Source organism: Melospiza georgiana, chromosome Z, assembly GCF_028018845.1.
Source record: "Melospiza georgiana isolate bMelGeo1 chromosome Z, bMelGeo1.pri, whole genome shotgun sequence".
Lineage (NCBI taxonomy): Eukaryota > Metazoa > Chordata > Aves > Passeriformes > Passerellidae > Melospiza > Melospiza georgiana.
The window spans coordinates 40,736,873-40,881,051 of record NC_080465.1 but is presented as its reverse complement, the minus strand read 5'-3'; the positions used below and the strand labels follow the sequence as shown (position 1 = coordinate 40,881,051).

The 144,179-nt window shown below is 38.5% G+C and overlaps 3 protein-coding genes across 3 annotated transcripts; all 3 read right to left on the bottom strand.

Annotated features, from left to right (window-relative positions):
• Window positions 1-23,129: 23,129 nt before the first annotated feature.
• TMEM174 (transmembrane protein 174) lies at window positions 23,130-25,954 on the bottom strand. Its single transcript, XM_058044010.1, has 2 exons — window positions 24,713-25,954; window positions 23,130-23,232 (listed from the first exon to the last, which is right to left on the bottom strand). Exons 1-2 carry the CDS (start codon window positions 25,342-25,344, stop codon window positions 23,130-23,132), a joined length of 735 nt encoding a protein of 244 aa, XP_057899993.1. The 5' UTR covers window positions 25,345-25,954.
• A 3,751-nt stretch (window positions 25,955-29,705) lies between these two features.
• TMEM171 (transmembrane protein 171) lies at window positions 29,706-42,886 on the bottom strand. Its single transcript, XM_058044489.1, has 4 exons — window positions 42,800-42,886; window positions 39,862-40,555; window positions 38,653-38,794; window positions 29,706-32,122 (listed from the first exon to the last, which is right to left on the bottom strand). Exons 2-4 carry the CDS (start codon window positions 40,244-40,246, stop codon window positions 31,894-31,896), a joined length of 756 nt encoding a protein of 251 aa, XP_057900472.1. The 5' UTR covers window positions 40,247-40,555; window positions 42,800-42,886; the 3' UTR covers window positions 29,706-31,893.
• Window positions 42,887-55,607: 12,721 nt separating this feature from the next.
• Window positions 55,608-142,326, bottom strand: FCHO2 (FCH and mu domain containing endocytic adaptor 2). Its single transcript, XM_058043605.1, has 26 exons — window positions 142,228-142,326; window positions 133,193-133,284; window positions 127,555-127,629; window positions 126,204-126,345; window positions 125,966-126,118; window positions 120,150-120,254; window positions 118,136-118,234; window positions 117,021-117,117; window positions 100,409-100,453; window positions 98,171-98,243; window positions 95,194-95,218; window positions 87,707-87,761; window positions 85,048-85,226; window positions 84,452-84,463; window positions 84,024-84,048; window positions 83,184-83,226; window positions 82,164-82,258; window positions 77,682-77,785; window positions 74,733-74,862; window positions 69,329-69,440; window positions 68,593-68,748; window positions 67,540-67,672; window positions 64,545-64,744; window positions 62,452-62,516; window positions 59,912-60,076; window positions 55,608-59,664 (listed from the first exon to the last, which is right to left on the bottom strand). Exons 1-26 carry the CDS (start codon window positions 142,252-142,254, stop codon window positions 59,642-59,644), a joined length of 2,430 nt encoding a protein of 809 aa, XP_057899588.1. The 5' UTR covers window positions 142,255-142,326; the 3' UTR covers window positions 55,608-59,641.
• Between the last annotated feature and the right edge of the window lie 1,853 nt (window positions 142,327-144,179).

Here is a 144,179-nt window from a genome sequence, read left to right as displayed (position 1 = left end):
CCACATCCGACTAGAATGATTTCTGAAAGGAATCTTGGAAAACACTGCAGATACAGCTGGGATCCAGATTAATACATTTATCTAATAGAGCTATTCCCGGTCGCCTTCTGTCTCCCGCCCGGTCCTGTCTACTTCTGGCTCGCATCAGGATCGGCTCAGCCAGCACTCTGCTGGCCTAATCGCGCCAGATGAACTTCTGAACAGATTATATTTGTGTGTTAATGGCCTATACACTAGATTAAGGCGTTCAACAATAAAAGAACAGGCAAATGATCTCTCGTCTGTGAAGCGGAAATGAGAATGGAGCTGTATTCCTCCAGAAGAAAAATGAGGCGCAGCAATAGTGTTTTGTAAACTACGTCTTAAGCAGCAGCACCACTGCTGTGGCAGAGCCGTTTGGAAACGTAAATCAAGACACATTTTTTAGAACAGTCATAGATTAGGTGGTGTGGTATACTACTGCAAGCTGACAGCTGACTCGGAACACGGATTATCCTACAAAACAGGTCTAAAGGGTGACGGGGTAAAAAAGGCAAGGATGGAAAATGGTAACATATCTAATTCCAGCAGAGCAGACTCCACTGCTAGAGGTCAGCTCAGTTAAAAAAAAAAAAAAAATTAAAAAAAAAAAAAAAAAAAGAGAGAGAGAGAGAGAAAGAGAAAAGGAAAAAAGAAAAAAAAAAGAGAGAGAGAGAGATAAAAGAAAGTAAATATTGCTGCTTCCTTGCAAAATCCCCAAACACGCAGAATATGAGTGACTTCAGAATACTTCAGAATACACCGAGAAATAACGTGAATAAGAGGGATTTTAACTCCCGATCTTATTTTAGAGTGTTAAGACAAACTTACAAACGATAGCAGATTTTCTTTCAATTTATCCCAGATTTTATGCATTCTTAGGAGCTAATCCAGATCTGTCTTCATAGATAGACAGTCTATACTTGACAAAAAAAAAAAAAAAAAAAAAAAAAAAAAAAAAAGATATTAAAGTGTTAAGGATATATAAAATTAGTCTATTTCCAGAGCTCCAAAACAAGTAGGCATGTAAATTGCCCACATCCGTGCTCGCATTTCCCCCAAGCAGAGGCAGGCGCAGCACCACGCTGGGCAGGCTGCCTCTGCCTCTGCCTCTGCCTCTGCGGCGCCTTCGCCTACGCCGTCCACACCGGCAACACCGCAGCCTCACACAAGATTCAGGATAGCAAACTCTGGAGAGAAATATGGTTTATCAATACGGGCACTACTAGTGAGGGCATCCTCGGGGTTTTTTTAAATTGTTGCTCTCTTTCTTCAGCTGCACAAAAATTATGAGTGGAAGTTCGAATGCAAAAGCATTAAAATAAGTACATTACAGCGCAAAATGCAAGCCTGGTATCATGGGGAGACATGCAGCACATCTCCGTAGTTTTTTATATCGGCTGCAGATATCTGTGGATGGGAAAATGAAACAATTATTAAACCAAACAATATTTAATTTTAAAGTATCTCTAAATTGTTTTAAGTGTACGAGACACCTCTTCGAGAGTCCTGGATCACATAACAGGTCGCTATTTATATGCGGTAGTGTGTGGGTGTGTGGCGTGTGGTTTCTTTTTTTCTTTCCCCGGGGGTAAAGTCTTGACAGCTGTTTCTCACAAGAATCTTTTGGGTGATTTCTAGGAGAAAAATTAACAGCTTACCGGTGTTACTTCCTAGCCCAAAAACCCGCTGCAATCTCACAGGCGTGATTCGATCCCTAACCCGTCTTCCATCTCCAAAGTTACATGGCGAAATCCCAACTCTTTTCTTCCTCAGTTTCACTTCCTTTGATTAGACAAGTTTTGACAAGCTGAAGAGCCCTGATAGAGACCCTGTTCTGACTAGCGGGAGCCCGAGAAGTCTACCCGAATCTCCTATTACGTTTCCGTAATACTGTGCTCTCTGGATCGATACATTTTATTGGTAGTCGGTGCAATATTCGTGGTTGTGATTGTAATGGTAACAGTCATCAGTGTCTTGCTAAATGCCGTAGCTCGTTCTGAAAAATAATTAGAAATCGTAACCATAGGTATTGAAAACACTGGCACTAAATAATGCACTGAGCTACCCTTCTCCAGATATTGCTGGGCAACGTTTCTACCTAGTACACGATCAAACCCCAAATAAGAAACGCTGAACGTCGGTGTAGATGGTACTCTGACTTTTAGGGGAGGAACAACAGTCCTCTCAATCTACTGCAAATCAGCATCAGAGCACAAACGAGAGGACGCCACGGGTTTGTTCCTTCAGCTTTTCTGCTCCTAAGAAGCTCTAGAATAAATCAGTAAGAAATTAAAAGCAAGGAGGATGATAAGACTGGAATGCCATTTTTTGTCTTGTGCGGGCATACTTCCGATCTTGTGCTTATTGCAAGGATAGAGAGGGAGGAAAGTGGCCTTAAAAAACGAAATTTGAATGGGTACTTTTACATTTCCTTTTAAAACGAGGTCACTTATTCTTTGACTACCACTGCATGACAGTGTGTTACGGTCAGGCTCCTGCACACATCTGATTACAAATATGCGGATCAGAACCGTAGGCTATATCAGTACTTGTGGTTTTTATTCTAAATGTTACAGTGTGAGGTTTACTTTTTAACTTTTTTTAAACTTTTTGTCTGTTTGTCTAATGCAATTTATGTCTGGTGGTATTCTTTCAAATTAAGCAAGACGCACCGATAACTCTAAGAATTAGCTTATGTCAAGTTTTAGGTAGAAAAGGGAATTTGACAATGTCACAGTCGAATATTTCAACAGCAATTCACCACCAAAAAAGTTCAGTTTCCACAGTTATATACCTTGTACTACGCTTCATAAACTTGATTTATGATGAAACAGAATTGCTGGATTTTACTGCTCTAGCCCTCCCAGCTGGTAAGAATTTGGCTGCAATATGGGGGATTTACAGTGAGCGAAAGCAGCATTATATCGAAAGCTTCCCCTGTATGCGTGATCCCAGTCAACAGGTAACGGAAAACTCAAAGCCAGATTTTCGCCGTCAGACGCCACGGAGGAGGTTTGCCTGCCCCACTGCTCTGCGCTCTGCCCGGCGCCGCGCGTTGAGCAGAAGCGCCCCGGCGGTGCCTGTCGGGCAGCGGAGGAAGCTCACCCCGAGGACGCGGCTCTCGGGCGGGCTCGGAGGCTGCCGGCGGGGAGCCGATGGGAGTCGCAGCAGCGCCGGAGCGAGGTGGGGAGCCGAGGTGGCCGTGCCACGCTCCCCGCTCTCGGGTGCTCGCACGCGGCCGGCGGAGGTGGAGGGGAAAGTGCGGGCGATGAATTTTCAGGAACAAATATTTTCCTGAGCATCCGCCGTTGTCCCAGTGCGATAGCATGGACGCAGGTCAGAGAAGGGGATGGAATTTGTGACAGCTTGACATCCCAATATTTGTGCCTGAAACGAGTTGTCGATGTAGCCATGAAACTTGGCGTGGTTTAATACATCAGACTGGACAATAAGAACAATTCAGTGTAAATCACCGTGTCGCGGTTCAGTCCCTCATAAAATCAGCCCAGCGCAAGACACCGTGAAGGACGAGTGTGCTGTAACCAAAGCATTAAAGCGTTATTATTAACAAAACGGCTGAGAAATCGGAACGCCGCCCCTCCGCAGCCCCCCACCCTCCCGAGGGGCGCACGGAACCCTCTTTGCTGTCACTCCCCCGCGGAGCCGCTCGCATCCTCAGCGCGCCGCTACCGGCGCTCCGCCAGCCCCTCGGGACAGCGGTGCCGCTGGCTCCGGGACAGAGACGCTCAGCCCCGAGCTCTCCGCCTCCGCCCGGACTCTGCGGCGGCGGATGCCGGAGGGGACCTCGCCTCTGCGGGGCTTCAGCTATGTCCGCTCTGGGGTCAGCGGACTTGTGAGTGTATCCTCAGGGGTCCCCATGGGCACACTCCTGCTTTTTGTCCTCCTCCGACCCTCTCCTTTCTCCCCGCGGGCCGATCTGCGGCTCTCTACTAAAATGTGCGGCGTCTTACCGAGGAGCCTGGCAAAGGGCTACCTATCAACAGGAAAAAAAGGTGTTTCAAGCCTGTGTGGAAGACATGGGGTGGCCCAGAAAGAGCGAGTTTTGCTCTCTGTGCCGCGGAGGAGCTGTGGCCGAGCGGCGGGAGCAGGTACCTCCGGTAGAGCCCCTTCGCCCGCCAGCTCCGAGCGCGGCGAAGCGACACCCGGGGGCATTTTTGTGGGTGATCTGCACAAACCCGTGGAAAGGTCGGAGAGGAAGGGAGGGAGAAAGGGAGGGAGGGAGGGAGGACAGTAGGGAGGGAACGAGGGAGGAAGGGACGGAAGTGGAGAACATTTGTGAGGGTGCAAAACCCGTGCTGGTGAGGGAGAACTTGGCTTTGGAAGCGCGGAACGGTATCTTGCTAAGGTGACAATTAGAAAAATATCCCTGCAAACCGGAGTTTCTATAGGTTTAGGGTTTTTTGGGGGCTTGTTTTTGTTTTTGTTTTTAATTTCCCTTACCCACCGTTCCCCTTTTCACCCCCCTCACCGTCCCCATACAGTACTAGTTCATATAGGATTTCGACAGCTGAACTCGCCAGAGTTTCCATCCCTCATCCAGAAAACCCACTAATCCGAGCTGCTTTTGCAGTGGCTGTTTACAGGCAATTATAGGATAGACATATGTTACCAAAAAGCAGGAATGAACGTAGTCTTTAGCGTCCTTTCATGCTTTTAATTAAATGTTTCTCTCTGTTCGTGCACACTTAAACACTTTTCTTTTTTACTTGCCTCCAAAGCCCTTCGCTTAAAAAATGCTGCCAAACCATTAATTTTAAAAATCTTGTTTTTCTTTTGCTGCAGTCCTCTCAGGGCTCAGTGAAAGGTGGTGGTTTCATTTCAGATCATTCATATGCTGATAAAAAAGAGCCAAATAATGATTAATGACCATATTTCACTGCAGGGGTTCATAGGGAGGGGGTGAATATTCTGTGTGGCCAGCCACTGGCTGTGCCTCCCCTCCATGTCCTGGCTCTCTGGGTGAATGCTTGTAGACCATGGGAGTGTCACAAGGGGCAGAAGGTGCTTTAGAAACAGAATGTGAATTCTTCTTCTTCTTCTTCTTCTTCTTCTTCTTCTTCTTCTTCTTCTTCTTCTTCTTCTTCTTCTTCTTCTTCTTCTTCTTCTTCTTCTTCTTCTTCTTCCTCTTCTTCTTCTTCTTCTTCTTCTTCTTCTTCTTCTTCCTCTTCTTCTTCTTCTTCTTCTTCTTCTTCTTCTTCTTCTTCTTCTTCTTCTTCTTCTTCTTCCTCTTCTTCTTCTCCTTCTTCTTCTTCTTCTTCTTCTTCTTCTTCCTCTTCTTCTTCTTCTTCTTCTTCTTCTTCTTCTTCTTCTTCTTCTTCTTCTTCTTCTTCTTCTTCTTCTTCTTCTTCTTCTTCTTCTTCTTCTTCTTCTTCTATGTAAACAGGCATTTGGACATTGAAGTTAGCAACTTCAGTGGTTTTGCAGGATTTATGGCTTCTCATGGACTCAGTATTTAGTTGTTCCTCCCACTGTAGAGTTTTGATTATAACTGAGTAAAGTCAAGAAGCCAGTGAGAGACAATCACAGGCAGGATTGTCTCTTTCACTGAGAAATAATAAAGAAAAACATTGCAAAGCCAGTGTTATAGTTTCAGCAGAAGTTTAACTCTTGCTCACCTGTGCTTTTACCATACAGATAATATTAGTAAAAGCTTCTCTTATTAAAATGGTTATTTTTCATCTGAGGTCTCTATATGTGGTATTTAATGACTTTCTGCTGTGCACATTCTTTGTTTGGAATTCATAAAATAACTAAAACTGGATTTAAAAATAATCCCTTGCTGAGAATAAGTGTTGTGTTCTCAGAATTAAATCTGCTATTAAATAATAACATCTCCTCCAGATGCACTGTTAGAAACATACTATAAGGCAACTACTCTTTTGCAGCAACATGGGAAAGAGGAGAACTCTACTGCAAGTGATCAGGACTTTGAGAAATCTTAATGCTGCAAATGTATTCTAGTAGTTGGTTGGGGTGTTTTTGTTTTTGTTGTGCTGTTGTTTTTGTCTGTTTGTTTTGGTTTTTAATCCAAATCTCTGTAATGGTGTCCTTCCATCCCATTTCGCCGCACTTCAGTTTTCATTCTATTCTCAGCTCAACTTAGCCCTCCCTTCTCTAGATGAAAATGTTTCTTTTCTCTTAAGCTCTCCAAAGCACACCTTTCATCTTTCTACACACCTTTAGGACCCTCTCTGTAATTTCTGAGACCCACTTGCTATTAGGAGACATCCTTTCAGGGCTATGCCTTCAGCCTTGACCACAGTCTGTCTGTCTCCAGACTGACGTACTGAGGATTCAAGGGGCACGCTGTATGAAGGTCCAGACAAGGAGGAGTCAATCCAAATGACACTGAAGTTTAAATTGTAGCATTTCCTTGTGTCTAAAATATTTATTGAGGCCAACATTTCATTAATTGGAGTAAGATAGGGTAACTCTATTAATGCAAGTGGCATACCACAGTTTATAGCAATTACAAATCAGTGTCATAGTCAAATGTCAACAGAGACAGACATTTCAGCAAAGAAGTAAGTTATAGGATTGGAGAGGAAAGGAAAACAGCTAGAATTAGGGGGGTTTTAGAAATCTAAAATAAGAGGCAGATCTGATTGCATTTGAGATTTTGCCATTTCTTATTTTATCCTTGTGGTTTCCCAATTCCTCGCTAAACAATAATAGACATTCCTTCATAATTTGATATTTAGCTCTTAAAACAAAGCAACATGTTAAAAATATAAGTTAATTAAGGCCCCACCTTAAATCAAATGCTCATTTCTAACAAGCCCAAGTCCAGTGTGGGACAATTTCTCTGCTGCTTTGAAATGCTGGTGTGGTGTGTTAGCCCACATAACATGGGGCAATTCCTGGGCTCTTTGTAGACAGGCTCTTTGCAGATCTGGGCCTTTCCCTTTGTTAGGCACTTGCCATGTGATCCTTGTGGAGGACTGGAAAGGGCAGCCTTGTAACAACATTATTTCAGGAGGATAATAAGTAGCCATCATAAATTCCTTTTTTAATAGTTTATTGCCGGTTGTAGTCTATTGACAGTGCCTGCTTTATAGCATGGAGGAAAACAGTTCCTTGTTGGCACTAGTCACTAAAACTGTTTGATAGCTCTGGCCCTTTTTAGTGCCTTTAGAGAAAACCTAGTGGCTCATGAAATGAATCATAAATAGCTGAGCTGAAGTTGAACAAAAGACAGAAAGAGGGAGGAAAAAACAGTCTTGCACTTACTGGAATATGTTTATTTTGGACAATAATCTATTAACTAGTTTAACAAAGATACCTTAAGGCTCAATCCTGCTGTCTTAGCTGGAACAAGAAAATAAGTTCTATGATGGTGGTATCTTGGATCTTTATAAGGAGACTGTTTTGCAAAGATTGCTTTTCTTCTAGCTCAGAAATAGTACATACAAAAACTCTTATGTCCCAGACGTCACCTTTTTGAAAGAAGAAGCAACACATACTAATGCTTAGAATTGTCTTATCATCACTATCCCGTTGTGTAACATTGGACAATTTATGCAATCTCTTGGGGTAGTATACAATGCTATTTTGAAAGGGCTGAGAAAGAACTCAATGCCCACTGGATCTCACAAAATTCTAGACTAGGCTGCTGTCTAACATCTGTAGAAATTTACATGCCTACTATAAATCATTTTACTCTAAGCCCTAAGACCATCACTCTTACATAGTTTGTTGAAAATCAGGAAACCAGAGTGTCCAGGCCAATACCAGGCTTCCCTGGATGTGTAGGAGGGCTTGCCATCTTGAAGGGTGCCTCTGTATAATTTTGCTTAAGTTTACTACCCAGTTTTTCTCTTTCTTCTTTCCCTTCCCAAAGGCTGATGAATGCAATCCTGAGACTTCAGTTTCACACTGAAGTATTAATATAAATTCTTGTCACTTTTGTCCCTAACCATCATTTTCCTATGTGACCTATGAGAGCAGGGGAATTCTAAGCTCATCTAGGAAACACCAGGAAGATCTGACTTTGGATCTAGTTATTTTGGATGAAGTATGTTGCCAGATGCCAGCTTGAAACACAGGACTGAATGATGTAAGTCATTATATATGCAACAGCGTGACAGAAGTGAGATACCTGACTTCAATGTCCTTCTCAATCTCAGAGGCTGAAAATTTTAAAATGGGAGTACAGCTCTGGATCCTTTATTTTCAGGCACTCAGTTATGCTTCTGGTACTTGCTTCCCATTCTGCTAATATTTCTAACTTAATGCTTTTGGTTTTAATATCTCAGAAGAGGACTCAAAGCCCCAGAGCTCCTATGCCTTCCAAGTGATGCTATTCATGAGGGTTGAGCAGGGCTTACTCACTGTGTTAACCTACATTCTTCACTCCACATAGCTAGAAGAAGGAATGTTGGTGCTTTTATGGATAAGGCGGATGCAGGTTAGAGCCAACAGTCACTGTGCTAAGGAAATGAAGTCATCCTTCTTACTTCCAGAGAAAATGCTGCAATCTGTTTCTTAAGATTTTTTTTTTCAACTATATAGCTGATGATAAGATTTTCTTCACCTGAGGTAACCTCATACTTTGTGTATGTACAATATGATCCATAGGAGGTATTAGGCCATATTGCCTATGCAGGTAAAGACAGTTTCCTACAGATATATGCATCAGGTGCTTAAACAGCAAAAGGCTGCATAGGATTTTGGGTGTTCCCCTGTCCCTAGCACTCTCTGTGAGACTCTTCAGTGTTCTCATCTTGTAACTGCTTAGACCCTCTTCTTATTCCTTTTAATAGGTGTACATGCACTGTAGAGGAAACCTGGACAATTTAGGCTGAATTTTGGATTTCAGTCCAGACAGACTGGTGTTTCCCTTGTTTCTGTCAGCTTTCATTCTTTATTGTGTTGCGGTCTCAAGATTTTGTTAGGTGAGAATCTGTGATTTTTATTTACCCCAAGTAGGCTGCCCATTGCTATATATCCCTGCACATTGATTGCTTCAATATCAGATTTCTCTTGAATCCTCTTCCTGGACACTTGTCCCAAACATCATAGATTTCAATCTACTTCTCCACCAAAAAACTTTGTGCCTATGATTTATGGTTGACAGTGGTTGTCAGTTTTGTCCTAAGGCCAACAGGTAGCATTGACTTTGTGTGATGAGTTGAAATCTTGTCCCAGATTTCATGTCACCTCTTGAGTGTTGGCATTGGCTGAGGAAGAAGACCCAACATCTTTACATTTGGTGCAAGGAGAGAGAGGTACCTTTCTTTAAAAACTTTTAGTGAAGAATCATGATGGTAGAAATTGCCCTTGTGGTATTCCCTAGGTAGACTTCTCTAAGTCTAAGAGAAGTGTATGGAGCCTGATCTGTTACAGAATGTGTTGGAAACTTGAGGACTGGCTAAGGAAATCCAAGCAGAAGTCAATTATGAATATCAGATCACTCCTTCATGTCTGGTACTTTTTAATTCCCTATATGCTTTTGAGACACCAGGGCATTAATAAATTCAATAAATATTGCAATAATCCTGTTTGCCATTTGTCAGCAATCTGAAACTGCAGATGAAAGATACGATGGATGCCAAAATGAGCATGCAATGCCTATTTGGCCTGGTTTTGCTGTGCCAAGAACAAGGCTCATACGAATAAATGAATCACTGCAGCCCCACACAGCACCAGTGAAACCAGCAGGGCAGCTGTTTGCATGCAACGGACCAGAGGGTGAGGGCCACGAGTCCTGATTTGCACACACAAGTAACTTTGCACTGGCAAATGGTTTCCTTTATTTTTATTACCCCTGCAGCAGAGGGAATTGTCTTCCTTATTTCATATATGTTGTAAATGCAAAGTTGCTTGTTATCTTTCAGCACTGGCAGGATCATGGCCCCCAGCAATAAATTAAACAAATAATTTATTGTATGTCACAGTTTCTTTTTAAGAATTCCAGTCACCTGTGAGCATCTGGTGTAACAGCCCATGTTTTATTAGTGTGTTCTGCCTTTCTTTCACTTGGGTTTCAAAGTCCACTTGCTAGACAGAGTCAGCGAATCCCTTTTTTTCCACATAGGATCCCTACAATTTTTAGAACGCCACAGAAATGCCTGTGCATGGAGAATGAGTACAGGGGTTTTTTTGTTTGTTGTTTTTGTTGGTGGTGGGTTTGTTTGCTTTGTTTTGTCCTGTTCTGGTTTTCCTGTGAGATAGTTTTTATATTCTGCCACAACATCTTGTCTTTATAGATGGTTCATTCACTTTTCCATTTGATATAAAGTCTTAATAGTTCTCTGTCCAGCTTTTCCTCCTCTCACTGGGACACAACAGGGTAAGGAAATGCTGTGCAATACTGACACCTGCCAATATCTGCCCGAAGAGCACTAATCAACTTACTAGTGTTTCCTCATGACCTAACCCTTCTATAGGGACAAAATTCCTCTTGACTTTATCAATAGTTTAAGAAGACAGACAGAAATGTTAGATTCTTCTACTCTTTTCTCCTTTTTTTCCCCTTCAGCTGGAGAAAATAACTTCAAGGAAGTCTTCCAAACCAAAGAGAAATTTAGAATCATAGAAGCTAAATACATATGCACCCAATCATTTTAGTGATATATTACTTTGCCTAATCATTAACTTAAAATGCCATATAAGAATTTGTAATCCACAGTAAATCATTTAGTAAGAATGATTTAAATGTACTTCTGGCTAATGTAAAACAGTCTAGTTTCCACACTCGGTTGGCTGCCAAACATTGTTTAAGAAAGAGGGGGTGTGTGAACCAAACTGACATAAGTTATAGCAGATATAATGCTCCAATACAGTGGTGGTTTGCACATTATTGGGTTTAAGAGATAGGAAGAAGATGACATATTAAGTACTATAAAGATTGCCAGGCCTATTTTGTGCCTTAATTAGGATGCTTTGCAACTCTGTGTTTAATTCTTCTCAAAGCCTGCTTGAAACTGCCCTTATGACAATCTTATCTGCAATGGCATTGGAAAAGTGAAATGCTGGTTGATTTACTAACACAGCAGAAAAATAGAGAGACTACTATTATACTAGATACACAAAGTTGCTCTCTTCTCTGTGATGGTGGAGGAGTTAATGTTTAAAAACCAGTTGAACCAAGCATGCTCTGTGCTGGAGTTCAGAAGGAAACAGGGAGCAGTGAGAGGTGACATGTGAAGTGGATGTGTGGTTGAGGAGAGAGACAGGGAATGGCCTTGGGCTTAAAGAACAGTAGTATGTGACACACAGTAATTACAGTAAACAGTGAGGGGGAGGAAGACACCTTCTGCATTCACAAGTTTTTTAGTTTAGATTTTTATTTGAAAGCAAATGAGAAACCAGGGATATATAAATACTGATTTTAATGTGAAGTGCTTGCTATTCACTGTCTTGTAACAGATATATAACTTCTTCTGTTGCAATAATAATCTGGAAAATGAGACACTTTTGGATTGACCAGCATTTTATATCTTTGTATCTTTTCGTAGACTAAGATTATATTTGCACCATATTGGTGCAAAAAGCCAGGGGAGACGTATTTAATAGTCACTGCAACATGATGCAGCACCGCCAAAAAATTCTGTGGCACTCTGCATAGTCCAGCTGTAGCACCATGGGTGAACTGCTTGAATATTTACTTAGCTTTTCAAACAGTTTGTTCATCCCTCCATGTTGCTATGTCTGCATGATTTCAGTACCTGAGGCAACTAGCTCTAGCCTTGCTGTAACTTCTCCCTCCTATAATGCAGTCACAGAGACCAGCAGCCTGGACAGGTTACTTATGATCTCAGATTGTTCTCATGCATTGGAAAATGTCTACCTCATGGTGCCTGTCAGCAAACATCCCTTTTGTGAGGTCTGAGGGCACGTTCCCAGCCGAGGAATGATAAGGAAACCAGCTCATTCTGCACAGCCATATGCAGCTCCTGCAGACATTCCCCTGTGCCACCCCCTACAATGCTCTTTTTGAGAGTACATCACAGGCAAGTAGGTGTAAACACTGTGCTGGGAACAGCCTTTGCAAACTCAAGTGTTAATACAAGAGAATCAGTGGGTTAACAGAAAAGCAGATTTTAACAGTATGGAGAACACTGCATGTGAGGGTATGAAAAGCAAGACTGTTCCTTAGGAAGTTAAAAATATCCATTTCATTTATATATTATATAGCTCAAATGGTCAAAATTGACTAATAACTTTTAAATTATTATTTTTTGGAGCATCCAGCTGTAAGACCTTAAAACTATGTCTTTTTGGAATGTTACTGAGCATTTTCTGACAGTTTTTCTGATAGCAGCAGAGATATTGAAAAAGCAGATGCATTTAAAATTAGTGTTAGAAGGCAGACACCAAAGAGGAGAGGAGACTTGTTAGCATCCCTTTGAGGGTAGGTGATGTTGCAGAGGGTGGGAAGGTTTTGTGCAGCAGGAAACAAGACAGCCAGGTGATTTAAATGAAAGTAAGATAAACAGTTTTGAGAGAACTATTTGATCTGTTTGGACCTACTTTCTCCTGCCATTATCATTGACCAGCATCTGTACACCAAGCGGTAACTTACCTTCTGCATGGTGCAGCATCTATTTATGCGGAGCTTTATCCACCTGCCTGTTGGTCAGAAACCCCCAGCCAGCCTTACTTGTTGCAAGGTTGTTTGTGGCCATGGGTGGAGTAGCAGAGCAGAGCCCTGGGGAAGAAGACACCAACATGAGTCCAGCTGCAAACATCAGGAGTACTACATGGATGCTGGTACAAAGTATTAGTGCAGATCCAAAGAAGAGAGGACAGTCAGAGGAAGACAAACAACGGCAGAGGACAGACAAGCCTGCCTTTGTGGCATTTATGTGTCAGGTCAGACACACTGGTGGATGTGGACACTACTCACATGGAGTGGGGAGACTGAGCAGTGACCATTGCTGGGCAATCAGTCATCTTTGGGAGGAGTAAGTCACCTTCCCCTCTGCTCTGGGCACTGCATAAGCACCTGACCAAGTCACTTGCGAAGTTCCTGGCTCACATACATCTTGGAGCGTGAACTTGGGGAGTTTTGGTGCCACTGCCTCTCTTCCCTCTCTTCTACCCTCCACATGTGATGATGCAGTAGAGCTCTCATCTTGGCTTAGCTAAATCTAATAGGACCTTGAAGGTCAGGAGGTGGGCATTGTCTCTGTGACTGTAGACAGATGGTGTCTGCTGGGAATGCCAGATTTACCTGCAGGAGAAGAGCAGAAATTGTTCTGCTCTGGCACTTCAGCTCCCCCTAGGAGAATTCAGGGATATAGGAGCTCTCTGGTTGGAGTCAGGGTCTGCAGCTGTCTTCCACACCATTCCCTCAGCACTATTTTTCAACAGTTCCTGGCTCAAAAGAAAGCCATCTACACAAGACATCTTCAAGGTCCTTCTCCCTGAAATTCTTGCTGGTTCTTTTCTACCATTTCCTTTAATCCTCTGTCTGAACCTGCTATAAGACCTAGCAGCAGAGGATTGTCCTTCCATCCCAGTGCATTCTGAACCTGTCATGCCCTAAATGTTTGGCCTGTCCCTATAGTTTGCACACCCCCTGGCTGCAGGCAGGAAACCCTGCAAAAAGGCATTCTGGGCCATAGCTTTTCTTTGGCTGCCTCCAAATATCTTACCTGCTCAGCTGATAACCTTGCTAGCTGTGAAAAAATTAACGTGTGAAAGGAGTCATATCTGCATGTACGTACACAACACTATTTCGTCTAAACAGCGACACCTCCTGATACCCGGGCTGCAGCTGTGCTAGTGGGTTACTGCTCCAATAAAGTTGTTGTTGTTGTTACACACAGTAAATGACCTCCCGAGGGCCACCCTTAACAAGAACCATGTCTGCTCCTGCGTTTCATTCAGTGCCAAGCATGCTGTCAGCACTTAACAGCTATTAATAATAACAGAAGGAATTACAAAGCTTCATGGGATAGAATAAAGCCCGCTTAAAGGCAGTTCTTTGAGGGCTGTCCTACATTGCTTGTATTCATACATCCAAACTGGATCTATTTAAGATGACAAAGTTAAAATTACCAATGTAATGTAATTCTAAGTTTGAAGTCTTGCCAACCATTAACTGCTAGGACTATTTCTATAAACAAAGAGCACTTTCTAAAGGAACATTCACTTCAGCTTTTAACTGTGATTTCCTGGGGGATACAGTTGTGTTGGTGAAAATTCAAATATGCAGTTTATTCATATGTTAATTAAAAAGTGTTTATAAAAGCAGTGAAGATTTCTGTTTTGGGCATTTTCTGACAGCCATTTGATTAAAACTGGCTTGAAGCATTCATCCTATTCTTCAGATCCAATAGCTGGCTAGCAAACGACAACAAATACCTGATATGAAGGTAATTATTTTTCAGATGTATTGCATCAGCCTGGTGCGATGTCACTGTGGGCAAATGACATTATTTTAATTGTTTGCACCTATGGAATAATGGCTGAATTTATCCCCATTTTGCCAATAATGAGCATTTTAAAAGTTTCTACAGAGGGCTGAAAAAACATATTCATGTATGGACCATGAAGAGCAGTGTGTAATTTGTAACTTTTGAGACAGATGGATTTCTCTCAGTTTTCTGTGGCAGGTCAGGCAAAGTTTATTCTCACAATGGTGAGAGGAAAGAGAGCTGTGTAACATAATATTCTGTCATTGAAGGGTGTCAAATTAGGATTAGGTGGTTCTTTAGTAAGTGAAAGATGGGAAATTCAACTGCAAGGTACAAGTTATGAAATGTTTTTACATATATTATTATAAATTGTATTGTGACACCAATTAAATGAACAATGAAAATAATTTTTCCTCTGATAATGAACAATGAACAATAACATCACCTTCTGAAAAGCACCAATGGATACTTTTTCCTAGTATTTAGTCTCTTGCTTTTCAGTCTTCAGTGACTTAATACAGACTTGTGTCAATAGGTTAAATCAAGAGGTGAGCATTTGAGGCATGTCCGCATGTGATTATCAATTACATGCAATCATACAACCCAAGACGTTCCAAACAGGCTCGTGACACGACTCTGCAATCACACACTTTCTTCTGACCTCATTGTTTGTGTATTTAACTTGACTAAAATACGTGTCCATTGCAGCAGAGAAAAATACAAGCAGAGATCCTGTGCTGTGTTCAGGAGCCTGCTATCACTTCTATGCCTTTGACAGTGAGTTCTTCAGGCCAGCCGACTTACATTTCCACATACACTATTGAAACAAGAGCAAAAATAGTAGCCAGAGAAAAAGGGTTATAATCAGTTCTGTTTGCTGGATGTATAAAAGCACACAGTGATTCTGGCAACCATAACGTTTTTGTTAGTTGTTTTATGGGGTCTAAGGAAAATCTCTGATTTATGTTGCTCTGTGACAGTTTAATGGTGTTGCTCGTTATGAAAAATTGGGGGACCTAATGCTCCCAACACAACTAAGCAACTAAGTGCTAGATAAAATGAGCCTGAATTCATTAAGTTACACCTGCACCAACAATACTTATGCTGATGTTCATTCTGAGCTGATGATATTACAAGTGAATTATTATCCAGTTAGATCACAAACACGTCTTTGATTATGATGGCATGTTTATTCACACTAAAATTTCACTACTTGTTTGGAAGCAGGGACATACTTTTGCAGCTCATTTGGGTTTTTTTCCTAAACAGATGGAGGAGAGGCTGTTTTTTGGTGAAAATAACAGGAAGGTAACATAAAATACTTGAACATGTAATGTAAATAAAACCATCTCAGTAATGCTACCCAAGGTGGTGGGTCACCACCTTGGACTCAATGGCTAAATAAACACAAAAGATTAACACATTTGTTGCTTGATTTTGATTAACTGTCAAGAGCAACATACAGAGCATGGACTGAGAAGGCAAAGGCATTAAAACAGGTATAATTTCTAAAAGGAGTTTATTCCTTTCTCTTCTTTTCTCTGCCATGTTGAGTCTTTCTTTCTCTTTTTGACTTTCTCCTACCTTCCATTAAAAGCAGGACCAAATACTAACTAACTCTAAAATGGAGCTTGAACAATTTATGAAAGGGCTTGTGCAGTTGCCTACCACAGCAGGAGTCGTACAAATCTTTTCCACTTTGATGCTCCCAGTGCTGCACTCTCTCATCAACTGGCACATTAGTCCAGTTCCCACTGACACAGGCCTTTAAAAAGTTGATTTTAAAGAAGTCATTCTACTCTTTGCATGTGTATGCTGGGTTCATGTATGTCTGTGTATGCTCTTTTGGCAGCACAGTGCTGATCAGTCCCTATCCAGTCAGTGAGGAGGGCAAGAGGACAAAGCACCTGTCAGTCTGCAAAAGACCAAAACAACATAGAAAGTTCTACAATAGTGCAGTGTTGGCACATTGCAAAACACTCAAGTACCTCTGGTTTGAGAGCAAAATCTGGGGAAGTGGAATAGAGTAAGAATAATGCCTTGTTTGGACTGACACAGGAAATAAAATAGTTATCTTCTCTTAATGTTTTATAAAAATAAGTAAGATCACATATTGATGGATTATGTATGTATATTTCCAATAATTTATCTCTTTCCTTACATTTTCATGAAAGATTTTGCAGGGAACTGCTGTTTTGTTGCAAAAAAAGATTCCTACAGCACCTCTGGAGTTCAGAAAACATTAATTTTTGCTGAAGTCTCAGTTTATTTTCTTCCCTCCCTTAATAGGGTTTAAGCAGAATAAGGCCAAATGGTTATCTAATGCAAGTGTTTTTTGAAAAGATAATGAAACAGTTTTCATTATGCGTGTGCTGTGGCAACTGTGGTCCTGCTCTACATAAATCCAGAAGGTGGCATGTTAAATGGTGAAAAACAAATGGGGACAAACAAAAATAGCAAAGAGGTGCAAATCACAGCCTTCTCTAACTGCCAGCTTTTGCCAGGCCTCTGTGTGAGGCAAAGCTCTGTCAGCTGACCACAGGGATGTGTGGCAGGTGCCTAGGGACAAAAGGCAATGTGAGAAGTCACTGCTGCTTTGAATATCAGTGCTGACTGTTTCTGGCTGAGTTTGCCTTGCAGAGCAGCAGAGAAACAAGAAGGGTACCCCAAGCAGTGCTCACTAACATGGAAGCTACAGTCACTTTCATGGTTAGAAATTTAAAATGCACACCTCTTTGTTTCGGGTTTGATTGTTCGGCAGTTTGTTTTGAAAGTCATAACCTTGGACTGCATTATTGCTCTGTATTTCTTTAGGTATATCTTCAGCTGACAGAGCATGAAGCTTTACCTTAGAGCTAAGCTCTTGAGCAGACTCACTGAACTGTAAGTAAAGAGGACGCTGCAGCTATGCAAAACATGAAATTATTGGGTCATCTACCCAGGGCTGTTAAATAGCATGCCCTGTTTCCTAAGAGCCAAGCATGACATCTTACATATAGAGTGATGATTTATCTACAAAAATAAACAAATTTTTAGAAATCTGACTTGATATAATCCAAACAGGAGAGCATTAATCTCATCCTAGGATTTTATAAGAAATGTACCACAGCTACTCTGCTCGACCATGTCCCATGGTGTTTGCTAAATAGCGTGTGTAGATATAATCAATTGCTCATTAGAGATGCCACACACGACACAGATACAATCATGCCACTACTGATTTACCCTTGACCCTTTGCTGTTATCACATAAGGAATGAGGTACAAGACCACAAGAGCTAGGGAGTAATTTTTCCTGTTCCCCATGGGAAAACTTCTTCATCACTTTGAAATTATTGTTCAGGCAGTCACAAACCTGCTACATCTCAAAATTAGACTTTTGGAGGTGTCAAGAGTACACTGTGAGATCTCTCTGTCAGTACTGGGAAAGGGTCTCCCATGAGCTCCCTGCTGTCAGGAAGCTGAGAAAAGCCTCTCTGCTCTACAACATGCAACTCCTGCAAATGCTGCAAGTCATCCCAGTCTGCAGGGCAACAAGTGACTCTAATCAGGTGCTATTTAAGAGATTCCCTACACTCCTCACCTGCTCTGTGAAGCTTTTCATCACATCACATCATATCACATCACAGGTGTGAGATTAATAATTTCTATTAGATGAATCTAAGGAAATACACCACAGGAGAACAATGTGTATTTCAACTGCTAATCAGCATCAAGTCCAAAGGAGTAAGTCTGACATAAACTTCTCCAACATGCAGTGCAAGTGGTTACCGGGTTCTCTGCATCTGCTGTTTCCCTCTTCAGCCCCTCTCCTGCTGAGCAGCGCTGCTCAGCTAACGCAGGCACAGCCCATGGGATCCCACCTGGCTCTGTTGTATGCTTCTCTGACAGACACACTGATTCACATTGGGGATGGGGCCGCAACAGCGACGTTCAGCACGTCCTGTTGATGTCTATTCACCCTGACAGCTAAAGTGGAGCCAGTAATGATATTTGGAGCAGGCACAGATTATCGTAGGTGCTGTATACAAACAGCATGCCCTAGTTCTTTGCAAATGACCCTTGGACTTCCCCCTGCTCCTTCATGCAGACAGAAGCCTGTTCCATTAGGTCACAGCGGAGGAGTAGGAGACGGGGGTGCAAGTGAGTGCACTGTGCAGCGCCTACCCCCAAGCCGCAGTCCTCCCAGATGTGTCTCACACAGGGAGGGGTGTGAGAGCTGCTGAGAGGGCGGGCATGGCACCCTGCTCTTCAGCGATTTCACTGGGTCTGTCACCACGAGTATTTTGTTCCTGAATAAACCAACTCTCCGTTGTGAGAGAGCACAGGATACCTTTCAACGGCATCTTGAGTATTCGAAGCTGAGGACAAAAGCTTCGGCTCCCCGGGCTGAAATGCCGGGTGTCTCACAACTCGGGGCCGCCGACAAACTGCCGGCTCTGCGCCTCTGACACCCCTCGGGTCAGTGCGGGAAGAGATCTCCTTAAAGCCGCACAGTTTTAGCTCGGGCGGGTGAGCGCATGAGGGCCCCGGGGCGCCTGCGGAGCCTCCCGCCGGCACAGGACCTCCGCGGCCGCTCCCGGGCGGCCCCGGCGCCCTCTGGCGCTGCCGGCGCGGCGGGACAGCCAGGCTGGGCCAGCCCTGCTCCGGCCTGCGGGGAGAGAGCGCCTCGGCCGCGCTCCGGCCGGGACACGGCCCCGGAGCCGCGGGCCCGCGCTCCCCGCCGCATGGAGGCCGCAGCGCCCTCACCGCGGGGAGGGGCCCCGCGCTGAGGGCCCGCCGTGTGCGTCACTGGGGCTCTCTGGAGAGGAACGAGCCCTACTTACAGGTTTATTTTTTTTTCCCCGAGACCCAGATTTCCTAAATCCCGATTCAGTTTAAAAATAGCTCTCAGAAGGATTTCAGCGCCCCCGCCCGTGCGTGCTCTGCGCCGGGGAGCATCCCTGGCGCGGCAGCACCGGCGCCGGGCACGGCAGCAGCCGGGGAAACTCGGGGAAAGTGCTGCTAAAGCACCGCGCCCCAAACCCTCCTGCTGCACCCCCGCACTGACCGCAATACGGCAGCGCCGGTGGGGAACAGCAGGCTTCGGATTTAATCCGAGAAGAAATTCGCACGCTGCACCCTGTGGCATTCAATGTCTGGAAATAGCTCCTCGATCTTAGAGAAGCTCTTTGTAGAGTTTTTACTGAAATTAATTGATCATGCTCAGTTTCATATCAATAGACATGCCTCTACTGATTTCGTACATTAACTAGTTTATGATCAAAATCTTATAAATAGAGTTATATTAGGAAAAGTCCCAAGAGCCCACGCAGGGTTACATGGCTGAAAGTACAGACAAGATTCTATCACTTTGACTAGAGTGCAAGACACTTAAAACTATTAAATCCCCAATATTCTGCAGGTCTGCAATGTGGGAGCATGCAATTTTGCTTAAAGAGCACCATCTTAAATTAAAAATGGATTGAGCAAAATCTCAAATACAGTCTTCCAGGTGCTTTCTGAAGTTACATCAGTATAATGTGGAAGGGCTGTGACAGTTGACCTTGGTTGAAGGCCAAAAGGATTTGTTCTTTCACTCATCATAGCGCAGAAAAAATTCTTAATGCTAAGAAGTGAGTTCATGTGATGATTATATATCACAGTAAAAACAAACAAACAAACCCTCCAAAATCCAAACAAACAAAGAAAACACGCACACAACCAGCAACCCCTCCAAACCCTGTAGTTAAAAAGACTGTAGTTAAAACAGAAAAAAAAGGATGAAAGTAGAAGGTGGAAGGAAGAAAACGAAGTAAAAACCTTCATAGTACATGTCTCTGTTCTTAAAATCCATCATCAGCACTCAGTACAACAAGAGACTGTTACCACCCTGGAGTTTCTCAAAAGACTCCCACAGAATTCAGCCAGAATTAATCTGATGGGTCAAGGTAATTTCAATATAGCTATTTAAACTTAATATCCTCTTTAAAGAGAAACCCAGGATTCTTCCAATTCTCTACGATGAATATAGTGCAGCTAGAAGTAAACTTTAAAATCAATGTGAAGTCCACAGTGCACCCTTCTGAGTTTCTGAGTTTTCTTCCATTTATTCTGTCTATCTAATATCTAAAATAAAGATATTATTGCCTAATGAAATTTATGCTGGGGCCGGGGGGACGCAGGGAGTTGGCAGGAGGAAGAGAAGCAGGAAAAAAATCTGTGGTGTCTGACTGAAGGAATTTTCTTAGGGTGGGGGAGGGTGACTGGGCAGAAATTTTGACCCTAGTCCTGCAATTGTATCCATCAAGCCTGACCTCTGTGCTACTGCAGTGCCTGCTGGGTTCAGCACAACTATGTGCTAAATTCAGGGCTCTGTACTTGTGGAACTACCTGGGGATTTGGGACCATCCAGTTTCCTGCTGTGGAGGGAGGATGAATTCACCTCTGTGTAAATTCCAGAAAAGGAGCAAGACACTTCCATAAAATAAACTTGCATTTATTTTTAGATCCTCTGTTCTCTCACTCAATCCCATAGAGATCATGCTGAACACAGCATGCCTCCCCTTCTCCAAATACACGTGCCTCCCCTTCTCCAACTACCTGCCAACACCAGGCCATCACTGCTGAAAAACAGTGTGTTCCAGATTTCTCTAATGAGAAAAACCTCTCACAAAGTTTGCAGTGAGTGTTCAGTAGCTGCTGCTGCAGTTGCTAATCCAGCTTTGAGTCTGTTTAAATGATGCATCCCAAATATGGCCTCTGTCAGTGTCTTGTCCATCACTGTGGAGGACAGCGGTTGTTTTGTGCTGCCCCCCCACCCCCCACCCCATGCTTTATTTCTTGGCAGCCTCTGAGTGCACAGGACAAGGAGGCAAGCACCTGCAGGTCCATGCAGCTGGACAATGTTCTGAATGCACATCTCCATCCAGAGCTGTCTCCTGGTTGCTAGAGGAGCTGCACAGAAACTCCAAGATTTCCTGCCAGCTACATCAGGTTAGTGTGCAACTGTCTGTGCTCAAATGCCAAGCTTCTCCAGCTCCCAGGAATGAGATCAATCACAGGTGGATGAAATCTGGCAAGAGCCGAGACGCTGCATCGACAAGTAAGAGAAAGTTGGTGCATTCCATAGTGGATGCCTGCTTTTAGCTGTGCTTTTCAGCCGGGAGACTGACCCACAGGCACACCAGCAGTGCACTGCCTGGTCACCTGGGACAGTGACCATTGCCCTCCGGGGCGTTTTGTGTGGCGCCCACTCCAGCAGGTGAGAGCTGAGATCAGCTTTTGATTTGAGGGAGATGAGAAAATCTAATGGGATCATCATAGGGAATACTGGCTTGTTGCACTTCTTGGCACATTTAAAAGCAGAACCTTAAATATATGTGGAAAAACAAAACAAAAATGTAGGGACTAGTAGCATCGTCATTGCTCTGGGGTTTTATAAGCTCCTGAGCTAAGCCTCTTCGGATCTTCATTCTGGATTGCAAACTTTCAGTGCTAATACACTTCATCTTTTGTTATATACAGCTGTAAATATATTTCACAGAATCACAGAATATTGTTAATTGGAAGGGACCTACAAGGATCGTCAAGTCCAAATCTTAAATGAATGGCCCATTTGGGGATCAAACCCACAGTCTGGGTATTCAGCAACGCCATTCTCTAGCCAAATGAGCTTATCTCAAATTGTGGTGGATTCAATGCATGGAACCAAGCTGAACTTGAGCAAGAAAGTTTACTACAGCCTACAGCTGCCTAGATACTCCAGGGGCAACCTGCAGCCTGGGTTGTGTGCCTAAGAATACATTCAAATAAGAAGGGACCTCAGAGGTGTTTCACCACAGCCCTCCCGCAGAGTGGGGTGTAGCAGCTGTGATTGTCGAAGTCCTTAACAGCGGCAGGATGACACATCTCTGTCGAGGCTTCAGAAAGATGCCATTTTCTTTAGTGATATTAACTTCATAGTTATTAGGACTCCTGGTGGGAGACTGTGCTTTGCTTCCCATCAGATGGGGAAGGGAGCTGAATTTGATGCATGCAGGATGTCTTAGAGATTTTATGTAAAAGTTGTCATAAGTCACTATTTGGTGACTGTTTTCTCTGTTTTCTCTGTTCTGAGATGCTGTGGTTCAAGCAAGATGGTCCAAAAAATGCCTACAGGACTGGATTGTGCGATAGGACTGGTTGTCCAGCTAAAGCAAGCTGACAAAGTCTAATCTGTAGATTGGACTTGTTAATGAGTAAGCTCTTCTAAAGAATCAGACAAAGTTAAGACATAAAATGCGCTTTCATGGATCAGACACTTGAGTACTTTTGAGGTTTCCCAAGCAATCAAGAATGAAAATACCTCAACAAAAAATCAAGTATTTTCTAAAGATGCTGAATGTCCAGGGGCAATCATGGTCTTCCACAAACATCTTGTGCATTCACAGTTCTCCCTGGTTTCAGCAAGTCTGAAAATCAAGCTTCTTGTTGGGGAATCCTAATAAGGATTTGGATCCTTGTGTTTAATACCTTTGCTATTAATAGTTTAGCCATTGAATAATTAATAGCTCTGCTATTAAGCTGCATTGCAAAGGGCTAACAAATTTTGACAGAGAAAAAGGAAAGGGTCAGTTAAATATCTTCAGTGGTACTGCGTATGAAAATCAAGAACTTGCTCACACTGTCTTATCACACAAGTGTTTAAAGAAGAGATTTTCTGTGATTCTTGCTAGCATCTCCTAGGATTGTCCATGTGATTTTATGAAGAAAAAGGGTATATTTCCTCATAACGTGGAGGTGACAAGTTATTACGGGCATAGTCTTCCAGCAGTCCTTCTGGTTCATCAGAACTGTCTTCTGGCCTGAAAAGAGGAAGAGGAGCAGATACAAAAAGAATTTACCAGAGCATTCACATAATTTCAGTGTTTCATCCTCCCAGCCTTATCTGGGAAAAGTACTCCCAGCTAATGAAGAAAATACCATGAGATGAAGTTTTACTGATATTCAGCTGTTTGCTGTGGTTTTTTCTTGAAATTTAGAAGTGTCAGGAGGTGACCTTTGTCTCCACCCTGCCCATGCCTGTCATTCATATTTGCTGAGAACAATAAGTTAATCAGCAGTTTTTGAAAAAGACTTTGATAAATGAACTAAGAGTGACTTGTGTTGCACAAAGGATATAATTATGAGTAATTCCTATAATTAGAATATTTTTCCTTGGAGCAAAGAACTATATAAAATAATTTTGTGTACAATTTGAGCAGCTCCATACTGCTGTGGAACATGACCAATATTGTTTCTGCCTCAAAACTAGGAAAAGAGGAAGAGCTGGAAGGTTGTTTCAGTGGGACAGCAGCATGTTGTGACCAGGTGTATTTAGGAGGGAGAGTATCTGGTACCAGACTGATTCTTGCATTGTTGCAGAAATGCTGTTTTTGTGCTGACTCATGTGTTGTGATTGTGTTTGAGTGGAAGCCTCTGGCTCTGCATGATGCCTTTTCCTGGTCTTAAAATTGGAGAGCCAGACACAGTTAAGGGACAAAGGGTTTTACCTCGGTATTTATCTTTATGGTGCACAGCTTCACCAAGGTGGGATGTGCTGCAATGCACCCCCACAACAGATGGTGTATACAATTTATAGACCTTAAAAATCAGCATATCTAGCAGGGGTGCCCCAATGGGAGGCCTGGATGAATAGTGTGATATTCCCCCATCTGTGGAATTCCCCCTGCATGGGCAAATCTCTAGTTTAAAGGATGTGTTCCAGAGAGGACCTTGGTTTCCCAAGACAGTGTAAGGTTTTCTGGCCTCCTGCCACCCCCATAAGGCCTTTAGGATGTTTGGTCTCCTGGCCTAACAGAATACTAGGGCTATGCTAAGTTATCAGACTTAAGGAATTACAGGCATGCATGCTAAGAATACGGAGGATATATAAAAGTTATATATAAAAACATATATATATATATATATATATATATATAAGGTATACTTTAAAAAAGGCAAAAAATCATCTTGGTATCATACACATAATAACCAAAAGGTGGCAAGATAAACATAAGAAAACCTCCACAAACAGGAACATATACATCTTAAAAAGTAACAAGAGGTTTAGTTCACCAAAAACCAAAAGGCATTCATAAGTGAATTAAATTGTATAAAAACACTTTGCAGGAAAAGTATGTTTCCTCACTCAAGAAAAATTCCTAACAAAGACAAAAAAAAAAAAAAAAGCCTGAGAAGGATAAAACCCTGGACTAGCTGCAGTTTCTTATGAAAACCCCACATTGTACCTATAATATTCAGAAGCCTGTGTCCAAACACACTAAGGCATTTCAGAAGATGTACCTCTGATTCCTGGAATTCTCTGCAGCATAAGCAGTGTAGCTCTCATCTCCAGTAAAAGCCAGGTTGTCCAGGGCGTAGGCAGGGCAGAAGTGAGGAGAGCCCGAGGTGAGAAGTGGCGAGGTGCTGGGGGGAGCAGCAGCGCAGCAGCGGGGCCCTGGGCGCAGGTGGCCGGGACTGACGGCAGCGCCTTCCTGGGACGGGTATGGCGGAGGGATGTACTGTACCACTGTGGCACCGTGGAAAGTTATAGGCTGGTTAATGCCAGTGAAGACAAAGGACTGTCCGCTTGCAGCCTGGTCAAGTTCCGACGTATTTTCCTCTCTTTCTTTACAGGGCTTGCACGTAAGCATGTTAAATTTACAAACAGCAATCAGAATAAAAGTCACCCCGACAGACAGCAGAATAGGCCCTAGTAACTGAGTCCACTCCAGGTGAGTAATGCCATCATATTTTATCCATCCCATCACAGTGAAAGTGATCCCCACCAGTCCCAAAAACACACCTGAAAAGAGCAGAGTGGTGCCAGCTTTATCCCCATCTGACACCAGGGCATCAGATCTGTTTGGTTGACAAGGAGTGACAGAAAAAACATTCAAGGAGAAATCTTCTACATTGTTGTTGTTTTGCTCCATTACTGACTATAATGTATCCTCTCCTTCAAGAGAAAGGGGGCTTGTAAAGGACTTGGCAGAGCATTTAAAGTCGAAGGGTTCAGGTTAGTTATACAAGAACTTTGTGTGTGTATGGTTAACAGAGTCCATCATGTGAAAGAATAAACTTTGCTTGAAAGAACAAAGGTCTGGGAAGTGAAGCCTGAAGCCATCACTAAAGATTTCTTGAATTACCACCATCACTTCCGAAATGGATTCACCCCTGCATGACTGCCTGTCTCCTTGTGTTTCTTCTTCTTTAATTTAGCACCCATGATACCGTGCTCATTCTGGAATGCAGAAAAAGCAAGCTGAAGCTATTGCAGCTTTTACTTGGCCCCAGCTAGCTGATGCATCCAACATATGGACAGCATATGTTTAGTCAACAGCAGTGAAGAGATCCTTGCTCTCCACTTCCTGCTTAATTTTCTGCAGGAAAATTCCACATGGGCATTGCTAGGAATGCTTTTCCATGCTCTCGGGCGTGACATTTATAGTCATGCCTGAACCTCTGTTGCAGCTCATTTTGCATTTCATGGTTTACAAAAATATCAAAGTATGCTTTCTGATATTTTTCTGGGGCAACCAGTAGGTGAGCAGGAGGGTAAGCGGTGAGTGCTGAGAAGCCTGGGAGAACTGTTGGCTGTGGGAGAAACATTATTTCAAGACAGCCAAAGCTTTCCACCAGGTTGAAGCAGTAAAATTACCCTATAATTTCCCCTTAATTCTGGACATATTTTGTTGTGGGTTTTAAGGTTTATAGAGAATAATGTCCAAACACCCTGAATAACACATCACTGCAGGAAAGAGAAAGAACCTCCTGTAACGCTAAACTTGACAGAGTGAGGAATCTTATCCTGTACTCACAGGTATCTAGGATACTTCTGCATATCATAATGAATTGTTCTGCTGAACTCATGTCTCATATATTAAACAGACAGATTATTGAATTTTGAAATTTTCTGTTTCCTAACAGTTTCAGACTAAAACAATTCCTATTGAAAGGTTCTGGTAGAATGTCTTTGTATAATTCCTTAAGGAGGAAAAATCTCCGACTACTCTGCCTGTTTTGACTAGCATGGCAGGGACACACACAGGACACTGATTACTGCTTGGGCAGTAGAACACATAATGTCATTTCCTGCTACCAGCAGCTGTGGGGAAGCAAGCTTATCCTGAAATTTGTAAAACTAAAAATAGCTCTAGAACTAGAAAATTTACTTTTTAGACTGTTTCTTCAAAGTCAGTAAAAGTGCCTTTAGTCTACTGTGCATTCACATGAGACTGCGTGACAAAAGCTCTTTCCTGGAAAGGGCTGTTCACAAAATTTGGCACTTTTAGAACTGATGCTGAATGCAATTGCAGATGTCGTTCTCATTTTTTAGTGCACAGACCTTGAGGAATATTAGTGCTGGATTCCTTAGAAAAAAAAGCTGTGAAGCTTCCAAATGCAGCATTATTACATCGCCCCTGTTACCCAGGGTGTCAACAAATTTTCTGACAAATACACTCAAGATCAGCCTTTACCACAACACTAAGTCTGGTCAGGATTCTCTGCACCTCTTGAGCAAAGAGATCAGTCTTGCAATGCAGTGGTTTTGTATGATGACAACTAAACTAGAAAGTGCTGAAATACTACATAAACTGTCCTTGCACTGGCAATTATAGCCGAAGTCTAAATCACCTTTAACCTTACATTTGTTAAACTTAATGGAATGAATTGTTACTGCTCTTTACAAGTCAGGTTTTTCCATACTATGAATCATCCTTGCCACTGCTGAATCTTTCAGGCTTTCCAACATCCTTTTAAAAGCAGCACTATATTATAATAGCTCTCCAGCTAATAGTTTATACAGATGTAGTGTCACCTTGCTCCTTTCATTCATTCAAGAACTCTGCAACTGCTATTTGCAATGGGATTGTACTGGAGCACTTCCTCAATCCCACAGAGTGATCCTTAGATCCTGTCTGGAATCAGAATTTTCCAATTTGGGTGTTGTGTCATCCCACAGCCGTCTCTTTTCCTCTGGTCTAGGACATGACTTCATGCTTTGAGCAAGTGCACAGTAGAGCTGGAGGACACAGGGTTCTTTTTTTCCTTCCAAACCTATATGCCACTTGAACTTTTAAAATAGGATGGAAAACATTCTCTATTTGCTGTGCTGGGATCTACAAAATTACTCCTTTCCCTGTAAACTGTTCCCCCTCTGTAAGACAGCTTCCTCTATGCATCCCCATATTCCTCCAATTATTTTCACAGAGAGTGGTAACGCTGCAATCAGGCAGCTGTCAAGGTCTTAACAGATTACTGGATCACACTGAGTTTTTTAGGACCAGTGCTTTTCTTTGCAAATAAGTGTGTGTTTCTGGGGACTCACTTAAAAGTGTCAATTTACCAAATGCATCCCTTTTACCTGGTATGACTCCTAAGCAAAAGAGTTTTGTGAAACCAAGGAAAATTGGTTCGAGTGAGGTTTTTTAGAATGAGTGCTGCTTTCAGATCTCAATACAGTTCTGTTCTCATCTGCTTCAGACCTTACCCAAGAACACAAGCATTGCTTTGCTTTCTGTTCTTCCACCTAATTTTTTATTACCAGGGGAAGTAGTAATAGAAAATATTGCCTGCAGTGCTTGCTGCTGGAAGCAGGTGCTCTGCACCCCCTCAGTTCTCTAACCTGTTTGATAAGTCACCCTAGTGAACACTGACAGGCTACCTCTTAACCCTTTTTTCTTCTCTTTATGTTACCTATTTTACACAGTTGTTCACATTATCAGCCTCTTGTAGGAAGGTTTTATTTTCTTACACGCCAGTTATATAAGCAGGGACTTAGTCAAAGAACATGCAAAAGAAGCTGCACAACACAGGGTATTGCACATCGATTAGCTTTAAAATAAGTAAGTACAAATTATCAGTCCATAATTTAGGGAGATTAAGGAGTCAGTGGTTTGAGTTAGTGGGATTTTTCCTAGAGAAAGGTAACTGCAGATGGTGTCTTAAGTGGAAAACAATTACACATGAAGAACCACTGTGAGTGGGCCTTTCACCCCTGTACTACTGCACTGCCAGCCTCAAAGCACAAATAAATTGTGAGGAGCCGGTTCAGGCAGCTGTCCACAACTGCATTTACCAGCAAAGTGGCTTTATATGCTCCCAAAAATGTTGTCTTGTGAGCAGGCACACCAAAATGAAGGTTTTTCCATGCCTAATTGTTGAGGTGCATGCATGTGTGATAGAGGGAAGAGCACTGAAATCTGGCATGTTCAGGGTAGAATGTGGAGGTATTGGCACTACAAGTCATGACTCTGAAGAGATAGGATGGAAAAGGGATAAATGAATACAGCAACACAAACCACAAAGGGCAAAGATGGGGTGGGTGCAATCACTCCCTTGCAATATCAAGTGCTGCTATCACAAAAACATAGCAATATTGCAAAGACCTGTGCAATCTCAGTTTTTCAGATGAGTTAACTGTTGATTTTTTTAGCTGCTGTTGATGTAGGAAGAAAGACTTTTCCTAGAGAAAAGGTATTCATTTATATTTTTGTGAATCTCTCATATGCAAAGGATTGCAGTGCTGCCGTTAGAAGCAGAGCAGTGTCAGTGCAGGCAGCAAGGAAGAAAGACCTTCACTTAGAGAGGGCAAGCAACCCTTACCTCCCACTTTGCCTGTTTAAGTAAGTGTGAATCAGTAACCAACTTGATTTACTCACTAGCATTTCTATGTCAAACATTTAAGCTAACCTTAGAGTAGAAAGGAGGTTATAGCACCATTAGTGGGACAGTAAAGTATCTCACTTCCTCAATAAAAATGCTATTCTGTATTATTTTAAGCTACTTTTATAGTTTTACAAGGTGTTGCTTCCTTTCTAATACAGACATTTCACTCCTACTCCTCACATCAAAAATTCCTCCCTCTACTGCCGTTCACCCAGTGGTAGCCTTCAGTGGTGAGGGCAGACTTGCTAGCCTTTTACTCACATTTTCTGACCTTGCTGCAACAGTTTTCAACAGCACAGTCGCCAAATACTGTGGCACTGGCCATGTTAACCACTTCAGTGCTAAGCACTTCATGGAGGGGCACCCTGCACATCCATTGAGTTTTCATGTAATGATTTTTCTAAGTAAAAAATAGAAGACGCTAATACAGTGGTAAACAGATCTATTTCCTAAGCATCTTCTCAAAATCACAGAGAGATAAATTCTGTTTTCAATCCTTGTTTTGAGAGGTAACACCTTCTCAGGATGCTGAGAGACTGCTTTTTTAGAAATGAAGTTATCCACACTGAAGACTCTGCAGTAGATGAAGAAAATACAATAACCTTGAAGGAAAACAAGATTGTGTTTCTGTTACAGAGAACTCTGATGAATCAACATATTCTGCTTGATTTGTCTGGTCTCTTTGGTACATCTTGGGAACAACCGACTGAACAAATTGAAGGCAGCAGAAAAGGTTGATACTTTTTCACTTTACTACCAAATGCAACTGATTATTTTTTTTAAGATGGTGAAATATTTCCAGATTTGTGAAAACATGTTTTGATACTTAGCCTTCTCAGAAAATGAGTGTTCTGGATAAAGAACAGGATAAAGCTAACATGGGCTTTGTTGCATGGGATTTTTCCAGTAAAATATCCCAGCTTCTGTTCTTATTATATGATAGAAGGATAATTTGAGAGAGAAACAGGCTCCTTAGACACATGCAAAGCTATGTAGGCATGAATCATACACGGCAGTGGGCCCCACTGTTTAAACAACAGGAGCAAAAGCTTAAAAAATAATCACAAAGATGGCAAACTATAGCTTGTATTGCAGATTGCATATAAGGACAAACATCCTTGAAAAACTCACTAGGTAAAAAATGTTTGAGAGAAGAGAGAACAAAATGCCGACTGGCGTTTGTGGATTCCCTTTCTTCATACAGACATTTCTAATGGCTGAGTCATGCCAGTTTAATCAGCTCCTACATACTAAATCCCCCTCTGTGCCGTGTTTGCTCATTACTCTGCATGCATAAGCCCCTCAGCTCTACTGCTGGCTAAATATACTTCCCTCACTGGCTGGTTTGTTTTTGTGTGGCTGCACAAAGAGCTGTCCTGGCATAACTGAGGGAGTGACACAGAACTGGAAATAAATGGCAAATGCAGGAGCTCCTGAACATCTCTCTAAAGCGGTCAGCAGGTGAGAGGCATGCTCATAGCAAGATGACAAAAAGGTGATCACCTTTCCCTAGGCACAGGAGGGAATTTAAGTTCTTAATTCATAGTCTAGCATCCCGTTACACTCAAGTTCTCTGAAATTCAGCATAGTATATGACAAGTGGAGATGTAACTGGGGTCCCAAGGCACACAGCTGTTCAGAGACTCAGCTGAACACTTCAGAGATCACTCTTACAAAAAGTTTTAATGCTGGCAAATACACCAGGCTGAACCAAGCCCAAAGCCCTGCCACTTTTCTGAGCACAGAATCCAATTTCTTTTTCTCAAACAGCATTCATAGCAAGTTGTAAGATGTCAAAGATAGCAGCAACTCAGTTCTTCCTACTTATCTTTACCTACTACAAGCTAATCCTTCAGTTTGGGAACAGGTGCAAACAAACACAAAATAACATTAGAACCTCCACCCTGAAGGCAGGCCACTACTACTACCCTAGGGGGGCAGCAGGATGGAAGAGCTAAGAGGGTTGTACTTCTGAAGGGTCTGTCAAGTGTTATGTCAGTTAAAAACATTTGTTGCATGGGTTTCCATGAAACTGCCTCTCCCGCATCTGCTGGTAAGTAATGTCTGCACCTCAAAGATAGCATTGCTTTGTGGCACTCACTCTCACACAATAAGCACTCCTTGTATAATCAATGAATAATGATATAAAACAGAATAATCCCCCTGAAACCAGGGGTTACCACAGTTAAACTGTTAGCCTATTATCTATCCTCAGGGCTGCCTTTGGGCTCTTAACTGCAGCTAAAACTGATTTTCCGAGGGATTATACTTACATAAGGACCAGAGATAGCCTAAATATGGAGTGTTTGTTACCAGGCAGACCAAAAGGTAACCATTGAAGCTCTTCATAGCATCATGGCGTCTTCATAGCAACCTTAACATCCCTACATGTGAATGCTCCTCGAGTACTTGTAAAGGCCATAACTCTGCAAACAAGTCATGAAAAAATAGAAATAAAAACACTTCCAAATTATTTCTTTCTTTGAAGCTCCAAACAGATTTAATTAAAATAATAAAAAAAGTTGGTTTCTACTTAGTGGCTTCATTATAAAAAGAACAGCTATAAATAGAAACTGAAGCTGTAACAGAACAAGATGAGAATTTAATGTTCTTGCAGTGAACTCCCTTCAGAGTACTTTAGCAGAGGCCCAGGCTTCTCTAGTATTTCTTGAAATCCAAGTTCATTGTTTATTCTTCCTGATGAAAAATTAGACACAGACAACATTATTGCTTTTATTACAAAATGTAAATAAATTCAAAAATTGTAAATCTCTGTGTACATTTTATTAAAAATTAAGTGAACTGTCAGTCCTTTAGAAGCTGGTGTCAGATGTGGCTAAGGAAACAGATGAAAAAGATAAGGAAGAAGATGGTGAATATTCATTATTCGTTATTGATGCTTTCTCTTCATATTTTGGTGGTGGTTCAGAAGAAAGGCATGGCATTGGTAAAATATCTGAAGGTGAGCTGCTTCCAGAAATTGTATATACGGATTCAGAGTCTCTAACAGCAACTGTTCTTTCATCATCACCAAGCTGTGCTCTATAAAACACAAAACTATGTGTTAGCATAATTCATTTATCTACAGTGAGTGAAATTTGACTTGATTTATATAAACATGCACACACTTCCTAAAAACCCCTGAAGCAAAGAACTTGCATAAGGATTAAGATTTCATTCTATGGGCTACATTATGACTCTTCATATGAAAAGTCTATAATTTCAGAGGGGAAGGGCAAAACAAGCTCCCTTCTAACCTTTCAGATCACCAGTCACAGCCTGGCTTATGGGTATTAGCTGCTTTTGGCCGTGCTGTTTCACAATCTTACTAAATCTTCTGTTCCCTAGCTCTTAATGTATCTTCCCTTTTGCAGTGTATCACATACACAGTCCCCTTCCTTTATGGAAGACAGTTGCTAGTCTCAGAACTGCATCCAAAAAAAAATCACCATCCCTAGCCTTTTGAGACCTCACATGAAAGGCAATCAAACTTTTATTAGGAATTCCAGCAATCCACGGCAGACTGAACATGACCATATTGCAAAGTTCCCAGTGACATGCAAGGCGAACAGCCAAGTACTCTGTCCTCCTCTAACAATCATAACTGTATCAAAATTGGTTGAACCCACATTGTTCTTGGTACTTTGCTCATCTCACCCTGGAGCTGGCCCTCAGCATATTGCTTCAGCTGCTTGCCAAGGAAAGGGAAGACCTGCTTGCTCCTCATGATACACTTCCAGAGCTCATACATCTGTATCCATATAAACACTGAGTGAGGAGCACAAATACAGAGCACAGTCACCTCATCTTCAACGCTGTTACTGGTCTGTGAGGGTTTTCATAGGAGAGGGAAATAGTACAAGACAAGTGCTGAGGTGCTACGCAACAGATTGCAGGAAAAATGCAAGCAGTTCTGGGATGAGACCATGACTCAGCTTACTAACAGCTCTCATCCAGCACCGGCTGCAGCACTGTGTTTGCTGACAGAACACTGAGCAATGGATTGAAGAGGCAAATCACCTTTGTCCAGTAGTCACCAACATGTGAAATGTGTATCCCCTGCCATATCTGGGATCTTCAACCATGGCATTGTTATGAACAATGAGGCCATTGCTCCTCTTCCATGAAAGTGCTCAGGAAGCAAATTGCATGAGTCAAGATGCCCTAGCTGCCAACAAGTGCTGAGCCATCAGAGAGCAGGATTGAGGCAGTATCACACTCAGAGGTGGTATCAGCTCAGCAGGTCTCTGTGAGGATGCTAGTAAGCATGGAAGGGCACCAGCTAGAGCATCTCCATCAGAAAACCCCACAGGGCAAGGTCAGACATTCTGGGCTCGGTACCCAAGCCTGAGGTGTTTTATCCATTCCACTAGATACTATCCCAAAAAACTGCTTCTTTGTGTACATATGTTCACAAGACAAAGAAATCCACACTAGCATTAAACCACATCCACATGATGTTCCAACAAGATGGTGACTCCACCGCTTCTCCTGAGCAGCCTGTTCCAATGCTTTACAAGCCTTTCTGCAAAAAAACCCCTTTCCTAATAGCTAAGATAAACCTTTCCTGGCACATCGTAAGGGCATTTCCTCTTGTCCAGCCACTTGTTATCTAGCAAAAGAGGCCAATCCCCATCTTGCCACAACCCACTTTCCAGCAACAGAAGAGAATAATAAGGTCAAGCCTCCTTTTCTCCAGACTGAAAAACTCCAGCTCCCTCAGCAACTCCTCACATGACTTGTGCTTCAGATCCTTCACCAGCTGTGCTGATCTTCTTCTGTCATATTCCAGAACTCTTTCTCACTAAGAAAGACCCAAAACTGAACCACAGAATCACAAAATAGCCTATAGGTTAGAAGGGATGTTGTAGATCATCTATTTCCAACCTCCCATGCCTTGGGCAGGGACATCTTTCACTGGACCAGGTTGCTCAGAACTCCATCTAATCTGGCATTAAATACTTCTAGAGATGGGACATCCACAACTTCCCTGGGCAACTTGTTCCAGTGTCTAACCACTGTTACAGTAATGAAATTCTTCCTAGTATCTGCTGTAAAATTTCTTTCAGTTTGAAATCAATCCCCCTTGTCCCATCACTATATGCTCTTGTAAAAAAAATACACCCCTCTCCTTCTTGTAGGGTCCCTTCAGGTAGTGGAAGGTTGCAATTAGTTCACCCTGAAGCCTTCCCTTTTATAGGCTGAACAAACCTGATTCTCCTAGCCTTTCCTCACAGGAGAAGTGCTGCAGACCTCTGTCATCTTGGTGACCTCTTCTGGACTCCCTCCAGCAGGTCCCTGTCCTTGCTGTGCTGTGCCCCCAGAGCTGATGCAGCCCTGCAGGTGGGGTCTCAGCAGAGCAGAGCAGAGGGGCAGAATCCCCTCCCTGCCCTGCTGCCCACCCTGCTCTGGATGCAGCCCAGGACACGTGTGGCTCTCTGGGCTGGCAGTGCCCGTGGCTGGGGCATGTCCAGCCTCTCAGCCACCAGCACCCCCAATTCCTTCTGGGCAGGGCTGCTGGGATCTGTTCATGCCCAGCCTGTGCTGGTACCAGGCCTGCTCTGACCCACAGGCAGCACCTTGCACTTGGTCTTGTTAAAATACATACGTCACCATGGATCTAGCTCTCCGTCTTGTCCAGGTCCCCCTGGATAGCATCCCATACTTCAAATCTGACAACTACACCACTCAGCTTGGTGTCATTTGCAAATCCATTCGTATATGTCATTAATAAGATATCTAATAACACTAGTCCCATTATGGACCCCTGAGGGACACAACTTCTCACTGAAGTCCACTGGGTCTCTGACCACCTGCCTCTGGATGTGACTGTCAAACCAATTCCACTGAACAGTCCACCCACTGAGTCCATCTCTCTCCAGTCAAGAGAGAAGGATGTTGTGGGGGACTGTGCCAAAGGCTTTACACTAAAATAAAGATAAATGACACCTGTAACCTTCTCTTGTCCACTGATGCCATCACCCCATTGTAGAGGGCCACTGGCTTGATCAGGCAGGATCTGCCCTTGGTGCAGTTGTGTTGTCTGTCCTGAATCACCTCCCTGTCCTGCATGTGCACAGCTCTAGGGGCATCTGTTCTGTGATATTCCCAGGCAGGGGTGGGGCTGGCGGGTCAGTGTTTCTCAGTACTCCTCCTTTCTACCCTTCTTAAAGGTGGGTACAATATTTTTTCCCTTTTTCCAGTCACCTGGGACTTGTCCTGACTGCAGCGACTTTTCAAATATCAGGGAGAGTGGCTTGGCAACTACATATGACTGACATCTACTGACAATTCCCTCAGGACTCTGGGATGTAGATCATCGGGTCCCACAGACTTATGTACATTCCAATTCCTCAGATAGCCATGATCCTGATCTTCTCTTACAGTAGGAGAGACTTTGTCCCCTCAGTCCCTATCCTGCTGTCCATCCTCCCCCCTGAATGGGAGGAGAGGTTGCCATTCAAGACAGAGGTAAAAAAGTTGTTGAGTACATTGGCCTTCTCATCCACTTTCATCACTTTTCCAGCATTGTTTAATTGGGAGATATCCTTTCTTTGACCTTCTTTTTCTGGTTACTGTACCTGTAGAAGCCTTTCCCATTATTCTTTGTGTCCCTTGCCAGGTTCAGTTCCAGTTTTGTTGTCTTGGCCTTTCTCATGGCCTCCCTACACAGCTGTGCTTCATCTCTAAACTCTTCCTAGGTCACCTGTCCTGGTTTGTTTCCCTTAACTTTGACCAGCAAATTCCTACTGAGCCATGCCGGTCTCTTGCCCCCCTTGGCTGATTTCTTGCTCCTGAGGATTGCCAGCTCTCATGCTGTGTGCAAGAGTTCCTGAAAGATCTGCCAGCTCTTTTCTACTCCCTTGTTCCTAAGGGCAGTCTGTCAGGGGATCCCACTGACTAGGTTCCCAAAGGCCTGGAAGTCTGCTTTCCTAAAGTTCAGGAGCTGAACTTTTACTCCTTAGCCAAGCCCTATCCTTCAGGGCTGCACACTCCACCAGCGCGTGATCCCTGCAGCCCAGGCTGCCTCCAGTCCTGGTGTCCAGTTAGCTCACTTGCACTGGTGACCAACAGATCCCGTACCACATTCCCTCTGGCTGTCACCTGCCCCAGGAAGGTGTCCTCCACGCATTCCAGGAGTCTCCTGGATTGCCACAGCCCTCCAAGCTACTTTCCCAACAGCTGCTGGGGTGGCTGAGTTCCCCTGCAGGCCACCACCCTCGGGCACAAGGCCTCCCGTGCTGGAGCAGGAAGGTGTGGTCCATGGGCTCCCCTTGGTCAGGTGGCTGTAGCAGAGCCCAGCCAAAGGCTCCCTTTGCTGCCTCAGTCTCTGACTCCTACCCACAGCTTTCTACCTGCTCATGAGTATTCTTCAGGGACAGCTCTTCACATTCAATCCACCTCTTGCTGTAAAGAGCAATCCCTCTACTTCTTTTCCTCTCTCTTCTGAACAGCCTTGCAGCTATTAAAAGTCACACTCCAGAAACAGGATTCATCCCCCAAAGTTTCAGGAATGACAACAAAGTCATAGTCTTCCAGCAGCATGGTGGTTTACAGTTGCTTCAGTTTGCTGCCCATACTGTGTGCATTGGTGTAAAGGCACTTTAGCTGAGATGCTGGCCATGTTGACTTCCTAGAGGAACATCCCTTAGTTCCTTTGAGACAGCTCTCAGTGTTTTCCTCCTGGCTTTTGTTACCTTAGAAGCCCTTGCCTCAACTGCGGAAGACTGCAAGCATGCTTCAGTGTGGCCAGCACACTCCAGATTCAGAAGCAAAGGACCACTGCAAGCATCTTGTTCTTCTAATCTTTGCCTCCCATCCCACAGTTTGCCAGGAACAAGCAAACTGTCCCCCTGCCCTTGAACAGAGGATTTAGATGCCCTGGTCCCACTGGCCACACTACTGTTGATACGGATGCAATTGGCTGCCTTGACCACTTGGGCACACTGATGGCTCATGCTGTTGACCACCATTCCCAAGTCCTTCTCTGCCAACTCTCCCCACACTCATCACCAAGAGCAGTGGTGGTGCTTCCAACTATTACCAAACCAGTTATATTTCTGTAAAATTTGGTTGGAAAATTCTTTTAATATGTTAATTGTACTATCCCTATGTTCATGGTTAATGCTTAGTTTTGACCCATACAAACAGTGCTTAGTACAAATACAGACACTATTGTGGGTCTTGTGTTATTTCCCTACATCTCTGACTAGTAAGTCTTATTCCAGTTAATGGTGACTAGTATGTAGTAGCTGATATCTTAGTTTTGAGAAAAAGGATTGTATGTCAGAGCAAAGAACAGTAAGAGAAGTACATTATGACCTGATGACTGATTTGAGACACTCTCAAAGAGAAAAGATTCATCAGAAGATCTGGAAGCATATCCAAATATATATATTCAGGAAATGTATTAGTTTCAGGAATATAACTAGGTCTGTTAGGTTACTGAGCAAACATGATGTGTGGAGAACTACCCATGCCTCCAGCACTGCTAATAAACTAATGCTGGCTTTGTAACCTAACAAATTGGTCGGAGAGTTTATTTCCCAGTTTCCAGTGACACAATGTTGCACACACAGTCTTGTGAATTAAAGTCATTAAATGATAGTCCCACATAATTTACAGCTGAAACCCAGGCTGATGTAAGACCATTCTAAAGATATTAATTCAAGTCATTTCTGAATCATTAATGGCGTGAAAATAAGTTAGGGACTCTAGATATGTGACACCTGGCTCTGACTTCTAGTATGTGGCCCTTGCAGTGACATCTTTTACCCTCAAGTTACCAGCGTAGTGGTGGCAACCCAGCGGGGAAAAATAACCCTGCAAGTTCCTGTGGCACAGACAACTCTTTGATAAGTTGGCAGCTCCTGTTCCTCGAGTCTGGTGGTGTCAATATCAGGCAATTCTGTTATAATCCACATATGTAAGGAATGCCTGCAAGGGTCAGGTACAACATCTTTAAATGAAACTAGCTTTGCAGCCTCCCTCATCTGCATGCTGGAGCCTTCTGTGATATCAAGGAATCCCTTAATCTCAACACATGGCCACAGCAGGAAGAAGGTAAGCAGCATCCCAAGGCCTCACTTCCTCAAGGCAGCGATAAGGGACATGGGAGAACTGAACACATTGGCAGACAAAGCAATGTCCCCAGGGTCTGTGGGTATGTGTCATAAAATACTTGCAGCTCTGTTTCCACAGAGGCTCCTAAAATCTGGCAATATGCATATCACATCACTACCACACTGCTGTCAATGGCATCCCCTCTTGGACAATCTGTGGAAGAAATCTACTGTGGGGCATTGATTTAAGAACTTCAGAAGTTCTTTCCAGTCATAATAATAATAATTTAATCCTCATAAAGGACACCCTGCAGTTTGTAGCTCCCCTAGTATACAACAGTATTTAAATGCCAATTCAAGTAAATTATCTGAAGTAAGTTGAGTTATGCACTAGAAAACTTTGTCATGCCTAGTAGTTAATTCACAGTGGTTATATAAGAACAGATTCTTGGATACCTAAAGAATTCTTGGATACCTCAGATTCCTAAAGTCAGAGATGAATAGTCTTACCCATCAGGGAAGAGAGAGTGGTATGGTGGTGGATCTACACTTGTAGGCAAAACACTCGGCATAAGACAGTGAGTCACAGTTGGTGACACAGGGTCAGCAAAATAAGGAGGTGGTGGGGATGGGAATACCATCACAGCATCACCTAGGGGAAAGAACACCATTTACTACCTCTGAAGAACTGAGCACCTCTGGTTATATTAACAGCATCCTATAACTTTCACTTGCCTAGCTTTTAAGACAAATTATCCCACATACAGAATTGATACATTTTAGTCTGTTGGAGTAGGTTGGAGGTACATTCTAAATAATCCCAAAATAAGATACATTCTAAATGTAAAAATAAAGATGCAGCATATTTGTAACTGAAGGATTTAATTTAGACAACATAGCTGACAAGGGGAAGTGTTTATCTAGCTAAAAAACACAAATATGGTTGGCTGTCTACAAGAAGCCAAAGTGCAAAGCACACAGTTATCATTGAAACATTTTAAGGATTGGAAAGTATTTTGTTTCCCTCCCAAAAATAAAATAAGTAATTCTAAATTTCTCCATAAGTACGGCAATGCTGTAACAGAAGACATTAATGGCTCTGAGAACTGATTTTGTGTGCTGTGACCGTTTCCTTACTAAGTTACTTGTAGCTCAAGGCATGCTAACCACAACTATTGATACACAGTTCGCTACATCAATATATTTTACAGCAAAAAAATTTCCACTCTTCAATTAAGAGTTTAAACTCATGATTATATCTCTTACTGACTGAGGATGTGGCCACAACTTAAAAAATACAGGACATTGGTTACGAATCAGAATCTTCTGTTTAAGGGGCCAGAGTTGAAGGCTAAAATAGATCTTAAATATAGTCACAGAAGTCTGATCTGCAGTGTCAATTACACAGTTTGAGAAGAGAATTTGGGTTCTCATTTGTGTCAGGTTATGTTGCTTTACACAGTCAGACCTTACTTTTTATGCCAAAGAGAAATTTTCTGCCTTTTTGAGAAAGGTAACTGAACTGACCATACAGAAAGCATATGAGACAAAGTAACATTATTCTATTTTGTCTATCCTGACATGGCAGAACTGACATGCTGAGAGCTCATACTAAGTAAGCAATAATAATAAATAAGTAATATCTAGCCATAAATTATTAGTGGAAAAAAACCCCCACCTAATTCTCAGTGTAAAGTTCCAACTCAGTTTTTTACTCACCTAATGTAACCTGAAAAGATTCAGGACCGTGAGGATGTTGTTCACTTTCACAGGATTCTTGGTTGAGATATAAGTTTTGCTTCTTTTTAACATGAGCTATCACAAAGAAAGACAACCCAATCAGCACAATCAAAGGTCCCAAGATTTGAAGTGGCAGGAATCCACAGCCCTGGAGGTCTGTGTCAGAAGTGCCAGTGTGGTTGAGCTGTATCATATGCCAGCCAGGGCTGCAACCAGGAACCCAAATGCCCATGATGCTAATTAACATTCCACTAGTTAAAAACAGGAATCCAAATATGAGAAACTGGGCAAACTGACAGTTCCCATGACAAAAAACAAGGCTGCACATCTGCTCATTCTGCAATTGTCTTTGACTTATATACATCCTGGCCCTTGATCGTGCCAGTACAACACAAACCAGTCCAGTTATAGGCAGCCCTGGCCCAGCAGCCTTTAGGACCTCATTACAGTGTCTGAAGCTTCCAGATGGACATGACTGGAGAACAAAGACTTAAAGAAGGAATCCAGCACAGAGCAACACAGCTCCAAAAACAAAAAGGAAAAAAATAAGTTTCCCGTGTTGTCCATTACTTCCTTCACCTCCTGGCGCAGGAACAGCCACTGGATACATTACAACGGAATCTCTTCAAGCAGATGAGTTGTTAGAAATAAATGGCAGCAAACTACAGCAGATCTGTGAACATGAAAATAAACAAACTGAAAGAAGAAAACAACCCAGCAAGATTAACTACATTATATTTCTTACTTTCAAATTTGCTACTCAGCCTTTATTGCGTATGCTCCTGTAATTTCTGTTTTGCAGTACCTCCACTATGGATTACAGGGCCTACTCAAGTTTGCTGTTAAATGCCAATGGAAAAACAGAACTTGCTTTACAATTCAACTTAAACATCTTGTAACTGCTATTGCACAGCTAAATTGTTTCTTTAGAGAAATAGTCTTATGATTAATAGGACCTTACTTTGAAAGGTTGAATATTTGAACAAGGACAAGTTAGCTTTCCCTGTAAAAAGAGAAAGCTACAGAAAATTTTTGTGCTGAACTGCAGAAAGTGACAGCTTGTGAGAGATACTATGTTAATTCAAATGAACAATTACTACTGGACTTTTTAACCAAGTAAATCTTCTATTACATACTTTCTCAGAGCATATAAATATTTCTTCTCTTTCCACAGGCAGTAAAGGCCTTTCTGCTTCTCTCTTTAAATGAGCTTCCTGTCCTACACTACTGCAAAAGCAAATACTGAGATGATTTTTGGCTCCGTTCTGAAATAACAAAACAAAAAACATTCTAAAGACCAGTTCAAGTCTCACGGATTTCACAGTTAAGAGTTGGTAAGCATAGTGCTCCTACATTTCCCTTCAACTCCCCCTACTTCTGAGAACTTTGTCTTTGCTCAAAAGATCTTTAAAATAAATTAATGAAGGTGACTCCCAGAAGACTTCTGAGCCCACAAGACTCTAGATTCAGCAGCAAAATAGAAGAAAACAGTTTTGAGGCCAATAAAAGCCCATATAGTCACATGGATACCCAATCAGCTGGATGTGGATTTACTGGGGCAAGGGAAGCCTGACTGAAAGTTAAGACAGCGTTCCAGTCAGTGGGCTCTAGTACAAAAACCCACCAAACTCCGCTGTTACTTTCAAGGAAATTTCTGCTACTTTGACACACTATGGAGCCAGAGGGACACTAGCCACCAGATGGTGACTAGCCACCGTGGGAATCTTGGCTAGCATCCATCAAAGGCCAACCTGAAATGCAGGAGAAGTTCAGACTATGGAAAATAACAAGTCTCATGGACCACAAGAAAGCTCTTCCCTACCAAGTGTAGGAAGCTCTTCCCTACCAAGTGTAGGAAGTACTTAGGCACTAAGCTTAGGCTGCAGTGTTCTGACACTGCCCTCTTCCCTTCATCAGCAGTTGCTGATGACTGCTGATAAGGGGAGGACAATGACAGACAGGCAGAAAGCAGACAGATACTGTTAAAAACAGAGCTGATATTTTTCAAACAGGTAACACATCACAGACCAGTTTCTGGATATTCACAGGAAGGTCTATCCCAGGGGCTGATATAGCTCAAAGCAGCAAAAGACAAAAGACAAAAAGATTTACAGATCTTTGACCATAGGAAGTCTATGGAGACCATCAGGGAGATGCAGGGCTCCAAAAGCTACCTAAAGCCATCCTGTCCCAGTTTCCTGAGGCTAGCCTAGGGCATTAAGCCAGACAATTTAACGGACAAGCAATTAAGCTCTACTCCATTTAGGAAAAGCAGCATTCCATGGCACACCCCTCCTCATGCACCAGCCCATCAGGCAGAGTCTATTATAACTCACTTAATCTTAGTCACAGTAAGATCTTCAGGAAGATGAGCTATGCCCCAAAAGCTGCCATGCATTCTGTCAGAGAGAGGCGCGATGCAGGGCAACCTCTCCATCACCTCTCCGTGATGGAGGAGCACCTGAACCTCCTCACCTGTGCCGTCCCAGCTGCACGCCAGCATCAGCCACCGGAGTACTGCACGCCAGAATAACTGCAGAGCCCTTCAGAGATATTCCATCCTCCCTCAGGGATGGCTGAAGCCGCAGAGGGGAAGCAGTGTGGGGAGCGGTGGGCTCTCCAGAGAGAAGACAGGACACTCACACCCCGGATAATTCTCACACACACACCGGTAACACTGAAAACACGGAATGGCGACGGCCGCGCGAAGACGCGCCGCGATCCCGCCCGCCCGCGGCGGCGGCCGGAGGACGAGCCGCCCGCCCGGGGTGCTCCCGATCCCGCGGGACCGGCCCAGGGCCGCCCGTTCTCTCTCTCCCTGCCTGCCTCCCTCCCGCCCCGCCATGGCAGCACAGCCGCAGGGACCCGCGGTAGAGAAAGCGCGTTCGGCGAAGGGCTCCCGGCGCCCGGCCCTTACCTCGCAGCGGAGCGAAGGACAGAGCAGCGCGGCAGGCGCCGGTATTTACGCACCTGCGGCCGGCGGCGCAGGACAGGGCCGGGCCAGGCCCAGCCGAGCCGCCCCGGGGAGGGCGGGCGCGGCAGCACCGCCCCCACCGTGCCCGGCGCCCCGCCCGGCCGAGGCCCGCGGCTCCCGGCGGCCCGGCCAGGCCCGGCCCGGGGCGGCTGCGTGCTGCCCGGCTCGGAGAGCGCCCGCAGTGTCGGTGTCCGTGTCGGTGTCGGTGCAGCTCGCAGGGCACGGCTGTGGCACGCAGCTCTGGAGTCGGGTTTACGTGGCCAAAGTCAAGTGCGCCCCTGAAATAGCCGCGGCTTCGAGGTGAGGCAGGCAAGCAGCTCCCTTCACGGTGCTGGTGCCGCGTTTCCCATTTCACAGAATCACAGAATATTCTGAGTTGAAAGGGACCCGTAAGAATCCTCGGGTGCACCTCTCCAGTGAATGGGCCATACATGGATAGAACCCGCAGCCTTGGCTAGAACCAGGCTCTGCTTCAGGAGCCTGTAGTAGTGCCTTAACAACATCTGCCTTACTCCACACACTTGGGCACTTGTTAGGCAAGCTAGAGACAGGCTGAGCCTAGATATGACAGATCTGCTTCAGTGGTGAGCCACTTTAGCTGGTGGAAATGAAAGAAAAGGCTTTCTTGCTAGGTACAGGCAGTGGAAGGAGGAAGAAGCTGGCTTTGGTAGCTGAGATGAGAGTTGTGACATGCAAGAAGCAGCTGTGTGAGTAGACAAGGAGCCAGGGAAGGAAGATCAAGATGGGCCATTTGTGAGTGCTGTAGCAGTGGCAGGACCAAGACAAAGTGACTGAAGTTTGCCCAGGTAGTTAGCATCAGCCTGGTAACCAGTGAGGTGTGGGTGAATCCGTTTGGGTTTATGTGAGTCTAAACAGGATGAGCCGGAACAGGGATGGAGTGATGCTGGGAAAAAAAATGGCAGGAGGAAAAGAGTGATTATAGTCCTGCTTGACAGAGAGATATTTTGGTTAGACAGTATGATTGGGTGAAAATTCTTTGTAGCTTTTCACAGGAAATCTGCATTTGGGTAGAGAGCAAGGAAAACTTGGAATTGAATTGATAACCAAAGAGTGTATGAAATTTTATGTTGGGTGTAGGAAGGAGCTTGTCAGGGGGTAGAAGGTTTTGAGGTTTCCAGAACTGTAAGCTCCAGAGTGTTAGTGACCCTTTGCCATCTCAACTGCTTTACGTCCTGACTCCATTGACTGCAGTTGCTTCAGTTGTATATCACTCACAGTACTGCTATGAAGGGTCTCATGGTAAGGAGTTTGGGAAGTAACAAAATAATAATAACAATAAATTCCTGTGTTCTATGATGAGGGAAATATTCCAGTAAAGAGTTTTTAAGAAGTCTGAAGACAACAAAAGAAAATGAGCTGTGCTTGTTTAAAAACACAAGCTGAAGATTAATTCTTGCCAAGCGTGACAGAGCATCAAAGGTAGAATCAGACTGTTTTATGAAGTCAGACAGCAGTGACATAAAGAGATTTAGTTATGTTTATATGTCAGTGTTCCAACACCTGATTCTGGTTCCAATGTTTTTTCAACATAGAGCTTAAATAATTAATAAAAACACTTATGTGGAGCACATTTCTGGATGAAGTATTTTGTCAGGCTAAGCTTTCTTCAGTTCTCTGATACTAGTAAATTATTGGACCACTGATGTGATATATATGTTCTTTTTTCCTGTTACATAAATAGTTTTTTATTTTATGTAAATACTTCTTATACCAAACTTAAAATGTCAAGAATTTCACTTAAAAAAAAAGTCAGTCGTAACAGTTAACAAACTTGTTTGCTAGCATCTACCTAAAAATTATTTCTGTCTACAAAGACTGTCATCAGCTTTTCCCCTCCATCCACCACTTGGATTTCTCACAGTCTTGAGCTTAAGGACTTGACCTCCATAATGACAGAAGCGTTTGAAATAATATAATTCTTCGGTTCTTTAGATTCTGACTCAGCCTGGTATAAGTTTTCAGTGCATTAAGTTGCTGTTGATTCCTGCCATGGGACTGCAATCATAAAAGTGTAATCTTGAGCCATATGCTGTGATTTAAGATTAGAATTTTTTCTTTAACCATAATTTTTAAACTTTTAAAATAGTAACTCTTGAGCTACAAATAATGCATATTTTAAGTCCACACTGTGATAGTATTTGGCAAAAACAGAGCCATATTGGTTTTTACCATACAGAAAGGTACTGAGTTTTTTATGTTGAGACTGAACATAGCTGTATGACAGTAGTTTTTGGATGTTAGTGCTAGTAGAGAAAGTATTTTTGCCTGGTATGGAAAGCAGTGCTAGAGCTATGAAAAAATGCAGTGCATTCACAGCTAGAGTAGGACAGAGAACCCAGAGCTACCAGAAAGTCACTGCTTTTGACATTATTTCTGGGGTTACAGTCAGTAACACTCATGAAGATATTGACAAGAAGGTTACCATTTGGGATGGTGAGCAGAGAAATATAACTGCTCATGATTTATTTATTGGGAATTAGTTGAGGCTATTTTGATGGAAGCCACTACTTATAGCAATATTGTGGTCAAATATAAATGAAATTACTAACTTTGCATTCCTCTTTTTTTTTTTTTTTTTTTTTTTAATTTAGCAAACATGTTTATAAATGTCAGACAGCTGGTTTGAATTGTTTGCCTAAAGATGATGGTCTCTAGAAACAAGGGCACAAATGCAGCAAGTAAGACTAAATGCTGGTCACTTCTAAAATTCTACTGCATGGAAGAAATGTTAAAATGTTGTGTGTAATGTAAGATGGGTCAATAAAACCACAACTGTTGCAATTAGACGTGTGAAATACTGGATGTGCTGAGACAGTGCTACAGCTCAAAACATTAAGTGTGATCTACAGAACGTTTTCAGATGTTTGAACACTTAAGGAGAGGGAATCCAGACTGTCCTAAACTGTCTTGGTGAAAATGTAACCATCATAAAAATATCTAGTGTTCATAATTCACAGCACACTTTGAAGCTTTGCAGTAGATCCTTGAATCAGCGAGGCTGATGCTACTCGCTTTGTTTCAATGACAGCTGACCTTTTGTTAGTATACTCTGAAGCAGGAGCTGCTGAAGAGTGCATGGAGGAAATACATGGTAAATTTCACTTTATAATTGCTATTTGCTTGCTGTGATGGTATGGTACAAATGAGATGATGATGCAGAAGCCAAGAGTCATCCAGATAATTTTGGTTTATTTAACCAAAACACAGTCAGGTAGACTCAAAAGATCTACACTTAGAAATACAAGTATATAGAACATTTATTTTATTAAAATTGTCCATTTTTAGGCTTAGAAATGACAAAAGCATTGCTGCCAACATTCAGTAAGCTTTGGAACCAAACTTAATTAATCCTGAAATAGTTATTCTGTGTTCTTCAGCAGATAGCTACAAAAGAACCACAGGAAAGAGTATGTTGCTGGCTATACTATAAGGGAGGATAAATGGGGGACTGACACCCTCCTCACAAGACAGCAGCAGCCTGGATCTGTGGCATTTGAACGCTCAGGCAGTGCATCTTTGTGACCTGTGATGATCGCTTCTCAGGAGCAACAGAGAAATACACAATAGGAAGACCAAGCTGACTGCTCTCTTCAGAGCCTGGGCATGCCAGGGGTGTCCATGACTTGGCTGATGGTCACCATTTTCTCTTAATAAATCATCTTTCCAAACCTCTCTGCTCCATCCATCTAAAAGGTGTGTCAATGCAACAGTATTTCTGTTAGTCAATCATAGAATCACAGAATCAGAATGGTTTGGATTGGAAGGGACCTTTAAAGGTCATCTATTCTAGCCTCCCTACAATGAGCAGGGGCATCTCCAGCTAGATCAGGTTGCTCAGAGCCTTGTCACTTCTGACTGTGAATGGTTCCAGGTGTGGGGTAGCTACCACCACTCTGGGTGACCTGTTTCAGTGCTGCACCACCATCATCATAAAATATCTCTTCCTTATACCTACTCTTCATCTACCCTTAGTTCAATTTAAAACCGTTACCCTTCATCCTGTTGCAACAGGCCCTGCTGAAAGGTCTATACCCATTTTTCTTATAAGCCCCTTATAAGAGAGAAGTGATTCATAATTAATGAAATTCAGAGAGATTATGCATTAACCCTCATAAAAATCAAACAGCTTTGTTTTGGCCAGGAGAGGTAGATCCATATCTCAAATCTGTATCTTACGTTGTTGGGTTGCTTATTCTGCTTGGATTTGATTTTTAAAAGAATGGCATGGTAGCTGTTTCAGTTGGTGGCACTGGAAAGCCATCTTGCACTGTGCTGTGATTACACTGGAATGAGGAAGGGAGCCCAAGACAACGTGTTGCACCCATCAGAACAGGGGTCTGGGGCAAGACAACCTTCCCTGGCTGAAGGCTATGCTGCTTCTTACAGTCAGGACCTGAATCCTGTAGAAGGGCACCTTAGTCATGCAGAGGAAGAAAGGAAAGAGGAATGCAGATATCTTCTATTCTTATCAGTGTAGGTAGAGACCTAGTCTGGACTTGAGGAAATATTTCTATGTGTTAGAAAGGCATTTTTGAAATCCTAAAACACATGTAATTTTCTCTTCAAGATTTTACCATAGGTGCCCTTATTTAAAAGGATTACAAGACTGGTAGGTTGGATATACATTTAACCAGGAAAAAAATGTACACTGATTGTATGACATTGACTGAGTTCCCTTAGCTTTTAAATGTAAATGAGGAAGTGGCACCAGGTCAGGAGAAAGTACAAGAAAGACATGGAGGTGCTGGAGCATGTCCAAAGAAAGACACCAAAACTGATGAAAGGTCTGGACCGTGACTCCTGTGAGAAGCAGAGTGCTGGGGTTGTTTAGACAGGAGAGAAGGAGGCTCAGAGGAGACTTTATCACCCTCTACAGCTGCCTGAAAGGAGTGAGGAGCTGGGGGTCAGTCTCTTCTCCAAAGTGAAGAGCAATAGGACAAGAGGAAAAAGACTTGAATTGTTACAAGAGAAATTTAGTTTAGATATCAAGAAATATTTTTTCACCAAAAGGGTTGCAAGCATTGGAACGATCTGCTTAGAGAAATGGTCAAGAAACCATCCCTGTAGGAAATTTAAAGATATGCAGACATGGCACTTGGAACATGGTTTAATGGTGGACTTGCCAGGGCTGGGTTAGTGGTTGGACTCAATGACCTTAAGTCTTTTCCAATCTAAACAGTCCTTTGATTCTGTGACCCCAGGGAGTTATTGTTCATTCCTAGGTTACAAGGTCACTGCTTACTTTGTGTGACCTGGGACATTTGTATTTTGGTTTGCTAGAGATCTCCATCCAGATGTTTTTGTGCTCCCGCTCAAATCTGTTTTACAGAGCTGTAGATGCTGGTTTTATTCTTGACCAAATTACAGCATAGTTTAAATAAAAGCAAGACCTTGAATTCTCAGACTAAGATCAAGTCCCAAGTGTGAGGGAGGTGAGGATTTGTTTGGAAGTATACAATGAGATCTGTCATTTTGATATTTGCACTGCCAAAAATTATTGAGTTGAGTCGTCAAAATGTGCTGGTTTTCATCTACCTTAGTGAAAGAATCAATGTTTATACAAGAGACATGGTTACCCACTACCGTCAGTGTGCTAAGAGCATCCATCAGAGCTAAAGATGCTGTACTTGGCCCTCTTGGATTGACACATTGAATAGAAAATAGTATCTCTATTAAAGTATAGGGCAGAACTTCACGAGGTTGTGTGCCAGACATTATTGGCTGGATAAATATTTTGTTTGCTTCCTGGCTGGAAGCCATACACCCACCAAAGCTGCTCTGTAATTCTCCTCCTCAGCTTGCTAGGGAAGAGAGGATATAACAAGTCTCATGGATTGAGATAAGGACAGGGAGAGATCATTCCTTTATTAATGTCATGGGCAAAACACACTTGACTTGGGGGAGTTAACTGAATTTATTACCACTAAAATTCAGAGCAGAGAAATGAGAAGTAAATCTTAAAACCATTTTCCCCTTGGGCTCTACCTCCTCCTCACAGCAGTGCAGAGAGATGGGGGATGAGGGTTACAGTCATACTTTGTTCTTGCCATTCAGGCAGAGGAGTCCTTCTCCCACGCCAGCATGGGGTCCCTTCCACAGGAGACAGTTCTCCATGAACTTATTCAATGTGAATCCATCCCACAGGCAACAGCTCTCCAGGACTGGTGCAATATGGTCCCTCTTCCACAGGGTGCAGTTCTTCAAGGACAGACTGCTCCAGTGTGAGTTCTCCGCAGGGTGACAAGTTCTTCCAGGACTATGGATCTCAAGATCCTCCATTCTTCTGTGGCTGCAACTTTATCTGTGCAATAACTTTTTTTTGCTTCTTAAATATGTTACCCTAGAGGTTCTGCCACAGTCACTGATGGCCTTGGCCTTGTCCAGTAGCAGGTCCATCTCAGAGCTGGCTGGCGTTGGCTCTATAGGACATGGGGAAAGCTTCTGATGACGTTTTTTTCTGACAACAGTGCTTTTGCCGTACATGGAATACTATTTTGCTACCTAGGTTCTTATCAGTTGAGATGAAGTAACTCCTTACAGTTTGATAGTATAAAATAGACTCAAATCACTGGTGTTCTATTCCACTGGTTTTGCAAGTCCCACAGCTTTTATCTTCCAATAGCCTCCATATTGATTTTAAAGGAAGGTAAATTAATAATATTTAGATCAGTGTGTCTCCCTCTGCATTTAACATGTTAGTGAATTTTGTTTAAAAACTGAAAAAGGAAACAAGGATTTTTATCTCATTCATGACCAGTACTTTCACACATCATTATAAATACAGTGTAAGTTGTTTTGGGTTTTTTGTTTTGTTTTGGTTTGGTTTGGTTTTTTGAGTTTTTTATGGGGGCCTTGTCTAAGCTGATTTTTTGCTGATATTTTGCTTGATTTATCTGTTTATTTTGCTGTTATAGATGATGATAATTAATTTCCATGCAATCTCAGTTTGTTTTCCCATATTGAGTAATTCATCATCACAGGAGTAAGGCAGGTTATTGTTTCTTTGAAGTGTTGCAGGTGCAAGTCTGTGCATGGATGTATCCAGGCACTAGAGCTGAAAGCCTTTATTTAACTAACAGTACTATGGGATGCTACTGCAACACACCTAAGCTACTTGCTGTCCAATGTTAAAAGATATTAAAAGTCTGTGTGGTGACCAGCACTACAGGTTGTTGAATTCTCTCAAACTCAGATTTCTCTTACTTATTCAGGAGACTTGAAGCCAGAAGTAATTTCTGAAAGCCTTGAGACAAAGGGAGAGGATTCATCTATGTGCCATGAAAAATTTCTGAATCTTATCTTTTTTTCTGACAAATGGTCCCTTTCCCTTTTTATACTATACTCCAAACAGGGAATCACTGATACATCTTGCATTTTCTGAGGAAAGATTTCAGAAACATAAGAAAAAGGCGCCTAGGTGCCCTCCACCAACGTTTGTATCTTCTCTGCAAGTACACAACTATATTATAGTGTATAGAATTCATCTTCATGGTAGAGCTTTTATTGGAGGGATAAGAACATTTGACTTGGTCCATAATATGTGCCTGAATCATATCAAACATCTTAATTGTCTTTAAGGGACTCATATGATCTATCATGGATATAGGAAAACATGGGTGGAGATTGCAAGAAGTTTGGTAAAACTTTGGGTCTTTGTCCCTGCTTTGAGCTTGGGAAGTGACTAGGTGATGTTCAGAGTTTCTTCTAGCATCAGATCTTCTGTGATCCCATGATCTGCAGACTTTTCACAAGATCTAGTGCTGGGTGACTTTTTAAGAATAGTTCAGGAATATCCTTAGTAATCTCAAAGGGATGGTTTTTTGTCCCTACTTATTTGATTCTATAGCATCCTCCTGCCATTTTGGATGACATGAAGTGGTTAAAAACTGCACTTGAAACCTAGCATATTTTTTTGTCCTCCAACCTCATCTGCAAAGTTTCAGCTTTTTTAACATCAGTAATTGGAAAAATATTAGATATTATGAAGTCTGCAGGAATCCACCAGAATGGTGTTTAAATTTGATTCCCTCTTCAGTTACATCTTACGACTAATTTTTAAATTATGTTCTTGCATTGCTCTAGTTATAAATGAAATGTTGTGTACTTCTAAATCAGGCATCTTACATAAATCCTTTTTTCCTTTGACCCTATTATTCTTATGAACCAGATTTTCAACCTAATCCTAAATTAGTAGACCTTTATTTGGTACATCCATGATTGTCACTAATTATCTTAAATGCTTTTTTCTTACCAAGTTCTATATTATAGTTATTTGGATTGACACCCTTTCTTTTTTTTTTTTTCCCTTTTTTTTCTGTAATCTTTCTTTTTTTTTCTGTTATCTTTCTTTTAATCTTCTAATCCTTTCCAGTATTTGAGAATCACTGAAATAAAAATTAATGATCCATAGTATGGCTTATTCAACTTCCTAAATTCTTGGATGTTGTTTATCAGATATGCTGGTTTAAAAATATTTATTTTAGTAGATGATGTATTAATATCTCTCTTTAGATACTCTTGGATTGCCAAGTATTTTCACCATGTGACTACATGATCTAGATAGCCTGAAAGACATATGGCAAAATATTTACAGAATACTTTTCTTTCTCACTCTCTTTATTTTTACCAATTCTAGCATATCCAGCTAGTATGGATCCCATAACACAGTGGAAGGGAAACATTTTTGTTGTTTTTTAGAGCAAACACCTGTTTTTCACCCTCAGTGAAACTATCTCCATGGACTTTCCTACCCCTGTATTTAATTTTCTTTTCTTATCAATCTTGTATAGTTTATAATTTCAGGATTTAAAGCCACTATTAAAAGAAGTATTCCCTTATGTCATTGGAGCCAGCTGCTTTTAGTTCCCATCTCTGACTGTGATTTAGTAGGCCCAGGCTGGTGATGTGTTGTTGTCTATACTGGGAGATCTCATTCCCTATTCCATCTCTACTCCTAGGTCAGGAATCCCTATTTGCCAGATCCTCCTGCAAGATGGTTCAGTTGGCTTAACTTAGAACAGAATTTTCTTGCTTTCTGACTTTGACTTATGTTTGGTTAGTAAGCAGATATGTACAGAGGTGGTACAGAGCTGATACAAGGGGTGTTGAGTGAAGATGGACAGCTTGGCCCATGCCTCTTGACAATGTTGAACTATTGAGGAAACTGCTCATCATGAAGCTGTAGTGGAAACTAATTGGGTTGTGTTCATTTATGGTAGGCATCTCACTCGAAGGATTATTGAATTACGAGCATATCCAAAAATATAAAAGTTGACCATTTGTAGTAGCACCTGGCCATACTACTTGAATCTGATTACTAACAACAAATGCAATCAAGTAATTCTGACTTGGTTGTCACTAATGTTTGGTTGTGCAGTTCAAGTAGGCAACTTAAAATGAGGTGTTATTTATGATTCTTGGTCAACTGCATCAGAGAGAGTTTCATTTATGTTTGTTTCTTTCCACAACTGCTATGCTCCCACCCCCACTTTTGAGCTCATTCTGGCACTACAAATGAATTGCCCATAACCTGCTAACAGCCAGCAAGTTTGGCAGTTTCTACAGAGTCCAGGACCTTCCTAGAAGAAAACAGCTTGCTGTACAAGAGCACTGAATTCCTTAACCCAGGCAGGTGTTCCAAAGGAGTTCTCCAAGATTAGACACGGATGACAGAAGACCACTTGAAAGCTAACAGTAGCTGTGTAAATCAAGTTGTAAGCAGACTGTAAGTCGCTCCAATATGATCCTTACCAGCAGCTGTATGTTTTTCTAAATTAAAAAATACTGACTATAGAAAGGAGGTCTGATGCAGTGTGCCTTATTTCTTGAGGCTTACATCAGTTTCTTCACCATAGAAATAATCCCACATATTTTTAACATGTTCTGCACCTTGGTAAGATTGCTACTACTATCATCGTTGGTTATAGAGATGACAGTGGAGTATATGCCAACACTATTCTCTGTAGAACCAGTTACACATATGGAGAACAATGAAAGATACACGTGATGTGATCTAATACTCATTTGAATAATTACTTGCAAACATCTGGTTAGATATGATTGTGTATCTGTTGTAAACATACAATTCACATGTCTTTACATATAGATAGTGGCAGCAATAACCATTAAAACACCTGCCTTGCTAGGAGAGAGGCAAAGAAGGGCTTCCTAAACTTTCATGGAGATACAGAACAAGTGTGGAACACTTTTAAATGTTGAAGAGAATAGGAGATCCTTTAACTAAAGGCAAGTGTCCAAAGAGACTTAACAAGAATTTTAAAACAATTGTATAACCAGTCTTTGTCTGAACAGATGAGTTAGATATTGTTCCTTACAAACACCAGCCAATGTCTTAACAATATTCTTATTGTTTTACAATATTTTACAATTCCAGAAAAAAACAACTGAAAAGATAACTGAATGGAGTAGCAGGAGATAGCTAATCACCACTTAACTTTTACAGGGGTGATGCAAAAACCGGTCTTCTGTTCAGACTCTGTTGTGTATGGCACTATATGCTGTGAATACTTTACAGTATGTAAGAGGACATAGCAGGACACTGGTGCTGCTTGTCATACAAACAAAGCATTTTTGCTCCACACACGAAAATAATGGCAACAGTAGACTGTTGTCAGTAATTGAAATAGTGTACATGTCTTCTGGATACTACTGCTCCTCCTGTGTGTTGATACAAACACCTTTACTGATGACCTAGACAGAAGGTATAGCTGAGTCCATGTTCCTGGGCCCAGAAGGACTCCAACCTGGTACAACTCAGAACATTGTTTGCTTATAAACTGATGCTGAGGTAACAGTTATCACTTCAAGAACAGCGTAACACTTTTTTGAAAGTTTCTTTTACAATTTGTGACAACAGCTGTTTTTTCCTAATCATAAGTACCATGAAAAGCCATAGACTGCACTGTTGCTGCCTACATGAAGGATGAACTCCTTCCTGAGAAACATTATTCAACGGTTTCACACTTCTTTATCAAAACCATGTTACTGTAGGACTCTTTTGAGCTGGAGAATCACTTGGAGGAATGACTACAAAATGGTATTTGCCAAAAACCTCTTGAATTCTAAAGAATGTTTTTGTGGCATCCCTTGGGGAGCAGCTGGCAAAAGCAGTCACCTTAAACAGTGTGGAAAGGTCACAGCTGAGGAAAATGGGAGGACAGGTTCCATATTTCTCTCACTGGGAAACTTTTTGTTTCCTGTAAGCAAAGGCTGGTACTTAGGTGAGTGCAGTAGTGACAAGCTCTAGCTCATAGCTAGGTGAACAGAGAGCACATCCTCCATGTTTTGCCATCATATTAAAGACAACACTTCTGTTTTGAGAAGTTTGATAGTATTCTCAAGTATCTTGCAAAAATGCCAATAAAGTAACTCTAATGGCCCATCATCATGAATTTAATTTTCAACTCCTCTATTGGAAAGTTGTGGCAAATACATATTCTTCCCTTAATCTGCAGGGAACACTTGTGCCCACATTAATTTTCCCCTGTAATTTCCCTGTTCTCTCTCCTGTGAGTGTAGTGTTTGCTACTCTATTCTAGCTAAAGAAAATATGCCAGACTAATAGCGGTTGTCTTAGGACCGAGTTTCTTGTGCTAGATGTACAAGATGCAGTTTTTACATTGAGAAATCTGCATTTTAGTCCCCAAATAAAACTAAATTTATTCTGTAATCTCACTAGAAGCAGGGATCCAATCTACTGTTTTCAATCAGGCGACTCAGAACATGGAACTGTGATTTCAGCAGGGCAAAAGGTGTGGCTGCACTTGGCCCACCCATGGGAACAGACTGGTGAGAATACAGAGGGATGTCAGCTGCAGAGATGGGAGATCACAGACTGCAACAGTGCTCCTGCATTCACATACCCGAGCGCTTGGAGTGTGCTGTCAACCTAGGAACTGCTCAAAAGTGAGAAGGGACTCATGCACAAAGGCCAAGGAGTTCTCACCTGAGAGGGAGAAACTTGCATTGAAGAATGAAGTCAGGTGCTTAGGGGCTTAACCTTCTGTCTGTTCTCTGTCTTTGTTTCTCTGTCTAAATGCATGGTCCTGTAAGGTGTCAGAGAAAAAGAGTTCAACAGAGATGGAAGGTGAAAAACAGTTTTTGAGCTTTTGAGTTGGGCTTTGGTTTTCTTCCACCCCTGTATTAGTGCATCTTACCTGGATGCAATTCATTGGTACTAAGATTGGAGCAGCCTTAACATTTCTGTTATGACTGTTTCATTTCAGTGATGACTGTTCATATAACCTACCAATGACAAGAGTGGGAAACAGAAGGGAAGCCTTATAAAACTGTGGATATTATAAGAAGCTTATCAAATAGCAAAACAGGAGAGGACATCTGGAGGGGAGAATCAACAATTACTATAAAAATGGGCTGCTTCCTTAACCAGGATGGAGTAATTTATTATATAAATATAATATTATTTGAGTCATTGCTGAACACATTACCACTGCTAACTTTTTGGAGTAGAAAACATGACTTAAGAGCTGAGAACTTGAAGAAAACAGGTTGGGACATGATAAAAGGAAAAGTTGAATAATCAGAGTAGTGAAATTGGCATGATTTACAGCTTATGATTATTAACTTTTTTGAAAAACCTCCTGAGTAATAGTAACTAAGTTACAGAAAAAGATTCTTAGAAATAAATTCAGCTAGAACAATGACAAACAAAGATATTTTAGGTTACAGTAATTACAGTAGCCATCGCAGATTGAAAAACAAAAAGAATTTATTCCAAAGGAAGTGAAAAAAAGCAGTTACAGAAAATGCAGAATTAGAGCTCTAAATGTTCAGTAAGTAAACCAGAAGAGGCTTCTTCTTTTAAGAGTGTATGCCTTATATTGGTTATTGAACGAAGTAATGGAGAATCCAAAAATCAACGTATCAGTAAACATGGAGGTCAAAGTAAGCTGAGCAGAATACTTACTGGTGTAATAATATGTAGAATTAAAGATAAAAATTATGTTTCAATTGAGAGACTTTTTAATCAGTCCAATCAATGCTAACTCAACAGTAGATGTGTTATCTGATGCTTTAGTACTTTGAACTGTTTTTAGCTTATGCTATGCTTGGAGGAATTCCTGACTTTTTTTCTTGCACGCTCTTAAGTATAATTTCCCCTTCACAACAACTGAAATGGAAACCAATTATGTATGAATTGCAAAACTTAAGATAGGCATCTTAACATCTGTGTATCTTAAGCTTTGCAAACATGTAAGACTTGAAATGTAATACTTTTTGCCATGATGCAAGATCTTGTTTTCATGTTAGACAGCAAAACTTGCCACAGTTGTAACTCTCATGCTGTTCCAGTTCATAATTAAATACTTTACCTCCTTCAAATACCCTACAGAAATGTTATCTGGCAGTGCTAGAGATAGGTTTCCCTGAAAAACTATGTGATTGTGTAGTTAGATAATCACAAACCTGCTTGGACAGTAGAGATCCAGTTTGCAGCAGTTATGAGTAGTATGTGGGTGCAAGTCAAGTGTTAAAAGAAGTACCAGAGCAGCCTCAGTCAGATCTGTTACACTTTAAGTTCAATGAATACTAGAAGAACTGAGCAGCACCTTTTTACATTTCTAACCAACAAATGAGGTGCTGGGGGATCAGAAAGCAAATGACACATTAGCTCTCCAAGGCTTAGCCTGTTGTTTGGCCAGTGTTGAAGACCAGACTACTGTGTTACATGGACCAGTCTGACCACTAAGTACTTGTGTTCTTCATTCCTGCCTGCCAGAAGATAAGAATCAAGCCCTTGGACTATTGCTTTCCTGCATGACAAGAATGGTACCTCTATTGCAGTGATATCCAACCAGCTGAGAAAGTGAATTTAATAAGTTATTACTTACTAAGCCTCTGCAGGCCTTGGGATTAGTAGGAACCAAACAGATGCAAAAACATTTGTTCAGTTTCAGCTTCTGTTCTGTGCTCAAAGCTTAGAAGGACTAAACCATACAGACTGCTGGAGAAGTTCTAAATTGTCTACTCTTTTTGACTGGTGAACATTAGAAATCAGAAGGAATTACTTCAATCTTGTCACTAATTCTTCTCCTGCACACACAACAAGATATAGGCTCATAAACAAAGACAATGTACAGCATTTGACAGCACTATTTACAGACAGCAACTCATGTCCACGAGTCAAGATTTTTCTCATAAACATATCCAGTTTTGCCTAATCTAATTTATAAGTGAAGTGAATCAATTTAGTAAAGGCGTAGGGCACTACAGACATCTCAGACATTACGGTTTAGTAAAGATGAAATGTTCTAGAAAAGTCATCTTTCCATTCACCTTCTCTGTGATGATTTTAAATATATACAAAAGAGTTCATAATGATCTCTACCCTTTATCACTTAAAAATGAGTATTTTCAAATGTTCAATGTAGGCATGGTTTTTCTCTATTACCTTATTGCTTAGAAGAACTTCACTGCAAAAGTACAGGCAATATAAATCAGTATTTAAATTATATATTACATGTTTATTATGGGTGCAAATTTTTAAAATTTACATTTAATGAAAATTCAGAGTATTTACAATTTTTGAAAGATAAACTTGTATGTTCTAATTTACAGTCTAATGTAGTAACAATTCATAAAAATTCAGGTCCTTTAGAGTTGTCTTCACAAATTAATTTTCTTAGGAGGCAGCTACAAGGGACATTGCTGTATACACAAGCAAGAACCAGCTTGCTACATAAGTTTTTTTTTATTTTAAATCAGATAGCTACACATACTTTTTACATTGTTTTTGAGTTTCTTTACAAAATGTCTATATAAACTTGTATGGCTTCAAAATTGTAACCTGCACCCAAAGCAAATGTATGAAAAACACCAGAATGAAGGCTAGCTTAAAAGTGCTGAAACATTAACTACTTCATTTTTCTTAGAAATTAATGTAATACTTGATTAAAAATAGCAATAATAGATTTGGGTTTTCATTAATAAAATATTGTTGTGTTAATCAGTTTGATTGCAAAACAGGTTACAATTACAATTCCAATAAAAAGACCACCATTTTATGAGTTGTAAATTTATCATCAATAAGATTAGCAAAATATAGGAGCCAAATATACTCTTCCAATCAAATCTACAGTACACAATGTTCTTAGCACTAACAATGAAACTCTCACCGGCAAAAGTGTCTAGAGTACACGACATTTTATGCAGCTTCTACAAAGGCCTAATTTCTTGTAAAGCAGACCAATTCATTACTGGCTTTGCATGAATTAACTCAAGCATATTTTACTGTTTTAATAGAGAATTTGAAATACATACTGGTATGCTAAATGTTCATTTGAAATTGCCAAATGCAGGTTATTGAATTATTTTGCCCCAATGCTTATCATTTCAACATTACAAAAAAGCTTGGTAATACAAATACATAGAAAATTTTCTAAATTAGTGACTTGCTTAAAAGAATTGTTACTGATGTGTCAATTCCCTGTGCTTAGGCTGTAGCAAGCAGATTAGATTACAATACAAATATTAAAACTGGTAGCTACAAAAAAAACGAACACATGACAGGATTTGTCATCCTGCAGCCATAAAATATTCTTTACAATGTCTCCTGAAGTACTATGTGTACATTCACATCGCACATCCCCAAAACCACTCGAAGTCTGAAGACTTATAGGCAAAGCAAAGAGTAATGCTGTTTGCTTTCAGAAGTTTGTTTTTCCTATCCTCACTGATTTTTCAGATTCTTCTCTTTGGTGATATTAAAATTAGTTAATTAAAAAGTTTCCGAGTACTGCATGATGCAGCTCCCTTTACCAAAACCACATTTACTTGCAATTATTCATTGAGGAAATAATTCAGTGTTTTAAATTTCTTTTAAAACAAACTACGGTTTTTGCAAAACCTGCCTTCTAAATAAATTGCAGTAAAAAGAATTTTTATAAAGTTCTGTGCATTATACAAACGCCATGCTTTCTTGATGAAAAGCCACACTTTGAAAAAGGAAGTGAGGCACATGAGTATCAAATTAGATAGGCACAGGCATTTTTAAAAGGCACAAAAGTTATGCAATTAATATAAAAATAAATTAAATCTACTGCATTAACTGAAACAATAACAAGGCCCAAAAATTTTTACTAACTGCAGAAGTAAATCTCTGCTGTGTTTTGCAATTTGTAACACATTGCACTTAGTTAAAAAAAATCCTATATGAAACAACTTACATTTTAATAATATATGATACATGGGCATCAAGTTATTTTTATACATCTCTAACTCAGCTGTTCTTGTGTTATGAATGGAAAGAAGAACTACACAAGACATAGCCTCTATCTTTATAAACTGTCAATTAAAAGCTGGCAATTAAAGAATCTGAAAAATGAGTATTACTTATGAAAAGCTCAAATATTTCTTACTAGATCCCCTATATTTTAGGTTTAATGTTTACAGTACAACATAAAATTTCATACTTCCATTACAACTGTGGATTACTATTTTGACTTCATCTATACAAAGTTACTAATTTTTCAACAAATTTTCCCAAGTATTGCAGTTGATCATTTACAGACAGTGTTGAAATTAACTTCAGTGCTATTGTAAAGTAATAAAGGTTTTAAAAATGACTTTAAAAGTGCATTTACTTTCTGTAGTTTAGCCTCAAAGTAAGTCAATATTTTTAAAAATTAATGCATGTTAAAATAGTGTTTGAAAAATAGAGAGGGCAGAGTTCCTATCATCACAAGTGTTTCTTGCACTCCTGATCCAATGACTTTCACAGGTACATCAACAGTCTGCCATATACCGTCCTGAAAAACAAAGGTAAATTTTTTGCAGTCAATAGATAAACCAGATTTTGTCAATATTTTCCTTGGAGCAGTCTGAATACTGTGGAAAAACAAACTGACTTGTCAAAAGTGTTTCAGACTTGTCAGAAGTGTTTCAATAAAGAGTAACTATTTAACTCATCACTCATTTAACAGTTTCATATTTTAGAATTTAACACTAGACAATATACAACATTAATTTGAATATATAAGCATGTCAGTGTCTTACCAGTGGCAAATCTCTTCTTAAGAAGGGAAAGCCGATAGCCAGTGCCTACGAGTTCCACATCTGCTCCTGAAAGGGTGCTTCCTTCACTGATGAATTGCACTGCAAGTGTTGCTGGTTTACTGGGTCCTCCTGAAAGCTCAAATTTTGCCCTGAGGGATCCAGAACCTATAAAAACAAAACTGAGAAGCTGATTGTTTTGCAAAAACAAAAGGATCTCTCCAAATTTTTAGTAGTAAGAAGTGAAACTAATATGGTGACCTCTGACATCTATTCCCAGGGGCAGTCCTATATACACTTTCAAAAGTGGTAAGAGTACAAGTCTGTTTTATCCAATAGTCTGCAAGATTATCCAAAAGGTGGGTATCAGCCTGGTAATCACTTACTAATCTGATTGGTCCGTATAATAATTTATACTTGCTGGTCTCTAAGTACTTACTACCATCTATCTTGTGGTATATAGTATCTGATTGATAGAGAGGAGAAACTATCTGTCTTTCACTAGCAGAACATTTAAGAGTTGTCATGATCAATCTGGATGAAAGTACATGAACAAAAACATTGGAAGAAATAAGGTTCTACAGTAATGCACCCAGAGGACAGAAATTACTATGTTTCCAATAAAGACAAGGTCTGATTAAATACTTCTCACAAATTTCAGTTGATTTTTTTCGGAGACAGTGGTGAAGTGGTATCACTTTGATAGTATTATAAAGCAATAGATTTAAATAGATTTCTGTAGGCAATGAAAGGCATTTTTAAAATCCCCTCATTGCTACTACTTTTTAGTTTTAAAACAGGTCTTTTCTTGCTCTTGCAAAGTGTGCTGGGAAAATGAGATTTAAATTAAAATTAATGGAATAATTTTACTTTAAAACAGCTTGCTATTCCTATCAATAAGAATTGCTAAATTACAAGTAATGGAAATGGTACTGAGCTAAAAGCAGGAACTAAAAGATATTGTTTCACACTGTAGCTTGTTCTTCATAAATTTAGCTTAAGATCAATTTAATTTCTTCAGTAGGTCTGCCTTATTCAGTAAACTGGAGATTCTTTCCACTCTAACTATGGAAACTCATATATTCAAGTGCTTTGAAAGCTTGTTCTGTGTTTTATCTCTCTCCAGCTAACAGATCACATAATGTGTTGGACCATAAAAAGCCTCCTTAAATTTTATCATGCTGTCCACCAGGAGAAGACTTGAAGACACTTGTGCTGACATTGACAGTGTTTGTGCAACTTCTCCCTTTGCTTCTGTAAGTGCAAGATCGGCACATTATTGCTTTCTCCTGAATTGGGAGTACTATACATGTTTATACTCAAAGAAAGGGGGAGGAAAAGATGGTGGGAAAAGAAGGAATACAGCAGAGGCAGTGAGATATGTGCAACTATGCTGTCAACATACAAGATGCAAACTGGATCACTAGCAGATCACTAGCAGTCAATTCTGTGCTGTACTGCAGGTGTTAAATTCCTCTTCATCTGGTTGCATTTGTGTTTCAGTATGATTTTTCCTTTTAAAAAAAGTCACAAAGTTCAGAAAAGAGAGGGGGAAAAAAAAAGGAAGAGGGCTAATCCAATGTAGTGAAGACAAATGGCAAAGAACTGTGAGATTAGTGAAAGACAAACTACACTAGACTAATCACCTGTGTTCAATAAAATTCTCTCTGATTTTCTTTCAATGATAACCACAACTTTGGAGCCTTTGCAGGAATAGAAGTTGTCTTCTCTTTCTATGGTTGTGGTTTCTATATGAAACCAGTCACATTTACAGGCAAATCTGTGATTTCACAATCCTCTTCACTAAATTCTTAACAGGATTAAAGGCCTTTCCTTTACATCACCAGTTCATTTCTTCATAGGGTCTTTGAGGACAAGATGTTTTAGCTGCTCTACTACTTCACAAAAATACTGCACCTGCAGAGACTGCAGGGGTTGTGACATCAACTACAGCTCAGAGAATGGCACTGGGCAGAGGACAACTATTGGTACCTTATGCAATATTGTATAAATTACCACTCTGAGCAGATGTGCATAGATTAAGTTTTTCCTGGAGTCATTATGGTCAAAACCAAGACTCAAAATGTTGGTCAAGAATAATATATCTGAACTCAGGACTTTTGGATTTTTTGTTTTTACCCCCAGTTCTTCCACTTACCTCCTTCTAATGTATTTAAATTATCTATGTGTGGAAAGACACAGATATTAAACCTATTTTCATTTGAGTAGCTGCTCACTTCCAAACTGCATGAACGCAAAAATTTCCCATCCTATCTAAACTGTATTTTAGAACTACTAACTGTTTTCAGGGTACTTCATTATTGTCCCTTATATAGCTAATAATTAAATTTATATTTTGACATCTCACTCATAATGGAATCTCTCATGAGGCAATTAATTGAAAAGAATGTGAACTAGTAAACAGGTTATGGCATAAGAAAATGTGTAAAAAAGAATGAGGAGGGTGTAGAGGCTAAAATAATCACCTGTTTACTGATAAAAATTGTCTGTACAAGAAAGCAAAACAAAAGAGTTCAACTTGCCTCCATTCTCAGACTTCTCTGAAATGCTAGATATTTTCCAACATGCTTTCATCTGGTCTGCATTCCTGTAAGAGAATGGTAGTTACAAACTACTGGGTTTAGAACTTTATTTCCTTAGATTTACACTGGTATATTACAAACATCTCTAAATGGAAGCCCATAAAAATATTTGCATATTTTAAGGTAAGTCTGTGGAAAACTACAGGAGGAAAAGAGGAAAAGAGAAGGGTGTGTCTGCATCACTCCAGAGCAGTGAGTTCAGAAGAACATGCTCCATTACACATTTTACACAGTAATTTTTAACACATTTAACACTGTCCTGTGTCCTCACCTATGGGTCCAAAATTCAAACCCCTCTGCAGTCTTAAAGAGTAAGTTATTCTGGAAGCTATGCCTTGATGCTTCATGATGAAGATAGAATGGGGAGCAATGTTGACTGTTCTCTCCTAAGTGAGAGTCCTGAGAGCATGAATTTTATTCCATTTCCATTCTAGTAAAACTCACTGGCATTAGTAACATTCTGCTCAAGCTAACTTCAGACACTGTAAAGGGCAGAAAGGGTACCAAAAGCTGACAGGGCATTTTAACTCCTGGAGGAGTTTCTAGCAGTTGCATTAAAGGAAAGTCAACAACTTACAGCTGTGAGCAGCATGAAGTGCTGATAGGTTTGAAATTCCACTTGCCACTGATGTAGCAGGACTGAAATGCTCACATAAGTAGCACATATGGTACAGGAAGTCAAGCTATAGAGACCTTTTTTCCTAAAAAAAAACCCAAAACCCCACCACCCAATCCACTAGATGGAACAAATACTATACCTGCCTGGGACATAACTGAATTTTTTACCTTTGGTCAGCTTGCCAGACTCAAAATTCTGGGTCTTGAAAGTTGCCTACATGAATTCACTAATGCAACTGTCCCTAGGCCTTCCCAGCTAAAACTGCGTGTTCTGGATGGGTGCTCCTGCTTTCACTCCAGCTTCATTACAGTGGGTTTGTGGAAGAAGCTTAGGCAGGGAGACCAGCTTCACCACAGTGTAGTAGTGTTGTTCAGATAGGATACTAAACATGTTCTTGTTCAAAACAAGCTTACAATTTGGTTAAAAGAACTGTTTCCTTAAAATACCAAGTCAAGAAGGATTCAATCCTGTAAAGAATTTTTTCCATTTAAAACTATACTCTATTACTACATTGTCCAATAAACACCTGTAACTGTATTGCCTCCAGAAACATCAGAATCCACCCAAATAAATGCATCATGTTTATTTTTCTTTTAAGCCTTGCTCTAATAGATCAGGTAAACTGATCTATAAGAAATAAGGTTAACAAAGCCTAACTTGCTTCAACTTGGTGTTTTTTGCCCTCTTCACATTAAAAAGACCATTTTGGGAATAAACAGTCCAGGATTTATGTTACAGCTCGACAAGTATGTACATGCTCTACAGGCACAGTGATTGAATTCTGCTCACATTTGCTCCAGGGCTGTACTACTCTGTCTAGTCTCACTACCATCCACTTGTTTCCACAAACTTGTAACATAATTTCCTACTACTTATGTTACACTTTGAAGTGCTACTGTAAATGCAGGCTCAGAAGGTGGTGGCAGGTAGTCTAATAATCTGCATGACACTTAAATTGCAAGATAGTGCTATCCGGCTCATGGAGAGCTCCTCAGTTACTCAGATTTGTTTTAAAACTATTTCCATTAGAAGTTAATTTTTATGTTAGAACTATCAGGAAAAAAACCTGCCTTTCTGCTACTTTTTCTATATAATCCCCTTATAAGAATACATTGTTACACACGGAGAGAAAATATTTTTTAACCTCTTCAAATACTGTATTGAAATTGTCTATTCTATCAGACAAAAGAGAGCAAACATTGGAAAACTCAAAAAGGCTTGTATTACTACACAGTTGGGATGGGTACTCACTCAGTTTATGTGAACTGGAGGCACGTGATCTCTGATTTAGACTACAAAATATCTAGACATTTGATACTACACATTTTGCTATTTCTTCCTGTGAAATTTTTCAGGCTATGACACTAAAGAATGCACTGACATGCATCTGAAAACATACTGAAAAGAATATTACCATTTTGCAGGTGGAAGTGACTGCATGTTTATTACTCCTCCATCTACTGGTACCACAACCTGGACATTAGACAGCATACTAGGCACATTCATAGACTCTGGATTGTATTTATAATCCACTCTCACATCAGTAGTGCTAGCGTCACATTTCCAGTAAGTTGCAAGATTCAATGGAGTGGACTGTATGCCATTTGAAGATACCTGTAAAAGAATAAACCATTGAAAACAATTAAGATATCCACCTTTTGGGCAGAATTAGGGGATGATGGTAATTAAGGTAAGTCTCAGTGCTGACAAAATATCAAGATAACAATTGACCTTTTAATCACAGAATTTGGAAGACTGTTGCCTAAAGGAATTCCTGTTATTTTAATTTTAAATTAAAATAATTGAAGAAAAGGTTTGAACTCCCTCTGGCCTATGAGGCTCCTTCCTGCTTTTTTATAACTTTTTGTAAGGTTTGTTTTTGTTGTGTTCTGCCTTAGGCAAGATGCTTACAGCAAAATGACTTCATTCTTAGCAGTTGTGTGCTGTGCCAATTCTGCTGCCCAACCAGGCAGCACCAGAGAACAATACCTGTCATTGTGGGACAGGCCGCCAACAGAATAGTTCTAACCTCTTCAAAGCATTATTTTCCTGCTGCAGGAGGGCTGAATGCTGCTTCTGTAGCTGAGCCCATTCTATTGTGCTGATGCATCTCAACCACCTTCTCCATCTGTTGGAGCAACCTCCTATGTCCTGATGCCTCTGGCCTTTTTTTGTCTGCCCAAAACCATTTTTATTTGTCTGGGTTTCCACATGCCAATGCCTCATTTTTACAAGAATACACAGTACTCATTTCAGCAAACCAAATGTTTTTTCCTCTCACCTTTCTCAAGAAATGTGTGTGCCTAACATGCTTTTTGCAGGTTCAGTATGCCAGGATTTTAAACCACACTAGGCAGATGTGGAAACTACAGGTATGAACAGCTGGACTATTTTCAGCGTTTTTCAGAGTAGTTTTCAGGGTAATTTTCAGGGTATTTTTGTTGCGCAGACAGTTGTCTCAGATGTACAAACATTTCAAGGCAGGCCTAGAAAATCTCTGTTTTCTGTTTGAGGTGAGTATGTCTTGAATATATTTTATTAACAGCCAGAACATCATCTCACTGATGTTCCAAATGGCTGAAGTTGACAGAGACCTCCTGGAGGCTGTCTGGTCCAGCCCTCCAGCTCACGCAGGGCCTCCTCCAGCAGGCTGCCTGAGCTCCAGACAAGTTCTGAACACTTCTAAGAATGGAGACTCCACTACCCCTCTAGGCAACCTGTGCCCAGTGCTCAGCCACTGTCACAAGAAAAATAGCGGTTCTGGCCATTCAGAGGGAATTTCCTGTGATTCAACATGTATCCACTGTCTCTGATTCTGACACTGGGCACCAGTGAAAACAGCCTAACTCTGTCCTCTCTGTGCCCTCTCTCAATATTTATACATATTGATGAGATTTCCCTGAATTTTCCCTTTTCTCAGGAGTCCCAACACTCTTAGGTTTTCTTCATGGGGCAGATACTCCAGTCCCACCATCACCTTCGTGGCCCTGTGCTGAACTCTATCTAGTCTCATTAGCTATGAACCCAAAAATGAACAGAGCACCCCAGGTGTGGTGTTACCAGTGCTGAGTGGAAGGATCCCCTCCCTTCCCTTACTAGCAACACCTAGCCTAATGCAGCTCAGGAGACCATCCAGGAGAACATCTGCTCATCTGCTGCCTTTGCACATGAGCAGCAAATTGTTTTGGCTCATGTTCAACATGGTCAGCCACAGAACCCTCCGGTCCTTTTCTGCCATGATAATTTCCACTTGGTTTCCCCAAGTGTGCCTCTTGTTGAACTTCATGAGGTTCCTCTCAGCCCATTTCTGCAGCCTGTTGAACCCCCTTGGGAGGGCAAAATAATCCTCTGGTTTATCCCGAGGGCCATCCCCATTTGGTATCATCAGCAAACTTGCCAAGATTCATAGACGCTGTCCCATTATTCATTAATTAAGTTATTAAACTGTAAAATCAATATACCCCCTGGGTGTCAGTTCACCTCAGCATCTGCTCATCCAGCCTGTTCTTCATCAGCTTCTCTATATGGATTCTGTGGTAGGTGGTGTGGAAGGGCATCCTGAAGGCTGAGCAGACAATATCTATCTACTGCTCTGCCCTCATCCACAGGGGAAGTCATGTAACCACAGCTGTTTGTCAGCTTGGTCAAGCCTGACTCACACTCAGTAAATCCATTCTGACTACTGTTCTATTTCTCATTGTGGGAAATCAGAATGTCATACATTCTCAGATAGAATCACAGAATGGTTTGGGTTGGGAGAGACCTTAAAGATCATATAGTTCCAACCCACCCTCATCATGGGCACAGACAACTTTCACCAGATAAGGCTGCTCTAGGTGTACCCAGTCTGGCCTTGAATACTGTCAGGGATAGATGGGGAAAACAAAATGTCTCTGGGAAACTTGTGCCAGTGACTCACCACCCACTGAGGAAAGACTTTTTTCTTAATATCTAATCTAAACTGACTCTCTTACAACTGCAAACCATGTATTAAATTTTTTCAGTGACAGCATCCAAAGTGTAGGCAATTGCAAAATCAAAGACAGTCTGAGTACAAATGACAAGAAGTTCCCATCAAACTTCTTAAAGGAGAATTTGACTTTGCTGACAAATATCAAAAAAAGTAGTGTTTGAAGCTTGCCTGTAGGATTGACCTGAAGCATTAGTACGCTGAAACAAGCCCTGTATCTTAGGCAATGACAAGAAACATAATGTGCTAAGCCTGGGCAGAGTCTATGCATTTTAAGTAGAGATGAGGGATGACAGTTCACCTCCATGCTGGCAGATAAAGAATAATTATTTTAATTTCTGAGTATAAATATAGTATATAAATATATTAATATACATATATTTATATACTATATATACTATATATATATTAAAATCTTCAAAAGGATAAAAGTGTTTACCTGATACTTTAGAACATCCACGTTGTAATAGGATGCAGATGGATTCTGCTCTGATAATTTCTTGAGGTAGACAGTTATAGCTTGCATGTTCATCCAAAAGTCTTTAGTACTGGAGTCACTTTGTGACTGATCACTACAAAGAAAGATCAATAATTAGGGGTGAAATATTACACCAGTCATTCAAGAATACCAGACATTTTAACCTTTTTTGGCAAAATATGCTTTTTTCAGTATAATTCACTTTGTCAGATGCATCTCTGCTAACATTTCAATTATAAACTGTCATGTCAAACAGTGATTAAACTTAATTTTGTATTAATTATTCATTACATTAAGTATGAACTAACAAAAGGAAATTAAATAGAAAAGAATACATGCATATGGTTTGATTTATTATTTTAGTAATTTAAAAAGTACAGCATTAAAAAACATTTAGCTTAGTGTTGAAGTAATTTCTCCAAAAAATGAAATAGAAGCTACTCAATTTAAGTGGTTTTCTGCTAAAAAAATTCCAGCTTTTCTATTTTTTTAGGAATCAATATCTCCAAGTGCAATTTCAACAATTATCCTACTTGATCAGCAACCTTTATTTCCTACAAATTCTTCCAAGCATGCTGCTACACATCTGAGAGACAGTTATGTAAAGAATCTGATTAATGTAATGATTCAGCTTTAAAATACACTAGTAGATGGCAAATGAGATTACATGAATTTCCTACTACTTGTTTTCCATTTAAGCCTACTATTTCATAATTAAGTTTTACCATTATTACTACTGTGTAAAGAAATTATTCATTAAATGCATATGAAAACACAGACACATTTACAAATTATTTCTTATGGCTTCTGTTATACTCAACACAAATTTTAATTCCAGTAGTCATTGATATTTTTAATAGTGGCAGTGGAGAGAGAGAACTAAGCTGAACAAGATTAATTCAGAAAATTAAATTACATGTAATTCAATCAACCAGACTGCAAAGAATTCTGATTTACATACACAACAATTCCACAAATTATGTAGCTTACAATTATGTTAAAAAAATAGGAAACCTGTATACAAGTTGTGCATTTGGAAGAATCTGCTCTAGTTTGCTCGTGTTTTTCACCCTGAAGCAGAGCACAGCAGGAGATGGGTTGCTGGTGAATACTTTAATAATCCCACTTGGGAATGATATTGTCATATCACCAGTAATCTTCACAATACATCTAGAAAAGAATAAAAAATCAGCTTCATTGCAACTCATTTACTGCCTAATTTTAAAGCAACCACTGTAATTTCATGATCTTATGAACCAAATTTAAAACAGAAAATCAATCTCAAATGAGGCCAATGTGACTAGTACTGCCACTTTCAGCTTGGAAGTAAGATGACATAAGAAATAAAAAGATTTAACTGCTTAAGCATACAGTAGTCTTGGATATTTTTCAAGCTTTGAAAACATGACAATATGGCTCTGCCTAGGCAAGGCCTAAGTAGCATAGCAATGGATGTCACAGGGAAGGAAGTGCTTTCAGCTGCACAAAATTACATGTAATACCTACCTGACAATGATAAAAATCCTTGTCATTCTCTGTGCTGTCACTGAACACATTTGTGTAAAGCAGGTATATATGAACTCCTGGCAGGCCATTACAGAGCAATAAGCCTCATTCATACCCAGGGAAAATTACCCCTTTTAATTCCCCTTCTAATGCATACTCATTCCCCTCCCCCAGTACGAAAACAGACCCATTGTCTTTTCTCACTGTAACTCAATACATTCACACAATTCACTATTTAACTAACTTTGTGGGATCTGCTCCTTTAAAGTAGGCGTTAACAGATTCAGTAAGAGCTACTGCAACAGGCAAGGTGTCCTGGTTTCCAAGGCTGACGGGGCTGGGACCACGTGAAACACCTAGAATACATACAGTGTATAAATTTAATTTTCAAAAAGCTTAGTAGATTTCAGAATGGTTGACTACATCTGTAATTTTCACAAGAGTTTACACCAACATCACAGTCTCAATGGAGGTATCACTTGTAAAGTGTGTAGAAATAGATAAACATAGTACAGTACAATAGCACCACCAAAATGCTGCTCAGCAGCATAAGAACATAGGTATGACAATTGGTATGACATTACGTAAACAGACAGAAGGAAATACATGAGATAGAGGAACACAGCATTAAAATGGCTACTGGTGGGGGTGAAGTCAACAGACCCAAAGCAAATTGACCAGAATGCTTTTAAAAAAAGATCCCTACTGTATGCTTTTTTATATGGAAAAATGCATGATAAAATGTTGACAGAAATACAAAGAATTCTCTTACAGTGAAAATGAACTTAAATGCAAATTCATCAATATTACCCCACATAAGTGAACGGTTTAACATTCTTTTAACATTTTCAGCCAACAAACATTGCAATTCCCATGCAGAAATTGTTGGAGAAGTCTTCACTTGTTGCTTGTGCCAACACAACACAATTCCAATATAGAGCTATATCAACCAAGACCTCATTTGAAGGCTTTTTGAAATGCGCATATACAGTTGATGAAACAGGTTTTCATGGGATTTCATTTTTCACAAATTTTCTACATGTGTATGGAATATGAAAGACAATACTGGAAGTTTCTGCTTTTTTTCTTAGTGCAGTAGTGTAGTAGATAGCATCTTATGTTTTTTGTACCATGAAAAAATGGTCTGTATCACATAATATCACCTATCACAAAGGAGGCACAGTCTTTATCTTTTCATAAGCAAATTGAAAAATTTCTCTTTCATACCACAAAGGAGAGACAAAATGCTTCTGTATAATATTGCCCATGGCAAATTAAACCTACTTACTCTAAGTAGCTGTCCTTTTTGAGCTCTTTCAGAAGTAAAAAGAAAGTTGGGACCTTGCTCTTCACAGAGCACCTAATATCTCATATTAGACCTTAAATTAAGAGACAAGTGAATGAAGTAGTGACAGAAAGACAACCAAAGACAGGAGTCTAATTCTGCTACCTCATACATCTCTCTCCATTACAATTTCTCACATAAGATAGTAAAATGTTCAGAGTGCTTCTCAGTGCCATAAAAACAGTTGTGCACCACTTAGGCCTCCTTAGATCCAAAAGATCTAGTCAAAAATGGTGAAAATCAGAAATTCTTAAACGAACTAATTAGTATGACTCTGGCTAAAAATCACTGATTTATTCCTTTTTTTTCAGTAGGTTGTTTTTCTTTATTCTTTCAGACAATACATGGAGCAAGATTCTGAAGTTTTTCTGTCCCTGAAAACTACCAATAAAAAGCTGTGATTCTCAATAGTCTCAGGAATCCAGAAACCATTATTTCAAGAGGCAAATATATGATAAAATTATGAACGGTCAATTACTTGAAATTCTGTTTGGTGAAATACTGAACTCCAGAATTATTCTTCACTAAAACCGAAGTGTACCTTGAATGAATGTGTCACTACAGTTGCTGAGCTGTTTTAATGTCTTTTTCTGCCAATTCACTAAGGAACAACAAACAATTGTAGAGCAAAAGGACTACCTTGTATACAGGTATATCAATTATTTTAAAATCTTTTACTTAATCCTTACAAACATTTTTATAGCAATATTTCAAAAATTATGCAGAATAATGCAAACATATTCTTTATATTCATATTGGTAAAAGACAAACATTGTTTGCTTGACTGAAAAGTGAAATTTATTAGAATAAATGAAATGCTTTTAACTTTTTTTCAGGGAACACCAAAGCAAATATATATGTATGTATATTTCTCTGAGACCTATTTGGGGAACCACAAATGAGATCACTTCTCTCTTCCCTACTCTGCTCCCACTGTTCATCACCTTTTGACTCAAAAATGCATGCATTCTCCTAGAAACCAATAAACTGAAAAACAAATAAATTACTATTCATTCAACAAGGCCCAGTGCTGGGTCCTGCCCTTGGGTCACAGCAACCCCAGGCAGTGCCACAGGCTGGGGCAGAGTGGCTGCAAAGCTGCCACAGGAAAAGGCCCTGGGGGTGCTGGTGACAGCAGCTGAGCGTGAGCCAGCAGTGCCCAGGTGGCCAAGAAGGCCAATGGCATCCTGGCCTGTGCCAGCAATGGTGTGGCCAGCAGGAGCAGGGCAGGGATTGACCCCCTGTACTCAGGGCTGGTGAGGCCACACCTTGAGTGCTGTGTCCAGTTTTGGGCGCCTCAATTCAAGGAAGACATTTTGGTGCTGGAGCACATCCAGAGAAGGGGAATGGAGCCAGGCAAGTATCTAGAGAGTAAGTCATATGAGAAACAGCTAAATGAGCTCAGTATGTTTTGCCTGGACAAAAGGAATGATAAGGAGGAGCCTTATCACTCTCTACAATTGCCTGAAAAAGGGTGTAACAAGGTAGGGGACAGTCTCTTCTCCCAGGCAATCAGCAACTGGAGAAGTCAAAATGGCCTCAAACTGTGCCAGGGGAAATCCAGGCTGGACAACAGCAAGAATTTATTCACTTAGCATAGGCTACCAGGGAGGTGGTGGAGTCATGATCCCTGGAGGTGTTCAAGAAATGACTGGAGTGCTTAGTGCTTTTGTTTAAATGACAAGGTGGTGATCATTCAATGACTGTACTTGATGATCTTGGCAGTCTTTTCCCATCCTTCATGATTCTGTCATTTTATCATATGAAACAAACATAACTGCTTGTCCTGATGCTGAAAGTCAGCAGTTCTGAAAGTCAACAGCTTTGCTGCCTTGCTGCTGAGAGTACAATTCATTGCAGCAACATTCAGCTTCAGTGTTTTCTACACCTGTTGTGAGGTCTCAAACAGAAGGGAAGTGACAGAGATGCATGAAGATATCCTAACTTCATCTCAGACTGCAGCCCAGATCAAGGCTCCAGGTCTATCATTCTATCATCTTTGGTATTGATGGCAAACCTGGCTTAAATGCCCTGCTACCTGTCTCAGCCTGATCACCACTACTAGCTCCTGAGCTGCGCTGACACAAGAACTAGTAACATAACCATGCAAACAGTTGCACTGACACTTTCAAAGTGCAGACCAAAACTGCAGAACAAAAGACTCCATCACTGGTCATTAAAAGGACAGCTAAATAAAGCTGATAAAATGGTTTTAGTTCAGTTTAGGAACAAAGATCCAGACAGTTTTAATACTGGCAAAAGAGCTGTCATGAAAATAAAATTTATTGGAAAAGTACAGTCTTTATTATGTCTGACTTCTAAGATCCATATTATATGTAAATATAGAAACATTCTCTTAACACGTGTTAGGAGAATTAGGATTGTCAAAGTAAAATTATATTCACTTTACTTGAAAGGAAGTAGTAATGACAAACTGAAGAACCAAGGCCGAATTTCAGCTTGTTTATGGGACAGGGAACTGGATAGACAGAAGATAGCATTATATAAAAGTGTTTACATCACATTTTGGTCATTTTAGCAACACAGAATGTGTTATGTACTTGAGATATCAAGCAACTTGTATGTGCTAGATACCAGAAATATCTGGAGAGAATTGTTTCAAAAGAAATACAATTTTATTATATGTAGTATATTAGGATGATTAGTTAAGACATAAATGTGCTTTGAGTACAATACCTGGCAGTGTCTCACAAAGCTTTTCAATTGCAGGAAGATTTCGAATCAAAAGATCATCGTCTATTACAGTTAAATGAAACAAAACATTGCAAGAAAACAAAATATTTCAAGCAAAAATAGATGCTAAAAATTAACATTAAAAAATATTTTGCAAATTAACTTTAGGCAAAAGCATAAAAGAAGCACTAAATTACGCATGCCTTAAAGTTCACTCGGAAGAAGATAATCAGTCAATTCTCCATTATTCAGAACAAATTGGGTAAGGGGAACACTGGATTGTGCAAAAGTTAAAAGAATACAGAATGTATTGCAAGCTATATTCTCATGCCCCAAAGTATTTCAGCTTCTTGTACTGCCCTTCCCATTTTCCCAGGATTATTTAATTCATACAGTCAGTGCAGATGGAACTGGCCTTATCAATTTTTCTTAGGCCAGAATAATAACCAGATCAAGCTTCACTGTCAGCACACACCTCCTTACCTCCTGCCTCACTTCATGATTTCACTCTGCCACTGTTTCCAACAACACACATACAAATCTCCCCAGAGCTGGGGGATACTGATGCTCTTGCCACCAACTTTTGGTTCCTTGACACCAGAGCTCAGACCTGAGGATGTGAGCCTGGATTGACTCTGGCAACCAAAATATTAGTTGTGTTTCTGCAATGCTTCTCAGCATTTGTGAAATTGGTGGATACTGAACTGTAAGAGCTAAGGTTGGGCAGAACTTAGTAGCCTTGCTTCTGCACAGGGTGGAAATGACTCCACTGCAGAACTCCCACTAGATGCTGCACAGATGCTTTTCAGAGCTGCTGAGCCTGAGTGAGGAATCCTTGGCATCAATAACATTTGCAGATAACTAAATGATAAGCTGACAACTTGATTTAATTTGTGTCTAAAGGTGTAACTGTGTTCAGAAGTTAAATAGTTCAATACTGCTAAATAAACACGTTAAAATGTCTTAAGCCCTGCCCTTCCCAAACTAACAAAAACCCCCAACTAACTAAAAAAGCCCCAATGTCTCCTTTTGATCTATGATAATCAAATAGCAAACCTAACTTTTCCTTTAAAAACAAGAGAAAACCTTCTGAAATTAGGGACAACACATGAAGACTTTCCTTTCTGTCTTGATCTTTGTTTAATTGTTTGTTTTGCTTTTACTGCTTAGCTTATATTCTTAACTAACTTGCAGAAAAATAAGCATTAGAACATAAAAGAACTCAGTTCTGTGAACATTTGTATTCATTCAGATTTTTCAGTATCCCTAAGTATTTCTGCACCTATAAAATAACATCTTCTGAACAAATATATGATAATGTGTTGTACTTAATGGCTATACAAGCATACCAAATAAGAATTCATGGAATGTTAATTGTGAATAATATTTCCCTAAAGAACATGCCATAACTGGGTCTATGGTCTAATCTCATTTAATCTACTTTCCTGTGTCTCAGTGTCATTTAGAAGCAGACACTGCAAAGAATGCCTGAAGCCCTGGACTCACATATGAAAGAACTAACTCCAATAAATGTTTCTTGCAGCAGGTGCAGCCTAGTGGCTGAGTTGTCCTATTTCTCCAGTAAGATAAAATTGTTAATTAAACTTACCAACTGTAGGTGTGTTTCCTGCACTGAGGGAAGCAGAAGAAGATATAGAAGAAATGCTCTCTGCACGTGCCAAAGGAGCTGCTGGAGGTGGACTTGAGTTAGCAATCAGTGGAGGGCTGAATGGCCTAGGCTGAACAGAAGAGATCACAAGAATATAACGCTAAGTGGTTTTAAAGACATGAACAAAATATTGTAAACAGAAAAGTTCTTATTTCATGCTCCAATCAATTTTATAATGTTTCTCAACATAGTTTCTTTAATGTTTTATCTACACTAGTTTTTAATGTAAAACAGAGAACCTGCATTTTCCATTGGAGTAAATACCATTATTTCATATATTATAGGGTTTTTTTGATAGAATAGTCAAGTCTAATATATTGGATTATGCAACAGCCTGTCAATAATAATAACAGAACACAGTATCAGAAACTAAGACTACAGAGCTGTGTGTGTGGAAACATAGATTTGGAGAGCTAAAGCAGAGCTACTAATAAATTGGAAGTGAGAGCAGCAGAGGGCAATTTAAATAGTTGGGACTGGAGTACAGGGCCAAGAGAGGAACAGGCTCTAGGACCAGGGTTTTTTCAGCCCTGAGAACAGAAGCCTAAGAAGATTTACTAGCAGGCTCCTACTAGGTAAAAAGGGGCACACAAAGAAGTCAAGAGTCAGGCTCTTCCAAGAGATGCAAGAGCTATAGCAAAGAAATGCCAGCCAGACTTTGGGAAAAAGTCCTTCTTGCAACCTTTTGGTAAAATCCTGAGACAGGCTGCCAGATTGGCAGACTGTAAAATCTCCCACTCTGGAAATTTTCAAAACTCAGCATGGTCCTGAGCAACCTGATACAATTTTGAAGTCAGCACTTTTTTGAGCAGGCTGGCCTAGAGAACTTAAAAGTCTCTTCCATTCTAAATCTCTAGATGGTTTTAGGATACACTTAACTGTTAAGGTATTTAACTAGTGATCACACTGGGGTTAACCTATCTGAAAGGACTGAAACCCCTGAAGCATAATTTTGCAGGATAACTGTAGAATAACAGATGAAAAGGGGCTAATGTGTATGTCTGAAACACTGATAGCTGCATGACTATGGAACCAACCAAGGATTGTTGGTAATAACAGATAAACTGTTGATAATGACCAAGGGTTGTTGATACTGATCAAGGACTGTTGGTAATAACCAAGGATTGCTGGTACTAATAGACAAGGCCGGCTGGTAATAACCACAGATCATTGTTAATAAGCAAGGACTGTTGGCACCAACTGATGATGTCTGCTGATAATAACCAAAGATTGTTGGTAAAAACAAAGTGAAAAAGAACAAGATGTGGAGGGAGAGGGCGCAATGCAGCGGTAGGCAGCACTTTTCTGTGACGTCTTGCTCTAGCTCCTGCAGATAAGTACAAGTGCAGGAATGAGGCAGAGAAACGGGTATGGACTGGGGGGGACAAGACTACCCGGGACCCCCAAAGCCCTCTGACTGAATTCCAGAAAGGTCTGAAAGAATGAACTGTGCATGATGACTAAATTGCATAGAAAACAAGAAACGTAGCTCCAGGGTACAGAAAACTGGTACTCCCAACAAGCTTAGGTGATCCATTCAGGATACTCCATCAGCTGAACTGACACTAAAACCAGGACTGGTGATCTCTCTCCCTTTCTCTTCCTGTTTATTTCATATGTTCCTTTCTCTTCCTTTTTTATTCTACCTCTTTATCCAGAACCCACTGTCATGCACATACATAGTAGGTCAGGGACTAACATACCAATTTCCATGTCAAGTGCATAATTTAATAATAAAGCTTTGTGAGTTTTATGGACCCTCTGACTTTAGTCATTCCTTTTGACCCCTAGCATTTGTGAATCTTGGGTGTTTCCTTTCCCCTAAGGGCAGGATGTCACAGTAACTTTTTTCCCCCATTTTATTGCACTTCTTGGCTTTGATAGAGGCTATGAGAATTGTAAAGGGAGTTAACATACAATGAAGACAACTTACAACCTTCTACTTGTATCCAGATAACAGTAAATTTCAAAAGCAACAGTATAAAATGAATGTAGTTTTGTTCAGGATCATACTTTATAGTAGAACAGATAAATGACAGGAAGAACAGATTCCTTGGGCTAAGAGCAATTACTACAATTCTGCATTGGAAAGAGAAAAGAATTTCAAAATGAACTCTGTTCTGATCCTACAGAAAAGGGAAACAGTTTTAAAATATTCTCTCAGTTTTGTCAAAGCACAAGATGAGAATTTTGTTTGTACCAAGAATATGGTGAAAATATCTTCTGACCTTGAAAGACAATAAGAGGATTTTACCACAGGAACATTTTTCCTAGTCAGGAAGTCAAGTGAAACCTGCAGAATACTAATATTTACAGAGGAAATAAGGCATGGCCTAGTCTGATAGGCTGTTTGGTTATTTGCATTCTTTAGCACATTCCTTATAGGCAGGAGAACCCACATTGCAGGTACATGCAGACAGTGTGCAACCTCTCACTATCCTTACGGGCAACTGCTGTGATCTACCACCTCCCTTCTCCACAAACCAGCACCAAGTGCAAGGAGAAGTCACAACAGGACTACTTCTGTCAACATACAATTGAAAACACCTCACTCATTTCCCAGAGCTTTGGTGATATCCCTAAATCAAGGGAGGTTTGTTAATAACTTCAATAGTATTTTGTTTTTCATTATCAAATTACTGATTTGCTCAATTAAAAACATTCAGCTGATGCAAAAATTATGGTTTGGACCTTAGTACTTGTGTTAATAATTATCTGTTGTAGTGAGATTGTTATCATAAACTATTACCATGCCTATTTGGCAATGTTGAAAACCTGCTTATGTGATTCCTTGAACATTGGCTATAAAGTAATTCCACAGTAACAGAGTAAATGAATAGTGTATCTGAAGTCAAAATGGCAAATAAAAAAATAATAATCAATACGTACTATTTCATTAATCCCACTAAGTTTCCCGGTAGACAGCTTTGGTCTTGAAGCAGGTCTTGGCGGGGGTACAATGGTGCCCACAGAAAGAGGAGTGGTGGGCCTTGCTGAAATAAAGCAAAGTTAAGAAAATATTAGAAATATCACACTGAACATAAATAGTTATGTACTGGAGTAGAATATCTAGAAGTGATGTTTGTACTAGAGGTTCCTATTGTAGAAGTGCCATGTTTAAACAGTTACCACAAATCATAAGTGCTTTTAAAATAATGCCATGTGATACCCTGAAAATTGCATCTAAAAAAAGCATCATGGGCTTTCTCAATTCTCTCAAGTGATTTTATACCAACCACTCTTGGAAGCTTGTATGTAAAAAGAATTGTTTTTGCAAACGCAGTTGCTTAATCTTTGAGATCTCATTACTGTCTGACATCCCACAAAAATACATTCCCATTTCTAGAAAAGCAACACTGCATAGTTAAGAAAAAGCAATGCTTTTAAGTGAATAATTTGAATTTTCTTCTGATTTCAAGCTGAATATTTACTTCACTGTCCCAACTGGTATTAACAAGCAGTTTAGTACATTCTAAGTAAGAAGATGAGTTAATTTTAGCATCAGTTGAGCAGTAATAAAAAAAAGAAAAAATGAATCCAAAGCTTGCTTTTTGGAGTCAGTTATTAGCAAAGAGCAGTACAGAATGCATGCTTTGCATACCCTTATTTGTATGAGCACAAGAAGACACTAAACTATAGTCCAGTAGTGCTGAAGATGATGCAGAAGATATTTCAGTAGCAGTGCCAGTTTCTTCAATGAATAATTGTTCATGGCATATAGAGTTATTGAAAAGGTCGCTTTGATCCTCAGAAGCACAGCTGTTGGAAGAATTCCCAAGCAAAGCAGAAGAGGCAAGGCAGGCATTTTCAGTTTTAAAATGCAATCTTTGGGGCTCCTTCTTGTCTGTGCTCGTGTGTCTAATTGTAAGAAGTTCATCAGCAAAGGAAATCCACTGACTCTGAGACCGTGAAAAACAGGGTAAAGTACTGGTACTCCCTGATGGCGCTGCTGTAACACCAGATTTGCACAAAGTGCTAATGGTAAAGCCTGGTGAGGATGGGCTTGTAGACCCAGAATCTGTCTGGTGTCCAAGCAAAGACTGAGATATTCTACACCCAGGCAAATCAGTGGTAGATGATGAGGAGCTTCTATTGTGCTCTGTTAGGGTAGCTGAAGGAAAAGGGAAGAATTGAAACTAGGACCAACAATGAAAAGATAAAATTTTCAATATTCAAAAAAGTATTCAATATCCACTACACAAGGACTACCAGCCAGCATGAAAAATAACTGCTCTACTAAAGTAACAACTCACAAATAGAATAAGAAAAAAAGCCAGTCACATATCATATGTACTTAATTCATACTGCCAACCATGTCCCTTTCCATTTTTTAGTACATGAAAAAAAATTATTGTGTATGTCTCCACTTAAGGCTCTATTTCTCACAACTTTCCTTATTCTTTTGACTTCCTACCTGTTGTGATTTAATTTTTCTCATCTTTGTCTTTTCTTTCTTGCATCCTACTCCACTTTTGGTTCCTCTCCACAGCTTTCTGCTTTTAATTTCCTTCCTTATTTAATCAAACCTATCCTGCTCATTCCAAAGCCTTTGATCCTCTTAGTCCTAATATTTGTCATAGAAGGTCCAATGGATTTGGCTTTCATATGAATGAATGAAGACAATGAAGCCACAAGATTCAGTCTGATAGTTAATCTGTCTATCAATCTGTGAGTAACAATATGGATGAGGCATCATCCACCTCAGTTTTCTTCCCCTCTCTCATCCTATAATATTATGACTGCTGAAAAAAGTAGTTTCCCACAAGTATTCCCTGCATTTGCTGTTGCCTGTTGCTCTAGATGACCATAGAAGCAGAAAATGCAAGGTTAGTCAATTCTCATCATCTTGCAGATTGGCACAGCTAGGAGCAACAGAAGTGAGAACCAAAATAAAAAAAGAAACATATTTGAAAGTTCAGATCAAAAGTACAGTTTTCCTTACTACAGTGGTCCTTTTGCCATAAAAAAATACATTCTTCAAGTCCACCTAACATTAGGAATTTTAACACACCTTTCCCTTTCAAGCAGATATTTTAACTATCATTCAAAAGCTTTAAAATACTACTAAAAATCCTATTTAAAAACAATGTGGACATGTTAAGAACTATTTAAAAAATACATATGGATGAAAATAAGGAGGATAACTAATAGAAGCATTTTTTAAATATCAAGAACTAGCTAAAAAATGTCTGTTTTGTTTGTTCAAGATAATAAAGTTATCTTAAACTTATAATAAAGTGGGATTATTCATGGATGACCAAGATTACTTCTGTGTTGCATAAACCACTGTCTGCACAAATACCAAGGTAGTTTAAGAGTTCAATGATTAACATGGTTATAAAACAATGGTTAAACAAATGTTTAAACCATAAGAGACATATACTGTATTCCACACAACTAATGCAGTAATTTAAGTTTGGGACTGAGATTTTCAAAAACTTAAAGCACCAGCTTACTACTAACCTTCAAGCTGAAGATAAAACATTGATTTTGAGGAAAATGCCATCCGATAAATATTTTTTTTAAAACTTACTTGCAAGTTAGCAAGCATTAGAACTCAATTTAAACAGCATGATTTACATTGTTCCAACTTTTTTTAACCCCAAATGTATTAGAAATTTGTTATACTTTGGCACACTTACTTTCTATTTAATTCTACAGATTACTTCACAAATGTAAATATCTTAGTTAACTTCTAGAACAACAGTGCTTGTAAGAATTATTTATCAGATAAAGTTTGCCAAGGCACAGATGTATCTAAACTTGATTTATGCCCACAAGACCCTCTATTGCACCAATTTCAATGAACTGCAGGGCTCTGTGTATAACCCTAATGGGTATGACTAGGGTAGATGACTCCCTGTCAGATAGAGGTACAGAGGATATTATGGATCTCTGTCATTACACATCAGCCAGAGACTACTTTCTCCACAATTCTGCTGTCAGGAGGAACTGTATGATGACTTCCTGACCTGCTTTCACTTCTCATCCAGGCACAGCAATAAACACCTGAATACAGCTACAACCACCAGTACAACAAGTTCAGTATCCTCTCCCTTTCTCTGCAGACTCCAACACAAGACCAAAGTTATCAAAACAGAGTATTTTAAGAAAGCATCAAATTTTTTCAGAGAATTCCAGTAATGCATCTCTCTCTAGAATTTATTCTTACATGTGAATCCACCACACACATGGTGGATTCACTTGCCAATACTACTGACTGATTATGTAAGTCAGGATGAGAGTGTTATAACGAATTCTGTAAGCCAGATTTATTAAAACTGTAACCTTTAAGAAACATCAATTTGTTGTTAAAGACTAAGTTCTTAAAATCTGAAGTGTTACAAAGCAATGTTGATTGCTGCTAAAAGAACATTACTTAAGCCGAAAAACACCAGTTTTTCAGAATTCTCCTACTGATACATGTAATCTTCTTTATTGTTCTTCAATCGGCATGATTATGCCCAGAAGAAAACTACTAGAAAGCCATAATGAACAAGGAAGTGAGGACTATTTTTGGAATACAAGTACTTAGTTAAAAAAAATCAGGGAACACACTTCCTTTCTCAGGTGTGTGGGAGGAGGGAAGCGTCTACATTAAGAAAAAATTAACATGTTTGAGTAAAGATACACAGTAGGCAGACTGAAAAGACGTATGGAACTATTTTTTGCAAAGACCAGGTTTCAGGAAAGCTTGCCAACTTGTCATACCAAGACGAATATCCTGCAACCCAAAATTCCCAAGCAACATGAGCTCTCTCCCTCCACCTCCCATATGCCACACACCATCATTTTCCTTGCAATATCCCTGCTTTCAGGATCTCAGCTTAATTCATGTCTCAGTCCTGTCATTTTTATCCATCTCCCCGTGGATTATGCTTTCACAACTCCTAACAGAATCATGCCTTCCTACAGGAAACAAGTTCCTCACAGCAAAGCTCTGCAATGCCTTTGTACTACATAGCCCAGCCAACTTTCCTGGAAAGAAGAAATCCATCCCAATTCATTGTGCAAGCTCAGCTTGTCTCACAGTTGCTGCAACAACCACCTTTTAATCTCCCAGCCTTACCAGCTGAAAAAAAATTGATTACATTCTAGACGGTGAGCAATTATTCAGTAAGTATGAGAAGGCAATAAAAAAGGCAGGAGCAAAACAGAATTTTCATGAGGTGTCTAGTACTCCCTCTTCCTTCTTGCTCTCTAGTTTGAAAGCCTTATATGCTGCCTTCTCAGTCATGTAATACTTGTAAGACAGTATACTGCTTTATAAAATTCTATAATTTATGCATCAAAGCACACCCCTTTGCAGTAACTGAAAAACCACAACATCCAGAAATATAGTGAACACCATCTCTACCATGAATATTTTACCTGAGGAAGATGAGGATGCCAAAGAAGCTGAAGAGGAAGATTCAAGAGAAGTGCTGAAGAGTGGATCCCATGCCAGGAAGTCACTGTTCCCCTTTCTATATTAAGAGTTAAAATTGGAATAGAAATTAAAGATTTATGCATTCATAAAAATCACAAACTTCACTAGTAGTTTGATAATATAATAATTGTAATAATTACAGAACATTTTGGCTTCAAAGGTATCTTTAAAAATTCTGTTCCAACCATGCTGACATCCCTAGACCAGGTTGTTTAAAGTCTCTTCCATACTGCCCTTGAACATTTCCAGAGACAGGGCATCCAGAACTTCTCTGGGCAACCTGTTTCCACATATCACCAGATTTCACAGTAAAGAACTTCCTCCATATATTTAATATAATACTACTCTCAGTTTAAAGCTACTCCTCCTAGTCCTATCACTACATAGTTCTTGTAAACAGTCCCTCAATAATATGACAAAAACTTCTGACAAATTAGTCTGTATTAGTCTTTGCATCTAAAAAGAAAAAAAAGTAGTCAAAATTTGCAGGTCAAAGAACTGATTTACACATAAGGAGACTGTCTTAGCCAAAACTTCGGAGAAAATTTGTGTGTGGACATACTCCATAATGTCAGTTAAATAACTGTAATTTTTGAGACCTACATCTTCAAATTCATTCATTTCAGCATATATACACATAAGCAATGTATGCAGATCAGTGTAAATTTGTGTTTTGCAATCTTAAACACTGTACCATGGAAGACTAAGTCTGTCTTATTTAAAAACATTGTGTAGCTATGTAATTATAAATACCAATTGAGATTGATCACAATAAATCAAATGTATTAGAAGGGGTAAACAAATGAATGGAAATATCCATTGATACACACCGGCTTATAATGCAATAGATGTACAACTTAAGATAGGACTCAGCTGTCATTTCCAATGAGTTTCTGAGTTTAGAAAAATAAGAACAAATTCCTGCAAAACAGCACTTGATAAAATTTAAAATTTTAACTTACTCAGTAGTTGGAGCAGAAAATTTTGATTTTGTTAACTCTTCACCTAAGAAAGGGATACCATATTATCACTAAAAGCATGAAACATAAAAATTTGATTTTCATTATAAAAAGATATTTAACATTCATGTTGGCAGTTCAAACAAATTACTATCAAAATGGAAAAAAGAAAATGTATGATTTCTCATAGCTTAAGTTTCCTTAACTATGAGAAGACTACATAGACCACTGCACTTCATAAGGCAATGTTGTTTGCTTGAAACTTCCTCCTTGAATTATACAGTTTACAACAATGTTCTTCAACAAATCTGGTCTGGTTCCCCATTGACAAAAAAAATAAACCAAAAACCCCCAAGCCTGAGTAATAGAAGCTAATGCTCTATCCTCTATGTCAGTATTTTACATCATAAACATGTCAGTATTTTACATGTTCTTCAACAAATCTGGTCTGGTTCCCCATTGACAAAAAAAATAAACCAAAAACCCCCAAGCCTGAGTAATAGAAGCTAATGCTCTATCCTCTATGTCAGTATTTTACATCATAAACATGGTGTGCTTTGCTGGTTTGTGGATCACCCTAAACTTGAACAGGTGGAAGGGTTTCAGGAACTTGCACAGTTATGGGGCAACCCCTTTGGCATCTGGATGTGTTCCTCATTACTGTCAGACAGGTCCTCACAACAGGGAACAGCCAAGTACATAGATAAGGAATAGTTATATAAAACTAACAAGAGAAGCATTTTGTTCAATTTAAAATATAGATATTTAAGAAGTTTATGTCTCCAACATTTAATGTTTTCATTCTATGTTAAAAAACTAACAGACTAAAAGATTCACACTTACTGGATGAATTTTGATTCATTTGTGCCTGAAACAGGAAAAAAAATAGGAATAAGTTCTTCTACTGTGAAATAAACCACTTAACAGTTGAAGAGTTCTTATTTCCACTCATCTTCTTATGTGATATTTTATTTTCAGTGCCAGGTAAAAATATCATGAGCTTGCGGAAGACCATGGAAAATGAGCCTGGACAGAGCAACCAGGCAGCATTCCAGTTTGAAAATGCAGGAATAAATATTGTAGAGCTGACAAAAGGAGCAGCATTTTTAAATCTCTTTAGTGTTTGGGACAGAGAATTAAACAGCCAATGTATCTATCACATGGTACAAATGAAATGAAACACTCCTCATGTTTTCCCAACAAGTCCCCTCACACACTACACTTACTTAGTTTTAACTACAAATGCAAATAAAAAGCCATTCTCTACTTACAGGACTGTGCCTCTGCTTTCAAAATGTGGTGAGGGAAAAAAGAGAAAAATTATTATTTTAATATGTTATGCACACTATTTTCCTTAAAATCAGAACCAGTCTCACTCTGATCTGAATACTGTACTAGCATACCCTAATATTATTTATCATTTGGTGGTATAAAGGATTATTCCATGAACTGGCAGGATAAATCAGTAAAGCTGCACTGCAAATGTTACATGTATCCTCATTATATGACCTGTTTTAAAAGACTTGTATGTTATTGAAAACTAATTTTTAAATTACGTTAAAAGCCATGCTCAGCTAACACTAAGAGGTAATTGAATGTCTCATGGTGGCACAAGCACAAACACAAGAACTGAGCACTCTAAAGTCTCAAAGGAGACTTTAAATATGAGAAAAGTACTTAATGTTATATTGCAATATAAAAGTGCAATCTATATATATTGCAATATGGAATGTACCAAAAATAACCTAGTGCACAAGAAAAAAGAATTACTGAACCTAGAAAAATTCTGAACATTATAATATATGTTTACACTACTGCTTCTTTGCCACTTTTCTATACATAAAAATACAAGGAACAAAATACTTACAGATATTGCTGGAGAAAGAGTGATGTTCCCTATGGATACTTTTAATTCATCCAAAGAAGGCATAGTGTATTGAGAGCTGTTATTTGGCTGGACAGGTTTTATTTCTACATGGAACCTCCTAGGTTCATCATCTTCAGAGTCAGACTCACTGGATGAATAGAAATGGTTCTCTTTGGTATGTTTGTCTCAGTTAAGGTAGAAATACGTCAAAGTCATCTGCTTAATCTACTTTATAATTCTGATCCATGAAATGCTCATATTAAGTGATCTCTTAGAGCATTTACATATATCCACAGTCCAAAATGCACAATTCCGAGTTAAAATTTAGGGGTTTATTCCATTTAACTTCAGAATGATGATTCTGTTCAAAAAACCATGGTGTCATATAACTGAAGAATGGCAGTATCTGTCATATAAATGAATAACTGCATATTTGAAGACATAAGATTAAATTTAAGATTCTACAGCAGCAACACTTCTACATGTAAAATTGAAGTTTGCAAGACTCCAACAGGGTTTCTAAGGGATGTACGAAAAATCTAGACATCTTTTAAATCAAATGAAGAAAAGCCTACGTTTTTTAATAAGCAGTGAAATGCCCATGGTAGCTGTACCTAACATAAACAGTGAAGGAAAGAGCAGGAGCCACCGTTACTTGTTCTTCTTACAGTGTGACACTAAAAATGTTTTTAGTAAGGATGCCAGTTAAACAGAAGACTGCACAGTAAACTGAACAATGTCAGCTGCTTAAAGTACTGTCATCTTTGGATAGAAAGAAAACATAATGACATCTCAGACCTCAAAATAAGGAAAATAAACAGCACTTTATTTGCACAGGAGCTGCACTGAAGAAAAGCTCTGAAAGGCCCAAGGTAAGTCTTAAAACCTGCATTTGTTTTGACAAGAAAAATTTGAAAATTTTCATCTACAGAAACACAAAGTTTTGTACCACCCGGAAGAAATGTACATATTCTCTAAGTCACTTCTGTTATTTTCACCTGAAAATACGACAGACTTTTGCATTAAATTCCTTTAAACTATTCCATAACAAAGTTTTAAACCTAACATTCCAAATCCCTTTCAGCTGAAAGGATCTGAAAGTTGTGGTGAGGAAAAAGCCAAGTATTTTTATTTTATACCTCTCTTGCTTCAAAATGAAACATTTATAGAAAAGGTTTCAAAGAAAAGTAATTCTAACTTCATCAACGTATTTCTTGTCTTGAACATTATCACTGACCTTCAAGATTAATTTCCTACGAATAAGACAGTTCTCGTAAAGTGTTTGGCCTATAGAGATTTAAGTCACACTTATTATGATTGACTGTCCTTATAATAAAACAATGTCCTCCAACAAATTATCTCATGAGATCCCAGTAACAAAATAAATTTCTAGAGGCTAAGGGAGGAAAAGAGAAAGTGAGCTGATAAATTCCTGAAGCTGGTCAAGATTTTCAGCAGCTGAAGTACTACCTTATGAGGGATTGCAAATCATGGATATTTTTCATAGAATGTATGCCTTTTCTTTTGTTTCACAAGGAGATATAATAAAAAATAAGATGTCCAAATGAATAAGCATGAATGTTGTTCACTTATCATGATAAGCATGAATGCTGTTAACTTATCTCTCACTTTCAGAAATACATGCAAAACATGAAACAATCCTCTTAGAAGTCTGTCACTTTTATATCAACTTTTTAAACAGAAGATTACATCAACGGCTTTTATTCTTACAGGACTCTTCCATGTGGATATTAGAGGAATATTCTGCAAAGCTGATGAAAACAAAGAAATTATGATGATGACCTGGCCACTGTAATGAGCTGGTAACTACTTAAACATTTTTGCAATTTAAGGTAATGGTACAGCCCAAATTCACCTTTTATCTGAAGTACCCAGAAAATTCAGTGAACACATTTCCAAAAATTAGCTATCTTGCCAACATACTAAGCTTGCTTAGATCTATGGTAACTATTCCCAGCTCTTAAGTAGAACTTTCCTCTGTGGTGGTAGGAAAAATTGGACAAGAATTTTTCTCCAAAGCAACAGGGGAATGGCAGAGAAAAATCTTCAGCCTCAATAACTGTGACTCAGAACAAAATCTGCTCTGTATATGAAAGCAATAAAGCTTTCAATATGAAATTATTAAAAAGACTGTAAAAGCTAATAGCACCAACTGGAAATAGCATGTAGTGTAATGACTTCATTAAGTAACAGAAATTCTATTTCTACACTGCTCTAGTGCTACAAAAAAAACCGCGAGGGTGCAGGTATAGAACAGATAACCATTCAATTTACTTTAAAAAATTTGGAAAATTTATAAACTCTCTGAGAGCTTTTCATGGAGAGAGATCTGCGTGGAATTTTGGATCTGCAATGGATCTGGCAATTTTTTTGCTTTTCCTTTTTACTGTCCTTTAAAGTTCCCAAGAGATCAGATCAGATCAGATCAGATCAGATCTAATCTAATCTTTAACATTTGCACACGCACATCCAAGAAAAAATTGGGTTCATTTTACAAAAACTATGAGTGTAAGAATACGAGGTTGCAACAGAGGCATAAATGTCATTCATCTTCCTTAACTTTTTACTCAGTACTTCCTCTTTCCAAAGAATTGTAATAGCATCAAATAACTTGGCACAATAATGGTAAAAAGGATATCTTGTGTTGCTTCTGGTTTAATGCTGTATCCTTCATCATCTACATCAGGAAAGTTCTAAAAACAACAACAAAAATTATGCTATTGATAAATAACTAAAAAAACCAAGTCATTCCTACATCAGACCGAATTTTACATCATTGACAAATTAAAGTTGCAACAACTCATGAAAGTGATTTTTATTCAACATTATTACAATTATCTGAAGTTATGATCTGTCATTCAGAAGCTGTGTGACAAGGTATCTCACCATAAAATGTTAACAAAACAAGCTCTAAATTTCCTGAGAAAACTGTCAAGTTTGAAGGGCATCTGCTTTAAATAATCAATCACTACTTAATTACTAATTGTAATTACTAATTACTCATTAATTATTAATCAATTACTTTATCAAAAAGGACAGAAATCAATATTATTTTAGCTTTAGTATTGAGTTAAATTAGGTTATAATCCTCTTGGCTCCAGAAAAATTTCCCAATTTTTACTGCTTTCAGCTAAGACACAAGGTGTTCTGATGGTGCAGAGGCAAAACCTTTCCTAAGTACCAGTCAATATTTAAGTATGCTAGCCAAAGCGCTGCTTGCAATTCCACTTCCCCTAGCAAGGGCAGCATGCCTGCACTGTTACTTCAGAAAAGAATATCCACATCACAGGTGCTCAAAATTTTATTCCCAAGTTTTCCTTTACAAGTCTCCAACACTATCCTGAATCTTCAAAGCCAATAAGCATCTGGGAACTTAAGTTCCGTATGTCTGTTCTTGCGGGCAATTAAATATAAATTGACAAGAATGATGTTAAAATAACTTAGAATGCTCAGCTCAGCATATAGTTTCATTAAAATAACTTTGGGATAGAGAGAAACAAGTCTCCAAGTTAATCTAAATTTTAAAAATGCACAAAACCCCTGCATCATGTGTTACATATACAGGAAAAACATGGATATGTAGATACTTTCCCCACTCAGAACCAAAATAATCCACTCACAACTTTGTGTGCATAGGCAGTGTATGTGAACTTAATGTCTCAGTAAGTTTATCACAAAAAACCACAAACAAGCTGTCTTCAAAATGCAGTGATTTCAGTAGTTACTAATATGCTATAAAAATTAGAATATGTATACATATAAAAGTAATTTATTCTAGCGTAGCATTAGTATATTCTATCAGAAAACAGGTACTGGGAACCAATTTGACCAACAGATATATACATATATACATACATACATACACAGTATGGCCAAAACATAATCCGTTAGAAGTCAAGAGATAAAACAAAATGACTTATGCTGGTGATTTCAAGTGGACAAGAAAGGAACCTCATGACTTCAGATAAAATTTGAAGCCAAGTTTAAAGAGGATGTCTCTGAACAGCTTTGGAAGTATAGAACATGAACATTAAAATGATTCAAATGTAGTTATCCTTCTGTATCTTTTACAGGTATCACAAATGGGATGTCTGATAATTCACTAAGAGAAAGTCTCTTCTATACAGTTCCCTAAATTTAGCACTTCTAAAATAAATGGAAATTACACATAGCTCAAACTTTCTGCTAAGAAAAGTATAAGAAATACAGTCCTGTACAGATGTAAGACACACCAAATTAAATACCACATCTAAATAAATAAATAAATAAATAAATAAATAAATAAATAAATAAATAAATACACCAACAAAAAAGTAATAACAGTACAATCACACGGTCCAATACTTTAGGTCTACTTGCTCAAATCAAGGTTCTTAGCTACGCTTGACCTCAAGCTGACCTTGTTTATATACCAGAAACCACTAATGAAACTTGACATCAAAGTAAACAGAATAAAAACCTATAGCTACAGAGTAAGTTTATTTTCTTGTAATACTACAAATTCTGAATTCTGAAATTAATTTACTTGTCACACCAGGTGATTTTCCATAGATCAGGGACATTCATGGTCAAGATGAACTGAAAATCAATAAAAATCTTTAAATACACAACAAATAATTTTTCTTAAAACTGGGCCATATATGTACAGGATATGATTACTGGGCTGACACAGTATGCACAATGTAGCTGGCAAAACTCACTGTTTTGATATTAAACTATGAGAGAATTTAAGTTTGTAGAAGTTATTTTCATTTTATTATTTTTAATTTACTGAATAATCTCTAGGATTAAGAAAGAACCAAAATCTTAAAATATTTAAGATTTTATTTCTTTCTTAATACTTTCATGACAATTATTTCTGATCTTGATAATGTACTTGAATCATCTATTCCTGAGAAATAGCCCTTCAGCACGCAGTCTGTTTTCACAACTTCATGTATAACAGAGATGAACACCGTACAGCTTAAGTTCCGAACACAGGAGAAGAAAATTCCTTCCTTCTCTTTCAGCTAGTCTATGCTACCACTTCTTTTCAAACTCTGTGCAGAAAACCAGAAAACTTAATTTGTAGTTTTTTCCTATATTTGAAATTTAAATACGTGGATTTAAATAATTTCAAACATCTCACATGAAACAGCATATACACACATAAATAATATGCCTTGTATTTCCAGCCTTGTCAGCAATTCAGATTGATTGGATCTTGTGCCAATTTATGATCATTAACACTTGCTTTAATTAACTAGCTACTGAATTTATATTTTTGTATAAACCAACATAAAAAATGGGTGGAATAGATACTTGATATACCTTTGCATAGACAAAGGCAGATTGTGTCTGATTACAAATTACACAAGTAAAATGATACTTCACAATCTTACAAGTTGACTAGTATTTCAGAATACTGTTCTTAATATTTTGAATGGTTGAACTGATGAATATGCTTTCTGAAATACCAACATTTCATTTGCAAATTTACAATTTACTAACAGGAATAGATAACACAGCAACTTGAGAGAGACACATACTCATGAATCTGATGTTAATGAGGCATATACATTTATTTGTCTAATGTTTACTCCCTTTTCCACACTCCTACAATTACAAAACTACGTATTATGTCATGAATAACAGTGTATCTTAAATATCAGGCACACAACACAGGTAAAACCTGATTTGCCTACCATGCTGATCAGAGTTTAAGTTCACAACCGACATATATAATTTTTGAAATTCAACACACAAAGATGATGATCTTTGCAAACTTCAGCCTTTGGGAAAAGTTATTATTAATAAAATGGGGATGGAGGTCTGCTTTAGCCTCCTACACAACTATGTGCAGTGTTTACAGTCAAAAAGCTCCCAACTACCTCATTATGCATGTGAACTGAACTCTGCAAAGCAACTAGAAAGAAAGCAACTGCAAAAGCAACTGCACCTGGCGGACTTCCAGGAAGCCTTTCTGAGGTTCTGTTAAGCAACTAAACATGTAGCTGTAAAAGCCAGTTTTCGCTGTGTTTGCAGATGTAATGCATTAACTGTGATCTTATATAGCTGTAAACATACACCAGAAACTTAGGTCATATACCTTTGTCTTTGCTGTGGCATATTCTACAACCTTTATGGGGTTAATAAATTTTCAAAGAAATAAAACATCAGGCCTTGATAAATAAAATTAAATTTCCTGTATAAGAAGCTTGAGGACCAAGCATTCTATTAACGAAACACATTTTTCAGCTTTGGTGAATAATTTATTTCAGTTTCCTTGCTCTGTCCCATCTGTCATTTAAAGTGATTGAAGAAGCCACACCATTACCATGTCATTAGTGTCTCTGGGCTACATACAGAGGACAGGGGACTAAAGGGCTAAATGATGTTACTAGATTACAGAGCACTGTGGTCTAGCTACATCATTTAGCCCTTTGCAACACTAGCACTGCTGACAGGCTGGTCGTCAGTCCAGAAGCAAAGAACCTTCACCATGCCCCAGTTTGATTTCTTTATATTTTCTCTTCTCCTGGGATAACTACAGTGGTTATGAGAACTCTTTATTAAGTTTTCCTGAGGGTATGCTTCAAGATGCAATGCAGCTGAACAGCTCACTCTATTTTCTTCTGCAAGAACTCAATTGGCTTCCTGTAATCCGAATGAGGACTCAAAGTAAATAGCTGAAGCACATAGGCTGGAACAAGAGAACAAAAAGGCTCTCCGCTTCTGACATATTTGAGGTGTAAATTTGACTCTGACATATACTTAGGTTAAGACAGAGGCATAATATTGGCCTCCTCTCCTTAGGGTGCCTATTAACCCAAAAGACACAGAGGAAGAGAGCAGACAGTCAGTTTCTCCTATTGTTAGAAATGCAGAAAGAAAGAAAAATGGGAATTCAAAGTGCCCCTTTCTTGTGCTGTGACAGAAAGCCTCTTCCTCAATAGCAACTATTTGAAAAATGCCAGAACAAAATGCTGTAAAATGCAAATAAAGAAAAATACTTGAATTTCAATAAATATTAGATTACACTTGTGTTCCACTTTTCAGAAATTGATGGTTCAAAGTTCAACCAGTCCCAAAAAATAAAAAAATAGTTTATAATTCTATATAATCTCATATATTAAGAGGTTAATGAAAAGTTTTGGATGCCTTGATATGTGCTTGCATTTCAGTTTCCCATGGAAAAAAAACCTTTCAGCATTATGTTCTGTACATCCGTGACTCCCTTCTTAATTACTTTTGAACTTACTGGACAATTTCAAATGGATTTGACAGAAAGAACAGAGAACTCAAAGATAATTACATTACTACAGTCTTTATGAAAATAGGCAGTGAAGTAGAAGAAGGAGATCAGCAAGCATCCTAACCAAGGGAAGGGTTGCAATCCCAATTCAGATCTTACTGGACACAAGTGGAACCTTGTAAATGTTTTCCTGAAATAAAAGCTTTTATAGAGCTCATATCTTCCTAAAGAACATCTCTAGAGACATGGCAAACTCATGGGAAACAACCATTTCAGCCTTTAGAAAAATGTTCTAAGGCAAAACCCCCATACAAAGTCAGTCTTCTATCTCTTTCAAGTATCTCTTTTCTACTACAGACTTTCCACTTTTCTCAATTATCAAGGTTTAGCTTAATAGAAGTTACACTATAGACTGACATATAAAAAACTCAGGAATTTTAAATCTCATGAGATACTGTCACCTATATTTAAACAGAGGCTGCTTATTGAAGTGGTCAACTTTTTCAACAAATACCAGTTCTCAGTCCACAGCTGCCTACTGTGAGCACATGAAAACCTCTTACAGCCATTACAAAAAATACTTACTGGAATTAATGTCTTAATAATTTATTTTCCAGTATATATAATCTGGCAGCTACAAAAAGGATGAGCATAAGCGTATCTGTCTCACCACATATAAATGTGACAGGATTTTGGGACAAAAGACATTTTTGACCCATCTCACCATTTTGCTTTTGGAAACAGAATAGAAGCTTGATAGACTGTGTTACACATTTTGCACTAGTGAGAAGGCCTTCACAGTATTGACTACATAGTAGGTTCAAAGATCCACAGTAGCACACAGAACTGGTAGATAATATACAGAAATCAGTTCTTGCTAAATCCTTAACTTGAAAATTTGCAGTATTTTTGGTCTTTATATATAATTGAAGACTGGTTATCTCTTACATTCCTTTCACACAATTAAAATTCTTGACAAATAAACAAAAGCCACCTTTTAAAAAATGACCACGTTAATCATACATATGCCAGAGAGGCTTTCTGTGAGTGAACAAAATTGACAAAATAATAACTAGGACATCTTAAGCTGAATTTTCTGAGGTCTATTCCTCAGTATTTCTTAGCAATCAAACACAAATTAATATTGTTTTAATCTTTTTTGTTTAATAATAATTTTCCAAGTTCATTTTCTTGAAATGCATTATTTGTTACAAATATCCATACAAAACAAATCTTCCTAGAGATGATAGAGACTGTTCAAAGCATTTAGATTATGTTTGACAAATTAAACAGAAAGGAAACCCATAAGTAAAAGCCAAGAAAAATTAAAAGCATTTGAAATGAGACCTTTCAGAAGAGGACTCCAACCTTAACACATAAAAGCATTTTGGACTGCTTGTTTGTTAGGGATGAAATGAATCTCTGTAATTTTTTCACTACAATTACAATATTGACTTCTGCTTTTAAAGCATTCAATCACTATACAGAATACTACTGTGGCTTGAAAAAAGCAAGCAGAAATCACAGACCAAATTTTAAATTCCAAGTGCAGTCATAAAATATTGAGCAGGCAAAAAAACCCAAACCAAAAGTATCAACAATTAACGTAGATTATCATATGGTATGCCTCATGTAGCCAGATAGAATGCCAAATCAATTTATACTTGAATTTTTTGAACTAATTGTTTTCCAAAAACATGGAGACAAAATAAGCATAGAAAATAAACACTGCAAGTCAAATCCAGTTGTGGTTTACTCCAATGACTCAACCTGAACTGTCAAATGATTTTATTTCCATGAGAAGCCTGAAAATAAGAATACTTCTATTGTTAGTTTCTTTTAAATGCACCCAAGGAAAGAAACTTACTGTAATTCAAGATGGCTGCACAATATAAAGTAACTGTCTTGGCAAGAACTACACATCTGCTCTTACACATACAGTTCTGTTATGTGGCAAAACTTAATTTTCCCCATTTAGAAGGATAGTTTTACTACATGTTTTAAATCAAGTTTCTCAAAACAAATTTTAATATTAGGTACTAAAACCTCCTAATTACCAAATAAAAATCAGAAAATTCACAAAATAAGTGAACTTGAAAACTTAAATTGTGTAATATAATTTGCACCTAAATGAATGAATGAAAAATACATAAGCCTACAGAAAATCACTTAGATTGCTCTGTAAATTTTTCCCAAACATAGCTACAGGGAGTTACAATCTTTGTTATATGTTAATTCAAGATAACATATGTGTTTGCATAAAAAGAAAAGACTAAATTAAGGAAATGAAAATCATTAACATATTTAATTTAATTTTAAACAGCCACTTACCTGAATTGACTAAAAAAAATTGTAAGGCATATCACAGATCTAACAGTAATGAAAACTGGACCATTAATAAAGTGCATCTAGAAATGCTGCATTTACAATCATATTTTGAACAGTATATTCCTACACTCTATTGCCAGTGGTAAAGCAGAACCCAGTCAATATTAGAAGGACTTCTCAAAAGAAATAGTGGTAAGCAGAGGAAGATGACAACACAAAGTTGAGTCCACAATAAACTACATCTTTTTTCTTTCTTAAAATCTATTAGCCAAGGAATTCAGACTATTAGCTGAAAAATAAAGTAAAATATACTTGCAGTGAAAACACCTTGCTTAAAACCTACTATTATTAGGAAACAAAAATGTATTACTGACACTTGTTTGTACATACCGCTGAAGATCATGTACTGCACAAAATTAACACTTTGAGTATACAATAAAAATACTAAATCTTTTACCAGATAAATTATGTATTGCAGGGACTGTATGTAAGTTGAGTTTCATCAGATTGTGGGGTTTGATAGTATAAGCATATGTATTTATTTTGGAAATAAGTCTACTTACGACTGAGTCTGCATCTGGACACTCCCTATTAAAAAAAAAAAAAGAAAATTTACAATTATAGAATGCACAACTTATTTTATTCACACAAAATCTCCTCCAATGTTTTCAAATAACTTAAGACAGTGCATTTGACCCTTCTGCCTCTCATACTCTTGAAATTTTTACTTTAAATAATCCACATTCGACTGAATGAGATTTAAATAACAGCTGACAGCTTATGCTCAAAACACTGCAGAAAAAAAAAAATCAGAAAAAATTAAGAAAAATCAAATTCACAAATTACTGAAAAGAATTAGAAATAATAACAAAAAAATCCAGGAAAGTGAGGACTACCACACTGTGTTCTGGATGAATATACTTTAAGTTTCAGGTCTTCATGGGTGATGGGTGCAATAAGTAGAAGTCACCAATCCTAATAAAATAGTCTACCTGCAAGTGCAAAATGTTTTGGACAAAACCCAATTCACAAAGATATTAAGATTTTCTTCAGAGGAATTCAGAGCTTTCTCTTTTAAAGTTTCATTCTTAGTTCATGTTTGTCAAGCATAGTTGCAGTCAAGTACTAGAAGATGCTGAACAAAATAACTGAGTATCCTCCTAGAAAGCACTTCTAGGAAAAAAAAGTAAGTTGTCTGCAGGAAGGCAGTGGTTGCAAGCACGTTATTCACAAGTGTTACACTTTTCCACTGCAACTTCAATTTGAGTAGAAGTACTTAAAATAATGAATGACACTATTCTCTCTGATGTCTTCAAAAACCAGAAGCAATTACATTTACACAACTTGAGTAGTGTACAAGTCCTCTCTAATTTGCACCCTGAAAAATCATGATGGTGCAACTGAGCAAGAATGCTTTTATATCATTAGTCTGAACATACTACACATGCATGTATAGAGAAAAGAACATGGAAAAAACAAAATGCATTGTAATCTAAAACATCTTCTCTGAAAAAATAAATAGGCTAAAAGCAAAAATGTAGCTTTTACTACAGTGTGGTAAAAACAGGTGCAAAAAACTTGCTAACATGGAAGCATTAATACAAAATTCAGTACAGCTTGTTAAGGAAATGACAGTGAGATGAAGGACTTCATCTTCTCTGAAAGGCCTGACACAAAAGAAGACATATGTGATCAAATTTCTACTTGGTTTACATCTTTCATAGCAACAGAGCTGTTCTGAAAGATATTTTACTGCTTGAAAAGACAAAGCATATTTTTCTCTTGAGAGATATGGTTTCAAAAAGTGTCTGTATGCAAACAAGATAGCCTGAGGTATGTAACAGTTGAGAAATGTGAAATATAAGGCAAATGAATGAATATATTTCAGCCCACAATGAAGATTTCCAAAATTAGTGAGCTAAGATATCTTAAACAGAAATGGCAGATCTAGACTCAGAAGAGTACTACCGACATCTCCCAGGATCTGTTCTATAGATGCAAGGAAAACACAGCAGTTTGTTAAATGCTGGTGAGGTGGAGAACAAGGACATCAAGCTGTAGATAAAAGTTCTTTTAAATCACTAGATTTACTAGATCATTCCTTTTAAATTAATGAACTGGGTCATGCTTCTGCTATAAGGTAGTGTTTCAGAAAACAGAGATTTTATAAGGGAATTTAAGGATTCTAGATAAAAACTGAAACAACCAAATAATGCAAAGCAGTGGTTAGAAGTGTGATCCCTGGCTAAACTACAGCAATATATAAGAGAATGCACCTTGTGTGGTATTTCCCTGAATTGAAACCATTACTAGACACACCGGTTCAGGCATCAACAGTTTAAAAACTATCTTGACAAACTGAAAAGCCTACTAACCATGAGATTTTTTCTAGATTTAGAAAGCTTGCCCTAAACAAATGAAACAAGCTCACAGACTAATATACACAAGTCCAAGGGAGGACTTGATTTCTCTGTGCAGAGAAGTTTCTGATGACAGTTTCATCATTTCCAGTCTGTAACAGGATCATCAGCTGAAGATTAAATCAGACAAAATACAGACTAGCAATCTATATCTCTAAAGAGATCATAAAAGAAGTATTAAAATATATTATGTAAACACATAATGAAGCCTGTTATTTATTTGTGATGTTCTAGTTCATTTAGTAGTTATGGTTTAATGCAAGAATCTCTGTAAATGCCTATGGCACTTTCATAGAGTGTGTGAATATAGAAACAAAATACTATTAGCACCTGCTGTCCTTAGGTCGCAATTTTTTCAGCAGTATGTTAAAAAAACTAACACTGGTAGAATAGTTTAAAAATAATTTTTAAAAAGTATATATGCAGATGTTGCCTCTGGGAATATTTCTGTATTGTCAAAGTTGTCAAATTGTAAGCTGTCTTCTTGAGAAAATACATGTAGAAATATGAAAAAAAAATACACTGACCATAAATACTAATATAGATACTGTGAATAATTCCCCTCAGGACTGTTATTCAAACTCATTTTTGGCACAGATTAACTCCTCAAAGACTGAGTACACGTAAAGAATATGGCATAGGGTATATCTGGGACATCAGTCTTGATCTAGAATGATGGTGTTTGAGAAGGGAGTGTGCTCATGATATACTGCATTTTTCTGTCCTTCGATGGTATATGTAGAAGTTCCTCTAACAGAAGAATACCTGAAGCATCAATTCTGCAAACACAGCCATCAAGTACTTTTACCACATACAGACATATTTTACTAGGATTAATGTGAATTACATTATCTACAAAGCTGACACGTAGAAGAATACTTACCTATGCACAGGAAAGAATGAAACATGAGCTGACTACTATGAATATGCTTGTTATTTGTTGTTATTTATGTTAAAATCCTTGGTCACAAAAATTGTAAATAACTGCGATGTTTTTGTATTCATTGTGTTCCTTCAAACGACTGTTATAAACCTTTTTTTTGGTTAAATATTGGCTATTTTTTATCCCCATTACTAGGTTTTCATACAAAACAAGGCTGCAGGGTGGAAATATACTTACACAGATTCAGTATCTTTTTCTTTTTTCATTATTCCTGATAAACCAAAAGGCTTCCTTTTCCGTGGTTTTATTCCTACAGAACAAACACTTTTCATTCATAGATCAAAGAGATAAAGGCATATTTAGCAATGTCAAACATAGATGCATATGAATCCAATGTTTTAAATGCTGCCACAGGTATGCAGTGGAGACAGGTATGGAGCCAAACTAAGGGAACATTATTCCAATTTGCTTTAAGCGAAATACAAATTTAAAAAAAAACAAAACAGTGTTCAACACATTAGTTACAAAATTCTTAAAAAACTGACTTGGATCTCCAAGTTGGGTATAAAGACTCTGTTTTCTTTAATAAACAGTTTTGAGGAAGAAGATTCTGCTCACAAAAACTCAATAGGATGCTGCTCCAGGTGATACTGAATAGTCATGGATGAGAAACTGAACATTGCCTTCCCCAGCTACTGCAGTTCAACAGTTACCCTGTTGTTATTTCTTTTGCCCTGTGTGCTCCCAGAAGCTGCAAGCTCCTGTCTTTCCTCAAAAGTAGTATCCTGGTCCCATTAAAAATAAGAGTGTTTCTTGGCTTTCCAGCTGATGTGAGTTCATGATTTCCCAGCGCTGCATCCAGCTCCAATACAGCTTCTCACCGAGTTTGGAATTACACTTCTCCCCTTTTGTTTCTTCCCTGCTTTTAGCACTGGATACATACAGCTACGGTACTGAAAAAAGTACTTTCATTGCTTTCATATTGCTTTCATTCCCATTTAATGTACTAAAACACACTTAAATATTCCCTCAGACTTACTGCCACATATGCTTCTTTACAATGTTTGCTGAGGCAAAGCAGACTGCCAAACAAAATGACTAAGTGCAAGCATCTGATCCAACTAGTCTACAATTTGGTTTTGATGCATTATACTACTGGCAGCATGCTTTTGAGGAGAGTGGTAGAAATAATTTGGTTTCCAAAATTAAACCACTGTTAATCCAAGCACTTTATTGTATTTAACTTTACAAAAATATATTACACAGTGCATAAGAAACCTCTCCACTCCTAGAAATTTTCAGTAACTCTAAACTTCTCAAACCAGGTAGCTGTAGAGTCAGTAATATATACTGAGGAACATAATTTTTTCCAAGATTATTTTTAATTGTCTGGGCTTTGTTTTTCCTCTGTGTCTTATGCAGACCAAAATAATGGCAAATGGAGTATGAGACTAATTTCTGAATATGGATCTTCTCTGCTTCAGTTAGAAGAGATTTTATGTCTCAGCCAAAATCTTGGCAACTTAAAAAAGCTTTTGGATGCTATAAGTTATACTGCTGACTCCTCAGTCCCACAAGTAAAGACATAGCTTATGGACAGAAAGCAGTTCTTAACCACTTTAAACAATCCCCTAAGTAAAAAAGGCTGCACCAACAAAGAAAGAATTTGCAACCATAACACTACATTAGGCTTAGTTTAACTGACACAGTAACAATGGGAAGAGCCCATTGTTTTGACACTTGCAAATTAAGCTACAACACATTCATAACTGAATCAAATCCAAACCTCTGCAAAGACCAAGTAGCCAAAGTACACATGTGAGAAACACTCAAATTATCTGACTTTTATGCATTACTCTTTTAAAGCTTTATAGGATTTGATGCCTAGAAAGGCTGATCTGGAACAGAGACTAGACTTAGCTAAATGAACAAAATAGGTATTTACTGAAAGGCCTTAAAAGGATACACCTTGGACACTACAAGAGCCTGGTTAGGGCTACACCCAGGATGAATCCAAGATGGATTCCGGTCATGAGTTTTATACTTTTGTAAGTTTTGGTTCAACTATATATTGGGTCCAATTGTGCAATTACAGCTCCAGGTCATGAAGTCTCATGGCTTGCCCTCTTCTCTTTGCCGCTGTTTATAGTTTCTGGGTAATGGTTGTCTGTGATTCTCTACTTGGGAAGGGATTGTTTTGTCTAACTACCCGGTGAAGAAAATCTACTAATATCTAATATGAAATTTCAGAGTTGCATACCAGGCAGCAGAGAATCTGAAAAATTTAAAAGCTAAAACCCAAGGCATCAGTCTTATTGTCATTGAAGTTTGTTTCTCAAAAGGAAAACTGCATTTTAGTCTACTGGAGCACTTTACATTTATACAGACTCACACACTGATGAGTACCCTTTGCTTCACAGTTCAAGTACTAATCCACAGAATTCTTGTGTAAATAACTATGCTATGGCAACTCACCTTCAGCTACACTGGATGTGTTACATTCTTCAAACTCAATAGGGCCTTAAAAAATGACAATGAAGATAAACATTAGGTCACATTTCATCTTTTTTAATGACAACCAATATTTCCTGAAAATATGAGATAATCAAATCAGAAATGTTGGTAGCAAATGAAAGGCACAATTACTCTGCCAATGGCCAAAGATACTGAAAAATCACACACGTGAAGCAGTTTTTTCACTCCTTCATATTGAAAAATTAAAATACTAGTCATCATCTAACTACAATTCAATTGCCTATATCTAATTGGTGTCTTCATTCAAAATTGCATTTATAATATAGCATCAGTGTAAGGTTTTAAATTTACCTTCTTTTAATGAACAAGAACTGTATAAGTAAAAATGAAAAAGGAAAAGCTTTAGCCCTAATTTTGAAAGTCACACTTTTTCTAACCCTGCATTGCTAGTTCTAGTGCTTCCACTCCACAGCCAATAGCCTACACAATCAGAAGTGCCATGTAAAATCTTAAACACAGCAATAAATAATTTTTTTTCCAAAAAATCTTTAAGACCCAACAGGACCAAACCAAAAGAGAACACTAGCTAAGCCCTAGATCTAAAGAAATTCCTCACATTATATTTGCCACAAATTAACAGTCCAACAGCAGTCACTTGCCACTAACAACAGTCAGCTGCCATTGCAAATTGATGTCCTAAGCCTTATTTATTCCTATATATTCCTAAACCTAGAATTTATTTAATCCCACTCTGAGACATTTTAGGAAGCGTGTGTACAGAAAACAGCATGCGTTTCTATAGGATCTTGTTCAGGGAATGATAGAATCATACCATCATACTTGTGGAAGTGCAATGAAAACAAAGAGCACATGCAGGCCGGCACCTTTTCTTCCAGCCCACGCTGGATTACCTTGTATCCGTATCCACAGAAGAAAAAGTTTAGCATGCTATCACTGTGCCACAGGGGTTATTCCTTACCTTTCTACAAACACTTTGATAGCATGCACACAAGTTTATGTACAGAAAAGTGACAGATAAGAGAGAGGGGGGGAAAAAATACTTCTAATGACTTATTTTCTTTTTTAATTATGGCATGCTCTAAGTATTAATTTATATTTACTGTAATTAAGACTGAGTTTGCAAAATTTTCCTAATCAGTAAAAACAAATTTAAATGTTTGTAAACAGCAGGATCAGAATTTTGGACTAGAACCCATCAATATCTCACTTATCATAATGTAATTGTTTGGCCTCCAAATGATGCTCCTGCAAGCAGAATATTAAAAGACAAATCTCAAATAGCAGTCTTAACAGATCTTTAAATTTCAATTAGCAAATGACTTCAAATGCAAGTCTAATTATTCAATACAGAAAGACAAGATGCAAATTCCTTACAGTTCTCTCATAAATATATGCACATTTTACACTGGTCTTCCAATACTTTTTCCTTTGCTCTTCCCTAAATCTACAGTAAAACAAAGTCAGCATGCTCCAAAACGAAGCAAACTTGACTATCTTGTAAAACAAAAGAACAGAAAAAAAAGACCAGGAAAACTTTTAGATTTTTAGAACAGTACATGTCTACATCTCCATATTGATTTAGTCAACATTTTATTTTACAAAATTAAACTATTGTTCACAGGATATTAAGCAAGACATTCATAAAAATGCCATAAAATGTAGAAGCTGAAGAACTCAACTTTTACTTCTTCAGAACTACACTTCAGACCACATATTTTTCATCACTTTGCTAATGATTCAACTACTTCTATTTCTTGCTTCTCTACATATTATCATTTTGCTAGGAAAAATCTTTAAAAAGCCAAAACAATGACATTCGTCCCTAAAGCAAAAGAAAGGAACCTGTAAACACTGAGACTTAAATATATTTTCAGAGGAATAAAATACTCAGGCTTTTTCAGAATTCCACCATTTCTTAACCCTTTCTACTAAGAGTGATCCCCTTAATTTTAAAACTTTTACACTAATGATTAAAAAAAATAATGAAGGCTTAAATACATTTATCCATATTTCAGATCAGGATCTTAACTTCCACTTTAAAATAATCAGAAAGGAAAGATTTTCTTCAACAACACATCTAAGTTACTCTATTTTTTTCCATTATGCTTGCTTAAAACACTTGTCTTTAAAGGTGAGGTTTTTACACCTAGTAAGAATTTATATTTGAAGACACATTCTTCCTTACTACAGAAACACACAGATATCATGTGAACCAGTTACAATACAAAAACCTATTTTGGTAGAAACTTACCTTTCCTACTCAAATTTGTATAGGGCCCTTCTTCCTTCAGAATTTCAGAAATTCATGTCAGTGGCTGTCTCTAATTAGCTCAGTTGGTTAGGGCATGGTGCTATTAACACCAAGGTTAAGGATTCAATCCCTATATGGGCTATTCACTGAAGAGTCGGACTTGAGGATCCTTGTGGACTCTCCAACTAAGGAATATTCTGTGAATCCAGCTTGCCCTTTTGAATGTAGTGAAATTTTAACAGTTTTAAATTTTCTCACAAGTTTTGTTCTGTAACTTCAGACCTCCAACAGTTCTGCTTCCTATACGTCTGCCTAAAGAGTACCGTATTTTGACTTGGGCATAGTATTTTTAATCAAAGTAACATTTCAGAAATAGACATTTCCTGTCTAGTGTGGCACTCTATAGTCTACTAACTTAGAAAACAGGATAGCTGTGAGAAGCTTTCAACAGCCTGCATAACAGCTGGAGTCTCCTTAGGAAGGATGCTTTTGAGTCCAAAGAGGTGATAACACTGCTGTCCAGCCAGAACTGTGTGTTGTCACCACACTGTCCTCTGCTAGAACTAGCTGCAGTCTCCTAGTCACCCAGAAGGCCTTAGGCACAAATGCTGTTGTAAGAGTATAGCATCAATAAGGAATTCAGACAGTTTCTTAGAAAGTTTTCCAGCACTGCCCACTGACTGTGTAGAACATGGAAACAAAAGCAGCCGCACTATCACAGAAAAAAAAATTCCCCAAACGTCTAAAAAAATCCCAACTCAGAAAGCTTTCTCCTCTGTGACACCATAATGCATATCTTTCTGATTCCTTAATCAGAAGTCAAGAAGTCAGAAGTTGCTACAGTCAAGAACTACCACGGGTTGGCATTAATGGAGATTGCCAGACAGATATAATATACAAATGGAAGTCAAAGCATACAAACTGATGTCCTGGTATCTCAATAACTTCTGTAACAACTACATTAAGTTTTGAAGGTGGATGCATTACCTCTAGGATGCAAAAAAGTTTTCAGAACAGGCTTGTGCCCAACGATTGTACTGTAGATGAAGGCTTAACACCGAGAAGGTGTCAGCTCAAAATGTGAATGATTACAATGGCTACAATTTTTGATGCAAGTAAACAAATTCACTGTCCATTGCAGCATTAAAAGAAAGAAAAGCAGTTGCTTCACATTTAAGAAGTAGTATTGATGTTGGGGACTGAAGTCGTTCCCTGAAGCTGTCACTAGAGTTCATGCCACATGATAACCTAAGGCACTGAAAGAATCATCTAGTGCAGGTGATAATACTGGTAACACTGCTATTTGGCAGTACTGCAATCAAAGCACTAAAATTTCCTTTGTTCTTTTTCTCATAACAAGACAATAATGTGAGCTGAGAAGGAAGCCCATTCTCAACCATTCATATGAACACAAAACCAAATTCTAAAACTATGGCAGTAAAAAGCAAAAAGTGTAAAAAACAAAAAGACATTAGACATTTCAAGACTTTTTTCAGAGTAAATAAAAAGTTATAGCTGAGATCTAGTTCAATCCTTGCAAAGGTGTCTGATTTAATGTTCTGTTGCATGGAGACCACAATTTTCAAAAGTCTCTACTCTCCCTGCTGCTATATTAATCCAAACTTTGCTAACACTGGCTTTAACACCTCAAATACCTCTATGTACACTTGCATGTATTTGATAGTGCAGACACACAGAATAGAAAAAAAGTTAATAAATACAGTGCATAAATGAAGGTTACCGTTTGTAATAGAAAGAGACATGAGTATCTAGTGGGATTTTTGTCACTTAAGTATATATACCTAGCTATCTGGATGCTAATGAGAAATAGCAGTATTCTACAAAGAAAGCAGACATTAAAAATCAGTAAGCTCCTCTAATTGTACATACAAATTCCTAGCAAGCATCACTGCAAGCTGCACTGAGTTTTTGAATGCTCACAGTATTCTACCAGCAGGGACAAAATAAGGACAAGAAGAGAAAGCAAATGGAATATGGTTTCACATACACATGGAGGCAGACAGCTGCTAAATGACAAGAGACTAAAGCAAATACACCAGGATTGGATCAGTTCTTAGGCTCTTGTAAATAACACAGCTTTTGTTTGCTGGAACAGAAAAAAGTAATTTGTACAAATATAATTTATAAAATAATACAACACAGTGTAATTTAAATTTTCGTTAATTTCATAATTTACTGAATTCATAATTTAAGAAGTGACACTTGCATAAATTAAGCACCAGCAAATAAGGGTGCATCTCAGGATGCATCTCCTAGACTGTTCAGTAACTACATGAAATGTTTCTCTTGCTGCAAGTGGCATGTGAGTATGTGAGCTTTCATGCCCCTAAAGGTTCAATATATAGCTAGCAATAAGGAGATAATATTTTTTTTTAACAGACAAATGAAGAAGATGTAATTGCACTGTACATTATCTAATGGAATCTCCTATGTATTTAGCTCACATCTATGGCAGCAGTACTTTCAGAGTATATTCAAGGTAACTAAACAGAAACTATCTTTATAACCACTATCTTATACCTGCTACTTAAAAAAAAAACCAAAAACAAAACCTCTCTCCACAAAATCTTAGATACAGGTTTTCTAGCCTGCCTGTATAATTTTTACACAAAACCTCTGTGAGGGAGAACGTTTTGCTAGTGTCAAAACAATAAAATAACTCCTGCTTTCCTCAATTGAGAGGAAAAAAATATTTTACTGTTTGGATTCTTAAATAAACAAGTCAAATGCAAAAGTCAACCAATATTGCTAGTAAGGAAAACATAACATTATGTCATACCATGAAAAAGTGCCCCCAGTACATATATCAATGAACTGGAAAATCCCACAGAGCTAAAAAGTTAAACAAATCAAGAAGTCAACAAATCAAATAAGAACTGCCTTACATTTGCATTTGCTTTTGAAACTGTGTCCTTTCCATCTTAAGGGGAGCATGTACGACAGAAAGAAACATTATACTGGTATTAACTTCACATAAATTCTCAGTAACTAGAAACAATTAGACCCTCAGAACAGCCCTCAAAACTGCCTTTCCCTGCAGCCTGAGGATTCAGTTTACACACATGCATGCACACACATAAACATTAACCTATCTGTTTCAAGCAAAATCTTCTAAAATTACTCCATAAATCTGTACCTGTAGTTACGAATGCAGTAACAAACCATATTCTTGTTTTCAATAAAAACAAAAGTTTTTCTCTGAGTGTAAATCATGCATGAAAGGAGGACAATTTTTTTAAACTGCATATGCTTCACATGCTGCTTCAAATGGCAAAGCTTTGCGTGCCTGGCTCAGCGCCAGTTGACAGCTCAGCTGGATATCAATGCACATTCTGACCCCCCTTGCAGCGTGTCACTTCTGAATTGTTTCCGCAGTAGAAAGTTTATTCAACCTCTCTCTCAAACTCAGTGGACCGACCATCATTCTGCTATTTAATCATAGCAGAACAGGTTATTTTTCTGACAGCACTAAAGCCAGACAGCAGTTCCTAATGAACAGCTTGATACAAGTGGAATTTCGACTGTTTTAGCCTCAATTAATTCTGCTGTCAAAACAAATGACTGCTTTTAGTGTTTAGATGTCAAGCTGCATCACAAAGGTCAATTTTGTATGTACACAAACATATAAGCAATCTTTTTCTTGCTATCATCTGATCCTGTGACATGTTCAGCAAAAAATTTCAAATTCAAATGCCAGGAAGCCTAAATATATTCTGTCAACATCAGTGTTTCTAACACTAACTCCTCATTTTTATTGCCTGTCCATACATAAGAAATTATTTTATAAAACAATAATAATGTTTTTTTCCTAGAAAAGGACCTTTCATTCTACATTAAAAAAAAAGAAGGATAAAATCAAATAAAAGCAGATCTTTGGAGGAATATAAGAAATGATAAGAAATGATTTTATAAAACATAAGAAATTATTTTATAAAACAATAATAATGTTTTTTTCCTAGAAAAGGACCTTTTATTCTACATTAAAAAAAAGAAGGATAAAATCAAATAAAAGCAGATCTTTGGAGGAATATAGAGTAAAGATGAGCAGCTGTTTTCTTTGAACTAAATTTCATACATGTGATACAGTGATCATGCTAGTACCAAACTGCTACAAGCAAATCTTTATTTATGGATTTGGTCAGCTCTTCTTTGCAAAAAAAGAGCATAAGGGACAAACAAATAAAACTGGCATGCTAACAGGTCAGTCTGAGGGAAAACACTGAAATAGTACTGGCAAAACCTTATCCTTTAATCTAATTCGATAAATATACCAATCATCACATCAATCATCGAACTTCTGACTACTTGCTGTTATATCCTCAGAATGATATATCAGCCTAGCTGATACATAGCCTCTAGAGATGCTGAATGTCTCACCAAATCTTCCTTTTAAAAAAAAATTAAAAAAAGAAAACTATAGCACAGTAATAGTATTCAATTAAAGAAAAAAAAAGTGAAAGGTAGAGGTGATACTGGCACCAGAAATAATGACAATTATCAGTAGCAACATGTAGCACTTCCTTGGGGAGAATTTTTTCAGATGAAAAATTTTACCTCTGATTCTGTTATTAGGCCTCCAACCCTGCACTCAGTTCACCAAATCAAAGGCAACATTATCCAGCTCAGGCTTTTCTGGTCCTTCGGCTGTAAACTATGTGAATACAGTAAGTACACAAGGGGATACTATTATATCATTATTATACTCAAGGGACTATTTCTATGTGGCTTACAGAGCAAAAACAAAGCGGAAAAGGATCATAATCTGAGTAGCCTTAAAATAATCATTATCAATTAAGATGTTTATCATCAGAAGGAAAGACCAGATTTTTATTTTTCTCTAAAATAAAAGGTGGCAAACATCAGTTAAAAAGTATTTTTCCCTGTTCTGATAACACAAGAGTTTACAAAAGAGACAGGAAAGGTATCAAAAGCAATGATTCAAGGTAGAGATCTGTCTAGGCTGCAACATCCGAGTATGACAACAAACACTGCTATGATCTATGAAAGCAATGATCTATGGAAGTGTGAGGTCTGTTAGCAGCAAAATAATGTCAGCTAATACACCAATCTGCAGAGCATTACAACCCCTTTTCTGATCCTTTTCTACTCCTGCTTTTGCTTCAGCTTCACTCCATATTTTTTCTCTGCATAAACAATGTCTGGTTTTAAGTACTCATAAGCTAAGTGGCAGGCCAACCTACACTATATGTACAAATACATACTCAGCTGTCTGCTGACTCTCTAAATGAGTAGTACTTTGGAAGCTTCTTCTTCCTGTAGCAACCTCCTCATTTCTACACTCTTCCAGCAAATTGTGTAGAAAGTAGCACTCTTGTGAAAATCAAAGGAGAGGTGTGGAAAAAGTACTAAACAACAGCATAACTCTAGTCTATAAGTACCTCTAACAAAAGGCTCTGCCCATCTACAACATTGTGCATGATGCACCGGCTGAAGACGACCATGTAAGTATGCAGTGATGAACGAACTGCACAGATACTTTTACTTTTAAGGAGATTCAGCTAAGATTCTGGAACACTAGACACTGTAAGTATGTCAAGTTATAGCTCACATATTCAAAGACAGTTTCAAAGAATCACATCTTTTTTAGAAGTCACACATTCTGTAAATGAAGAGAGGTATGGTTCCTTACTGAAGTTCTGAACTTAAGCCCATGAAATCATCAAAAGTTAAGATGTTTAATATGACCCTATGGAGCAAAAATAGGGTAATATATTTTACAGCATTCAGAACTTTCAGGCAAAAAGATCTTTTTTCCATTAGAAAACAAAGAACATTTCCCAACTTAAAAGAAAAATATACCCCAAATAACTAAGTTCAAAATATCAAATCTTTCCTAAATGTTAATTATATATAAAGTTATGTTTTTATATAAGTAAAGTCCAGGTCGTATTTACTTTATCAACATAAAATACATCTCTGTGTTTTTTCTGTTTTCAGTTGTTTTAAAGCTATGAAATTTTTCTGGTCATAGTAAAATCCATCATATATCCTACTGCATTTTGTGATGACTACCTCCTAGTTAAAATATTCCTCCTATTTAAATTACTGAAATGGACGTTGCTTTGCTCCTGCAATCCCAAAAAACTCTTTTAAATAGCAGGCTAAAACTGAATTGTTTGCCTGTAGGAAAAAATATTGAGTGCGCCCAACAGTACTTTATCTTACTGCGTGTTCCAGATCATCCACAATCTAGCTCTTGCCCTATTATGTCTACTGATGTTGTCCAAGATATTTTTATCAATGCTATGATTCTTCCACTTGCATTCAAATATTTCTTTCAATAAAACTTTCTCCTTTACAACTCTCCAGACCATTAAAAATCAATAAATTGCATTCTAAAACAAGTTTACAACTTAGATATATGTAATTATTAAAAATTTATGCTGGTAGATCTTCAGACTAGAAGCGCACAGACAATTCGGCAGTTTCTTGAAAGGACCAAATTTTTTAGGCAAAATAAAACAGACATCTAGGACAGCAGTTAAGATACATTTGTTGGTACAGCTTTTCAGCTTGTATCTCCTTCTCAAAATCAGTTCTACAGCATAAGACCCTTAAAGACTTTTCAACCTGCCTCAAGCCCAGCTTCTCGTCAAATCCTTAAAAATATTCATACTTAATTTCTTTAATTAACTTCTGAAATACAGCAGTAGTCTGCCCTCTTTTACAAAGAATACTTTGCTGAATCCCATGGACACTGTCAGTGTTGATAAACTAAGCTCATTTCTCAGTCAGTCTTCTGTGTAGAACTATATGTGGGCACAATCTTTGAGAAATTGTGACATTCCAAGCTATTTGTGCATTTAACCACAAACATCAGCAGCACTAAAGTATTCACAGTATTTAAAGAAAATACAAAGAAAATAATTTACAAGAACATAAAATAAATACTTGCTTTGTTACCCTCCCCTGTGGAAAAGAAGCTCAAAGATGTCCTGCAGAGCTGTTCAAAAGTCAGTATTAACCATTTGCAGTGTTTATTTACATCTACTTTGTAACTTGTTTAGTGTCCTAGAACAGTATTTTTATATGTGCTGTAAACTACTACGTTATCAAACTAACCCATGGAAAAAAATAAATGCCACACCCAGCACTGTTTAAAGTCCTTCTTTCAAAACAGAGTTCATTATTTAACCACATAAAATGCTAGTAAGTGCTAATCAAAGCAAACTTCCATATTCAGTGGAATTGACTCTTAAAGTCTGGGAAAGGATTAACTTGTTTCTAAAAATTTTTAGGAGTAATACATTTATTCTTAACCCTCTTTTTCCCCCACTGCTTAATCTTGTTCATTTGGTACATTTCTTCATTAGATACAAAACATGCTGTTTAACACAATACTCTAACTTAACAGAACCATTAACATGGAGTGAGCACAACTGTGCATTAACACTACTAGCACTACTTTTCAGCTGTGGTGCAGCTCACTCTGACACTCTTGCATTTGTTTTGGAAAAAACACATAAGCAGTATGTGGACATTTAGGACTAAAACATTCACAATAGGCAACTACAAAAGGCCTGAACACATCTGATAAACTCACACCAAACTCTGCAATGCCACCACCAACAGACAGCCACATAAAAACTTATTCTAATCAAATAAGCAACAATTCAGTTAAGTTCACAGAATCAAAGGCTAGGTAAAAATTTTTTAACCCCCCAAAAAATTTGGGGGTTAGATGTTTATATTTATGAAGCTTTAATGCTTCATGATCTCTGCTAACAAGCAGAGCTCTCAAATATGTTCTCTCACAACAGAAAAGGATCACCAGCACACTAAGAAAGATGTCAGGGTATTTTCTTCTAGTATGTGCTACCTTGTGAAAAAGTAGTGATCCTGACATTATAGCAGTCCTAACTCACTAAAAATTGTATCAACTTAATCTACTTTATACCATTTCCAGAAAGCAATTCAGGAATTTTTTTTTGTCATTTTGAAATTATGTCTCCACTTGACATGCATGACCTTACTCCATTCCATGACTGGAGTTACTAGGAGCCTTGAGACCATTTCTTCTGCATGGGCAAATAAAGTGAAATAGGTCTTCAATAGCTTCAAAAATCAACAAACCAAACTTTTTTTAAAATCCCCATTATAGATTACTAACCAAATTGTCAATTTTTGCATTTGGTGTGGGAAGAAACATAATGGGAACATTACATCTGTCCTTTCTGAATCTTGTTCTCTGTGGAACCACCATTTTATTAAAAATATTCATGCTATATTTCAGGTACCTAAAATGATAAGAGAAACAAAAGTCAAACACTTTACTATATGTACAAGAGCCAGTGATGGCTGACCAACAGCAACTGTTGGTAACGTACATTGTAAACTACTGCTATAATTTAATCCAAAGAGTAAATTAATTGCAGACACAAATTTTCAATATTTTTAAAAATGCAATATCTTTCAGGCCCTGTAAAAAGCTCAAATTTATTGAATGGATAATGAAAAAAGACAAGAAGTATTTCTATGGGCTCTCAGCTACTGAAACATGGATTAAGCTAGCACAAAACCAATAATTAAAAAAAAAAATTACTACAGCTGAAAATGACCCAATGCCTCTCTCCCTCACACTAAATAACAGCACAGCATATGTAGTAATTGTCATCTGCACATCATTGTTTTACTGCAGAGCAAGGGAGCAAACAAGATTATAGCTTTCCATTTTTCAATCCACATTACAGCTGAAGTTTTGATTTCATCTTCAAATTTTTTTAAGAAAAAAGGGAAAAAATAAAGGAACGAACTACCAACAACCACTAAAAATGATACCACAACAAATTAATGAAGACAAAGGCCTTCTACAATGGGATTACATCACTGGTGGATCAGGGAAGAGCAACTGATGTCATCTACCTGGAGTTCTGCAAAGCATTTGACACTGTTTTGCATTATATCTTGGTCTGTAAACTGGAGAGAAACATAACTGACAGACGGACCACTTGATGAATAAGGAACTGGCTGGATGGTTGCACTCTAAGAGTTGCGATCAAAAACTCCATGTCCAAGTGGAAAGCGGTGACAAGTCGTGTTCCCCAGGGGATAGTATTGGGATTGGTACTGTTTAACATCTGTGTCAGTGATATGGACAGTTGAGAGCACCTATAGCAAGTTTGCCAATGACACTAAGCTATGTGGATGGTGGACCCACTAGAGAGAAGGAATGCCATCCAGAGAGACCTAGAACAGGCCCAAAACGTGGGCCTGAGCAAACCTCTGGAAATTCAAAAAGGCCAACAGCAGGATTCTGGGTCAGAGCAATCCCAAGCACCAATACACGCTGGGCAGAGAATGGGTTGAGAGCAGCCTTGTGAAAGAAAGATGTGGTGGTTTTTGTGGAAAAGCAGCCTACTGTGACCCAGCCAGAGGCACTCACAACCCAAAAAGTCAATTGTATCTTTAGAGTACCTTCCAGTACTTACAGTGGGCCTACACGAAATGTGGAAAGGGCCTTTTCACAAAGGCATGTAGTGATAGGAAGGAGGGAATAACCTTAACATGCAGAAGGACAGGTTTAGATTAAATACTAGAATGAAAATCTTCACTGTGAGGGTGCTGAAATTCTTTACTGTGAGGGTACAGGTAGTGGTTGCCCAGAGAGGCTGCGGATCCCTCATCTCTGAAAGTATTCAAGGCTGGGCTGGATGAAACCTTCTAAGTGAACCATGTAGTGGGCAAAAACTAATACAAGAACAAACACACAGATCTAGTTCCCCATAGACGAGAAGTGGACATGGTAATTCAGTAACTAAAATTTAAAATTACTCATTATCAACTACAGATATATAGGCATTCACTAACCTCTTAAAAGACATTTGATATTAATCGGAAAATTTCAGATATAAAATCTAAAAAGAATATGAGCTTAAACTTCTTAGCAGCTTCTATGTCTTGTGCACCAACACTGCACATTAGAACAAACCAATTTTTTAACAGATTAATAGATTAGGTATCTAGAGCTAGAGCTCATTGGTATCTCATTAATCTGAAAGAAGAAAGAATAACACTTCCGTTATTGCTTTAAATATATTTTGGAAGAAAAGCAGATATCTTCTGCCATACAATAAATTAGATTTCCAAGGAATATGAAGCAACAGACTACAACAAACAGGAAACCAATCAATCAGAAGTGGTTAAGTGTCACAGACAACTTTTCACTAAAAATCCTTTCTTTGGGATTTTTCCTTCTGAGAAGCTAAGAAGCCTCAGAGACAGAATGTAAACAAGTATTATCTGCTGCTGTGGAATGCAACAGGTCCACCTGTGATTGGCGCTTCTTAGATGTTTATAATTAATGGCCAATCAAGACAGAGCTATCTCAGACAGAGTCCAAGAGAGCTGCCTTTTGTTTTCATTCTTTTCTTTTCTATTCTTAGCTTAGCTAGCTTCTCAAGAAACCTTTTCCCTTCCTTTTCTTTTTAGTATAGCTATAATGTAATATATATATCATAAAATGATAAATCAAGCCTTCTGACCATAGAGTCAACATTCTTGTCTCTCCTTTCACCTGAAAATCCCTGTGACCACAGTCACAGATAAGTTTTGATGAACACTGCAGAACCATATGAGTGACTAAAGTATCTTCCAACTCATGGTATCAAATCTGGTATTAAACCTAACACCGGGAACATCATAGAATCCTAGAATATTTTGGGTTGGAAGGGATCTTTACAGGTCATCTTTTCCAATCCCCCCTGCAATAAGCAGAGACATCTTTGACAAGATCAGGCTGCTCAGAGTCCTGTCAAACATGAAGATGAATGGTTCCATGGATGGAAAAATTGCCACTTTGAGCAACCCGTTCCAGTGTTTCACCACCTTCATGATAAAAAACACCTTAATTATATCTAGTCTGAATTGACTCTCTTTTAGTTTAAAAATATTACTCCTTGCCACACCACTACAGGCTCTAATTTCTTATCCCCATCTTTCCCATAAGCCTATTTTAAGTACTGGAAGGCCACAATCAACTATTATTGCTGGAGCGTACTGTTCTCCAGGCGGTACAGCCTCAACTCCCTCAGTCTGTCCCCATATGAGAGGTGTTTTAATAAACTTGGTGTCTTGTCCATTCAGAATGGATCTCTACTCTGTATCATTCTCTCTTCTGACCATCCCAACATCTCCCTGTCCTTGCTGTGCTGGGAGCCCAGAGCTGATGCAGCCCTGCAGGTGGGGTCTCAGCAGAGCAGAGCAGAGGGGCAGAATCCCCTCCCTGCCCTGCTGCCCACCCTGCTCTGGATGCAGCCCAGGACACGTGTGGCTCTCTGGGCTGGCAGTGCCCGTGGCTGGGGCATGTCCAGCCTCTCAGCCACCAGCACCCCCAGTTCCTTCTGGGCAGGGCTGCTGGGATCTGTTCATGCCCAGCCTGTGCTGGTACCAGGCCTGCTCTGACCCACGGGCAGTACCCTGCACTTGGTCTTGTTAAACCTCATGAGGTTCACATGGGCCCATTCTTTGACCTCATCCTGGCTCCTCGGGGTGTTAGAGGCAGTTCAGGGAACACATTAAATTCTCATCTAAAGCCTTACTGGTTCTGACAGCTTTGTTTTTTGATGTTTTACACTAACCTTCTTTTCAGTTAGAACTAAAGATTCACAACTGGATCTAAGTGGTTTGGTCTTTTGGTTTTTTCTCACTGAATGGAAGTCAGAAAACAAAAATTATTACTTCTCCAAATGCTGTATTACTAAAAACTCTAATTCTAAACTGAATTGATAAAGAAAAAATTAAAGCAAAGTCAGTGAGAAGCAGGTTAAAAAGCTGACTACATAAGTTATTTAGGTAGCAGTGCAAAAAGAGCCATTATAAAGAAGTTCCTGAGTGAATTAAACTCTCACAAAGCATTACTGTTTGAAAGAAAACCTGTTATTTGGACAAGACAGACTTGAATTCTAGATATCCCTCTACATTCTGACTCCAGCTGACAGAAATTAGCCACCAGAGGGAGCCCATATAATCTGGTAAAACGGACATCACTGTACAGATACATTTCAGATATGCAGTTAACTTTACTGTAAATGGTTTGTAATTCTCATCAGTTCTTCACTTCTGATTCATTCTTATTTTTTCAGATATACAGATATAAATAAAAGCAAGTGAACTCTGCTGTGAATAACTATAAACAGCTAGAATATACTAAAATAAACTAAAAACCTTTGTTATGCACTGCTTTTTTTGTTTATTTTATCTGAAAGTACCCACCATGTCACTTACCATAATAACCCACAAATAATACGAAAATCACGAAAAAATGCTTACATAGTCCTGGGGAATTTGAAAATATTGCTTTTAAACATATTTAAGTTACAACCTACAGTGACAATTAAAACCAACAGTGACAAACAACAAATGCAATTTTTCTGCATTTGTTTTGTAAGCCAAGTCAGTATCATTTTTTACATTGAATATTTAGTTTTTCTGAGGAGCCATCTCCTTCTTCAACCTAATTAATAAATACATCCCACAGACTTTTCAGCATTTGTTCCATGAATTATCTTTTCACTGTGAACTGTTCTCAGATGCAAAAAAGTGGGAGTATAATCAAGAAAAAGTAGTCCTTAAAAGTGGTTGTGTCCTTTTCATTCTCAGAAGACTGACACCTCACTTTGCCTTCCAAATCTTCGGAATTATCAAAGTTTTATGATTCTAAGTTTATAAAACAAATATATGAGAAGCAATAAGCATAATTAACGTCATTTGAAGTCTGTGCTGTTACTCTTGAACACTCCAAAACTTCTTGTGAATTTATAATTTTTGCTGCTGAATTTGACTATGCTTTCTCCCTGCACTATGACTGCTTGACAAAGCTTGTATCAATAAAATAATTTAATAGAAAATTGAAGGTGCATATATTTACACACTAAATGTGCTATTGTTTCTTAAAATACTTGGCTTAACTTTCTTAGAATATATTTGGAGAAGTTTTTATTCGTCCTCAGAGAGCACAGATGGGATCTGAAGAACTGTAAAGCAGCAAGAATAAACGTGTGCAATTTTTCCATTAAATTAAATGGTGAAGTGTTACTTCTCTAAAAATTACAATGTTGTCTGGCAAAACCCATGCTGGATACCATGACTTGAATTGTGCAATGTTCTAGGACAAATTAGCAAGGGTCTTTGTAACCCAGGCAGTCAAAACCTTAAATGCAAGATGGAGATCCCTCCCATGACATCTTGGCAACAGCTAATCCAAGAGGTCTGAACACCAAATTGTAACATGTCTTTGTCCTGTTTCAGACCAACTGAACTTGATACCCTAAAGTTCACACATTTTCTTTTTTAAGCTTTACTGAGAAATTGATACATACACAGGAAACTTTCAAAAATCATTCCATATGTAATCTTACCTCAGCCCACTTGGATATCAGCATTACAGGATCACAGAAAGAATATGAAACAATGTTATGTTTTAAACACCTCCCACACACATTGCAAGACACCTAATAATATTTAACAATTCATTATAAATTTTCATTACCTACTCTGGTATGTACATTCTTGCTCTAGGGAAAAAAACATCTTTGCGTGCCTCTACTAGAAGACAGAGATGCTTGTGAGGACTCCTAGCACTGAAGGAAACAGTACTACTAATTCCTTGTTTACACACCTAGTGACTGTATATTCATGCCAATATTAAAGTGACACTATATAGGCAGTACTGTGAGAACAACTTTTTATGCCAGTCCAGGAAAGTCTTACCACACCCAATCAACAGTAGCTTCAGAAAGTACTATCAAATTTGCTTCTTACTAAAGAAGCAATACACATTATTGTATATTAAAATACATTTTATAAAAAAATAGATATTGTGTATCTATTAAAATGATAATTTGGTAAGCTGAACAAATTTATGCAACCGTTCCAAGAGTTGAATAAGCAGCTTTATAGACATCTGCTCTTAATACGTTTATATTCAACAAAGTCCTGAAATACAATTTATGCAGATTTCACAGTTTGTACAAGAAACACATAGCAGACAACACATAGTTTGTATAAGGAACTACAGCTTCTTGACAAATTTCCCTGATGTTCCAGGAAACTGCACAGTTTAGTTGTACAGACCAATAAACTACCAAGCATCATGAACACAAATACTACATGCACATAATGAATTCTGCATTACCAATTTCCACAAAACATTTCATATCAAAGTTAATAATGAATACTAAGAATTTGAACATATGTTAAAAATACAGCACATTAACAAATACAGGTTTGACATTTCATTAGGAATGGAAATTTCCAGTTTTAAAGCTAACATTTCCTATTCTGTGAGTTTTAATTTCTTACCAGGTCTTTCCTTGCCAGTTCCTTTTGACTCAGCAAATTTCTGTATTAAACTCTCAACTGTTGTATTTGTCATGTTATTAATAAACTCTTCATGCACCTTCAAAACAAAAGTTATTAACTTTAAGAAGTAGCTTTTGTAGTAGTTAAAATTCATAATCCTTCCCCGAAAACACATTAGAAAAATTAGGACTTAGAAAAATCAAAAGATAATTTATCTAGGAAAAACTACTCCTTTCTGCAGTATTAGCAAGTGTGGGTACACTATAGACAAAAAATGAAATGACAGATCTAGCTTTTACTTCTATTTCTTCCATGTTAAAAAACTTGTGTATATATATTTTTCTACATTTGTTGGCAACATATCCCACTATAATGTCAGGAAGACAGGCAGTTTTTTCAGCCAGCACCAGTTTAGGGCGTGAACTGTTATTAGTGTATTATCACAACTCCCACCTGCTTGAGTAAAAAGCCTTACTCTTATAATACTTCTGGTCTAGCAACACGTTGTTTTGCTCTAACAACATGCTGTTAATAGGTTTTTTCAACAAGGAAGGATGTGTATATACTTTAGAAATAAACAGCATCACCCTTGTGATGATCATTTATTAGCAGAGAACCTCAATACTAAAGTGTAAGCAAATAAAGTGACACTTCAAAAAAATAAAAAAGGACTGCTTATAAAGATTATTAATTAATTCAATTTCCATCAAAACAAAAGATATTATAAAAGCTTCTGTTACTAAATATCTTTTGCTCATAAAATCCAAGAGTATAACATACTTGGAAACTTTCCAGACTGATATAATCTCTAGTTCTAATTTAAAAAGCAGTATCCTCAATCTGTGTGAAATGAATGCTAAATTATTATCCAGGAAGCAGAATTTAGAAATACACTAAAAATTCTTCAACTTTTAAATTCCTCAAATTGTTCTAATATTTTTTTTCTTGATGACAAAATTTATCCAGTTTTATTTGGTAAACTTTGTGGTACTGGACTTAAAAATGCAACAGGAAGCCATGGAAATTTGACCTTATGTTGAATTTCACAAAGTAAGAAATATTCCATTTACAATTAAGGAAAAACAAAGCGTGATCCAAATATAGTATTAAAATACCTCTCCTATTTGTAAATGAATTTCTTTTATGGTATTTGACAATGACTGTATAATCTCTTTCATTCGAAGAAGGTGCATTTCTTCAATGTCTTGAAATTTCTGCAAACAAATATAAGCAATTAATAAAAATGAAAATATTTCCTGAAACAATAAATCATAAATTTCAATAATTAAATACACTAAAATGAAAAAAATAACAAATAAGCCCTTTTTTTCCTCCACATCTTAAACCTAATAGTCACATTTAGGAAAGTAAGGTGCAGAATTCAGTTATGAAATAATGCACTTTAGAAAGCAAGCGATCATTTCAGAATTATTATTGAACTTTTTTACTTACTGTGTGAACTTTCATCTAGCCCTTCAAAAAAATCTGATCTATTTCTACCAAAAGATGTTTAGAAGGTGTTCAAGTTTCCTCTTTTCTCCATAACTGAAGAGTCTTGTTTTTTCACCTAAACCAAGAAATCTTATGTCTGGATCTATTTTGCACTTCCTTTTTAGAACAACTGTAAACATACACACTCTTTCTCTAGTTAAATCTATGTTCTTTAAATATGATTTGTTTGATCTTTAAAATCATCATGCATAATTTTTACACTTTGTTCCTTTTTACCCAGGCTGTCAGCTGACAGCCATTTTAAAATCACTTCCAAAGTTTTCAATGGCCTCTTCCGGGCCAAAAATCAGAACTAAAAATGTTCTCATCCTCTCCAACAGTCAACCATAACAGTCTTGAAATCTTTGTTTACTTCTGCTCTTCCCTAGTTCTCTGCCTATTTCTGTAACTACCCTTTCAAGTGTGTCCAAACTTCGGTGCACCACTTAATCCTGTCTCCAATTAGCACAGGGTTCTGTGAAGATCCCCATCTTCAACATCCTGCTACTCTGATTCACAAACTATGACTCCCTGCATACAAGACACATATCTCTAGCTTCTTAGACCCTCAATCTTCTGCCATACTTATGTACCTCTGTAGTCATCACTTACGGAGATTAAAATTATTTTCTTTTTCTTCAGCAGCCTTCATCTTAATTACGGAAGACACAGACATCCTCTGTAGCCTACTCTATGATTTTACTTTTACTGGACATTGTAAGACAGATTTAACCTAAACCAACTGATTTTGCACTGAAAGAAATTAAAATACTCACACTTCTCACTGATTTAGTTTTGAGAATTAATCAGCATCTTTTCAAATGAAATGTATGCTGAATTAAGACAATACAGGATGTGCTTCACACAGAAGTGGGCTTCCATATAATCATGGATGTAATTTTTCCTATCACATCATCTTTAAAGTAGCCATTGTGCAACCAAATTGTGAACGCAGCTACACCATTATACTTAAAGGGAATTCCACGCATATATCTTTAATTGGCAGAATGACAATTTTATTTCCAATATGGACAAATGTGGAAAGTTTACAAGTGTCCATAATAACATTAGGTGAAAATTACTTTCAATTTTAAGTAAAAGGACAGCTATAGTTAAGGAGCTAAGGACACTTAGGCAAATGTGGTTTAAAATGTAGCAAGAAATGGCATATGCATTGGTACAAAGCACCTGAAATCTTCTAGAATATAGTCTTTTAAAAAAACCCAGAAACTTGAACAGCTGTAATGGCTTTTCATAACCTCAGGTAAATCCTGGGTAGGCATTTTAACAAACTCTAACTTTAGTGTTTCAGTGGAATAATAATGAAAAGTCACAATGGATCCCAATATTAAAATTCCTGCAAATGAGTCCAGGGTGCCCAGCAATTCAGACGTTTTTCCACATAAACACAATGCACATACAATACTTGCTTTCTGCCAAAAATTTCTTCAAAACACCTTCTAGAGTGCCAGCACAGTGTCATTGAAGGACAGTGTTATCACAACATACGTAGTCAGTGTCTGCCTTTCAAGCAAATAAATTTCCAAAGGGACTAGCTTTTTAAATCTTTAATTTCAGATTGTTCTAGAAATTAAATAGAATACATTAACCAACTTCAAAAGTTAATTCAACACTTACCTGTGCTGTTTCTGTCATTTTCAGTTCAAAATCAGATTTAAATGCAGCATACTTCTCCACATACAGTTTATAGGTATCTGTTGCTTTTTTAGATTTAACTGCTGCCTATAGATCAATACAAAAATGAGACAAATGTCATATACAGGTTTTTAAAGTTAATATTAAAAGAAAGCCCAGGATGGTCTCTAAAAATTATCAGGGGCATGAAACAGAGGCACCAGGCACCAAAACAGAGACGCGTCATAACAAAATTTCAACACCAAACATCTCAGATAAGAGCAACTGGGGAGTTTACTATATATAAATCACATACAAGTGTAACAAATTAAGTCAACTAAATCACTTGCCCTTATAAGCAATGAAAATTTTATTAAAATATTTATAACAATACTAACTTTGATATCAAATTTTTATTGCTGAAGACAACTCATTAGCTCTTGTCAAATGGGAACAACAAAGTTATATTTGCAACAGCAAAATAAGAAAAAAAGAAGGATTAGAATATAGAGCAAACAGTTACAAGTGCAATTCTGAAAGGATCAATGGCAAAACCCCATGATGCTGAGGTTCTCTTAGAAATGAAGAAAGAAACTCAGAAGTATATGGGAGTTACATAAATGAATTAACAGATATTTGAAAGTGAAGCTAGTGCAGAGTATAGTGAAGATCACATTTAGGCAGGTCAGTATTATTATTAATAGTACTTTGGAGATTTATACTTTTCATTATTTGTTGCTAATAAACCAAAATGAACTTTCTGGGAGTTAAGTAGAACATAAAACAAAACACAGGAAAATCTCAGTATTACATGGAGAACAAAACTAAATGAAGTGACTGATTGTGGTAGAGAAGAAGTTATTTTCAAAGTTTACAGCATGATGCATGAGATGAAGTCTTTCAAACCACTGATAATACATTTCCAAATTAAATGTCAATGAAAATCATCTTGAGCACCATTTTCTTTCCAAGCTTCTTTATTCAACATGCTTACTATCTCTCAGAAATTTGTAACACAAAAGTATTCCTGAATTGTTAATAAGATCAGTAAAGAGAATTGTATATTTTCTATTTGTTCTAGTTATAGCCCTCCTCCCCCTTGCAAATCAGTTTCATCTGCCTAACAGAAACTATTTTTATTTACAATGATTTGTAAAGCTGACTGCTGTCTATAATTTCAAATGAGTTAATAGAAAGATGCCTGCTGGCAAGAGAAAGAGATTCTGCAATTTCCAAGAGAAAAATAATCAATAATCATGAGTAACAGTATACCATTAGCACTTCAAAGGAACAGAAATCAAAAGTAGTTGTCTAGTTACAAAGAAAGCCTAATCATACCTTAGTCACAAACTCTTCTAAACTCAGCATAACAGAATGTGAAAATACTTAAAATAATAAAAATATGGATTATTCAGAAAAGTCGTATCAAACCTATCAGTTTATTATCCTGAATTTTACTTCATGATTCTCACTCATACACATTTACAGAGGAAAATCACTGAGAAGCACAGAGTGCTATCATATTTTTCAACTGCCATTTACTATGCTGAAAATACAACATGCTCCCTGAAATCTTGCTTTTAAAAGTATGACTGCTTTGAAGTTGATTCCAAATTTAATCACTAAAAAGGAAAGTAATGTCAAGCTAAAAGATGTAAAAATGGGAGGTTTTATTTGGTAAAGTATTTTTAATTGAACTCTGTGTGGAATGGAGTTTGGCAAAACAAGAACATTCTCCATTTCCCATCATGTTTAATGTTGAGCAGAATGCCAGTATTACATGTTGAAGAGCAATTAAAAAAGTAAGTACTCAGAAGGACAGAAAAAATGACAAAACACATGGACACTGTATGATTAACTAGCAATCTCTTCTGAAAATAGGATATGACTATTCTCAGGTACAGCAATTGCTAGAACTGTACTTACAGTATGTGACCAGATTCACAGTATGTGAAAGAATAAGGATCAGTCAACTGATTTTTTGTTAAGTCACTAAAAATAGAGAAGTTTACATGTCAGAGAACAACAGGAAATTATTATGCAAGTCAGTATTAACTTCCAGCTGCAATGAGACTTGCAAGGTCTCAGATACTTCCTTAGATTCTTCAACAAAGTATCTCTCCAAATATTTCACTTTGTGATAAACTCTTAGTATACTGGTGCAGATCCCTTGTTTTCTGAGAAAGCAGTGAATCTGTGATTTTGCAGGCAAATAGTTATCATGTTGCACTGAAAGTAATACATCTATTTTCTACCAAAGGAAGAATAAATTACAGAGTCACAGAATTTCTAGGCTGGAAGAGACCTTTAAGATCATCGAGTCCAACCCATGTTCTAACACCTCAACTAGATCATGGCACTAAGTGCCACATCCAGTCTTTTTTTTAAACACATCGAGGGATGGTGACTCTACCACCTCCCTGGGTAGATGATTGCAGTATTTGACCACTCTTTCTGTAAAATACTTCCTCCTTAATTCTAGCCTGTATCTCCCTTGGCACAGCTTGAGACTGTGTCCTCTTGTTCCGTCTGCTGTTGCCCGGAGAAAGAGACCAACCCCCAGCTCACCACAGCCACCCTTCAGGAAGCTGAAGAGGGTGATAAGAGACCTCTGAAGAGACCTCTGAGTCTCCTTTTCTCCAGGCTGAACACCCCCAGCTCCCTCAGCCGTTCCTCACAGGGTTTGTGTTCCCAGCCCCTCTCCAGCCTCGTTGCCTTCTCTGGATGCGCTCAAGCGTCTCAAGGTCCTTCCCAAACTGAGGGCCCAGAGCTGGACACAGCACTCGAGGTGTGGCCTCACCAGTGCTGAGTACAGGGCAGAATGACCTCCCTGCTCCTGCTGGCCACACTGTTCCTGACACAGGCCAGGATGCCATTGGCCCTCTTGGCCCCCAGGGCGCACTGCTGGCTCATGTCCAGTCGGCTGTCACCAGCACCCTCAGGTCCCTTTCCACCTGAGCACTGTCCAGCCACACCGTCCCCAGCTTATATCGTTGCAGGGGGTTACTGTGGCCAAAGTGCAGGACTCGGCACTTGGACTTACTGAATCTCATCCCATTAGATTCTGCCCATCCATGCAACTGTTCCAAGTCCCTCTGCAAAGCCCTCTGTCCCTCTAACAGATCAATACACGCTCTCAGCTTAGGGTCATCTGCAAATTTGCTAATAAAGGACTCTAAACCCTCATCCATGTCATCAATAAAAATATTAAACAGAACTGGCCCAGCACAGACCCCTGAGGGACACCACTGGACTGGCTGCCAGCTGGATGCAGCACCATTCACCACCACTCTCTGGGCCCAGCCGTGCAGCCAGTTCCTCACCCAGCAAAGAGTGCTCCCGTCCAAGCCATGGGCTGCCAGCTTGTCTAATAATTAACACATTTTTGGTCACTCTGTTTACAAAACTGCAAGTGTAAATTTGAATAGAGGCATGACAGAAGAGAACGTGACAATGTCAGTTACCTACTCCCACTAGAAACATATTTTAAGTACTTGCATTCAAGTACTATTCAATGACATAATTGTATCTAAGGAAGATGCATAAAACAGTAAAAAAATTACCCTCCTCCTAAAGTGCTTCCTCTTTCCCCCTTCTCATGCAGACATCTGTCACGTTGAATATTTTTTTGTTTCCAAATGAAGGATAATGCTACATCTTAAAAAGCCTCCCCTCAAGTCAACCTTTCCTACTGAAACCCTATTTATAAGAATTTAGAAAAATTATACTTTGAACAGACTAGCAGGAAAACATCTGCCAACACACATCTGATTCATGTCTAGAATCCAGCATGAACTCCCATTTGAGACAGAAGCTGGGGAAAAAAGCTAGATTTATACCAAGATAAAACAACTGAAACAGTCAACAAAATAACTTCTGTCATCAGTGAAAAGACAAGAACCAATGCTATCTTCTCCATCAAGATAGCAGGACTAAAAGCAAAACCACGATTCTATCAAGAACAAAGTCCCACACAGACCAGTTAATTGAAACGGAAATAGGCAGAGGATTTGTGATTTAATAAGAGAAGTTGTAACTAGAGACAAGGAAAGGTGACTTCTTTCCTCTACTAATTAGACTCCTGAAAATAGGAAAAAGTTACTATTTTCTCAGCAGGTCAAGGAAGGGCATCTTTCCCTTCTACTCAGCACTGGGGAGGCCCCCACCAGGAGTAGTGTCTAGTTCCGGAATTTTCATTGCAAGTGAGACACAGACATACTGAAGAGAGTCCGGTAGAGCGGCATGAAGATGATGAAGGGACTGAAGCATCTGACCCATAAGAAAAAGCTGAGACTGCTGGAACTGTTCAGCCTGAGGCAGGGAAGCCTGAGGGCGAATCTTACCAAGAGATACAAATGCCTGAAGGGAGACTACATAGAAGACAAAGTCAGGCTTTTTTCAATGGTGCTCAGTGATCAAACCAGAGACAATGGTTTGATCACTGAGCACCACTGAAAACACAAAAGGTTTCCTCCCTCTGAAAACAGCAGGGAACATCTTTTTCCTGTGAAGGTGATTGAGCCCTGGCACAGGTTGCCCAGAGACACCATGGGATCTCCATCCTTGAAGATACTAGAAAGCTGTCTAGACAAGGTCATGAGTAACTGGCTTTAGATGGCCCTGCCTGAGCATGAGGAATAGAGAGGATGACTTTCAGAGGTCCCTGTCAACCCTAGACATTGAGTGATTCTGTGAATGGATCAATCCCCCATTATAACCCAAGGACAGTACTAAATACACCTCAAGATACTAATTGTATTGACTCATCGTGAAGATCCCTTCAGTCTCTGGTCCATGAGATTGGAACCTTTTAAAACAGCAGTGAAAGCACTGATAACATTTTCTTACTGAACAGACTTCAAATACTCATGTACGCAGCTACTTTATCTCTTTGCAGGGATAACACAAATATTCCTGAGTTCTGTTACTCAAGGGCATTGAGCATTTACATAAGAAAATATATTCAAAAATGCAATAGATTTTAAAACAATTGGGCACAGTTTCTGTTAAAGACATTACACAAAACTATCATTTGATGCAGGTATTTATAAAGTGAAAAATTAGAACTACAGTATAGTAAGAACAGAAAAGGAAGTAAGTGTAAACAATACATATCTAGATATTCACAATATCATGCATATTGCCAAGTAGTCACAACTTTCAACTATGTTTAATCCTTTCTGAGCATTCCACTTACTAATACAAGGTGAACATGTATGACAATTAGTAGCACTGTGGGAAATGGAAAGATAGAAACTTCCACAGATACAGGGGAGTTTGATCTGCAGCCTTGGAAGGAGCTTGGATTAATGTAAAAATAAAGTACACAGACATTAAGTAGAAAAATCATAAACCTATGTCTCTATAGTTGTAAGAATATACCTTAAGTAAGAAACTGTATTGGGTAAGATGGTGAAGGGTCTGTAGGAGAGTAATGTAATTGTAAGGAGAGTCATGTAATAGAGTAAGTTAAAAGTTTAAAAGTTATAATGGAAGTATATGTGTATATGTGTCATAATACCCCCCTGGGTAAAAGCATCTGCAGTGCAGTAGAAGTGAGTAAAGGTGATAGGTTAGAAAAGCAAAATAAACCTTGTGGCGACTGTCCATTGGTTTAGAAAGTTATACATTGTCTTGTAACAAAGAACTTGTGACTACTTTGAGCTATGGCAAAAAGCTTGCTCCTTTAAAACCTCATGACATCTGAGACTGATGTTTATCTGAGCAATAAGTTGTTTCTTAGCCCAATGGTGGTCCCACTCCTTCATTAAAAGCAGTGATAATAATATAGCACAATTAAAGAAAGATGTGACAGTTACCTTTTCAATTTCTCTCTGTGTTGCTCCTTCCTTTTTCAAGCGTTCTTGTTCCACACACTTTGCATTGTAGTTTTCTTTTGATTTCTGCAAGGCCTGAGTGATACTTTGAATATTTTGCACTGCTTCCAAAGTTCCTGAAACATCTTCTTTAGTCTGCCAAATATCATATGGTTGTCAAAACCAAACCATTTTAATGTTTACAAGTCATTTGGCATACATAAGAAAAAGAATTAATAACCTTTTTGTAAGCTTTGATCTGTTCATCTCCGTACTTGTGAACTTCTTTTATTAGCTCTTGCAATCTCCGCACAAGATCCAAATGACAACTTGCTAGTTTTTCTGTTGAGGTTTTGAAAACATCCCAAACTGGTGCAAATGTCCTGGATTGAGGAAAATAATGTTAATCTGTTTTGGTTTTTTTCTTTCAGTTGGGAATTTTTTTAGTAGTGCTACAGAATAATCAGTAAGTTTACAGTTCACTTCTCCTCCTAAAATTGAATAAACAAAACATCCAGTGTTTTACTTGTATTGGCTCTAATAAGTAAAACACCACAAATTTCATTTAACACTATGATGAGCATACAACAATGCCAAGCATCAAGACAGTGCAAGAACAGATTAAAATAATTTAACATGTAGTAAATACTATTATGTGTATACTTGATCAGTGTGAACAAATCAAGAATTCCCTGGCTGGTGACATCTCTAGTTGTCTTATATCATTGCAGCCACAAGACGGACAAAAAATATTGGATGGTCTGCCACTAAAAAGGATTTACTGATTAACAAATATGAACAAAGAGGTGGGATCATTTCTCAGATTCAGATTTCTGTGCTGAACAGACTTTCTCCAAGCGTTCCAAAGACATACTTCTGCCTTGCTATTCTGGTTAGTGCTGCTAAAAATCAATACTAACCATAGGCTTTAAAGCTCTTATGTTCAAAGGTTCTGTATCTGCCTGTTAATTTAAAGAGCAAAAACAACTACTACCAAATTATTCACTGATGAAAGCTCCCCACATTTCTAGATTACATTACTATAAAAAAAAAAATCTAGTTTTTCTCAGAAGTCTGAGTTTTCATTGGCCTAATCTATCTAATGGAAAAGTATCCATTAATCATTCTAGTTTTTAAAAACATACCAGGAGTATAAAACTTCCATTTAACTGTGGAATAAATCTATGGAAAAATTTCATTCTGAACATCTCTGAGAACAGGTAACACCCCAAAAACCAGAAATAAAAGAAATAAATAAATTCACTGCCATATTTGCAGGCCATATGTTCTCTCTTCAAAATAATTTCCATAGGCTTGAGAGGACAGAATAGAAGTAACTATGTCTGAAAAGAACTCTGCTTTAAACACAGAAGACAGTTTATCTGTATTTAGGCTTTGGTTTTTTTCTTCAGTTCAAAGAACTGTGCTGTCTTTGTCTGCAGGAATTTTTGCATGGCTACTAAAGACGTAACAACCATTTTTAAAGGTGAAGTTACACTAACCTTCAACATGATCAATAAAATATTCAGAATCAGACTTGATTCTTACCATGTATACAGTGACTTATTTCTCTCTTATGTATACTTACTTACCCAAGTTGTGTGTAATTGCTTGCTGATTTGGCTAGTTTTGTCATCGACCTTGAATATGTCTCCTCTATTGTTGCCCTGCCAAAGAAAGCCATCAAAAGTACAATCAAAAATTTGAAGGTAAGAAGACTTTTTACATGAGCTAAAAATTATTCCATTTACATGATCTCTCAAAAGCTGTACATACATTTTAAAATATAAATTAGTATATTTTAAAAAATAATCTAAGAACCCTGTGACAAAACATTACAGGGAGAAGAACAAGTCAAACGCAGAAACCAAAAATATCTACAGAACAATCACATAAAACAAGGTCTTGTTTAGTCTTATTGTTGGGGGTAGGCTGTTCTTTCCTTTAGGTTCTTCACACAGTAATATCTGAGTTTAGAAACTACACAAAGTGTTCTAATATTTTCCTTTACTCGAACACACAATTTCACTTGTCTTTTAGAGAGGCAAAATCCAAGGGTTGGCACAGATTCCCTCCTCAGAGCCTCGGCAGGGCAATTGGCACAGAATCATCTATTACAGCAGTGACTCCCTGCAAGTCCTTCCCTACTAATCTTCCTCACCCTCCTTTTATTAAAAATACACAGTACTTTAATTTTTCACCTTAAACAATATTTACTATATAGTGTCAACTTAGATTAGGAAGCATCCTAGATATGAGTAAATACTGTAATTGTTTTTTCTTGAAAAACTTGGAGCAATTTCTTTCCAGCTGTGTAATACGTTTACACAGAACACGAGAGAAGAAAAAAAGGCAGATGAAAAATTCATCCCTCTCTCAAGTGATACCATGACTATAACCTGAGACAGAAGCTTTCTTTTCTCCTGCACAACAACAGTTTACAAGCAAAAAGAATTGTCTTGTGAAAATATGAAAACAAAAGTAGGGGTATTCACCTGAAAGAGAGGAGCATGTGTTAAAACTTAATGAACTTCCAAAATAACTATCCAGTTTGTTAGTTGGAAATCTATCTGGAGAAGGTGATTAAACTGCAACATGCAACAGATAAATTTAATTTTGAATATTATCTACTGCAAAGTTATTCACCATAAAAGAAAGTCAATTCACTTTATCCTTGTTCCACATATGATCATATTTTAGATTATAAGAAAAAGTTAACTTTCCAAGGCTTAGAAATCTTGCACACTCCACAACAGCAAGCACACATGCACCAAGCATAGACAATGATTTTTTTTTTAATTGCCACGATGAACAATATATTTTGACTAATCATCTGTATAGTCTACCCAAGTTTTCGAGATTTTATAACTCAGTGACTTATTTTTTCTGTTTAAACACAAGAATTTTGACCAAAATCCATAAGCCTCTTCTTTGAACCAATTTACAGCATACTTCCCTGAACTATCTCCACAAAACTGGAGTTCACTACAGAGTATTAACACACATCAGTAAAAAAGACTAAGAACTGAAAGATGACTAATTAGTACATTTGTCCTATCAACTGACTTCGCAGAGCACTCTGTTGTACAGGTAACAGACTATGATTTTCTGAGTAAATTAATTTTCACCCATTTGAATGTGTGTCTTTGCCTGGGATCTGCCAAACATTTAAAAGTTAAATGGAAACATATGCATTGTTAGTTTCATCTGATCTAGAAGATTTTTTCTATGATGCTTACAGGCAATTGGTGCAGAAAAACATTAGAAAGATTCCTGGAGAAAAAACAATACATTTCTGTACCTACATCTCTCCTAGAAAAGCAGCGTGATTTCTTAGATATAAAAAGTTTAGACTTTAAATGCATGCAAACACATGACAGTTCACCTACAAAATCTTCCACAAATATAAAGAAAAAAAAAACCAACTATGCAGGCAGCTCAACCTTCTTATTTTGACTTCTTTAACAAACAAAAATTTCTACATGCTTTATAAGTGAAGCATGGCCTTTAGTCAAGGCCAGGTTGGAAGGGGCATTGGACAATCTGGTCTAGTGAAAGATGTCCCTGATCACAACCGGGGAGGTTGGAACTTGATCATGTTGAACATCCTTTCTAATCCAAACCATTCTATGACTTGATGATTTTAAGAACTGATGTCTAACCTTTCAGCAGATAGATAACGTGTTGCATTCATGATTTACCAACATTAAGCAGACTGCCTGGCAGAAAACTCACTCCTTCAGATGACAGACTTCTAAACCACAGATCCAACTGGCTTTTGGTTCTTTTAATACATGACCAGTAACAATACTGTGTCACCGAACACAGACAAGGAACAAAACTACTGGTCCTTCTAGGATATCAGGCAGGAAAGGCACATACAGCATAGAAATATTATTACAAATTAATATGTTTCAAATGCTTGTTTTTCTCAGCAAAAAAAGTTCACAATCTCAGAATGTTCTTACAGAAATTTTGAAATATTTTTTAAAGAAACGGTTAAGATTACAATAATTTTAAAAGTTATTCCACACCTTACACATTTTTTCATTACCATTTCTAAGGCTGGAGAAAAGGAAACAATACTCTTCCCCAATTAGGCTACACACAACTAAAACACCATTTTGAACAGCACAAGTAACAGAGATGGGCTTCACACACGTTTTTGTGCCCTAAGCAGTCTGTACATCCAAACATACTGACCCATCTCTTCTTTCCATGCAAAATCACTTCATAAAAAGTATATTTTCTGACTAGTCTGGAGACTCCAACAAACCCAGCTTACTAGATAACTGCTCTACCTAGAAAGGGTAAGTACTCCAATTTGTTAAAAGTATTACCACCAACTCAGATCTGTCTCTGCCTATTCAACAGTTTTCACCCTCTTATGTATCCACTTCTGAAAAAAAAGACAGAAAACAGCCAATTGTGTAAAAAGGATGGAAAAACAGATTGGAAATTCAAATCCATGTAAATTTAGTTTTCATAGGGAAGAGCTCAGAAATCAGGTACACAAAAGCCAAAGCATAAAAACACTAGATTTCGATGGCTCCTAATACATGTTGCCCATCCACTTAACATATTCCCAGCAGAAGACAGTACTGTATTCAGTAAAACAGTATTCAGACTATAATCTACAGAAGGAGGAGAACAGATAACTGTGCGCATCATCTCTTAACTTCTCTGCAATTAACAAATATGCAAAAGAGATCATGGACAAGAGAACTGAACCATTGTAAAATACTGCTCAAGTACTGTCTAATCCAATTTCTTTTTGAGACCAAGAATTTGGCCCATGTGAAAAAATGTGTTCTACTGAGCCATTTTTATTTCCCAGGAAATTGAATGACATCCCACAGTAGCTGCATAACAACAGCAAAGGGCTTCACTGCACACATTTGGACTCTCAAATATTTTTATTAAAGGATACCAAATATTTGAAGTCTCTCTATTTCTTTGAATCTAAACTATATGTCACAAACTACGGCTAGCTTAGGCTGTGATTGATCATGCATCCCTTATGGAAAAGAAGTATCAATTTGCTCCTCAACTGCTTTTTGTTAATTGCAGCCTGGCTTATCAAGAGGCAGCAGAAAAACAGGGCTGAAGAATACACAAAGCAGGTTTAATATCCCAATGGAAACAAGTCACTAGAAAGGACTGAATTTAGTGCAGCTGATCTGCATCATTGACATAGGTAACTTACCCTTAAGGAAAAATAGTGCAGCTCTGTCAAGTAAATTGCAACATAGCACTCAGATTCTATCTTAGTGAGTTAATGAGAACTGAATTTTTTTCATAGATCTTACAAAAGATGCTGTAAGATGACTGCATTTCTCTTCGGCACATACTGATCCATGCACACAAAAAAGCATTTCTTGAACTCTCACTGAGGATGAAGTACCCACGGGGATCCTCATGTATTCATACAGGGTCATTAATCTTTAAATGTTATTTAACACACTAGAAATAATTGGCAGAAACCTGAGCTGAAACATTTTAACATGCGGAAAAAGGTTCAAAGATTTTCTTTACTGACTGCAAAGGCTCATAACTTAAAAGTTATTTAAAAATAATTATTTAATTTCAAAAATATTGAAATTAAAAATTTAATTTGCAGAAGCTTTATATAGATAGAAAAAAACCAGAATGCCATATTCTTTTTACTAGGGATTTTGTGCTGGAAGAACTGTCAAATTTTACTTATGTCAGTATTATAAAGCAAAGAAACCAAGTCAGATACAGTAACAAGTTATTTTTTACCCGTTTTTACCCGTTTTACCCGTTTACTTTCACCTTAGCACCAATATGAATAAAAAGGAGCATGCCCAAAAAATACAACATACAGGAGACAAGAAGCAGAGAGAGTGAGACGGTTTCTCATCTACATATGGGGGTAAATCTAAACACAAAGGTTGTAAAACCAATAAACTTAAATGTCTCCAGGTAAGGTACAGCTTAGGTCCATGATGTGATGGTATAAAAACCGAATGATTACAAAATTAAAGAAGCTATCAAAGGAAAGATTAAAGAACTCAGACGATAAAAAGCAAATATTAAAAGTGCAAGTTTGTGAAACATTAAGCATTTATACTGAATGTGGACAGTGTGATATCCTTCTGCTTATTCGAACTCAGGTTTTCACTAGAACCCTTTGTGGCCTCATAATTCATTCTCTGATACTGGGGACTTGAAAAACAGAAGATTCCTTGGTTGTGCAGTCTTTACAAAAGGAGACATCACCTTTGGACTCTGGACCTCACCCGTTTCTACTTAGTGAAATGGTTTTTTTGTCATTTTCTCCAATTCACTTTGAAATGACACTAATGTTAGTGCAATGGAGTATCTGTCAGATTTGTGGTGGTTATATTTTGTGGAAATTTGAAAGTACTTTTTAAACTGAGATCTATTTGAAGCCAAAACTTAAATTTTGAAGAATTCCAGTTCAATAGCTTCTACTGCAAGAAGCCAGCAGTGAAACAGGTCCTCATTCAATTCCTTGCAACTATTTTCCATGTGTTATCTAGTGTCAGTAACTAAGGAAAGGCAAAATTCCGAAGTAGGCATATAAGTGATTTTGTTCAGAAGGGAAATCCATATGTTCAATGCAGCAATCTTCTTTCACAAAGAACTAAATGCAGCACTAGATCACCTGTTTTGAAAGCTGTCATATTTTCAGATTTCAGTCCTGTTTCTTTCATCCAATATAGAAGAACTTGTGTTATTTTCTGCATATTATTTTCTTGTCCCTATGTATTACCCTCTTTCTTTAACAAAGCTGTCTCAGCTTCTGAAAGTATAATTTTTTTAAGTTTATACCAGAAGTTGCTAATAGCCTAATTCCAAATCTATAGTAACAACTTTGTAAGCCTAATAATTTTTGCAACTTTAACTTATCATTTTTCTTCCTTTTTCTTCCAAATGAAAAATTTGGATTAATTTAAATAAACTGCTGGACACCTAATATGACACTTCTGGATTGTTATTCTCATCTTTAAAATGAAACCTGAAAAATTAGAAGCTCATTATTAACTGATGCTTAAGCGTTCCTATTCAGTTCTAAACTAATGAAATAAGTATAGATATTCTTGTAGAATGTGAGAGGTATATTAAAATAATTGAGTTTTGATAATTGAATTTTCTTTACATATTTTGCACACTGCTGTTAAACACAATGACAAACAATAAAACCTACAATTACTATATTTAAAATATAGGATGAATACTTACCTTTCTCTAATAAAATCTGCCAAGTCCTTTGTTGACAAATGTCCATGTTTCATATTGTGATAGAGGACATCAAAGCCATTGTTCCTTTCTCCCTAAAGATAAACAGAAAATAAAACTCTGAAACACAACATGCTGAACCTATGCATTTTCATAACTGCTTTTCATTTTAATCACTTCATCAGAAGTTGTTTCTTATGCTTCAGCTTTTTAGTAATTGCTGTTAGTTTCCATAAATCCCATATATGTAAACTAAACTAAGATCACCTCAGCGGCTACTACTACCATTCTATCTATATATTTCTAGGTTATAGTCAAAGACATTTCTGTTGTAGATTTCTAGGGGTCTTGTATTGTTTCACTTCCCATCAAATTAAACACATCCTAAATACCGTACTCTCCATTTATCCTCTTATCACTTTCATTATTTTACACGAACTAAAATTCAGTTAGGATTACGTGATATCCTACTTCCCCAATCCTTCACACTTCATTTCTCTTCTCCTGCTTTTCATAAAACTGGTTAAAAAAAATTGAATAATTTCCTTCTCACTCGTAGCTTCTCTATCTAGTCTTAAGTTTTAAGATATTTTCCAGTGAGTGAGGCACACCTCACTATTAAAACTAAGACACTGCTCTAAGCACTGACTAATAAACTCAGCCATCTTATGACCTCTGGCACTATGATGAACTTCCTCCTTACAGCAAAAAGCAACAACAGAAATGAAAGAAAGGCAAGGCACAGCATCATAGCACCGCTACCATTAAAGTTTTCCTGTCAGACCAATCTGTTCCCCTTCTCTCTCACAAAAGCTTCAGATCCATAATGATGCTTCACTATAAGGTGCAAAGTGTAGTCTCAGGAAAACTGCATGCATGTTCAGAGTGGAAGGGAAAGAACAGGATGTATAGCATAGAATGGAATAGACTATTTCAGCTGGAAAGGCTCTACAGCAATCACTTAGCCCAACTGATTGAGCATTTCAGGAATGACCAGAAGTTTAATCATGGTCTTGATGGCATTGTCCAAATTTCCCTTAAATACTGACAGGCTCAGGCCACTGATCACCATATCTAGTTACCCCATTCCAGCGTTTGACCACCCTCCCTGAATAAAGAAATTCCTCCTAGTGTCCAATCTGAATCTTCCTCGATACAGTTTTCAACCATTTCTACATGTCCTATCCTTACCTCCCAGGGAGAGGAGATGGGCATCACGCTGCCAATTTCCCATGCTCAGAAAGCTATAGAGAGCAATTACACCTCAATCACACCTCAGTCCCCTTTTCTCCAAACTAGAAAAGTCCAAGGTCCTTAGTGGCTCCTCACAGGACATGTCTTCCAGCACTCTCACCAACCTTGTAGTCTCCTTTTGGATGCATTCAAATAGTCCCATATCATTCTTAAAATCCTGAATTTTTAACAAAGGCAGGTCTATACTGTCAGTGAGAAAAGCCTGAGAATTTGGTCTTCCAAACATTTCTGCCTGTTCAGTTCTGCAAAAATTTGATTATGCAGCCATAGCACAAACCTTATCAGGGAAATTATGCAGCTGAAAAATAAAGCTGGCAAATAAAACCAAGAACCACTGATCCAGATCACTGCAAGGAAACAAACAAGCTGTACTGCTCAGCAGAAGAGGGGGGGCTAGGAGGAGAAGGCATTCAGGGATCTGCCATCTTAATAAGGAGAAGTAGTAGGTGGATGGAAAAACTTCACAGTAGCCATGGTATTAAGACCACTTCCACTAAGTTTCAAGTTGCCTTAAAGGACACCCTAGGGAGATACATAAATTTACAAATAAGAGATAACTGAAGGCAATTTGATACAGATTACTAGTCAGGATTATTTGCTTTACTTCTTTCAAGCATTGGGAAAAGCAAAACCAAAGGAAAAAAAACACCTTAAAAAAATCATAGTTTCCATGGCTGCAGTAAACTGTAACCTGAAAAGCTGCACCAAAATTCAGATTAGTTTGGTATAAGTGCAATTACAGTCTATAAAAAGTACAAACAAAACTAAACAGAACACATGAAAATATAGCAAACTCTAAAAGGACTCTCCACAGAGCAAGGCTTTTACAAACTTGAAAAGTAAAAGAAAGATAAGAACACCAATTAGTAGAAAATTCAACTTTATTCAAATGTTGTCCTACTCAAATACCAGTCTAAATAGTTTCTTTCCCCTTTCGCCCCTATTTAAACATTTTTCTTTGTAGTTTAAAGCCCAATAACTCTGAATACTGGTGCACTAACTTATTAACTTTAGGTAGTTACTTAATATAAACCTAGAATGCCACTGCATTATAATTAAGACTACACTGGTATTTTCAATTAGAATACAGAATATAATTCTTATTTAACTTCTCCAAAGTTGTTACTGTACCCTAATTTATAGATAAACATTTACAGATAAACGTTAGGCATTTCTTCCTGAAAAACTAGTAAAATTCTCCTTTGTGAAATGTTCTTTGCTTTAAGGTGTTTTTTCCAGCTAAACCAACATGTTACCAAAATGTGCTGAATATAGGCCGCTTATAAACTTTTCATAATGGAAGCTTTTTTAAATGGGCCTTTTCTACACTGGAGTTCCTTAAATTTCCTGCCGATTTAGAAATGCAGGAAGGATAGCACAGCCATGACCCAGCCTCTGGCTGCAGCCTTCCTGATAAACCGTCAGAAATGTAACCACACAAATCTTTAGAGAATGAAATGAGCCTGAACAACCAACTGCCATCATTATCTTGTTCTCTAACTGTAACTGAAGGTTACTGCAAAGGAAATAATTTTTCCACTTAAATTATGTTTTCTAATAAGTACTATTGTTTTTCCTGACTTCACAACGAATAGTAGAAAGCACAACAGAGAAACAGAACAGATACTTTCCTCAACTGAGTCCCCTGAAAGCCTCATCTCTTATACACTATCAATGGTTATCAGAGGTTAAGAACCTATGTGCAAAAGACATTAAAGTTTAAACAAAGCAGTAAGTCAAAAGCAGGCTCACAGATTTGAGGGCCTATTCGATTTAAGTCTGACACACCTAAAAGACATGTCTTCATTTGTAAATATAATGTGAAGTACAAGGTATATTACCTGTATCAGGCTCTATCTACAAGCACAAACATCCAGTCTTCTAAAGTCTTCACACGACCAACAGTTCCAAAGACTAACCTGATGACGATTCTGCTCATGTTTGGAGACATGTATGTAGCCAAACCAAATTAAGTACACTGGTCAATGCAGAAACCTATACAGCCCTTCCACAACTTCTCCATTTGATTCATAAAGAGCAGCAATCAGAGTTAAGGCTCTGTATTTAGCATAATGAGACAGATGTATGTGGTGGGGAAAGGAGAACTTGCTTAATTTCGAAAAGCTAAGTATTTATCCTCCTACATGCACATATGCCAGCAACACTGTGTGTGTTCTGGCTGTATTTTCTCAACATTTCTCCTTCCCATACATACTGTATAGAATTCTGTACATGGAAATTTTGTGTCTTAGACACTTTTTCTTCAGTGGGTGTTATTACTTGCTCCTTTCTAGTAGCAGCAGTAATAGTTGTGATCACTAGAAGACCATTACTGGCCTACTTAAAAACAAACTAATGCAGCACATAGCAGAGGGAACTGATGAAACCTTCCACTCCCATTAATAAGCAAATACCATTCACTGGTATAACAGACAGTTAAGTCAGATGCAGATTCCTCTTCCACAAGTTGCATAGTGGAGAAAGACAACCTTCTGCTGTCATGTATAACATCAAGCTCTGGGTAACAGACTTCCAGATCAGTTTAAAAGACCATTCTGAATGTAATTTTTTTAGGTAAATCATGATCTGTTGAGGGTGATCCTGTCATTAATCAATAAAAAAACAAATGTAAAACTGTGTATAAGAGTGGAAAATGTAATGGGTCCTCTCTCCATATAGGCACCATTTGATTACTCTGAAATCCATTAGCAGTTTTCTCCTTCTTACTCAGAGCTAACAAAACTCTCTTCAGAAGATGGTGTTTGTTGTGAGATTTCCTATTCTATACTAGTGTAAGAAACCACTTCCATGTCTACAGCATAGATGTCCCCTGAGAGCAAGTCACTAGAGAAAGCAAGACTTTAAATACAAGTAAACACTTAAATAAGCCTACAACGAAGCATTAGTGACCAACTTCATACTCAAAACAAATTTAAGTCACGGAAAGCAAGAACAACCAGTTCTTCCATTTCCCTTCATCAAGAACTAGTTGCAAAGATTTCCTCATGGAAATGAAAGTAGCCCTGTCAGCAAATGTGTAGCCAGAAATCAGTATTTCGTTGACTTCTGCATAACAGGATACACATTACAGGAACTCTGTGGGACTGAACTACTTAAAATACTTCATGTTTTTAAGAATAAGTTTGTTTGTTGCAATAAAAATAATTCTGAATTTAAAATGCACATTTAGTAAAATACCCAGAAATTTCTAGGCAATCTGAAGCAGCATTTATTTTCTGTATTTCAAATTAAATTGTTTCAGTGCAAGCTCTGTCTCCTTTGGATTAAAACCATTCAACACTAATATCTCTTAGTGTAAAGAAGTTGTACTCTGTTACACCATTTTCAATTTACCCAGTCCAAATAACTGGTTACATTATGCTTTCTCTGACTGGTCAGATACTAAATTCAGGACTAGGCAAACTTATTTTAGATGCTCTGACAAACACTGTTGTCATGTTCTTTAAAGTGTTAATCCTTGCTGCAGTTTCAAATAAACAACTTATCTTCCAAGCTTTCTACCTAGAAAATTATTTAATTTAATGGGCCTGAATACCTAAAAATACCCATGTGATTAATATTATGGTCTTACATTTTTGAAAGTTACGTAAGTTTCAATTTGTGAGTGTCTGAAAGAACTGTAGAAAACTGAGAGCACTGAAATGTGAAAGAAAAGCAGTCATTATCTGCTTACACAGGCAATGCATCTTCTTCTGTTCTGAAAGTTTTGAGAAGACTGTCAACTTCAATTTTCACCTTCCTGTTTCAACCTATCAAATAAAGATCAACTCCAGAGAAGCTCTATGCATATGAGAAAGGACAGAGATTTCCCACCACATATAGGTAACTAAAGATATTTAAATATTTTTTTAACTAACAGATGGAAGGCAGCCAACTCACGCTACATGCACACATACAGAGAGGATACTAAGTAAATACTGCACAACAGCTCTCCTGAAACAGAGCATCCAGCTGTATGCCCAGCAGAAGAGTAGTGCTGCAAAGACATATGAATGTAACTCCAGATGTCAACATGGCAAGTCTTTGTGCCACTCATATACTCACAAGTTTGTAAGACAATACATTCTTACCCTTAATAGAGCAAGCTTCTTCACAAAGCTATAATTATTAAACCGGGATACTGCCAACCTTTATGCTCCACAAAAAGTATTTGGGAAAAACAAACCCAAATCTTCAACACAGCCATTCTCAAAAGCTATCAGTAAAGCGATCAATTAAAGAAATTTTAAAAACTGTCAAAGCCAATTTATACATACGTTTTTATATGCCAGAACTTCCAAAGTTATCAAGTACAGAGTTACACAGAAACCAGCTTCAGCTATTCACAGAACTTCCAATAGTTTAATTAATTTGGTTAATTTTAAACAATTCATAAACAATCACTGACAGGTTTGGAAGGTGCTTATTTTTCTTGACTTGTCTTTAAACTGTCATAAGAATCACCTGCACTGTTAAGAAAACTGTAAGTCAATGATAAACAACACTTTCTATACTCCTATACCAGTAACAGTGTACTCGAAGGGACAAAATGTAGCTATGTTTAACAGAAATGGTTTGTGATAGTGTTACCTTTAAATTACGACATTGTTGTGATGTAGCACATACACAGCAGTAAGCATGCAGTGTTTTATGACAATACTAATTAGGAGTTCGGAATACTTGGACATGTGACTTGAATGCATAAAACTCAAGTCATAAGAATCCAAGACACTTACAGCCTGTACTACTTGTTCATAACTTTTGATACTCAAAAATATCCTCCTGGCTTGGAAAATAGCTCTAGAATGCATTAGCAGACCCTTACATTTTTGAGGCAATAGTAAATTTTTAAAGTGACAGTAGAGGAGTCTGCACTCCAGCTTTCCACATCCTGAAAACAGTCTTATTTATCTCTCATTGACCTCTTACAGAACACTGAAGACACAGCAGGCTCATCCAATTTTCTTACATCCTGTCAGAACAACAAAACCAAAGTGTGCAATTATTTAAACACTTTCAAAAGCAGTGCAAGAGGAAAGCCTTGGGATAATTTTCAAGACTTACAACAAAGAAGGTAAGATTTGTTTTGCTTACATGAGCACATTTAGGAAGACAGCAGCTTAAATATGTGTAAGAAATTGATACACTCATACAGATGTCACTCCCCTTTTCATTAAAGTCCCTTCAGTTTCTGATCAGAACAACAAAACCAAAGTGTGCAATTATTTAAACACTTTCAAAAGCAGTGCAAGAGGAAAGCCTCGGGATAATTTTCAAGACTTACAACAAAGAAGGTAAGATTTGTTTTGCTTACATGAGCACATTTAGGAAGACAGCAGCTTAAATATGTGTAAGAAATTGATACACTCATACAGATGTCACTCCCCTTTTCATTAAAGTCCCTTCAGTTTCTGATCTCTTTTCCTATTACTTACAGCAAATTACTAAATCAAGGGAGAGCATCATACAGCTTAAGATCCAGACTTTCGTTTCCAATGCACAATTTCAAATTTATGACAGCATCTATGTAAAATAATTGAATATTAATTATGTTTTGGATACATTTTTAAATCAGTGCTTTAAAATGCATACCAATCCTATTCCATATTTCCAAAAATATTTTGTCTGGAGTTACCTGGAAGGGTAAGGAAGAAATGACAAGACAATCCTCATGAAGTTTTACATACTATCACCTTCCTTTCTCCTTACAAATTTCTATTCATTAATTTTAGCCATTATGCATTCAGTGCATTTTCATGTATCTTCTAATTCCCATGTTAGCTTTATCACCACAATTGAGAGCCTACATGGATAGCTTCCCAAGTCTTCCAAAGCAGTAGCAATTCTGAACAATAACCTATTCTGAAATGTTAGTGCAAATGAAGACGACTAATGATTAAAAATGCACAAACCTATAATTTATGCCTAGTTCTGAGGATATACAAGAATTCAATACTTTCAGATTTTACAAATCCATCATTACAGTTAATCTTGGAAAATATTCATTCACAGCAGGAAACACAGAACATTCCCTATGCCTTTTAATTTTACTTCTATACAAAATAAAACTCTGTGTATGGTATCACAAAAATTTCTTGGTTAAATTTTGCAAGTTAAGACTCTGTCTAATGTCTTTATAATCACGGCAAGACAAACACAAACTTCCTGTCCTACCTTGGGTCATTTCTGACATATGTGAAAAACCTGTACTAACAGAAAAAACCACCCATGTCTTGGCACTCATTGGTAAACCACACTAGGGGTTTTGCTAACAAAGCTATAGGTAAGGACTCTTTAAAGCAGAAAGAGAGAAATGAGAACCTGAGGTAGATATCTTCCACCTCATACTTGCTGGAAGCGTTTGTGAAGACACAAACGTGGAAACAGAACATACGGGAATGGACCACTGCCTTCAACAATTTAACTGACTTACTAACAAAACAAAACAACTGATCAGACAGTTAAATGAACATACTACAGTACATAACGAAGCTTAATAGAGTACATAATGAAGTATAATGAAGCTTAAACTCAATTTCAGTTGTGATAGCTGAATAAACAACTTCTGTTTTGCTTTAATGTTAGGAGAAGATAGAAGCTTTTCTAACCAAAATGCATCTTTTAATATTAATTTTAATCTTATTTTAATGAAAGATAAAATTCTTCCACGTTAGTTTAATACTGATCTCCCACACTGAGACTTCAAATTAAGCAGATTTGTATGCCAAGAGAGCAAATCTAGTATCTCTGGCCATTAAATTTTAATAGTATGTTGAAAGCAAAGGAGTCAAAACTAAACATAAGATTGCAAATAAAACATAAACTTGAGCTATGCCCTATATTCCGGAACAGTGTAATTGTGAAATTAGTTTTTTCCTGAACTTTAGGCATAACTGTTGCTTACAACTAGAAACGCATGCGTCTAAAGATATTTTCACTTCAGGCTCAAACAAAAACAATTTTTACGTTTCTGCTACATCTTGGTAGAGAGGCACAAAAAAAAATTAAATAAGAAGCAACTTTGTAAACAGTCTGGTGACTATGGGAACACTTATTTTAATGTTTCAAACTAGCAAAGGTCACAATGAAAACTAGTTGCATGTCACACGAAACTCAATCCATTTAATTTCTTTATCCATATATATTTACCCACTTCAAAAAGCAGATAACTGCGCAGAGATGACTTATAAGATCGCACGTCCAAAGGAGGCTGGAAAGCCTGTTGTTTCCCTAAGCCGGCCGCTGCTCGGCTGTACCTCCTCACGGGCACATAGAGACGAGCTACGGGTACAAAAGCGCGGAGCGCCGAGGCGCGGTTTTCCCTTCGCCCGTGCTGTTCCTCGCGCAGCACCGCGACTCACGGCAGCCCAAGTCAGCCCCGGCACCGCGCTGACTGCGAGCGCCGGACCCCTGCGCACAGAGCGGCGTCCGCGCATCCCTCGGCCCAGCGCCTCATGGCAATACCCACCCCATCCTATCCTGTCCCATACCACCCCATCCCTCTTCCCGCCGTCTCTCCGCAGCGGAGCCCGAGCACGGCGGCGCGGGCAGGGCCGGAGGTCCCCTTGCCGTGCCGCAGGTTGCAGGTACTCCGCTCACCCCGGCCCAGCCCCGCCGAGGCGGGCGCAGCGGGCACGAACCCCCGGCCGCAAGGCCCCGGCTCAGTCCCGGGGGTGGCGTAAGAGCCGAGGCTGCTCTCGCAGCGGGGACTGCGGCTGCCCTGCGCCGCGCCCTGCCCGTTCCGCCCGCGGCGCGGCGTCACCGGCCCCGCGGCGCTGCCCTACCCAGAAGCTCTCCACGAAGTACGCCATCCTTCCTCCGCCGCCCGGCCACCGGCGAGCCCAGCCGCGTCCGCCGCAGCCGCCGAGACGCGACGGAGGAAACGGGCGCCGCCGCGTTCCGCCCTTCCCGTGACGGAGCAGCCGCCGCCACCGCCGCCGCTCTCGCCCCGCCCGGCCCCGCGCCTGCGCTCGGCCGATGCCGCTGCTGCGCAGGCCCGGCAGCGCTGGGGGCGGGGGGCGCCCTCTAGCAGGGGCGGCGGGAGGCGCGCGCGGAAAGCTCGGGCTCGCCCCGTGAGGGGCGGGAACGGGCGCGCGGAGCGGCAGCGCGCACCGCGGCGACGAGAGGCCTGCTGCTAGAAGGGTCCTCACCCTGCGGGTCCGGGCACTGGGAGAGGCTCCCCAGGGAAGCCGTCACAGCACCAAGCCTGACCAAAGAAGCGTTTGGACAACGCGTGTCACGAGGACGCAATGCGATTCTTGAGGATGTCCTTTACAGGGCTAAGAGTTGGACTCGATGATCCTTCTGTCCCTTACAACTCAGAATATTCTGTGATTCTGTGAAGTGGCTTCACAACCAAGTCTTATTCGAGCCAAGTAGAGTAAGGTCCTTGAAAGCAAGGTCCTTGATGATGACTAGTCCTGCAGGGAATTTTGCTGATAAACCATAGTCTGCCCTCCTAACAGCATTGTCCCACAGGATTTTACAGTTCCAGTGGCATGCTCCTAGCAAAGATGTGTCTTATCTAAAGCCAAAGTGTCTGGAGAAACTGATTAATTCAGGTCTTCACCTTCTTCAGTGATGGTTCAATCCGTAGGCCATTCCTTGACTCAATACGGAGTATTAGCCAGCAGGGGTGATGCCAATTATTGGTCCAGAACACAGGGCCACTCAAGTGCCACCTGTGGCCAAGCTGTACCTGGCTCGTTTTCCGTGTGTGTATATACATATATATGGATAGACAGACAGATAGATAGATAGATAGATTAGATTAGATAGATAGTCTCTGTTGCAGTGTCAGCACCACTGGACTCTTTGTTGAACTCTCCAGAGTTCCTGTTCTACCTTAATAGGGTAATTCCTTGCCCAAGACAGCAGTTATGTTTTCATTATCAACTAAAACTAGAGGGCCAGGTCTAAGCAGCAATGTGAGGGGCTGCAGCTCATTTCCCAATGCAAACATGTGGTAAGTGCTCTATCCCAACCTGACCTGTGGTTTTGTCAGCACAAAGTTTTATCCAAACCAGAAAAAGTAAGATGGTGATATTGTCAGATGAGTGTTCAAGGAGCTCCATTCCCTTATGGAAACTCTGTTAGTTCTGGTGTGAAAAACCTCGCCTTCTTTCACATTGACACTAACGGGTTTTGCACTTTGTTCTGTATGTTATTGGGTAAGGCATAGAGCAGAACTTCCAAGTCATCCCTCAGAACCTGATGAATTCACCAACTTGTACAAAATTTATGCTGATTAAAGACTTCCATGAAAGAAAATGGTTAGGAAAAATGTCGTTCAGAAGTTTACAAAGCTACAGAATTTAATCTAGCTTTACTACAGATATTTTCATGGAGGATGAGCAGTATCATTCTGAAATGGTATTACAATTATTGGTAAATGGCTGTACCTTTATTCCATCTGTTTTCTAGCTCTTTGCTAGAAAGAAAGTCCCTTTCTTTCTAGCAAAGTTCTCCCAAAGTTCCAGTGTATGCCAAGTTGGTAAGTTGTCAATAAAGAGAAAACTTCTGTATCTTTCACAGGACAAATTTCTTTAAAAGTCCCAAGACTCTTTCTTTTGATAAGAGGAGCATGTGTACTTTCATTTTAAACATTAATTACATGCTGTAGTGATGCAGATAGGTAAAACTTTACAGAAGGAAGCCTTGTGAAATCATGGCTCATTCCTGTTACTTTGGCTAAGTAGAAAAGACCGCTGGGAGCAACTCAACTGAATAAAGAGAT

Coding starts and splice junctions, on each gene's coding strand:
- FCHO2 (XM_058043605.1), bottom strand. CDS start 142,254: ATGGCGTACTTCGTGGAGAGCTTCTGG. Junction 98,244..100,408: donor CACATCCAGTGTAGCTGAAG/GTGAGTTGCCAT, acceptor TTTGTTCTGTAG/GAATAAAACCACGGAAAAGG. Junction 59,665..59,911: donor TAAGAAGAGATTTGCCACTG/GTAAGACACTGA, acceptor TTTGTTTTTCAG/GACGGTATATGGCAGACTGT.
- TMEM171 (XM_058044489.1), bottom strand. CDS start 40,246: ATGTATATAAGTCAAAGACAATTGCAGAATGAGCAGATGTGCAGCCTT. Junction 38,795..39,861: donor ATCTTTTCAGGTTACATTAG/GTGAGTAAAAAA, acceptor TCTTTCCCCTAG/GTGATGCTGTGATGGTATTC. Junction 32,123..38,652: donor CACTCTCTCTTCCCTGATGG/GTAAGACTATTC, acceptor TGTGTTTTATAG/AGCACAGCTTGGTGATGATG.
- TMEM174 (XM_058044010.1), bottom strand. CDS start 25,344: ATGGAGCAAAACAACAACAATGTAGAAGATTTCTCCTTGAATGTTTTT. Junction 23,233..24,712: donor GAGAATTCCAGGAATCAGAG/GTACATCTTCTG, acceptor TCCTCTTTTCAG/GCCAGAAGACAGTTCTGATG.